The 124,066-nt window shown below is 38.6% G+C and overlaps 1 long non-coding RNA gene and 1 pseudogene across 1 annotated transcript; one reads left to right on the top strand and one right to left on the bottom strand.

The window, feature by feature from the left end:
* Positions 1 to 5,063: 5,063 nt before the first annotated feature.
* Positions 5,064 to 65,990, bottom strand: LOC104969589 (uncharacterized). The gene is made up of 3 exons (XR_808855.4): positions 65,852 to 65,990; positions 32,243 to 32,285; positions 5,064 to 12,421 (listed from the first exon to the last, which is right to left on the bottom strand). It is a non-coding gene; the product is annotated as an uncharacterized lncRNA (long non-coding RNA).
* Positions 65,991 to 123,410: 57,420 nt separating this feature from the next.
* LOC100296298 (NEDD8 pseudogene) lies at positions 123,411 to 124,047 on the top strand (annotated as a pseudogene).
* The last annotated feature ends 19 nt before the right edge of the window (positions 124,048 to 124,066 follow it).

The raw sequence follows: 124,066 nt of genomic DNA, 5'->3' as shown, positions 1-124,066 counted from the left end.
GAATATTAAGAAGACACACTAGAGTCAAGATTTAACAAAATTATTAGCTTTTCCTGCTTCATCAAGGACGTTCTTAAGTGACATTTGAATGTTTTTCACTGTGAACATGTGGTAGGCAAAAATACAACGATGCCTCCTAGGATAGTTTAGTGCCACTGTCTCGACTCATGTCAAGGTACTAGTGGTTTTATCCACCACTGCTTTTGCATCACCAGGGAAAATGTCAACAGCAAACATGGCAAACATGTCTTATTATCATAAAAAAATAGTTCTGCCCTCACAGACCTCCTCAATGCAGCTTGGAAACACACAGGTGTCCCGTGGATCACAGTTTGAAAAAATATTAGCATAAACAATTTATGGAGTAAAAAATTAGAAATTGGTAACATTATTGTCCCTCAATGAGGAGCACTGGATAATTGGGGGACAGGTGTGGGTAGAAGATGTTTCACTGTAAACCCTTTTTGCTTTCTGAATTTATACCACGGGAATGTATTAGTCATTCCAAGATAAATGTAAAAATGATTTTAAAGAGCATAAGAAACTTGATAGCTGGACAAAGGAAAGTAAGGTGACAGCTTGTATTTATACAAAGATAATATTCTGCATGGCTGCATAGTTGCAAAGTGTCTGGCTGGTATAAAACTCAGATGGCTCACAAGGAGGCTTAGCTGAGATTCATTGGTTAGGTTCACACACAAACCACTAATTGGCCCAGTAGTTCAGGCATGGAGAGTAAACAGTGGACTTGCAATAAATTACATTATAATTCTATAGTAACACTCAGGGAGAAAAGTTGGAAAGCTATATGTTACTACAAACAATTGAGGATAAAATCATCCCTGATTACCAATGATTTTTCTTTCTTTGTTTTTTAAGTCTTTATTAAATTTGTTACGATATTGCTTCTCTTTTATTTGGCTTTTTGGTTGCAAGGCACCTGGGATCTTAGCTTCCTGACCAGGGATTGAACCAGCACACCTGCATTGGAAGGTGGTCTTAATCACTGGACTGCCAGGGAAGTCCCACCATTGACTTTTGTTTCCCCAGCAGTCCCTTTCCTACTGCTAAGCAATAAGTCTCCATGACAAAGCTAAGTGCTGGTCACATGGAATGGGCTGCCCTGTTCTATAAATCATGTTTGCGTATATCCTAATCTTGGCCTACCTGAACCACCTTACCCTTCTATCATCTAAAGCAACAGTCATACACTCAGATGCTCAGAGGTTACCAGCAGGTAATGAGTAAAGCAGGCCAAGAAGAAGAAATCTATTTCCCTCTGTCTTATATAGTTCCACTTACGGTAGGATGTTTGTGATGTTCCTCTTGATTCTACCACAAGAAAAACAAAAGTTCAGGTGTAAAAATAAATGGGAACTGACAGCTGGACTTGCTGTCGGGAGGATAATAACTGGTGGGACCTTGGGGAGGTGGTGAGCACAGGCTAATGTCAGGAGGATGCCCACCCCTCAGCTCTTCTTGGAGGCTTTGGATCTGGTGTTGCCAGCAGACATGTGCTCTCGGTGTGATTATAATATCTCTCATTTTACAAGAAGAGAGAGAAATCTGGATTTTTTTAAATGGGACATTTTCTAAGTTTTGAAAATTGGCAACTAATTGAAAGAAAAATCCTTTAATGACTGTGCAGGCAAAGAGCGTCTTGGCCAAAGAAAAAGTGCCTGTGGGCTGATTTCATAATATAGGTTTATAGCTTGATATCTCTGATCTAAATTAACTTTCTAATATCTTTGTGAATGCCATTTGGGGCCCAAAGAGAATTCCATCGCAGCTGACCCGTTTCTCTTCTTCAGGGCAGCCCATTCTAGCCAAGGGTAACTCCCCAGTGTGGCGGTGGGTGGGGGGAGGGGGCGAGCAAAAATCTACTGACAAAGACAGTTTGGCAGTACACTAAATTAAAACACCCTGATATGTTCACATCTCAGTTGGTGGCTATGAGTATCACAGTGATCTTGAGAACTCTACTTGTATCAGAGAAGGGGAGCTACATTTTGCTATCTGTATCACTAACAAGGGGCTTCCCAGGTGCTGCAGAGGTAAAGAATCCACCTGCCAAAGCAGGAGATGCAAGAGAACTGGGTTCAGTTCCTGGGTTGGAAAGATTTACTAGAGGAGGGAATGGCAACCTACTCCAGTATTCTTGCCTGGGAAGTCCCATGGGCAGAGGAGCCTGGAGGGCTACAGTCCACGGGATCACAAAGAGTTGGATGCGACTGAACACACATGTACATACACATCACTAACAAGAGACAGGAGCTCAACCACATGTACACACGGCTCTATAGGCACCATACTAGCCCATCACAAGGAATATTCCTGTATAAAAAACTCTCTGATCATTCAGCCTCACTCACAGTTAAGGAAAGCAATCCAAGAGAAGCCAACCAATGCCTAGAGGCCCAGCGCTTGGTCAATATGCAGAGTTCCCAGTAGTGTGGTTCAGTGATAGGAGATAGACTTCTTAACCAAACCAATTAGATATATGTCTTGGCATGAAATGCATAACCACAATTTCTGTGCTTCTACATCTGGGGTCAGTGAGACCCACTAAAAACATTTAAAAGTAATCTCTGGAATTTCTGATAACTCTGTCTTTGGCACATGCTGTGCTGTGCTTAGTCGTTCAGTCATGTCCGATTCTTTGTGACGCCATGCACTGTAGCCCGCCAGGCTCCTCTGTCCACGGGATTCTTCAGGCAAGAATACTGGAGTGGGTTGCCATGCTGTCCTCCAGGGGATCTTCATAACCCAGGGATCAAACCCAGGTCTCCAGCATTGCAGGCAGATTCTTTACTGTCTGAGCCACCAAGGAAGCCTGGTCTTTGGCATATTGACATCTAAAATACAAACAACTATGTCACATACATATAGGCAGGATAGATTTAATGGTCCAGAATAATGTTTCAAGTCCTCTGACCCTTCCCTGCCCAGGCACCTCTGGGATAATATTATCCTGTGTTTTATCATTGGCTGCTCCCCTTTTCCTTACTAAGGTACGAAATTATCTTGGTGGAAGTACACGTCCTCACCAAAATGACATGCATTATCTTTGTATGAGAGGACAGTACAGAAATATTTTAGCTTGGTGGACTGTCAACTACTTCATCTACCTATTCCAGAAACAGAATTCTATTCAGAGCCTTCCATCCATTTGTATCTATCTATCTACAGCCAATCATAGACCATTGGCCAGGCAGAAGGAATCTTACAAAATTCATCTTCCTAACAGTATATCTGGTCTACCTACCACACTTCCTATATTCAGAATTCATTACAACTCTCCACCAAGAACACCCTCAATAATTTCTACCTCTATTACTTCTTTACCTTGCTACCTTTCCAGCAACTACTGAGTTTCTGAAATCACTCCAAGCTACCCAAGAAAATCTACAGGACTCGCTTGAACACTAAAAGGAACAAAAACCAAAGGCAATGGATCTAGAAGACAAAATGAGAATCAGAGATACCATCTGGGATTTTTCTTGATGCATTCATACTCCCTGGCTCTACAGACTTGCTAGAAGACTATTTCTCAGGACTGCCAAAGACAGGAGAGTGATAATCACACCTCAAATTCTGATGAGAATAATTAGATAAGGAAGTCTCAGCCCCAGGAAACTTCCAATTCACTTGTTGAGCTTGAAATATTTTCAAAGGCAAAAGACCAAATCATGTACAAAAGAAAAAAAAAGAGAAAGGTTGGCATCACACTCTTCTCCACAGCAGTATTCAGTGCCAGAGAACTGATGAGGAAATGTGAAACAGAGTTCTGAAGTAAAGTAAGTAGGACCAAAGAATATTTTCCCAGGCATGGTGTCATGTAAGTAAAAACAAACATACTTTAAAAAGAAAGACCTCAGGGAATATAACACACCGAGCTTTTCTTGTAAAATATATCTGATGACAAAAACTCAGCTGATTAAGAAATGAATCAAAAGTAAAAACTGGGAAATGGGTAAATGGTGGCCAAAAAAAAAAAAAAAAATGTGAGCAATTAATCCATTTCCAAATAAAATACTGGAAAATACAGAATACAACTGTAATAAATCTTGACAGTATAAAAAAACAACTCACAAATATGGCAAAATCGTGAAGGGTATGAGACAACAAGCTTAAGAGGGCTGCAGTTCTCATCTTTCATAGCAAGCAGTGAGCCAATTGACACTGTCTAAAACCAAAGCATTTAACTGAAACACACCAAAAAAAAAAACAATTTCAACCTCTTATTTTTAACAAATTCATTTTTAACTTTTTATAAAAAGGAAATAATGTATTTTGTGATAAAAAAGTTTATTTGAAGTCCACCAATTCCTTTAATTTTTTTCTCTCAATGAAAATTAAAGCTGCTACTTTTATTTTTGAAATGAGATCATGTAACAAAAGTTCATCCATCCATCCAATCGACTATCCTTATCACATACATTCTGGATGAATGATGACCACTTGAGTGGTGCAGTGTGGCAGCCCAGATGCTTTTATCTGTATACATGTGTATATATTTTCTGCACATCTACCAAGTGTGGAATGATGGTTGGAATGATGTTGCCGTAGTGTTAATGGTTATTTCTAGGGGGTTGGATATGAAGTGATTGTTCCAACATTTTCCTTTGCATTTTTCAATATTGCTGAAAATTTTTAAAGCATCTAATCTTTTTACAAAGAACATTTTTCTTTAAATAAAAAAGAAATACATGTTGAAGTGAACCATTAACCTTGAATACTTCCCCTTATATAGGCAATCATCCAGAACTTATGTTTGTTTTCACACTCTTGCTTCAATTTGATCTCGCCAACTATAAACTCTTGGCCTTGCAGTCCCAATTTTGAGCTCATCCCCTACCCTCTCTGTCCTCCTTATTTGGAACCTAACTTTCTCCTCTGGATACCTATCCATGCTCCAAGTATCCTAGAGGAAGTAGGCTGCAGTTTTTTCTGCCTAAAGATTTCTGCAAGTCTGATAGCATAAGATGTAGTGAATGTTATTTTACTCAGAAATTAAGGGAACCCTAAGATTTTAATTAATTTTACCATTTTGTAACACTACATAAAATTGGAAACTTTTATTTTAAATTGGCTATCCAGGACCTGAACTCCAGCCTTTATTTGGGAAGTTCTCCAAGCTATGGACATCTGCTCCATGGGACATGGATGCTGAGAATTTCAGAAGCTTGCTCTCACAGAAACTCCATCTCACACACACCCAGATGTACACTTGTCCAGTCATTTGAACCAGTCTGAGATTTCAGTGGGCTTCTCTGATTGCTCAGTTGGTAAAGAATCCACCTGCAACGCAGAAGACCCAGGTTTGATCCCTGGGTGGGGAAGATCCCTTGGAGAAGGAAATGGCAACCCACTCCAGTATTCTTGCCTGGAAAATCCCATGGAGAGAGGAGCCTGGCAAGCTACAGTCCAAGGGGTCACAGAGAGACAGACATGACTGAGCATCTGAGCATAGCGTAGCATAGCAATTCCAGTGGGGTGAATAAGGCAACGAAGTAGTCAGTGGAGAAATCATTTTAGCAACAGCAGCCACAGCAACTTCACTAGAAGCAGCACCAACTGCAGCAGCGTGCCCCGCGCTGGTGGAGACAGGTGGGTGGGCTGCAGCCTCCATTGTTTAGCCGTGGCCGTGATTCTAGCTGCTCAGCCGTCCTTTGTTCCTGTCTGTTTTCAAAGCCTGGCATTTTAGTCTTCCTGGAAATTCTGTGGGCTTTCCAACAACCTTTCAATAAATTCCTTCTCTATTCCAATCAGCCTGCGTCTGTGTCTATCACCTGCATTAAAAATTTTGATGTATGCTGTACTTACACCATGATTCTACATACTTATATTTTAAATTATTGGTATAGGACCTTCAGACTTAAATTCAAATCCAGATACTTGTCTGTATTGCTAATCCTGCCCGGGCTTTTGCCAACCCTGTTTACTTAACAATGGACTCCTCCGCTTTCATCTTCTAGTAATTCATTCAACGATCATTCATTATGTTCAACATTGTGCTGAAATCTGGGGATTAAAAAAAAAAAGAAAAGCAAGACAGTATGTTTACCATCAAGGAATTCAAATTCTAATGGGGAAGCTAGATAAGAAAATAATGAAGTGGTAAACAGTGGAATGGGGCTTCCCAGGTGGTGCTAGTGGTAAAGAACCCACCTGCCAATACAGGAGACAAGGGACATGGGTTCAATCCCTGGGTGAGGAAGATCCCCTGGAGGAGGGCATGGCAACCCACTCCAGTATTCTTGCCTGGAGAATCCTATGGAGAGGGAAGCCCAGCAAGCTGCAGCCCATAGGGTCACAAAAAGTCAGACACGACTGAAGGAGTTAGCATGCATGCACACAAATAGTGGAATAAGGAAGGGCACGGGATGTTACAGAAACACCAAAGAGAAGTCCAGGAAGTCAGGAAACTCCAACTCCTGAGGGGACCTTGAGGGAAAAAGTAGAAGGGAGCCAGGTGGAAGGGCACAGGCAAATGACAGTAAAGATGTGACACAGTATAGAACATTCCAGAAGCCTCATGCAAGTTGGCTTTCTGAAGTGTTACGTGTGTATGTGTGTGCTCTGCTTTTCAATCTTGCCCGATCAGCAGAATCACCTAGGGCTTGTTAAATATTAGGTATCTAGTCTCTTCCTCCCAGGAATCTCAGTATGTCTGGAGTGGGGCTCAGGTGACTTACATAAAAGGGAAACTTTGTCCCAAGGAATGAGACTGGAGGCAAAACTCATGAGACTTTGTAAGCTTGAAAGTTTGAATTGTATCCTAATGGGAAGCTAGAACCATTAGAAGATTTCAAGCATAGTGGTGGTAAGATCGGATTTGCACTTTAGAAAAGTTCATTCAAGTAGCAGTAAAAAATTGGAGAAGGAAATGGCAACCCATTCCAGTATTCTTGCCTGGAAAATCCCATGGACAGAGGGGCCTGGTGGGCTACAGTCCATGGGGTGGCAAAAAGTTGGACATGACTGAGCTAACACACAAAGAACTGGAAGAAAGCTGAGATTAGCAGTCCGGAAATTAGTGGCAGGAAGACCAGTTAGGTTATTAAAAAGTACTCTGGTAGAGAGAGAATACAGATTTGAACTAAGGCTGTCATCTGCAAAACAGAACCAACAGGATAGAATTTAGGGTAGCTGCTCCATGGGGTCGCTAAGAGTCGAACACGACTTAAGCGACTCAGCAGCAGCTGCGACCCTCTGTGTGACCCCATAGACGGCAGCCCACCAGCCTCCGCCATCCCTGGGATTCTCCAGGCAAGAACACTGGAGTGGGTGCCATTTCCTTCTCCAATGCATGAAAGTGCAAAGTGAAAGTGAAGTCGCTCAGTCGTGTCCAACTCCTAGCGACCCCATGGACTGCAGCGCACCAGGCTCCTTGGTCCATGGGATTTGCCAGGCAAGAGTACTGGAGTGGGGTGCCACTGCCTTCTCCGATAGTGTAGCTGACGTGGTTGCTATTGGCTATGGTTAAGAGACAAACAGGGTGACTAGGCTTGGGACAAGTACACTGGTGCTGGTACGGGTGAAGCTCACCTGGATGAGACAAAAAATTAAAATTGATGAGTTCAGTTTTGGCCATGTTGAGTTTGAAGTGCATGTGGCATGACAGCCAAATATCTTTGGGATCTTATACACACAAGTCTGACTCACAGAAGGTGGGCAGGAAAAAAAGCTAGACTGGCTTCCCTTCAGATACAGATAGACGTTATATTGTGGAGGCATTAAAAAAAAAAAAAAAAAAAACTGGAATGAAGGCAGTGGTAATCTGGCCATAAAGTCCCACTTCAAGTTGCACACATGACAGGAATCAATCTCAACATTCCATTCAAATGGAGACATAAAAGGTAGATTCCTAGGTTCCTGTGGCTGAGGTCTAAGGTAGAATCCCCAAATCTGTATTTTTTAAAAGAAGCTCCCCAAGTGATTCCCACAAGCAACTGGATGTAAGAACTACCACATAGGCTGTAGTTTCCAAATTTACTGCACATTTGAACAATGTGGTGAGCTTTTTAAAATCCCTCCCTCATACCAATTAAGTCAACATGTTTGGGGCAGGAAACAGGTGTCAAGATTTTTTAAGATTCCCAGGTGATTTGATGTGCTTTAAATCTGGGAACTACTGATGTAGATTACTGATAACTAGACAGCTGATAACAAGTAAAGTGTTTGTACATAGTAGCTGGAAGCAGGGCAGTCATAGGTGTAGCATGAATGTAGTCAAGGAGCAGAGTCCAGGTCAGAGCTGAATCAGGACCAATCATCAAGGCTGCTGAAAATAGGAGATATAAAGTTGACCCACGTGACCTTCTCAGAAATGAGTTAGAGTCCTAGTTATGAACATGAGGTTCTCTGAATAAAAGCAGTGAAACAAAGAGGTCCAAGACCTTTGCTTTCTATGAACTGACAGTTGAAAAATTCTAAGTAAATTTATTTGAGATTTTAAGTAGCAACAGAAGGAGAAAACCTTGAGCAAACCTTGAGGAACATGGTCCTTTAAGAGGCAAAGGAGCAGATAGTACTATTCAAGGGAAATGGGAAGGCAAGTCAGAGAGGTAGGAGAAAAATCAGTAAGAGTAATAATGCAGAAGTTAATGGCAGAGAGGACTTCAAGGAGGGGGTAATCAACAGTGTCCAATGCTACAGAAAGAAATGTTAGGATAAGAGGAAACTGGCAATTGGATATATCTCTTCATTCATCTTAGCAACTACTGGAGGGTAGGATATCTTTTCTCTTGCAACCTGATTAATAACCACTATCCTAACCTCATGATTGCTGCCTTCTTGAGCGAGGGAGGGAGAAGTACTATTCCAATCACAAAGCTCATTAGCATCATCCTTTCTCAAGCCCACGTTGTACAAGATGGATCTCAGTTCTAACAGAAGCATCTCGAAACAGGCCTCTAAAATAATCAAGCCTGTGAGCATTGACTAAAAGGAGTACAACGCTTAGTTTAGAGAGGTGAAGGCTGAGAGGGCTGTGATTGAGGCATTTGATTAGTCATCAAAGTCTTCTCTGTTCTTCCTCTGCTCTGTATCTAATTTCCACGAGCTTAACTCCCTCACTCCCATTGGCCTTATCCAGTCTCCAGCAAATGGCTCCTTTGCTGGTCACTGTGCTTCCAAAGTATGGCTGAGCCAACCCATCCCTCACAAAAATCATGCAGCTCTCTTCTATTACCATGCCCCTTCCTCACCCTATTTCCTCCCACAACAAATCAAGGACGGACTTGGGCTCTAAGATTGCCTTGGTTTGTGACCTTGCTCTGACACTTACCTGTCACTGTGACCTTCTGTGACCTTAAATAGCTTAAGCCCTCTGTGCCTTATTTTTATCACCTGTAACAGGGGTAATAATAGTTCTTATTTCATAGGAACATTATGAGGATGAAATGAAATGAGATGTACAGGGAAGGTGTATGGTAACAGATGAGTGACGTTGTGATTAATTTTGCTCAGATTCTGATTTGTTACCTGTAAAATGCCTGTGAAGATCTTACCTACCTCATATTGTTATAGAGATTAAATTAGAAAGTGCACTTAAGGTAAATCAACATAGTGCCTGGTACCATCAGCAAATGGACGCTGTTATGGTTTCTAAGAATGACCACATAAAATGTACCTGTACTGTGAAGGTGTCTATAATTCCAGTGGAAATAAATCATTTCTTCCTCCATGCTCTGCTTTTTGTTTTAATTTTAGTATGGCAATTATTTCTCTCTTTGTGCTTTTTCTCTTTTCTATTCTCTTCTGTATTGTTGTTACTTACAACATCTTACTTGTTGTAAAGAAAGATGTAAACAACAACATCTGTATTGTTGTTACTTACTTACATCTTTCTCTCCCCCTCCACCCTAGATTATTAGATTGAGGACAGAGATTAAGGACTATATTTTACTAATCCCTGTAATTGTTGTATAATACCATGCAATAATTTTCAGATTCACATAGTATGCTCTCATTCATGGGTAGCTGAATGACTTTACTGACATTTTTATACTGGGCTTTTTTTTCTTTTAAATATATATCATAAATTTTAATGATACTTAGTACAGATACAATGAATGGGAAAACTGTATAAATTGGAGCAATCTTTTGGAAGAAAGTATGGCAACCAGAGTTTTCACAAATAGGATACTAGCTAGAGTATATTGGTACAGTGGAATAATGTGAAATATTATTAAAGCTATATTAATGGGTATCCATATATATACATATTTGCTGCTATTGAAAGATCTCTAAAATGTATCATAAACATTAAAAAGGTATAAAACTATGTAAATTGTATGCCCTCTTTTGTGTAAAATTAAAATAAAGAGAGATGTGAATTTATGTAGATTTATGCTTTTTAAAATTAGGAAGTATAATAAGCAATTGTTCACTTGGAGAGGATGGTAGGGGAAAGACGGAAATGAGGGCTTTTGCTTTGCGTTTTGGAACTTTCAGCATTGTTTAAATGTTATACCCTCATACAAGCATTATTCCTTACTAAAGTGTTGATGAGAAGGGAGGTTAGGACCTACCCCTTTTTGGTTGTTTTATTTTTTGTACTTCAGTGTATGTTAAAAAATATATTGCAAAAATTTCCCCCGTATTAAGTGCTTGTCACACTCTATTCTAATGGTTGAGTGACATTCCATCACATGATATATATTATGATTTTTAACCCTTTTAGTTGAATATTTAAGCTGTTTATGCTTTGGTGGTTATTTGATTATTCTTAGCTCTGGACGTGGAGAAGGCAATGCCACCCCACTCCAGTACTCTTGCCTGGAAAATCCCATGGACAGAGGAGCCTGGTGGGCTGCAGTCCATGGGGTCGCACAGAGTCGGACACGACTGAGCAAATTCACTTTCACTTTTCACTTTGCACTCTCATGCATTGGAGAAGGAAATGGCAACCCACTCCAGTGTTCTTGCCTGGAGAATCCCAGGGACAGCGGAGCCTGGTGGGCTGCCGTCTATGGGGTCGCACAGAGTCGGACACGACTGAAGTGACTTAGCAGCAGCAGCAGCAGCTCTGGACATGGATTAGCTGAAGCAGTAGTAAAATTTTGTCATTGATGACCCTTGTAGGAACACAGTTGGTCTTACAATAGTCTCCAGGATGTTTTGAAGGGCTTACTGTGCAATTTTGGAATTAGAAATTTGGAAGAGTTGAAGTGCTCTGCACAATAGAGAATTTTGAATCCCCAGCGGCAATGGCAGGATGGAGACTTGGTGGAGTGGTTGGGGGTGGGGACAGAGAATATGAGAGAGAAATAAAATATAAGACGGTGGGCTCCAAGACCCCCTCCTTCTGTGTGGATTTCTTTCGGAGACTTGTGAAGAAGCCGAATTGTTGGAAAGAGAAACAAAGACAGCATACAAACACGGTAGCCCGAGGCCAATTACACGCAGAGCATAAACCTGGGAATTAACAGGAGCCACAGGGAAGACTCGGAGTTTCACCAGTTAGGGGACTGGGGATGGAGTCAAATGTAAGTAGCTGGCTTTCTCAGTGGCAGGGCTTTCCACCTGCTCTGTACAGCACACACCCCTCCTCCGAGGACCTCTGTGTTATTGGCATAATAAAATCTTGTGATTCATAGAACTGAATTGCCTCCTAAAGAGGATGTACACTTTATGCTTTCACCAGATGTGGAGGTGTAGGCCTGATTCACCCCACCATCATGCACAGTGGGTATTACAGTCTTTACATCATGAGCAATTTAACAACAAAAAGGTGCTCTCATTGTTTACATGATTCTGCATTCTGGAAAGGTTAACAGCTTTTTCATCTTCATCCCAGTTCTTGGATAAAGTAGAAACCATCACACAGGACCTTCTTTATCCTCTCACAATAACATAAACATAGCATCACCAACTCAATGGACATGAGTTTGAGCGAACTCTGGGAGATGGTCAAGGGCAGGGAAGCCTGGCATGCTTTAGTCCATGGGGTCACAGAGTCGGATACACTGAGCAACTGAACGACAACAACCTCCCATACAGCACTTGGTAGGCGCCAGATATTTTTAAGTGCTCTTATAAAGTGTTAACTCATTTAAAAATTCACGAATCTATGTTATAGGTAACACTTTGCTTCCATGTCACTGATGAAGAAATTGAAGTTCAGAGAGCAGCATTTAATCAAACTCAGCAAGTGGAAGAAGCTGGATTTGAGCCCGTCTTTACAGTCTGGCTCCTAAATGTTCCACCATGCTGCCTCTTTTCCCTTCATCCTTCTACAAACCATTCTGCATCTTCATCCTGCCACTGCTTCCAGTCTTTGAAAATTGTTGAAGACCACCTCTCCCATTCTCCTGTGGATCTCATCACTCTTCACCATCCAAGGAGTCTCATTCATTAGTTCTCTTCTGTCTCTTGCATCTTCAACTTCCCTTCAGCCCGGGTATTACTCATTCTAAAAAATAAAATTAAAACAGTCACACTAAGGAGCAAGCAAACAGCAATAACTGGCATGCCTGTATTTCCTTCCAACTACTAGAGTTTTTCCTCTCTTAATCTTGTCCAGGGTTGACTTTGCACCCTCAGTTCCTTCTCAGCACATTGCAATCTTGTTTCAGCCAGCCCACTGAAACTATGTATGCCAAGTATAGCAGTAACATTAGTTTTTCCAAATCCAACGGATCTTTCTTTCACTTAATTTATATTTGATACAGTTAACAATCCCCTCTTTGGGATATACTATACTGTGGCTTTCATTCTAACTCTTCTATCTCTTCTTAGTCTTCTTTGTTAGCAACTCTTCCTATGCCTAATCTCTAAAATTAACATTCCTGAAAATGTAAACCTGTGATTTCTTTTCTTCTCAGTATACACACTGTCTCAAGTTAATTACATCCAGTCTTGTGGTTTTAAACACTATATCCCTGGTAATATCTCCCTAATTTGTCTCACCTGCCAGCTCCACTGGAACATACATCATCCTAACTTAACCTCTCAGTTAACCTATCAAAATTGAATTTATCTTCTTCCTAAATCAGAGAACCTCTTCCTTATCCTTTACACCTATTATGTCCTATGAGGTTAGGGACCAAGATTGTTTTGATCATTACTTGATACTTAGAATCTGGCATGGCTGTTTATGCATAGAGGGTGCTCATAAGATACTTAATGACGGAATGAATGAAAATTTTGTTTTTGTTTAAGATAATTCAGAAACCAAACTTCTTTATCTATAGACTTATAACTGATGAATAATGTACACCTAGAGTGAGTGGGAAAAACAACATATAAATGAGTGATTTTGAAAATCAGAAAAAAACTTCAGATATTTTTCTATACATGTGTCTTAGAGTTGAAAGGAGACATAGTTCAAATCTCTTGTTCTACAGATGAGGAAATTAATGTAGTTTACTTGCCCAGTATGACATCAGTTTTGACAGAACTGAACCAGAATCTTACAGTCTTATCACTGTGTGGGATACTCCAAGATGTTTCAAAATCTGTACAAGTTCACTATATTACATTTGGGTGTGTTGTGTATTGTATTACTCATACAATAATTGTGTGTGTGTATGTGCATATATATAGGCTTCCCAGGTGGCGCTAGTGGTAAAGAATTCACCTGCCAGGGTAGAAGACACAAGAGACACGGCTTTGATCCCTGGGTGGGAAAGATCCCCTGGAGAAGGAAATGGCAACCAGATCCAGTATTCTTGCCTGGAAAATTCCATGGACAGAGGAGCCTGGTGCGCTACGGCACAGGGGCAGCAAAGAGTCAGATATGACTGAGCATGGAGCGCGCGGGCGCACATGCGTGCACGCGTGCACACACACACACACACACACACATACACACACATCACTCCTTCCAACAGTAACCCCATAGGCTAGAAAAGTGCCTGACCCATAATCGGTAGTCAATAGATTGTTGACCAAGTCTTTTATTTTTAGTGAAAGTAAACTCTATCTGTTTTTGCTTCAAAAATATAGTCATCTATTTTTTTAAACAAACACTCCAGAATGCATAGTATGAAAAGTATACATGAGATTATAAATTCAATGAAACATTTGGAATTAGGCTTGTTTTTAAAAATCTAGAACCTGTAGTTCTTCTAAAAAAGGGGGCAACCGTTTCTTTCAGGTTTCCTATCTGGACCAGGTACTTTACACACCCTCTCTTGTTTACTCTGGCAGCCCAGCAGGACCATTTTACATGTCAGGGGAGAGTAACTCCACAAGAGCAAGGGATTTATCTTGAATTATCTAATAAATATCAGATGGGAATTAAATCCAAATCTGAAGCCATGGCATAAGTTTTCCCCCCTCTGATGAGCTATGTTTTCCAAACAGTGTGAAGTATTATTTTCCCAAGGACTAGACTACTGAGTTCAAAATAATTTTGTGTAGCACAAAGCAGAAGGGGGAGTAAAATTAAACTAATGTGTTTCTTCTGAAATTAAAATATACATAAACATATACATATAAAAAACTTAAAGGTTTGTAACTAAATTCTAACTTATGTTTTAATGTTTTGATTCAACTTTATTGAAGATAATTTATATAAAATAAAATTCATCATCTTAAGTTTACAGGTTGAATGAGCCTGACAAATGCATATGCCTTTTAGTCATCACCCAAATCAAAAAAATATATTTCTATCACACATAAAGTTTCACCACCTCTTAGTTCCTGGTCCCAGGCAACCACTGACATGCTTTCTGTCTTTTTAGTTTTGTCTAGTATAAAATTTTATATAAATGACATATAATCATACGTTTTTGACTTTTATCACTCAGCAAAGTGCTTTTATATGTTTTATATGTATATATATACATATATATTGCAATAATCAGTAGTTCACTTATTACAGGCAGGATATAATTTTTTTTTGTCCAATATGACAATGTCTTTCTTTTAACTGGGAATGTTTAGGGTCCAATTAACATTTAATACCATTATTGATAGAGATGGATTTAGTACGCCAGCTTATTGTTTTCTGGGTTTTTTTTTTCCCCTGTTATTTTCTCTCACTCTTCCTCCATTCTTGCCTGATTTTGGATTATTTCACTATTTTTTTCAGTATTCCATTTTGTCTACTGGTTTTTAAGATATCTTTTTGCATTTTTTTAAGAAATTGATCTCGAAATTACTCTCTATATCTATCACCTTTCACAGTCTATCTAAAACTAATATTATACTAACAATTTCATGCAAAATATTAAAGCCTTTTAACAATATAGACTGCTTACTCTCCTCTTGCCATCCTTATGTTATAGATAATCATTATACTGATATGGGTTCCCCTGGTGGCTCAGACAGTAAAGAATCTGCCTGCCAGTGCAGGAGACCCAGGTTTGATCCCTGTGTCAGGAAGATCCCCTGGAGAAGTGAATAGCAACCCACTTCAATATTCTTGCCTGGAGAATTCCATGGACAGAGGAGCCTAGTGGACTATAATCCACAGGGTCACAGAGTTGGACACAACTGAGTGACTATTACATACAGACTATATTGATATACATTGAAAGTAATGCAGGAGAACATCATAATTTTGCTTTAAAAAGTCATATGTGTTTTACAACACTCAGAGGGAGAAAATAGACCCATATTTATTCAGATATTTATCATTTCTGATGTTTGATATTTGATCTGAAATAAAAATTTCCTTCTATCACCATTTGCTTCGGCCTTGAGGACTTCTTTTAGCATTTTTTAAAATATATATTGCAGGGCTGTTGGTAACAAATTATTTTAGTTTTCCCTTGCTGTCGCTAAGTTGCTTCAGTCATGTCTGACTCTGTGTGACCCCATAGAGGGCAGCTGACCAGGCTCCCCCATCCCTGGGATTCTCCAGGCAAGAACACTGGAGTGGGTTGCCATTGCCTTCTCCCAGATAGCGGAGGGACTGCCTTATCTTGCCTTAGTTCTGAGGAATATTTTGGCAGATATAAAGCTCTGAGTTGATACATTTTTTCCTTTCAGAACTTTAAAGATGTTGTTTTGCCTCAGTGTCAGGGAAAGGTTTAGGATGTGGTCCTTTTTGTTTCTTCAATAAATTTGTCTACAATTATATTATTTTTTTGTGAATGTTTGACAGAATTTACCAGTGAAGCTATCTGGCCCAGAGTTTTTGTTGAAAATTATAAAATTATTTTTTAATATCTTTAACAAATATAGAGCTATTTAAAATTTCTATTTCTTAATGAATTAGATTTAGTAATTTGTATCTTTCATGGAGTTCATTAATTGTATCTAATTATCAAATTTATTCTCCTAAGATTGTTCATAATATTCCCTTATGATTTTAAACTATAGGATCTGTAGTGATTGTCTTTCTTTTATTTCTGATTTTGGTAATTTTAATTTATCTTGTGATTTCTCTTATTTTCTCACTCAGCCTAAGTAATTGCTTATAAATTTTGTTGGTCTTTTTAAAATACTAGCTTTTGTTTCATTAATTTTATTGTTTGAACCTTTTATTTCTTCACTGATATCTGCTCTTATTACTATTTCTTTCCTACTAATTTACTCTTGATTTAATTGACTCTAATTTCTTAGGATAAAAGCTTAGATGATCAATACTAAAACTTTTTTATTTTCTGGCATGAGCTTTTAAAGTTACTTCTCTCTTTCTAAGCACTGCTTTAGCTGCACCATTTAAATCATGTCTGTTTTATGTATATTTTAAAATTTTAGTTTAAATATATTTTAATTTCACTTGTGGTTTATCTTTGATCATGAGTTATTTGTGTGTTGTTTATTTCCAAAAATTTGGAATTTTCAAGATATTTCTGTTACGAGTTTCTAATTTAATCTCATTACTGTTAGAGAATATATTGTGTATGCTTTTAAAAACTTTTATTGAGGTATAAATTGATGTATAACACTGTATAAGCTTAAGGTGTACAACATGTTAATGCAATAAACATATTGCAAAGCAATTACCACTATAGTGTTAGCTAACATACTATGCATGTTTTCAGTCTACTTAAACATATAGAAGCTTCTATTATGCATTAATACACTAAAATTTTTTAGCATATCATGTATCTTAATGAGCATTTCTTGTATACTGGAAAAGAATGTCTATTTTGCCTTTGGTTGATACAGTGTTTCTAAATACCAATTAGGTCAAGCTGTTTGATAGTGATGTTCAGCTCCACTATATTCCTACTGGTTTTATCTCTGTTTAATCTATCAATTACTGAGATAGGAGTATTACATTTTCAACTTTCATGTGTTTTTATCTATTTATCTTTCTATATCTGTCAGTTTTGGCGTTATGTATTTTATACAAATATAAAATATATAAAAATATATTATATATTTTAAGCTTATTACTCTGTACATACACATCTGAGATCTGAACATACGTTTGATAACTTGTTCCTTTTATCATTTTGAAATGTCCCTCTATCTTTGCTAATATTCTTTGTTCTGTGATGTATTTTTCTGATATTAGTACTGCTTCTCCATCCTTCTCATGATTAGTGACTGCAAGTTTGTTTTTTTTAATTTATCTGTATCTTTACATATAAGTGTTTTCTTTTACAGGCAGTATGTAATTGGCTCTTGCTTTCTATCCAGTATGACATTTTCTGCCTTTTAATTGCAGTGCTTAGATCATTTACATTTAATGTTGTCAACACAATGATATTATTTATTTTTTTTGCTTTATCTGTTCTTTGCCTTTTTTACTCTTTTCCTGTCTTCTTTTGCATTTTCACTGTTCTGTTTTATCCATACCTTTGGCTTATTATCTCTGCCTCTTCATTTTATTTTGAAGTGGTTATTTATGAATTACAACATGCATCTTTATCTTTTACATTATTCTTTCAAATAATACTATACCACTTCACTTTTCACATAAGAAACTGAAAACAGTACACTTCCATTTTCCCTTCTATTATTTTCATACATTTAATTTTACCTATTAGAAATGTCATAATAAATTATTATTTTTGCTTTCACTTTATAATTTAAGAGCACTGAAAATGAGGTCTTTTATATTTACTGGCATATTTACAGTTTCTATTTTTTTCTTTCCTTTATATATAAGTTTCTTTTGGTGTTAAATATTTTTTCTTCTTATGACCTAAGAAAACTTTTATGTTCCACCAAATCACAAAGATTGTCATATGTATTCCTCTGAAAGCATTATGGTTTTGAGTTGTATAATCCATCTTGAGTTAATTTTTATATATGGAGTGATTTAGGTGCCTATTGAGTTTTAATTCTGCTTATATTTTTAAATTATAGAAATTCTAGGTTCTTTTTTGAATCTGAAATATCATTTATTATAACTTTATCTTCTTTATTGATGTTTTCAAGCCTTTTCAAAATTTATTTAAGTGTAGTGAACATTGTTATTTTATATTGTATCTGATAATTCTAATATCTGAAGTCTTTGTGCATCTGTTTCTGTTGTTTGTTTTTTCTATTGGTTCTTAGTCACAGAGCTTCATTTCCTTATTTTCCTCTTTATTATTTATTATGTGTTGGACATTATACTTGTAAAATCTTTGTGGAAATAATCTGAGACCTGTAATAAATCCTTCTTCCAGAGGATTTACATTTGCTTCTATCAGACACTTGGGGGCACTGGCAGACTAGGGCTGTATTCAACCACTTGGAGTAATTTGAATTTGAGCTTTAAGTCTATTTTAGTTTTGTTTATTTTAATTTCTGGCTCGCCGTTACCTTGATGGTGTAGCCCTTTGGAGTGCCAGTTTATTGTAGGGAGAATGCCTTTCTTGGATGAGTTATAGGTTTTAATTTCCCTTTCTCTCACCCTATGAGTTGTCAAAACTAAGCTGCTACTTTTCAAGAATCAGAAAATGCTCTGAAGGCCAAGGTACTTCCGAGTCAATGGGATTAATCTTAGTTCTTATTTTCTTTCTGTTTGAGTCTAGAAATTTTTTTACTCTCTCATCATGTCTTCTGTGCTTTTAGGAAATTTTTTTTTTTTTTCACATTTTATCCAGGCTCTTTAGTTATTTCCATCAGGGGTTGATCCAGATTCATCTGAATAGCACATTCTGTAATTGCTATCTGGCAAAAATTTTTCTCCCAACAATTAACCACTTAGTCAATAACACTTGTTGAAAATGTATCTTTTCCACACAGGTTTCAAACTTGTCACATTTATGTTTTACTCAACAAACACTTTGGTCTGTTTCTGAGGCTTTTCTCTATTCCATTCATTTCTCTTTATTCCCAGTGGAGACCATGAAAAGGGGTCTTCCTATCCCAACTTCCTTTATTGGCCTTCTTTAACTAATAGACTACATTTTTCAGGTGATAGAAAAGCATCTGCCTCAAAAGTTGGCCTAAGACACTCTCATGTATTCCTCATGGGAATGCAAAATAGTACAAAACAAAAAAACCCTTACACATTTCTGCTTTGATGCAGAAATACCACTTCTTGGAGCTTACCCCAAAGTTACACCTCAAAAAATCAAAAATTTATATGCACAGTATTACATTTTACAATATTGTCTATAATTGGAAAGTATTAAAATGACCTAAATGATCACACAGGGAAAGTGGTTGAATAAACTATCATATATCCCATAAGGGAGAACTGTTGAAGCTGTAAAGAATGAGGAAGATCCCTATGAAGCTATGTAAATTTCTGTGAAACATAGTTAAATGAAAAATGCAAAGTAAAAAAGAGTTTGTATAGTATATTAGCTTTTGTATAAGAAGAGAAATAGAAACATATACATATATATGTTTATTTTTGTGAAGAGAAACACTGAAAGAATAAACCATAAACTTATAAAAATGGTTTTCTTTAGAGGTTGATAGAAATAAACTAATATTTTAAATATTCAAAACATAAAATTAAAAGGACAAAAAAGTAAATCACTAACTAGTATGTAAACCAAAATGAATAAACCTAAATGTAAATCAAAATAATAAAAAACAGAAAAAAAACATAATTTAAGTAACTTTGAACTCAGTACTACTCTATACATCTTCAATAGAACATAGTCTATCAAAAAAAAGGAGTGTAAAGAATTTTTGAATTTTACTCAGTAACTAGTTTCTTGCTGTTTGTGGCATCAGTGTGGTAATTATAAAACAACATTGGATGTATTTATAAGATAAAGCAAATGAGTGGAGCACTAGGGTTCTCACTGTGGGAGGAGGGACTATAAAAAATTACATTGGGGAAGGGGAGAAACAGGATAAGTACATAGGCCCAGAGTATTTCCTCATAGATTACTTATTAATTATAAAGTAGAGGAATAATAACTTTATATGGAGAAACTGAGAGATACCACTTAAAGCCTCCATCACCAATATTGGGAGAAACTGATAGCACGTGCCTTGTGATATAAAGCAGTGGAAAGAACATCATTTCTGTGATATTTCAATCAAGAATGCCTAAACTTCATCTAATAATAAGGAAACATCAGACATACTCACACTGAGGAACAACGTGTAAAACAACTATTGTGTATTCAGAAATATCAACATTGTAACATATAAAAGAGACAGAAAGCCTGCTTCAGATTGAAGACTAAAGAGACATGATAATTAAATGCCATTCATGAGCCTATATCAGATCCTAGATAAGGGAAAAAAATCGGACTATTTAAATATTGACTGTATATTACAGTCACCAAATTTATTCCTGTTAAATTTTTCCTATTTTATAAATGAACTGTACCCATGACCATAGAAGATATTGTTCCTGTTTATAAATTACGCAAATTTTAATATTTTGGGATAAAGGGATATGACATCTTCATCTTACACTCAAATGGTTTCAAACATAATAGTAAACATAATATATGTGTATATTCATATGATGTGAAAACAATATATTTGTGTATTCATATAATTCATACACATATCTACAAAAGTAGATGTGGGAAAATGTTAACAATGGAAAGCTGAGGTTTTTAAAATGTAGCCATAGGAATCTGAGGGTTTGGTATGGCAATCAGATTTAGGCTTTGAATTTTTCGTTTATGAATAAAATGCCTTGCTGCTTCAATGTACTTTGTTAGCATACCATCTAGGGGATGATCATGAAGAACCCAGAGGAGGCACACCTCTGGCTGGCATACAAAAACATGGTGTAGAAATTACTTAGAGAGACTGATGAAGGGGCTTGTGATTGGGAAAAAACACATTCAATCTTCAAGGAGATAGAATTTCAAAACTCATCAAATGCACAATTATTAAAAATCTTCCAATTCAAAGGGTTGAGGAAATAAAAACTCATAAAATGGTGAATTGGTATAATCATTTTGGAAATTAAATTGGTTATTGTATCATATATATCATCCAGAATCCAAACAGGATACAGAAACCACAGTTATTTGAACAGTGGAAGTTTAATATAAAGAATTGTTACTCCAATCCTGTTAGAATGAAAACGGGATTGGTAGTAAGAAGTAAGTCTGAAGAACACGGGGGCAGAGCAGATGTAAGAAGCAGCCACTATCTTTGGGGCTTCAACAGATACCCAAGGAAGAGCTCTCATCCCTCAAAGCTGAGATCTAGACGGTGTTAGAGCAGGCTGACTCGGAAGAGAATTCATGTGATACCACACCAGTGGAGGGGCTTCCCTGGTGGCTCAGCAGTAAAGAATCAGCCTGCAATGCAGGAGCCACAGGAGATGTGGGTTTGATCTCTGGGTGGGGAAGATGCCCTGGAGAAGGGCATAGCAACCCACTCCAGTATTCTTATCTGGAGAATTCCATGGACAGAGGAGACTGGTAGGCTACAGTCCATAGGGGCCCCAAGAGTCGGATTACTGAAGTGACTGAGTATGCACACACACCAGAGGAACTTGCTGGAAACTGGCCCTTTGGAATTTGCCAGAAATCCACCCGTGGGTGTGCTGAGGAGAGCTGCTCACAAAAAAGTGTCTCACCAGAGGCACTCTGCAGCAAAACCACCTGAGGGGGTTTCCAGGGGCAGCTGCTGGCCACTATGTACTGCTGGCTGCAGTGTATTGGAAGAGTCTGGTGCTGAGCAGCTCTGGATACTGCAGAAGGCATGTGCTGTGGAAGTTGTCCATGCTTTAGGAACTGGTCCCCACAGTAGCAGCTGGCTAATCTGGTCCACTAAAACCAAGAAGCAAAACCTTTTTCTCCTGCAGTGCCTCTCCATCCTCCTCCTCTGGTACAACTTAACACTGTACCAGTTGGAATAGGAAAGGTTCAGTTCAGTTCAGTTTAGTCGCTCAGTTGTGTCCGACTCTTTGTGACACCATGAACCACAGCACGCCAGGCCTCCCTGTCCATCACCAACTGCCGGGGTCTACCCAAACCCATGTCCATTGAGTTGGTGATGCCATCCGACCATCTCATCCTCTGTCATCCCCTTCTCCTCCTGCCCTCAATCTTTCCCAGCATCAGGGTCTTTTCAAATGAGTCAGTTCTCCGCATCAGGTGGCCAAAATATTGGAGTTTCAGCTTCAACATCAGTCCTTCCAATGAACATCCAGGACCAATATCCTTTAGGATGGACTGGTTGGATCTCCTTTCAGTCCAAGGGACTCAGAAGAGTCTTTTCCAACACCACAGTTCAAAAGCATCAACTCTTTGGCACTCAGCTTTCTTCATAGTCCAAATCTCACATCCATACATGACTACTGGAAAAACCATAGCCTTGACTAGATGGACCTTTATTGACAAAGTGATGTCTCTCCTTTTTAATATGCTGTCTAGGTCACCCTTATTTAACTTATATGCAGAGTACATCATGAGAACACTGGGCTGGAGGAAGCACAAGTTGGAATCAAGATTGCTGGGAGAAATATCAATAACCTCAGATATTCAGATGACACCACCCTTATGGCAGAAAGTGAAGAGGAACTACAAAGCCTCTTGATGAAAGTGAAAGAGGAGAGTGAAAAAGTTGGCTTAAAGCTCAACATTCAGAAAACGAAGATCATGGCATCTGGTCCCATCACTTCACGGGAAATAGATGGGGAAACAGTGGAAACAGTGTCAGACTTCATTTTTTGGGGCTCCAAAATCACTGCAGATAGTGACTGCAGCCATGAAATTAAAAGACACTTGGAAGATTTCCTTGGAAGGAAAGTTATGACCAACCTAGATAGCATATTCAAAAGCAGAGACATTACTTTGCCAACAAAGGTCCATCTAGTCAAGGCTATGGTTTTTCCAGTGGTCATGTATGGATGTGAGATTTGGACTGTGAAGAAAGCTGAGTGCCAAAGAATTGATGCTTTTGAACTGTGGTGTTGGAGAAGACTCTTGAGAGTCCCCCGGACTGCAAGGATATCCAACCAGTCCATTCTGAAGGAGATCAACCCTGGGATTTCTTTGGAAGGAATGATGCTAAAGCTGAAACTCCAGTACTTTGGCCATCTCATGCGAAGAGTTGACTCATTGGAAAAGACTCTGAAACTGGGAGGGGTTGGGGGCAGGAGGAAAAGGGGACGACAGAAGATGAGATGGCTGGATGGCATCACTGACTAGATGGACGTGAGTCTGAGTGAACTCCGGGAGTTGATGATGGACAGGGAGGCCTGGTGTGCTGCAATTCATGGGGTCGCAAAAAGTCAGACATGACTGAGTGACTGAACTGAACTGAGGTTGGTCATAACTTTCCTATCAATATTTAAAGAGCCTGGTTCTATTTGGATGGAGCTGGCAAAAAAAGATGAATTTGGAGTTACATGATAATCAATGAACTGACAAGGCTATACCTAGAAACGTTTCATATGTGTACATCACACTGTTAGTAAACAATTCTGCAGCAAGGAATGGTCTCATCTGCTTCCTGGGTCTCGTTAGCAGGAACTAGAGGACAGTCTCTTTGGAGCCCCACTGTAGGAGAAACTAGCATGGTAAGTCTTTTAGATCACTTCACCCAAGAGCTAAATTCCTGGGAGAGAAAAACCTAGCTCAGGTCAGGTGCCTACTCTTTGGTCAGGATATCATGATATTCATGGTGCCACTAAAATTGGAATAGATGGGCCAAGAGCAAGTTTACCCCGACTATGGGGGGAATTCCAGGTGATGATTCCAGGTAGTGAAAACAGCCCCTTCTAGAGCAGAGGCTGGCAAACTATAGCCTATGTGCCATATCTGGTTTGTCACATATTTTTGTATGGTCTGTGAGCTAAGAATGGCTTCCATATTTTTAAATGGCTGAAAAAAAAAAAAAAAAACAGAAGAATGACAGTATTTTGTGACATATGAAAATTATAAACATTCAAATTTTAGTGTCCATTAGTCCAAGTATACTTCATTTTACCTAGTTCTACTTTATTGCATTTCACAGATACTATATATTTTTTAATGAAGGTTTGTAGCAACCCAGCATTATAAGATGACGGTTAACACTTTTTAGTAATAAAGCATTTTTTAATTAAGGTGTTAGGATTTTTTTTAAAACACAGTGCTATCACTCACTTAATAGACTACAGTGTAGTGTAAACATAACTTTTATATGTACTGGGAGACCAAAAATTTTGTGACTCACTTTATTGAAATATTTGCTTTATGGCAGTGGTCTGGGTGGTCTGGAACCAAACCTGCAAGATCTCTGAGATATACCTGTTAAGTTTTATTGGAACATAGGTGCATTTCTTTAAGTATTAAGTGTGGCTTTGTGCTCTCATGCTACAACGGCAGAGTTGTGTAGCTGTGACGGCCACTGTATGGCCCCCCAGGCCTTAAATATTTCAAAGTTGGGTGTTTATAGAATTTCCACACCTTACTCTAGAGTCTCCCTGGTCAAAGTATGATATGAAAACTGATATCCATACTATCAGGCCTCACTCCAGATCTACTGAGTCGAAATCCACACTCTTACAGGATCCCTGGGTGATACAAAGACATGCTGAAGTTAGAGAAGCACTGCCTTGGAGAAGATCAATTTGATCCTGGGGTAAGACCTGTTTTGTTACTGTGCTTGCTTATCACTAACCAGTATGTTTGAGGCATTGTGATTCATAGTCATTTAAAAAATTTTATTTATATTTAATTGGAGGATAACTGCTTTACAGTATTGTGTTGGTTTCTGCCATGCATCAACATGAATCAGCCATAGGTATCCATATGTACCCTCTCTCTTAAACCTCTCTCACACCTCCCACCCAATCCCATCCCATCTCTCTAGGTTGTCACAGAGCACAGGGTTTGAGAACCTTGTGTCATGCAGCAAACTCCCACTGGCTGTCTATTTTACATATGGTAATGTATGTGCTTTAATGCTGCTCTCTCAATTCTCTCACCCTTTCCTTCCCCCACTGTGTCCACTAGTCTGTTCTTTTTATCTGTGTCTCTATTGCTGCTCTGCAAACATTTCTCCAAAGAAGACATGCAGATGGCTAATAAACACATGAAAAGATGCTCAACATAGCTCATTATTAGAGAAATGCAAATGAAAACAACAAGGAGTTATCATTTCACATCAATTAAAATAGCCATCATCAAAAAATCTACAGACAACTATGGCTGGGGAAAAGGGAACCCTCTTGCACGGTTGTGAATGTCAATTGATACAACCACTACAGAGAACAGTATGGAGATATCTTAAAAAACTAGCACTAAAACTACCGCTGCTACTGCTGCTGCTAAATCGTGTCCGACTTAGCACACTTCAGTCATGTCCGACTCTGTGCGACCCCATAGACGGCAGCCCACCAGGCTCCCCCGTCCCTGGGATTCTCCAGGCAAGAACACTGGAGTGGGTTGCCATTTCCTTCTCCAATGCATGAAAGTGAAAAGTGAAAGTGAAGTCGCTCAGTCATGTCCGACTCTTAGTGACCCCATGGACTGCAGCCTACCAGGCTCCTCCATCCATGGGATTTTCCAGGCAAGAGTACTGGAGTGGGGTGCAATTGCCTTCTCCGAAAACTACCGTAGTCATTGTTAATTAGGTTCTTTTCTATTTTCAAATGCCACAAATATGTTAAATCTACCTTAGATAATGGAGGTTTATTGTAAGAATACCCAGGAAGGAAGGAAGAGCAAAATAATAGTCCACCTAGCCTCAGGGAGATCTGTGGGAGGCAGCTGCTAGAGTAAAAGTCCCAGTGGTCACCCTAGTGATGACCAGAATCTCTGATGATTGAAAAGCTGTCGCAGATGGCCATTGTGCTTAAGCCTCAGCCACTCCATCTCCCTCTCTACCTCTGGGTTTCTGCTTACTCAGAATTTCTACAATCTCTTACTCTTGGCCATCCCTAAGGATCTGATTTTGTGAAAGTGCTGCACTCAGTATGCCAGCAAATTTGGAAAACTCAGCAGTGGCCACAGGAGTGGGAAAGGTCAGTTTTCATTACAGTCCCAAAGAAGGGCAATGACAAAGAATGTTCAAACTACCGTACAATTGCACTTATTTCATATGCTAGCAAAGTAATGCTCAAAATTCTTCAAGCCAGGCTTCAATAGTTCATGAACCAAGAACTTCCAGATGTTCAAGCTGGATTTAGAAAAGGCAGAGGAACCAGAGATCAAACTGCCAACATCGATGGATCATAGAAAAAGCAAGAGAATTCCAGAAAAGCATCTACTTTTGCTACATTGATTATGCTAAAGCTTTTGACTGTGTAGATCACAACAAACTGTGGAAAATTCTTAAAGATATAGGAATACCAGACCACCTTACCTGCTTTCTATGAAACCTGTATTCAGGTCAAGAAGCAACAGTTAGAACCGTACATGAAACAAAGGACTGGTTCAAAATCGGGAAAGGAGTACATCAAGGCTGAATATTGTCACCCTGCTTATGTAACTTAAATGCATAGTACATCATGAGAAATGCTAGGCTGGAAGAAGCACAAGCTAGAATCAAGATTGCCGGGAGAAATATCAATAACCTTAGATATGCAGATGACACCACCCTTAGGGCAGAAAGTGAAGAAGAACTAAAGAGCCTCTTGATGAAAGTGAAAGAGGAGGGTGAAAAAGCTGGCTTAAAACTTGACATTCAAAAAACGAAGATCATGGCATCTGGTCCTATCACTTCATGGGAAGTAGATGGGGAAACAATGGAAACAGTGAGAGACTTTATTTTCTTGGGCTCCAAAATCACTGTAGATGATAGCTGCAGTCGTGAAATTAAAAGATGCTTGCTCCTTGGAAGAACAGCTATGACCAACCTAGACAGCATATTAAAAAGCAGAGACATTACTTTGCTAACAAAGGTCCATCTGTGGTTTTTCCAGTAGTCATGTATGGATGTGAGAATTGGACCATAAAAAAAGCTGAGTGCTGAAGAATTGATGCTTTTAAACTGTGGTGTTGGAAGAGACTCTTGACAGTCCCTTGGACTGCAAGGAGATCAAACCAGTCAATCCTAAAGGAAATCAGTCCTGAATATTCATTGGAAGGACTGATGCTGAAGCTGAAGTTCCAATACTTTGGCCATCTGTTGCGAAGAACTGACTCATTTGAAAAGATCCTGATGCTGGGAAAGATTGAAGGCGGGAAAAGAAGGGGACTATAGAGGATGAGATGGTTGGATCATACCACTGACTCAATGGACATGAGTTTAAGCAAGCTCTGGAAGATGGTGAGGGACAGGGAAGCCTGGCGTGCTGCAATTCATGGGGTCACAGAGAGAGGGACAAAACTGAGTGACTAAACAAAGAAGAATCTTAGAGGAGTCCAGGTATTTTCAGTAAGAGAATAGAATTGGATAGAAAAAGTGTGTATTATAAAATAAAAAGAATGAAATAAGGACTCAGTTCAGTTCAATCACTCAGTGAAATTAAAAAATGAAATTTTACCCCTCAATACTGATAGTATGAAAGAAAGTGAAACTTTTAATAAGTCAGTCTTGTCTGACTCTTTGTGACCCAATGGACTGTAGCCCACCAGGCTCCTCTATCCATAGTATCCTATAGGCAAGAATACTGGAGTGGGTTGCTGTGCTCTTCTCTAGATCTTCCTGACTCAGGCAGGTCTCCTGCATTGCAGGAAGATTCTTTACCATCTGAGCCACCAGGGAAGCCACTCATAATATGTCATCAGTTAAATACTCTATGACTTCAAACTCTTATCTGAACCTTCTTTCTCTCACTATAGCCTGACTCTCCCTTGAGGACTCAGCTTACCCTGAAATCCTGACAAGTGATGATTGATTCCTTTGCTATATTACACAAACTGCTTGGCCTTGAGGTAGAATGAAAGTCCATATCCTTGCTTCCCATTGCCATTTCTAGGGGGGAAAAAACCCACTTCTTAAAACAAATATGCAAAAATACCCCCAAAAGTCTATTTTGGAGGAGACATATGCCATCTGGCTTCCCTGGTGGCTCAGACGGTAAAGCCTCTGCCTGCGATGTGGGAAACCAGGGTTCGATTCCTGGGTCGGGAAGATCCCCTGGAGAAGGAAATGGCAATCCACTCCAGCACTCTTGCCTGGAAAATCCTATGGACGGAGGAGACAGATAGTCTATAGTCCATGGGGTCGCAAAGAGTTGGACACGACTGAGCGACTTCACATTCACGTTTATGCCATCTGACTCAGGGTTATAGTACAGTGTTGTGTAGCCAGAACCTGCAGAAGGTGGGAGGATGATGGCCGTGGCCCAAGGAAGGGCGCCATTTGTAATTTGCACAGAGACAGACCTGCCTAAGCCAGGTTTAGGCAAGGCTGCCCATATCAACAGGGTGATTTCCTAATTTCTGTGACAGCACCCACTGTATGGACTAGCAGCCACCCCGAGAGACCACTTCATCTCATTACTGTAGTCATCTACAGTATTTCTTTCATTCACTGTAAGTTTTATCCCTGAGTTATTACCGTTCTCTCTACCACTACCTTAGTCATCATCATCTTCCTATATCAATACCCATACAGGAACAAATTACCCATAATGTAACTGCTTCCAAAATTTCAGTGTCAGGTATCCTGTTGTTAAACCACTCCCTGATACCTTTCCAGATCACACCCCGCAGTATGTCTATTTCAACAATTCTTCAAGCCCATCAAAAATCTCCCTTCAGCATCCACACCTTGGATAAAACCTATATAGACTGATGGCACTTCATATTATATCTCAAAGTATTCAAATATTATCCCAATATAATTTTGCAATGTTAATTCTATCTCTTTAATCTCTGTACTCCCTAAGATGTCTACTTCATGCCTTCACTTCTGTTTCTTAAACTCCAAAATATCTTCCCCATTCTCATTCTTAGCCTATGACTTTGCTTTATATTTTATCAAGCAAGGATGTCCTCATTATCCTTTCACCAACCTGTATTTCAAGGAGAGTTGATGGTCTGAGATTTTACCCTACCTGTTAGCTAATAGCTTATCACAGAGCCGTGAATGCCAACAGGAGACGCATGACCCCCGGGTAGGGAGACAAAGACTTTATCACTCATAGCATGGCAGACAACACATGCGTCAGCACATTTACTGTCAGCGCCCTTTGTCCCATGCCCGTCGCAGGTGAGCCCAGATGGATGCTTATGCATGCTATCGGTTGTGTTATAGGAAAGGAATCCTCAGACTAGGGGCCCATATCTTTTATAATAGGTAGCAGGTTAGCCTACCTTTTTCTCCAGAGAGAGACAAAATCACAGTTTTCCAAGACGGTTCATTACACCAACATTCTTGAAAAGATATTTGGACGTAAATGAGTCAGTGCCTCTGTTTTCAAAATGTGCAAAACCATGAGCAACTCATGAATCGTCTCTCAATATTACTTGGTTCTGGACCACAGTCATTCTTCTGTCTAAGGCTCCTATACAAACTCTCCTTGTATAGAGGGAATCCCATCTCTTTTGCTTACTCTTTGATATCTCTCTTTCAGTTTCTTTTCTCTACTAGATCATTCATATCATCAACCACAACTAAACACTGTAGTAATTCCCATAATTTTTAAAAGGAGCAGAAAGAAAAAAACTTTCTTGACCTCATGTCTTCCTCCAACATCTGACTTGTTTCTTTTTTCTCTCTCACAAATTCACATGCACCATTTTTCCTCAGTCTCATTTTCTTCACCTTCCACCTCTCATTTTTGAATCTACCCTAGTCAAGTTCTATTCCCACCTCTCCAATGAAAAACTGTTTTTGTCAAAGCTGTTGATGACCACCACATTGCTTAATCCAGTGGTCAATTCTGAAGCCTCATCTGAATCTCATCAACATTTGACACAGTTAATTAGTCTCATCTTCTTGAAACACTTTCTTCACTTGTCTTCCAAATCCTCCTAATTTACTCCCTGTATCACTGCCTACGTGCCTCTCTTCAGTCTTCTTTATTCACTTCTATCGTGATCTCATCCTGCGTGGTGACTTTAAATACCATCCGTACTCTGATGACTCCTGAATGTATTTCTACTGCCTTAGCCTCCCCCAAACAGAGATTCTTATATATGACTGTGTACTTAACTTTTTCTCTTAGATGCTTAAGTTTAACAAGTCCAAAACAAAGTCTTAATCTACTAATTCCCTCCCTGAAACCCTCTATAGGTCCTAATTATCCTACAATTTTGCCTATTTCCATAAGGTCACCACCATTAACAAGGTGTTCACACCCAAAACCATGGAACCATCCCTGATTCCTTCCTGACATCCTCATAAATAATCATCAATAAATCCTATGGATTTTACCTACTAAATGTATTCAAAAGCCACCATCTCCACAAACATTCCATTACAAGCTGCCATCATGTCTTCCATGGTTTACTGTAACAATCTTCTAACTAGCCCCCTATTCTATTCCCCGTGCAGCATTCTGCGTGTTAAAAATCCTCAATGACTTGTCATCACACTCAGAATAAAATCCTAGTTCCTTGCTCTGGTCTCCAAGGACTTACATAACGTATATAAAATTCCAGGTCCTTGCCATGGTCTACAAGGACTCCCGTAATGTACATGCTCCACCACCTCTCAGACTTCACTCTTCCACTTCCCCACTATGCTCCAAACACAGAAAACTCTTCCTGATTCCTCAAACACTCCACACATGCTCTTCCCACAGAACCTTTGCTTTTGAAGTTCCTTCTGTGTGGAAAAGCCCTCCCCTAGATAACTGCATGACTCATTTTCTCACTTCTTTCAGATTTCTGCTCAAATGTCTCTTTAGTAGAAAGAACTTACTTGAACACCACATCCCAAAATAGCATAATCTGTCCATTACTCTCTATCCTCTTATCTGCTTTATTTCTCTTGTGGCACTTAGCACTGACATTATATAGCTAGTGAATTTCAGTGACTCTAAGATATTATCGGTTGAAACATGTGCCATTATTTTATATACCCATCGAGAAAGAGAAACTCTGACAAATAAAATCATGTCATCTTTCTTATCGCTGAGAATTTTTATTTTATACTCATTGGAATTGGTCTTTTAGGCTTATTTAGACTTTTTTTAAAAATCATATATCCTTCACACACAAAAAAGAAAACTATAAGCAAAATAAATCAATTAAATTATATCTAGGACATCTTTACAATTGGAATTCAATATTCTGATATATTCTTCATCTCATACTCAATGTCACTGTTTTTCCACCCACTATCTCACTAATAAAATGGAACACAGCTTAATCTACTTGCTAGTGGCTTTCTTTTCTAGGACTCATAAAGCAAGAAATATGGAATTGTGGTCATTCTTCAAATAATATTACTTGCTTCTCTAATATCAAATTTATGTCTCATTGCTCTATTTCTGAGCCTGGATGTCTACCAATAACTTTTCTTTTTCAGCTATATCAGAATACCACATTTTGAAGATATTTTAAACAGCATTTAAAGTCCACATATTCAGTACCAACAATGCATGTAATTCAATTGTGTTTATAGTTACAAACAGATAACTAAGTTCACACAGAAAAATGACTCTGACTGCTCTCTGTCCAACTGTGGTTATAAGAGGCCAATGACTTTAAAATGCATTCCATTTTTTTCCAGAAATTTAAAATGTGAAAAAATGCATGTCTTCAAATCAATTAAATATAATAATGTTTGTCTCTACCACTAGAATATGAGTACTGGGAGGGCAGGAAATTGTTTTGTTTTGTTCACTGACTATATTCTCATCATCTAGCAGTGTCTTTGAAAAATAGTATAAGTTCAAGAAGTGTCTATTGAATAAATGAATAGATAAACTTCTGCCTTTACTACTAATAATCAACTCTAGTATTTCACACTTAAAATCCCCAAGATGAAAAGTTCAATTGACTTAATTACCATTCAGTATAAGCTACCCCTGCTGGGGAGACAACTAGCTGTAGGCAGATCTCCCTAGATCTCTGACAAGCCGTCTGGTCATTCACACATGTGGCCGGCCATCTTTGACATTGTCACCCACCTTAGAACTCTGCTTACAGTAACCATGGCTTCCATTGGGAAACCTAGAAAAAGAAAGAAAATTCAGCTCTCAGAAACCTGTGAGGTTTTATAACAACAACTCATCATGGTGGAAGGACAGGCTTCTTGGCCTAAGCTAGAAACCCATGCCTAGATTCTTCCTGCTGAGTTATTCCAAGCCGTCACCCTTCCTTAGACCTTCACCACCCCTGAGAAACTGCCAGGGACCCTTGGCCCCTTTCTCATTCCCAGTCTACAGAACTTCCTCTTCTTCTTGTCAGTCTCTTAGAATCATTCTTCCTCATTGTCGTTATAGCCACATTGCAAAAGCCCTTCAATGGGCATTACCCACAAAATGCTGACCTCAGGTATCTTCCCTAAAATTGTTGATCAAGGAATTTAAGTCTGGCTACTGGCATAAAATAGTGTAATGGAATACAGGAGAATACCAGAGAATATAGAATATAAGAGAATACAGGAGAACATGTGTATATTGGCTTTATGTTATTACCATATATGACTGGCAGTATATCATTCTGCCAGTCTTCTCATCCAGTTGTCTCCCAAGACAGGACCCAGGTTCCAGTTGGGTTCTCCATATTGTCGTGTACAAAGCGGCACCTGACTTGAGACTAAGCACTTGATTTTAGCCCTAGCTGCTCAGAACGATGCCTGTTCTATCCTGCTGCTTTACTTTCCTGTGTAGTATAGGTGCCTCCAGACCCAGATAATGTCAAAAGAGGAAGGCCAGAAGTATGACGATGATCTGATATTTCCTATAATTCTCAACCTTTAAATTATGTTACTATAAGCCATATAAAGGTGGCAATGACATGTATATTAATTTTATTTCATTCATATACAATAGTCCTCGCCTTTTCCACAGGGCATGTATCCTAGGACCCCCAGTAGATGCCCTGCTGAGAACTCTATATAGGCTATGTTTTTTTCCTTTACATACATACCTATGATAAAATTTAATTTATAATTAGTCACATTAAGAGACTGGGCTTCCCAGGTGGCACTAGAAATAAAGAACTCCGATGCGGGAGTCATAAGAGACACAGGTTTGATCCATGGGTCAGGAAGACCCTCTGAAGGAAAGCATGGCAACCCACTCCAGTATTCTTGTCTGGCCCATGGACAGAGTTGCCTGATGGGCTACAGTCCATAGGGTTGCAAAGAGTCAGCCACTACTGAAGCAACTCAGCATGAATGCACAGTAAGAGATTAACAACCATAACTCAAAATAGAACAATATAGCAATATACTGTGATGAAAGGTATGTGAATGTTGTGTGGTCTCTGTCTGGAAGCATCTTATTGTACAAATTTAATGTCTTTTCCATCCAAAATAAGCAGTCGTCCCTCACTGTGGCCATTTCTTTTGCTGTTTGAGGTATAACAGCAAAACTAGCACAAATTTCTTTTACTGTCTTCACTGTTTCATAGACAGAAGATTCATTCTTACTGTAGAATTTAGCAATCTCAGCAAAAGAGTGTTTATCTCTCCTTATGAAGTCCAGAACTGTCACCCTTTCACTTAAAGGAAATACTTAGGCATATCTAAATTGCCAGCATCACTACTCTTAGGCTTCGAGGGCATTAAATACAATAAGAGTGACTTGAACACAAGCACTGTGATACTAGGACAGTGGATCTGATAACGGAGATGGCTACTAAATGACTAATGTGGGGCGGGAGGGAATACCCTGAACTAAAAGTGTGACTCACTTCCTGGGTGGGACATAGAAAGACCCTGCGAGATTTCATCACTCTACTCAGAATGGCACACAATTTAAAACTCATGAATTGTTCCTTTCTGCAACTTTCCATTTAATATTTTCAGATCACAGTTGTCCGTGGGTAAATGAAATCGTGGAAAGCAAATCAGCAGATGAGGAGGGACTTGCCTATCGCCTGATTCCATGAGGAATTTAAGGCAGCTGAGGAATATAAGGAAGATATTTAATGATGAACGTTGAAACAAAAAGGGGTTGCTGCTTAACCTGGAAATTCAATTTAGCAGAGTGGTTCATTCAAAATGTTCCAGTTAAGTAAGATTTAATTATGTTTTATATTTGTATTTACCAATATAACATTTGTTCTTACTCATGCAGTGGAGAGAGTTCTTGAATGATTTGTCAAGCTAGAGAGGAAAAAGGTTCTGTTTCTGTTTTACAACAAGGTAATTAGTATTTCCCTGTTACTTTTCTAAATTTTCAGACATTTCTAAGGCACCAAAACAGAGGGGAGAAGAGAGGCAGGCAATGGAAGTAACATGTTTTAAAATATATTACCTGGGCCAATAATTTTAAAAACAGTATAAACTAAAACACTCTATTTCATGTGGAGATAATTCATGTGAGTTTTTGGCTGAGATAACAAAGACCAACAACAAAACAGTGGTTTCTAAAATCTTTGATATTCTAAGGGGACGTACTGCTGCTGCTGCTGCTGCTGCTAAGTCACTTCAGTCGTGTCCGACTCTGTGTGACCCCAGAGATGGCAGCCCATCAGGCTCCCCCGTCCCTGGGATTCTCCAGCCAAGAACACTGGAGTGGGTTGCCATTTCCTTCTCCAATGCATGAAAGTGAAAAGGGAAAGTGAAGTCACTCAGTCGTGTCCGACTCTCCGCGACCCCATGGACTGCAGCCTACCAGGCTCCTCCATCCATGGGATTTTCCAGGCAAGAGTACTGGAGTGGGGTGCCATCGCCTTCTCCAAAGAGGAGGTACTAGACTGCCCCTGTTAAAACTGGTTACTTAAATCCCTATTTCATTATTCACCTAAAGGCACCTTTTTGAAGTTAAAGATGCAAAAAGAGAGAAAGAGAGAATTTCTTTGGAGAAGGTTGTTGCAAACTTTGGGGTTTCCCTGACTACACTTTGTCCAGAGAGGAAAATGGTGTCTTGTCATTCCCTCTTTACCTTAAGCCAAGCTGGAGAGGGGCCTGTATGCGAATCTCTTAGAGAAGTTAACCTATGCTTCCAGAAGGTGAGGAGCATGAAGCCTGGTGGAGAAGCTGTACTGGAGCAGCCTGAGCAAGAGAGGGAAAGAGATGTACTGAGGATTTCCTGCTTTTTTTTTTTTAGCAATAGTGAACACGGACTCATATGTAGCTCTGGGGGACTACAGTAAGGCTATGTGGGCCTAACTTAGATATTTGTTGAATCAGGTTCAATAGCACTTCCTGGAAGGAAGTTCTGGTGATGCTCTGGGACTAATGGATGAAGCCTATATAGCCTGCAGGATTAGAGGCATTGCCTAAATGTGGGCGACGACAGTGGGAGGCCTTCCGTAAGAAGCGCCTTCAAGAAATCTAGGAAATCTATCCATTAGAGGAATGGTTTGCACGTTTATATCCCCCTGCCTCAAAATTTATGTGTTGAAATCCTTATTCCCAATAGGATGATATTAAAAGGTGGGACATTTGGGAGATGCTCAGTCATGAAGGAGGAGTGTTCATGAGTGGAATTAATGCCCTTATGAAAGAAACCCCCTCACTGCTCCCTAGTCAGGTTCATCCACGTTGTTGCATATGAAAGAATTACTCTCTTTTTTAAGGAGGCCAAATAATATTCCATCATATAAATCACATTTCCTTTATCCTTTCATCTGTCAATGGACAGTGTGTTGTTTCCATAAATTGCTTATAGTGAACAGTGCTGCAATGAACATGAAATTGCAGATATCTCTTTGAGATCCTGATTTCAATTCTTTTGATAGATGCCCAGGCATAAGATTGTTGAATCATATGGTACAGTACTTCTATTTTTAATTTTAGGAGGAATCTCTATACTGTTGTGGTAGTGGCTGTACCAGTTTACATTTCCACCAACAGTGTAAGAAAGTTCTAATTTTCCCACATTCTCACCAAAAATATTTTTCATTTTTATAATAGCCATCCTAATATTTTGATAAGTGAAATAAGCCATATCTATCTATCTATATAAAATCACAAATATTGCATGATTCCTTTTGTATGAGGTACCTCAGTTCAGTTCAGTTCAGTCACTCAGTCATGTCCAGCTCTTTGCGACCCCATGAATTGCAGCACACCGGGCCTCCCTGTCCATCACCAACTCCCAGAGTTCACTCAAACTCATGTCCATCAAGTCTGTGATGCCATCCAGCCATCTCATCCTCTGTCGTCCCCTTCTCCTCCTGCCCCCAATCCCTCCTAGCATCAGAGTCTTTTCCAATGAATCAACTCTTCACATGAAGTGGCCAAAGTACTGGAGTTTCAGCTTTAGCATCATTCCTTCCAAAGAACAGCCAGGGCTGATCTCCTTCAGAATGGACTGGTTGGATCTCCTTGCAGTCCGGGGGACTCTCAAGAGTCTTCTCCAACACCACAGTTCAAAAGCATCAATTCTTTGGCGCTCAGCTTTCTTCACAGTCCAACTCTCACATCCATACATGACCACAGGAAAAACCATAGCCTTGACTAGACGGACCTTTGTTGGCAAAGTAATATCTCTGCTTTTGAATATGCTATCTAGGTTGGTCATAACTTTCCTTCCAAGGAGTAAGCGTCTTTTAATTTCATGGCTGCAGTCACCATCTGCAGTGATTTTGGAGCCCAGAAAAATAAAGTCTGACACTGTTTCCACTGTTTCCCCATCTATTTCCCATGAAGTGATGGGACCAGATGCCATGATCTTAGTTTTCTGAGGTACCTAAAACAGTCAAATTCATAGAAGCAGAGAGTAGAAAGATGGTTCCCAGGGGCTGCGGGTTGGGTAAATGGGGAGTTGATGTTCAATGGGTATAAGATTTCAGTTATGCAAAATGAATGCATTCTAGAGATGAGTTTACCTGTATTGCCTGTAGCTAACAGTACTGGACTGTGTACTAAAAATTAATGCTAAGTAGGTAGATCTCACGCTAAGTGTTTTTACCACACACACACACACACACAAAGGGTTGGAAGGGATGAGAAAACTTTTTCAGATGATGAATATGTTTATTACCTTTACTGTGGTATATGTGTGTGTCCAAAGACACCAAATTGTATATATTAAATATGTGCAGGGTTTTGTATATCAATTATACCTCAATAAAGCTTTTTTTTTTTTTTAAAGAGGCATATTTAGTGTGAACTCTGCAGGCTAATAGGTCACATTCTAATCCTGCTCTCCGTGTCATTCATACCAGGGATCTGACATTATCTCCTGGAAAAAATGTCAAATAGCCTTGAATGACAATGTAACCATATAATTACCTTCCTTTGTTCTTTTTCCCAGTTAACTGTTTTACAAGGCTTAGTTCTTTTCCTATACATATTTCTGTTTTTTGTAGTGCTTATCTGCATACCCTTTGCCACCACAAGCTAAAATGTAGATAAACTATGTTTTAAAAAAAGGCTTTATTTTTTAAGAGTAGTTTTAGGGTCAGTAAAAAACAAAGTTACTGTAACTCTTTGAGAATTATACATATATAACTTTGTTTTATATATATAATATATACTTTATATATATAATTTTGTTACATATATATTACCACTGTATTTTTATTGTGGTAAAGTGTACATAACAAAGGTTATCATTTTAAGCATTTCAGGTACAGTTCAGTGGCATTAAGTATATTCACATTGTCATGCAACTATCACCATCATTCATCTCCAGAATTTGTCATCATCCTAAACTGAAGCTCTGCCCATTAAACAGGAATTCCCCATAAGTTTTGGAAAACACTGTTTTACTTTCTGTCCTATCAATTTGACTACTCTAAGTATTTTATGGAAATGGAATCATAATATTTGCTCTTTTGCATCTGGCTTTTTCACTAAATATAATGTTTTCAATATTCATCTGTGTTGTAGCATGTGCCAGAATTTCCTTTTTAAGGCTGAATAATACACCATTGTTTATATGTGTCACATTTTATTTATCCATTCATCTGATGGTAGACATTTGGGTTATTTCCACCTGAAGGCTCTACACATGGACATCACCAGATGGTCAATACCGAAATCAGATTGATTATATTCTTTCAACCAAAGATAGAGAAGCTTTATACAGTCAGCAAAAACAAGACTGGGAGCTGACTGTGGCTCAGGTCATGAACTCCTTACTGCAAAATTCAGATTTAAATTGAAGAAAGTAGGGAAAACCACTAGACCATTCAGGTATGCTGCTGCTGTCACTTCAGTCGTGTCCAACCCTGTGTGATCCCATAGACAGCAGCCTACCAGGCTTCTCTGTCCCTGGGATTCTCCAGGCAAGAACACTGGAGTGGATTCAGGTATGACCTAAATCAAATTCCTTACGATTATACAGTGGAAATGAGAAATAGATTCAAGGGATTAGATCTAATAGACAGAGTGCCTGAAGAACTATAGATGGAGGTTCATGACACTGTACAGGAGGCAGGGATCAAGACCATCCCCAAGAAAAAGAAATGCAAAAAGGTCAAATGGTTGTCTGAGGAGGCCTTACAAATAGCTGTGAAAAGAAGAGAAGTGAAAGGCAAAGGAGAAAAGGAAAGATAACCCATTTGAATGCAGAGTTCACAAGAATAGCAAGGAGAGATAAGAAAGCCTTCCTCAGTGATCAAGGCAAAGAAACAGAGGAAACAATAGAATGGGAAAAACTAGAGATCTCTTCAAGAAAATTAGAGATACCAAGGGAACATTTCATGCAAAGATGGGCACAATAAAGGACAGAAATGGTATGGACCTAACAGAAGCAGAAGATGTTAAAAAGAGGTGTCAAAAATACACAGAAGAACTATACAAAAAAGATCTTCACTATCACACCCTAGGTGTGATCACTCACATAGAGCCAGGTATCCTGGAATGCAAAGTAAAGTGAGCCTTAGGAAGCATCACTATGAACAAAGTTAGTGGAGGTGATGGGATTCCAGTTGAGCTTTTTCAAATCCTAAAAGATGATGCTGTGCAAGTGTTGCACTCAACATGCCAGCAAATTTGGAAAACTCAGCAGTGGCCATAGGACAGAAAAAGGTCAGTTTTCATTCCAATCCCAAATAAAGGCAGTGCCAAAGAATGCTCACACTACCACACAACTGTACTCATCTCACACGCTAGTAAAGTAATGCTCAAAATTCTCCAAGCCAGGCTTCAACAATAAGCCAGGCTTCGCAAGTGAACTGTGAACTTCCAGATGTTCAAGCTGGTTTTAGAAAAGGCAGAGGAACCAGAGATCAAACTGCTCCCATACACGGATCATCGAAAAAGCAAGAGTTCCAGCAAAACATCTATTTCTGCTTTATTGACTATGTCAAAGCCTTTGTGTGGTTCACAATAAACTGTGGAAAATTCTGAAAGAGATGGGAATACCAGACCACCTTACCTGCCTTCTGAGAAATCTGTATGCAGGTCAGGAAGCAACAGTTAGAACTGGACATGGAACGACAGACTGGTTCCAAATAAGGAAAGGAGTACGTCAAGGCTGTATATTGTCACCCTGGTTATTTAACTTATATGCAGAGTACATCATGAGAAATGCTGGGCTGGAAGAAACACAAGCTGGAATCAAGATTTCCGGGAGAAATATGAATAACCTCAGATATGCAGATGACACCACCCTTATGGCAGAAAGTGAAGAACAAAAGAGCCTCTTGATCAAAGTGAAAGAGGAGAGTGAAAAAATTGGCTTAAAGCTCAACATTCAGAAAACTAAGATCATGGCACCTGGTCCCATCATTTCATGGCAAACAGATGGGTAAACCATGGAAAACAGTGACAGACTTAATTTTTGGGGGGCTCCACAATCACTGCATATGGTGACTGAAGCCATGAAATTAAAAGATGCTTGCTCCTTGGAAGAAAAGTTATGACCAACCTGCTGCTGCTGCTGCTAAGTTGCTTCAATAGTTTCCGACTATTACCACCAGGCTCCGCCATCCCTGAGATTCTCCAGGCAAGAACACTGGAGTGGGTTGCCATTTCCTTCTCCAATGCATGAAACTGAAAAGTGAAAGTGAAGTCGCTCAGTTGTCTGACTCTTTGCGACCCCATGGACTGCAGCCTACCAGGCTCCTCTGTCCATGGGATTTTCCAGGCAAGAGTACTAGAGTGGGTTGCCATTGCCTTCTCCAATGACCAATCTAGATGGTATATTAAAAAGCAGTGCCATTACCTTGCTGACAAAGGTCCATATAGTCAAAGCTATGGTTTTTCTAGTAGTCATGCATGGATGTGAGAGTTGGACTATAAAGAAAGCTGAGCACTAAAGAATTGATGCTTTTGAACTGTGGTGTTGGAGAAGACTCTTGAGAGTCCCTTGTACTTCAAGGAGATCCAACCAGTCCATCCTAAAGGAAATCAGTCCTGAATATTCATTGGAAGGATTAATGCTGAAGCTGAAACTCGAATACTTTGGCCACCTGATGCGAAGAACTGACTCATTGGAAAAGACCCTGATGCTCAGAAAGATTGAAGGTGGGAGGAGAAGGGGATGACAAAGGATGATATGGTTGGATGGCATCACCAACTCAAAGGACATGAGTTTGAGTAAACTCCGGAAGTTGGTGATGTTCAGGGAGGCCTGGCATGCTGCAGTGCATGGGGTCCCAAAGAGTTGGAAACAATTGAGCAACTGAACTGAACTGGAGTTAACCCTCCAGGCTCCTCTGTCCATGGGATTCTCCATGCAAGAATACTCTGCCTATGACTGGGCTAGCTCTGGGCTTACTTGGAATACTTATCACCACGTGACACTTACTCGTTCTTTATTCAGAACCTTTCGATATTTTCTTAGCCTACCCAGAGTAAGAAATCCAAAGCTTTACTTCTCTCCCAAGACTGTCCACCATGGGATTTCAGAAAAAAGTCAATGCATCCATAATGATAGCCATCCAAATTTCCTTGTTTTCCTCATTGTGTGGAAAGGAGTTGTTTGCTACTTTCTAATGACAGAAAGGTTCTGCTCTGTCTTATACCCTTCGGTTGTTTCTTCTGCTCCTTAGACCCCACAGCTTGACCCAGGTGAAGTGCTTAGGAAACCCAAAACCACAGTCAGGAAACAACTTACTGTAGGGTATGTTTACTGCTGAGAAGCAAATTGGTAGTGCAGAGAATCTACTGGGAAAAACATATCAGAACATAGAACAAAATACAAAGAGGTGGAATCAATGAGGGAAAGGAAAATATGAAGACAGATTCAGGAAACCCAACAAGGGATTAATTCAACATCTGGGACTTCTGGAACTCAGAAGGAGGCAAACTGGAAATTAAATTATAAGATGAAATTTCCCTGAGTAGCAAGAGACTGAAAGTATGAATTAATGAGGTTTACCAAATTTTAGGAAAGATTACTGTAATAATAGAGAGAGACACACTTTCACTTCTAACCATGTTGGATTTAGAGGAACTAGGTTTACCCTCTCACATTAAATAATGAGAAAACCAGACAATTATATGCAATAACCATGATCAATGAGAAAAAAGGAAACAAATGACATGAACTCTACAAATGTCCTCATTTATACAGTTCGATTATCATGTTGAAATTCCTGAAATTTGAGAATAAACAATTATAAGAATAGAACATGTGGGAGACTGAGTAAACAAAAATATTCTAATACTCAGCTATGGGAGAAAGAGAAATAAAAAACAAAATATATAGGATTAAATAGAGCTTTTGTATTCTCATAATAGGTAAATATAGCTATATAGTGGTGAAGCTGATAATCCAATATTTTGGCCACATGATGCGAAGAGCTGACTCATTTGAAAAGACCCTGATGCTGGGAAAGATTGAAGGCAGGAGGAGAAGAGGACGACAGAGGATGAGATGGTTGTATGGCATCACTGACTCAATGGACATAAGTTTGGGTAAACTCTGGCAGTTGGTGATGGACAGGGAGGCCTGGCGTGCTGTGGTTCATGGGGTCATAAAGAGTCAACACGACTGAGTGACTGAACTGAACTGAACTGATAGGCTTAATCACAAACAATTTAAATATGAGAAGAAATTCTAAATTATCAAATTTTAAAAAGCAATAAAGAAAAATTTGACATTGACAGACTATGTAATGAAGACAGGAAATAATGACAATGAGGCAAAATATCCAGAAAACATACAACATAATGGAAAGAATAAAATTAAGAATATCAATGCTAACTAAATTTTTTATCATGGCCATTATTAAAAATAATTTAAATGTGAAATTCATCTGAAACAAAGTTGCAAAGAAACACTGAAAATGAAGACATGGACAAAGATATAGCAGGTAAATACAAATAGAATGCAAATGTGAAAATATCAATAAACAACAAGACCAAAAACATTAAACATTAGACATTATTTAATGTCAAGGGATACAATCTGCCTAGATTCAGAAAAGTTTTGTCCCATAATTTATGCACAAAATAGCATATCCATCAATACATAAAAAGGTTTATAAGTATAGTTAGGTCTTTAAAGAAATATAGTGGAAGAATTTAATGTCACTTTTCTGGAATTTGATAGCTCAAGTAAACAAAAAATAAGGAAAGACATAGATTATTTTAATAATACAATCAACAAGCTATAAAAAACTATGTCTTATATCAGAGAACATATATTCTCTGCTTAAATCCATAGAACATGTCTAAAAATTAATCATGTTCTTGGCCACAAAGAAAACAATAATTCTATAAAGCAGAGATTTTATAGACTTACATTCTCTGATAATAATTCAACACAGAGAGAAAAAATAAATCATCAACAAAAAACTTAACTACTTGGAAATTAAAATGTGCTATTAAAAAAAATCCTAAATCAAAATAGAAATCTTAACCGAAGGAAAGAAAATGAGCTAAAAAGGAAAATGAGAAGTCATGATACCCAAACCTAAAAAGAAATTTTATAGCCTTAGTTCAGTTCAGTCGCTCAGTCATGTCCGACTCTTTGCGACCCCATGAATGGCAGCACGCCAGGCCTCCCTGTCCATCACCAACTCCCGGAGTTCACTCAGACTCACGTCTATCGAGTCGGTGATGCCATCCAGCCATCTCATCCTCTGTCGTCCCCTTTTCCTCCTGCCTTTTATTAAAAATAAAAAGAAAGATTAAAGATAAATGAGAAAAGCATGCAACTTATGCTATGAGGACAACAAAATAGCCTGAAAGCAGCAGGAGGAGTCCAAGTTCTCCTGAGCAGGAACTTTCTTTTACCTATTGTCACAAAATGTTCACTTACTTAGAATAGCACTCAATAATTATTTGTGATATCAATGGAAAGATAAATAAGAGTAAAAGCTTGTGTTTTGTAAAGACCAATCAAATAGCAGACAAGCACAAATTAGGATGAAAGGGATAAAATAAAACGCACAAAATTAAGAATGACAAAACAGATATAATTAGAGATAGGGATATGATTTAAATGATTATAAAAGAACATTATGTGCAATTCTGTGGTAATGAACTTGAAAGTCAAGAGAACCTAGATGATTTCCTGGAAAAATAAAACTACTAGGGTAGAAAGATGCTATTTTGCTTCCTATATTTTCTTCCTGGACACCGAGACTTTCTGCTATTAGGTTGAGACCATGAGACCGAGATCCCGTCAAATGAGTGAGAATACAAGTGATATAAGCCATTTTCAGGGTCTGGCACCTAAAAATATCCTGCTCGTTCCACTAGTCCTTTCATCTGATGATTTTAGAAGACACATACTCCATATAGCATAGCTACTAGCTATGCAGAGAGCCAGAGATGGCTCTCTGACCCATCTCAAATTATGATTTGAGCCAGAATAAATTCTTACCATGTTAAGCTTCAAAAATTTAGTGTTTGGTTACTGCAGTGTAGCATAACCTGTTCTGACTAATACATTTACCACATTTGACCAAGAAGAATAGAAACTTGAACAGAAAAAAAACCCTTGTAAGCATTTGGAAAGATGACCATTTGAAAAAGCATTGGATCTATTTTGATTTTCAACTCACATTTGAAAAACAAATATTTTTTAATCTTAATACTAATATACTCATTTTGGTATTAATAATATTTAATATTTGTGGTTGTTTAGTTGCTCAGTCATGTCCAACTCTTTGCGGTCCCATGGACTGTAGCCCAACAGGCTCCTCTATCCATGGAATTTCTTGGGCAAGAATACTGGAGTGGGTTGCCATTTCCTTCTCCAGGGGATCTTCCTGACCCAGGGATCGAACCCGTGTCTCCTACATTGGCCTTGAGGTAGGGTGAAGGCTCAGTTCCTCCATAAACAATAGATATTCTAAAAGTTAAAAATCTCAACTAGTAAAGATTCTTAATGTGGTACTCCCTAAGATAAAGACTGTGTGTAGTTTATATATTCTAAATGTATTACCTTGATACCTTTTGAACATATATAATTTGTATCCTCTTTAAATTGCCTTTTTCAAATTTCCTTTTTATAAGGTCCACCTTCTCTGCCCCTTGGGAACTTTAGGCATTTATCATATGTTATCACATATGAGTCAGACTTTATCCCTTAACATATGCAAAAGCATTATTTTCATATCCCAGCTTAATTGAGAAATACAAAGCAGCTTAGTATATTAATAGCTAAAGTACACAGCCTCTATTACATATGCAAAGGATTCAGAAGACTAGTGAACTGAAGTGTAAATAAAAACACAATTTAAGCAACTTCTCATTATTTTTCATTGCTCTAGACATTTTAGTTGTTGGATCTCTCATAAGAATTAAACTAATGGTCTCCATAACTATTTTTGTGAATTCCACAGGAGACAAATGGAATTTTAGAAGTAAAACATAACATGTGCAACAGAAGTTATTTATTATACTTTCATTTTCCTAGTTTAGTAAAAATATTTAATCATGGGCCTACACATGTTTTCACAGAATTGTAAAATCGTAGAGTATTTGACCTTGAGGAGAATGGAGATATATCCAATATTTTTCTGATAACAGAAATGTACAGAAAATATACTCTCTCTTTTTTTTTTTTTTCCTCTCTTTTTCTTAAGAGTCAAAATCTTTAGAGGGATCCTCAGGCCTTCCCTAAGCTAGAAATGAAAGTTTCACTGCATTCAAAATAATGTTCTTTGGGCATGCTCAGTCATATCTAAACCTCAGTGATAGAAACATTTAATCTGACACTGACACTATCACAATCTACACACAAAAGAAAAAAAATTGAGATCAGCTACAATAATAAGCACCAATAATATCTGGGTTTATGTTCTTGGGATACGTGCACACACACACATGCAACCATCCCAGTAGGGAGTTAAATGTAGTGTCACTTCAGCAGTACTGTTTTGCTGCGAACTGCAAACCTCAGTGCCTTGGAAAATCTTGCCCTGCTCCCAGCATGTTTCTCTGATTTCCAGAGAGTGCATACAGGTGCCCAGGTGCCCAGGTGCCAGCCCAGGCAACACCCACATGGCAGGCCCCAGGCCCCAGTGCTGTTTCCGCAGAGCTTTGACTGCTTTTGACTATCAAGACACACTGAATGAAGCCTTCAAAGCTCCAAGTTGGGTGCAGGCCACAGAAAAGCAGCAAAGAAAGCTCTCTTCCTATTTATCCTACATTTGTTGTGGGCACACTGAAAGTGTCATGGGTGCTCTCCAGGCTGTGCAAAATCTTTACTTGAGCAGATCCTCCCACTTTGCATACTGTCCTCTGTTTCCCAAGACAAGCCCCAAGTCCATGGAGATGGAGCCAGGACAGATGCCAGACGACACCTTTGGGCTCAGAACGACTGCAGCCTCTCACCCTAAGGTTTTGTCTCACAGCCAAATTTGTTTCTCACAACTCCCTTTTCCCTTAGAATAATTTTCCCTTAGAATTATTTTCTAGGAGGTTCCTTCATTCCCCTAAGCAAACTGAAAGAAGCCCAGAAGGCCACCCACCAGTCCCTTAAGCCTGCCCAGACTTGCTTACATCTCAGGAGGTGACACACAATCCCAGAGACGGCTCTCCCACCACATCCACACTCAGATTTCACTTGTCGCTTATGAAAGTGGGATCGTGTTTATATGCACACTCTTTACCATGTTTTATAAAACATAATCCTATGTCACCCATGTTTTCTATGTCATTAAAAAACATGATGTTTCAGTCCTACACAGAATTCTATTTTATGAACACGCCATCATACATTTAACTAAATTCCAATTGCAAGACATAGATGTTTCTAATTTTCCTGTAAAATACAATTGCAGTGAACATTCTTCAATAAAAACTCTGTGTTTCCCCATGGTTACTTTCAAACAATAAATAGCAACAAGTGGAAATATTTTGTCTTGATCTGTACCAAAGTTTTCTTCCAGAAAGTTTGAAATAATCTTTATTTCCAGCAGTGTATGAGAGACTAATTCACTATCCTTTAGCCAGTACTGATTGCTATAATTTTTAATTTTTTTCAATGGGCTAGGAAAAAACTATCTTATCTAAATTTATATTTATTTTAGTAAAAACAAGTTTCAACACTTTTCCCATGTAGTTATTGCTGTTTTATTTTTTCTTTTGTTAAAAAACATCTTTTCATATTTTTAAAAAACCTTGTATCCAACATCTCCAATGTTCTCCACGACAGTTAAAAAAATTCTTTAAATATAAGGGAAAATAAAGATGCACATAATTTTTTAAAAATATCTTAATCACCACTTTATGCTTCATCTGGTTTAAGAAATGAAAAATTAACAGTACAATTATGTCCCCATGGACCCCTCTTGATCACACTCCTCTCCTTCTCAACCCCTCCCCTCAACCCAGAGGTAAGGTTTACACATAAACACATACACACACATGTGCATGCATGCCCCCAAACCATACATTTATGTATCTACATGAACATATTTTAAATATTATCATTTTCATAAACAGTATTATAATTTTTATACTCTTGTTATTGAAAAATCAAATATCATATAAAGGTTGTTAGAATAAGGAACCCATTACGCATCTTTAAAAATGACCAAGTAATGACCAATCTTACTTCATTTATACCCTCAAGTCACACACCTCACCCCTGTATTATTTTGAAGCAAACTTCAGACATCAGCAAATGTCTCAGAATGTATCTTTAAAAGGTAAAGACTCTTTCCAAAGCACACACACAATATTATTGTCATACTTGAAAATATGAACAATAATATTTTTATCAGAAAATATAAAGTATTCCAATTTCCAATTACCTTATACTTTTTTGTTAAGTTTCTTTATCAGAATCAAAATCAAATCCACACATTGTGATTGGTTTCATATTTTTTATTCATTTTTATATTGATGTTTTCATCTTTTTCACTGATTTTTAAGAATTACTCATCCAGTATACATATTCCCCTGTTACATGGTTAATACTACTGTGATGTTTGCTTTTATAGTTCCTTAAGTTTTTGATTTATAGAAGTTATTTTAAAAATTTTGATGATCAACTCAACTTCTTCCTTTTTGAGATGTTTCTTAGGAAGATCCTTTTCACCCCAGGATCAGATTTTCATCTATATTTTGTGCTGATCAATTTTAATACTTTTGTTTTTATATTTAACTCTTTTCTATATGTACAACTTAAAATAATGTTTATTATATTATGAATTAGTGCTGCAACAGGACTATTTCCAAAATAGCTTCTTTGTAGGGACATCCTCAGTTTTCAGATGAGGAAATTGACTCTCACAGATATTTTTTTACACAACCAAATAAAGCCTAGAATTTAAACCTCCCCCATCTTAAGCTAAGTCCATTGCTCTTATCTCTTCTTATTTTTCTTTCCAAACCATAAAGAAATGGGTGGGGGTCTGAATGATCTGAAGAATTTCTCGGCTATACCGATTTCAAGAGCAACTTGCTTGAGATGAACCAACTAACAAACCAACCCAGAAGAAATCATTATTTTCCAGAACAGGAATATAGTTTTCCATCCAGAAAACTGAAGGAATATTACAGTGTTCTAGATCAGGGTTTGCAATAGAGTCAAATATAAAAAACATACCTTCTATTCCAGTGTTTGGTAAAACTGTACAAAAGTCTCTCAAAAATCTAGTTAATAACACTAACCCTGAATCACTGCTTACAATGTGCCAACTACTATTCTGAGGGCTTTACATGCACTGATTCACCAAAGCTTCACAGTATCTCTGTGATGTGTGTCCTTTCTTCGAAATCCTGAATTTACAGGTGGGGAATTGAGCATGGGGAAAATAAGTAACTTATACAAGCTTTATACAGAGATAACAAGCAGTAAAGCTAGGATTTGAACTTTGGCAGCCTGGTTTTAGAATCTGCACAACCTGCTTCTTACAGTAATTGTAATGTGTGGTCCCAAGGCAGTGGTCACAGGTGCTAATCTGGCATAAATAGGCTTTGGAGCAATCTTGAGCTCTCCACACCTGGCAGATATATTTAGTGGTATCACACCAGGAAGACATATTCTGATATCCTGATTCCAAACAATGCTATGTCTTCCAACTGCCTAACAGTCTATACCCACACTCTTTTCTTTTAGAATTGTTTCAGTTGCTCAGTCATGTCTGACTGTTTGTGACCCCATGAACTGAAGAATGCCAGGCTTCCCTGTCCTTCACTGTCTCCCAGAGTTTGCTCAAACTCATGTCCATTGAGTCAATGATACCACCCAACCATCTCATCCTCTGTCGCCCCCTTCTCCTCTTGCCCTCAATCTTTCCCAGCATCAGTGTCCAACTCCTTGTGACCACAGGGACAGTAGCCTGCCAGGCTCCTCTGTCCATGGAATTTTCCAGGCAAGGATACTGGGGTGGGTTGCCATTTCCTCCTCCAGGGGATCTCCCCAACGCAGGAATGGAACCCAAGTCTCTTACATCTTCTGCACTGGCAGTGGATTCTTTACCACTGAGTCACCTGGGAATCCCATATACATACACACATACATATATGTATCATAAATTCAAGGACACCTTTGATCATCTCTACAGAAAGCAGGTCTCTAAAGAAAAACAATCAGAAACACAGAGACCTTTAGCTACAGAAGTTAGTTAAATAATGAGACTAAGAGTGAGTGAGAGAGAGAAGAGAGTGACACATAAGGCTAACAGTTTTATTGTGACCCCTAAGGTACAAAGGCTTATTATAGGCAATGAACTGTATTCGTTTGAAGTTTGAATTTTATTTTGATCAAAAGCAGCTATTTTCTCAAGAAACTCCAGCCACAGCCTTTTTGGTTGAAAGACCAAACGGCTGGCTGCTCATGTACTGTTGAATGTCTGAGTATGTTTGGACAACTGAATGCAATAGGAAAAAAGTCACAAGTCAGCCATTTTTGCTCCGATATCAGTAGAAGAAATAAGCTTATATAATGAGCCTTTGAGATGGATGGGAAGAGCCCATTATAACACTGCAGCCCAAAGCCACATTTTGCACTGTCTTTTCAGGACCTGCTAAACTTAAAAAAAAAAAAGCAGAGAGAACGTTCTAACCACGGATGCCAGGTAGTGCCCACTGAATTTCAAGCTTGACTAAATCACATATTTCAGTAAAGACCCTCTTCCCTCCAAAGCCTGTGGCTGAATTATCTGGAGGAAGCATCAGTTGCCAAAACCCACAAAGACTGTGATACATTTAAGCATCAAATTCCAACCTGCCATTTCATATCAAGGTAGCAAAGCAGTGTCAACACTGGGACTTCCACAAATTTGTGCACAAGTCTGGAGCAGCTTATAGCCAGATATATGATGAAGGTAGTGGGGAGGGATATGGCATCCGATAGCAGCTGCTCCGGAGAAGGCAATGGCAACCCACTCCAGTACTCTTGCCTGGAAAATCCCATGGATGGAGGAGCCTGGTAGGCTACAGTCCACGGGGTTGCTACGAGTCGGACATGAATGAGAAACTTCACTTTCACTTTTCACTTTCATGCATTTGAGAAGGAAATGGCAACCCACTCCAGTGTTTTTGCCTGGAGAATCCCAGGGACAGGGAAGCCTGGTGGGCTGCCATCTATGGGGCCGCACAGAGTTGGACACGACTGAAGTGACGCAGCAGCAGCAGCAGCAGCAGCAGCAGCAGCAGCAGCTTCTCCTTTGTATAAGAATGTTCTGGGAAACTTGAGGGAACCACTTAATTTCTCTGGGTCTTGACTCCTTACCCACAAAGCAGGATAGTTTAATGAGACATTAATTCATGTCTATTCTCACTTCAAAGGAATAAATGGGTAATTTCTGAGCACTTAATGCCAACATTTTGTATTCTGAGTTTGTTGCCCAAGGAGAAATAAATAGCTTTTCTGTGTCTGAGAATTCTTAAATGTATCTGCACTTGGATCTTTGGTAAGAGGGAGTTGGTTCTGCCCAAGGTATGGGAGTTGGTTCTGCCCAAGGTATGAGAGTTGGGATGGGTGGGAAAGGATGGGTTCTACACTTGGACAAGAGGGTGATGGATGGTTGAGGGAAAGACTTAGCCCTGGGGAAGAGTTGAATTCCCAGTGGTTGAGAAGATGGAGGAGTAGTGAGACTTCAACGTGGTGAAGATGAGAATCCTGTCACTACCCAGCCCAGGATGTAGCAAGGCCAGTATGTGGATTCTTAGGACTGAACACTCAGGGCTATGCCTTCAGGACCAAAGCAAGCATCATAGTGGTTAGGGGCAGTGTGGAAAGAGAGGATGTTGAGCTGTGCTGAGTTGAGTTCAGTTCCTCAGTCGTGTCCGACTCTTTGCGATCCCATGGACTGCAGCCCGCCAGGCCTCTATGTCCATCACCAACTCCTGGAGCTTACTCAAACTCATGTCCGTTGAGTTGGTGATGCCATCCAATCATATCGTCCTTTGTCGTCCCCTTCTCCCACCTTCAATCTTTCTCAGAATCAGGGTCTTTTCAAATAAGTCAGTTCTTCGCATCAGGTGGCCAAAGTACTGGAGTTTCAGCTTCAGCATCAGTCCTTCCAGTGAATATTCAGGACTGATTTCCTTTAGGATGGACTGATTGGATCTCCTTGCAGTCCAAGGGACTCTCAAGAGTCTTTTCCAACACCACAGTTTAAAAGCATCAATTCTTCAGTGCTCAGCTTTCTTTATAGTCCAACTCTCACATCCATACATGACTACTGGAAAAACCACAGCTTTGACTAGACAGACCTTTGTTGGCAAAGCAATGTCTCTGTTTTTTTACTATACTGTCTAGTTTGGTCATAGCTTTTTGTCCAAGGAGCAAGCGTCTTTTAATTTCATGGCTGCAGTCACCATCTGCAGTGATTTTGGAGCCCAAGAAAATAAAGTTTGTCACTGTTTTCATTGCTTCCCCATCTATTTCCCATGAACTGATGGAACCAGATGCGATGATCTTCATTTTCTGAATGTTGAGTTTTAAGCCAACTTTTTCACTCTCCTCTTTCACTTTGATCAAGAGGCTCTTTAGTTCTTCTTCGCTTTCTGCCATAAGGGTGGTGTCATCTGCATGTCTGAGGTACTGATATTTCTCCCGGAAATCTTGATTCCAGCTTGTGCTTCTTCCAGCCCAGCGTTTCTCATGATGTACTCTGCATATAAGTTAAATAACCAGGGTGACAATATACAGCCTTGACGTACTTCTTTCCTTATTTGGAGCCAGTCTATGTCCAGTTCTAACTGTTGCTTCCTGACCTGCATACCAATTTCTCAAGAGGCAGCTAAGGTGGTCTGGTATTCCCATCTCTTTAGGAATTTTCCACAGTTTGTTATGATCCACACAGTCAAAGGCTTTGGCATAGTCAATAAAGCAGAAGTAGATGTTTTTCTGGAATTCTCTTGCTTTTTCGATGATCCAGTGGATGTTGGCAATTTGATCTCTGGTTCCTCTGCCTTTTCTAAAACCAGCTTGAATATCTGGAAGTTCTTGGTTCATGAACTATTGAAGCCTGGTTTGAAGAATTTTGAGCATTACTTTACTAGCGTGTGAGATGAGTACAGTTGTGTGGTAGTTTGAGCATTCTTTGGCATTGCCTTTCTTTGGGATTGGAATGGAAACTGACCTTTTCCAGTCCTGTGGCCACTGCTGAGTTTTCCAAATTTGCTGGCATATTGAGTGCAGCACTTGCACAGCATCATCTTTTAGGATTTGAAAAAGCTCAATAGGAATTCCATTACCTCCACTAGCTTTGTTAATAGTGATGCTTTCTAAGGCCCACTTGACTTTGCATTCTAGGATGCCTGGCTCTAGATGAGTGGTCTCACCATTGTGGTTATCTGGGTCATGAAGATCTTTTTTGTATAGTTCTTCTGTGTATTCTTGCCAACTCTTCTTAATATCTTCTGCTTCTTTTAGGTCCATACCATTTCTGTCCTTTATTGTGCCCATCTTTGCATGAAATGTTCCCTTGGTATCTCTATTTTCTTGAAGAGATCTCTAGTCTTTCCCATTCTATTGTTTTCCTCTGTGTCTTTGGATTGATCACTGAGGAAGGCTTTCTTATCTCTCCTTGCTATTCTTTGGAACTCTGCATTCAAGTGGGTATATCTTTCCTTTTCTCCTTTGCCTTTCACTTCTCTTCTTTTCACAGCTATTTGTAAAGCCTCCTCAGACAACCATTTTGCCTTTTTGCATTTCTTTTTCTTGGGGATGGTCTTGATCCCTGCCTCTTGTACAGTGTCATGAACCTCTGTCCATAGTTCTTCAGGCACTCTCAGATCTAATCCCTTGAATCTATTTCTCACTTTTACTGTATAATCATAAGGGAGGATGTGGAGAGCAGTGAAATGGTTTGACTTTGAAACAGCACTTTGTCAGTGAATATCTTACGGAGTTACTGCATTGTGTGCTCAGTCGCTCAGTTGTGTCCAACTCTTTACGATGCTACAGACTGTAGCCTGCCAAGATCCTCTGTACGTGGGATTTTCCAGGCAGGAATACTGGAGCGGGTTGTAATTCCCTTCTTCAGAGGATCTTTTTGACCCAGGGATCTAACCCATGTCCCTTGCATGTCCTGCATTGGCAGGCTGATTCTTTACCACTAGCACCACCTGGGAAGACCTAAAGAATTATTAATCAGTTCTTAATCAGACTTCTCCAGAGCGGAGGGCTTCCCTGATGGCTTAGATGGTAAAGAATCTGCCTGCAAAGCAGGAGACCTGAGTTTGATCCCTAGGTTGGGAAGATCCCTCAGAGAAGGGAATAGCTACCCACTCCAGTATTCCTGCCTGGAGAATTCCATGAGCAGAGGAGCAACACACACCACACAACATACTCATGTGAATATAATGGCTAGAAAGTTTGAAATTTGTAGAGCAAACCAACAACCTGGAAATTCAGGAAAGAGTTGGTGCTACAGTCTCGAGTCAGGAATCTTCAGATTGGAAACAGATAGGATTCCTACGCTGTAGTCTTTATAGGCATAATTTCTGCTTCTTTGGGAAACCTCAGTTTTTGTTCACCTGATTGAATGAAGCCACAAACATTTTGGAAAGTAATTTGCTTTACTCCAAGTCTACTGTTTTGTATATTAATCACATCTAAAAGAAAAACCCTTTGCAGCAACATCTATACTGTGTGTGTGTGAGTCGCTCAGTTTTGTCAAACTCTTTTGCGACCCCACACACTGTAGCTCACCAGGATACCCTGTCCCTGGGATTCTCCAGCCAAGAATACTGGAGTGGGTTGCCATTCCCTTCTCCAGGGGATCTTCCCAACCCAGGGTTCAAACCCAGTCCCCTGTATTGCAGGCAGATTCTTTACCATCTGAGCCATCAGGGAAGCCCAGCATTTTATACTGGTGCATGATAAAACAAGTGGGCATCATAGCTTAGTGAAACTGACAAATTAACCATCATGTGTGGATGAAACTGATGGAAAGCTGGAAGTCCTCCCCCAGTGTTTCCTGGTCTGTGTCAGCCCTAAATCAAGGAAGAGGCCAGCACTCCAAATAATAAAGAATAGATTTTCAACAATCCTATATATTGAAGGCCTAGAAAGTTTTGACAGGACTTGTAAAAATTAAGACATTTTATTTTTTTCATATATTCAAGGGTCATAGAGCAAATCCATAATACATATTATACATGTATATATCTTCAAGGTAACTTTCATCTATAAACAGCCCATGATTTCATGATGTTATATTGCTATGACAAGTCTGAGATATTGTGTTAGATTGTTCTGTTTTCTATAGTAGTATTTTCCAGTTAAGTTGGAATTACATATCCTATTTTTAAGAAAATAGTTGTTCATTTTTTTTAGGTACAACTATTCCATGTACAGACTGCTGAAAGCCAATTCTGAAAATAATTTAAAATGTTATTGGCAGCTTTTTTACTTAATATGAAGTAGATATATTCAATTCTGTTAGAACCTGCAACCTGAAAACATGCCAGATTTCTCATAATACTAAAAGGAAATTACTATATATATCAACTAAAATTTTATTTGTAAGGTAATTAACCTTTTCATGAACAATCTCAGCAGGTCTGTTCTATATCATGTGATGTGGTAATAATCTATTAATTACCATTCTGCAGTAATAATCACTTTCCATTATACACAACACATATTATGGATCTGCAAAAAAGAAAGAGTTAGGCACATACCCCTACCTCACAAAATTTATATGTACTGTTTATTTTATAAAAAAGTAATAAAACATAAATTACAACAAAAGTGAACAAAAATATTTTTGCTAAATCCAGATTATCAACCACATTAGGCATATAAATGGCATTATCCCTGACAAGACAAATAACATCTATTTACCTATGGAAAGATGTCAGTGAATAAATGGATTCAGCTATTAGGTTCAAAGACCTATGGTTATTATGTTGCTGGAACAAAACAGAAAAAGGCCATTTTACCTTTCTCTGGAAAGAAACAATCTTATTCTAGGAAACCAGTGGCTCACCAATTGACAGTTCTCCTTAACTCTGAGCTTAAGCTTTAAAACAACAAACACACAAGCCTTCCACACCTACCCACTCACCGATCCACACACCCACACACAGAGTCTAATCAACATCTTTTTCCTTTGGAAAAGCACTAAAGGCCAGAAATGCTAATACAGTTTACAAGATAATTGTACCTGAGGTTCAGTTGATTACTCTAATATGGGACATGAGAGCAAAGGAAGGAGGATGAAGCTATTCAAGCTGGTGCCCTGAAGTGGTAACGTAAGAAGTGACGCTCATGAGAGGCAGGGTGACAGTTGCTGCCGCTGCCAACTAAAATGAGCGCATTCCAAGAGAAACCATCCTGGTTCCTAGTCTCAGCCTTGTCCGTATCCACCTGCATCGAATCCTCCAGAGGTCTTGTTCTTGAATTTCTGTATTTTTGGTTTGTATGTAGAATAATGTGTTCAGGTCTCTATTTAGCTGGATTCCAGAGCATTTACTGTGATGGAGGCAATGCTGTGAGCTAAGGAACGAGCAGCACAGAGAGGGACACCATCATTTTCCTCACAGTGACAAACTGTAGCACAGGTTTCACTACTGAAACAATAGAGGAAATGCAGAGTGACACGAGAGCCTGATCATTCCTTATTTTGTTTAAGTGATTTACTTATGAGACTATCCCCTTTAGTTCAGTGTAAACAAACTTAAAAACAGAGACGGGCGAAAGATGGTGGAAGAGCGCACATTCTTCCCCACTCCCAGCCCCTGAAGGAAACGACAGAAAGGATTTCATTTGCTTGCTTCTCAAGAATAAATCTGTTTCAGCACTGGAAACTGAGAGAGGATGTCCAGAAAATTAAAGTTTATAGGAAGATAAATAGAAACAAAATGGAATCAGGTTGATGAAGAAACAAGGTTAGAAAAAACCTCAGGCTAAAACACGGGGAAGAGAACATTTTACAGTGTTGAAAGAATTTCAGTGATTTTTCCATACTCAGAGTCAACACATTCTTGAAATAGCTAGGCCAGTTGGGCACCTTCTTTTTCTCTCCCTTCCCACTTATTCTGAGTGGCAGGGATTAGCAGTGTTTGTCCCTGGATAAAATCAGAAAAACCGTCTCTGGAGGGTGGATAATCTGCCACAGGAGGACGTGCGTTCCTCAGAGAACGGCCTGCCTTGGAGAAGCTGAGTAGAGAGTTGGGGGCTCCTCGGGAACTCTACCACACACACAAAGGGAAGAAAGAAAAAGGAAACGTGTCTAATGACGCTCATGGGACCCACCCCAAATCAAAGCTCTCTTAATTTTGGTAATAGGATGGGACCCACCCCAAATCAAAGCTCTCTTAATTTTGGTAATAGGAAAAAGGAGCTCATCAACCTCCCTAGCTTCTTCCTGCTTAGAATGAAACATGGCCATTGGAACGCCCTGCCAACTTCACACAGAATACAGGTGTCACTCTTGGAGAAGAAGCTAGTTGGGGAAACAAAGTAACACAGTTCAGAAGAGACCTTAGCCAGCTGCCTAGTTACTAGTCAACAGATCTTTGTCATGTCTGATGAAGACAAAAGTGAGAAGACAAAATCACCAATATAAGGAATGAGTGAGGAAGATTTGTATATAAGTAAATTTGAAAATCTTGGTGAAAGGGAAGGTTTTCTAGAAAATACAAATGACTATGTTTGACTGGAAAGGAAGTAGAAGACCAGGAAAGACCAATAACCATAGAAGAGATTGGAACGAGTCAAAGACGAGTCTTAGAAAGGCACCAGTCTGAGACGGGTTTACAGGTGAGTTTTTCCAATCCTGTGGGCATTTTTTTTTTCTTCACATTTGTCTCTACATTTAACATAATTCCAACAAAAAGTCCTACAGAAGGTTGGAAGAAAATTAGGAAAACATCCAATAAGACTCTTTATGTAACTTAATTGGAAGGTATTTATCTGTAAGAGAAAATTTGAAAAAGGAAAAGTCGAGAAAAGAAAAATCATATATCAAAGCATAATATAAAATTATGTTCAGTGAAACAGTATAGCACTATAAAAATAATAGAAAGGGGTGAGTAGAAAACAAGGTCTGAAAATAGAACAATTATGTATAAGAATTCAATTTATAGGAAAAGTAGATTTTCAAATCAGTTGAGTGGTTATTAGTCAATTACATAACCAATAAGACAATCACTTATTCATAACAGAGTTAGCTCTCAATGTACAACACAGACATACTCAAATAATTTTAGATTGTTTTAAAAGTTAAATCTTTAAAAATATATCAATGTGTTTATAAACCAGAGAATGTTTTTATAGTCTTGGTGTGGTAAAGAACTTCCAAGTCAATGCACAATATCTGGAATCCATAAAGGAAAAGACTAATGGTGTTGACTACTTAAAAAAAATAAAACTTCACATGATAAAGATACCAGAAATAAAGTTAAATCTGGAAGTTATTTACAGAACACAAAATGACAGACGAATAAACTGTTCCAACAAATTGATTTTTAAAATAGGGTAAAAACTCCAAGAGAAAAAAAAAGAAATATGAATGACCAGTGAACAAATACAGATGCCCAGGCTCACTAATGAGGAAACACAAATTATAACAAGAAAAGAAAATTTTTTTACTATTCACATTGGCAAAAATTAAAAAGGATTGTTGATATCCAGGGTTGGCAAGGTTGTATGGAAATGAACACTGCATGTGGAATGGAGTTATATTATTGCAGCTTTTCCTGAAGGACTCTTTTGTAATATTTATGTTTATTTAATATAGAAAAATATTCTCACACGAGTATGGAGAAATATGTACAAATATATTCATCATAATATTTAACAGAGAAAAATTGAAAACAAAATTTATCAGTAGAGGAATAGTTCAGCACATTCATAAAATGGAATGCTAGAGAGAACTTAGTAAGTCTGTATATACTGACGGTGAGGGACAGGGAGGCCCAGCGTGCTGCAGTCCATGAGGTCACAAAGAGTCAGACGTGACTGGGTGACCGAACAACAACAATGTACTGATGTGGAACTATCTGTAAAATACATCTGTACACTGAAAAGAGTAGTTATTTTTACTTTACTTTTACTTTACAATATAATTGATCCCAATTACATTAAAAGAAAAAATCCCAACCTATCCACTTTTGTATGACTGTTTTATAAAAACAAGAAAGACATTGTTAATGGTAATTTTGAGAAAGCAAGGTAGACTGCGGTAGCAGGAAGGTGTTGAAAAGGTATTCTATTTTTTTCACTGTGCACATATATTTAAAAATAATGTTTCATTAAGTAATGTATTTTTAAAATAATGAATATACATTTATGCATTAATTCAAGTTGCAAAGCAATGTACATAACCATGATAGTAGTAAAATTAAAAAAAAATAATTCAGGAGTTGTGTGAAACAGAACTTTGACTTCTTCATCCATATGATATGTATTACTAGAATTTTTTTACAATAAAGATGAATTCAAGTATTACTTGTATACCTTCAAAAATTAATTCATTAAAATATATAACTTTAACACCCAAGACATATTGTTAAGTGACAAAACAAAAACAAATTGTAGAACAAAATTTACAGTAAGATTTCTCCGAAGGAAAAGGTCTGGAAGTCTATGGACCAGATACACGGAAAATGTATTTGTGTACTATTAACATAATTCTCAAAAAAGGAAAAAATAGTAAAAAGAAACTCATACTTTGTACAAATTCAGAAACTATTTCTTAGATACCTGGCTGCAGTGGGCAAAATTATAAGCATCATTTGGCCCCTGCTGCAGTAATCAGAGGGGATTCAGAGGTTATTCCAAGTTGACTGTGGACCCTGGTCACAGCTGATGGGCACAGGATTAGGCATGTGAGTCAAGCTGAGACAACTACTGGCTGATTTAGTCAGCTTTGCCTGTTATAACAAAACAATATAGTCTGGGCAGTTTAAACAATAATTTCTTTCCCTCAATTTTGGAGGCTGAGAAGTCCAAGATCCAGATGCCAGCAGATCCTGTGTCTGGTGTGAGTCCACTTCTTGGTTTGCAGATAGCCATCTCCTCATTGTATCCTCTAAAGGCTGAGAGCAGACAGAGGAGAGCTGCCTGGTGCTGCTTCTTATAAGGGCACTAATCTCATTTGAGGGCTCCACCCTCATGACCTAATTACTTCTCAAAGGCTGCATTTCTAAATACTATCACACTGGGGATTAGAGTTTGGACTTAGAAATTTTTCAGGGACACAAACATCCAGTTTCTAGCACCTAATGGATAGAACTGAGAGAAAATCCATTTCTCCATGTAGCTGTACCTGTATGTAACTTCCTGCAAGTCTTGGAGCTGCAGGTATCATTCATCATTTCTCAATCTGTGACTGAGGAGCAGAGGAGGCTGCTTGGCAGAGAAAGAAGCACGAATCAAGTGGCATAGATATGCTGAAATGAGACTTCTGGGAAAGAAGAGGACTTCCTAGATTTTCCCAAATCTTGGCAATCTTGGTTTCCAAAGTTCCTGGTCTTCCACTGCATTTCTCCTCTTGGGTTGAGGTCTTCTCTAACTTGTAAATTTCCCCTTTTGCTGCTCTTTGCAACCAGAGGAAGGCAATGTCATCATTTCCCTGTCTGATCATTTATATTCCAGTAAATTGCATCTGTTAGATTTTATGGTCCTTATGTTGTATCTATCCTATATAGATATAATCTGCTGTTTGATATTATTTCAAAGTTAAAATAATGGAAACAGATATATTTAAAGTGAAAATGTCCAAGTGGAGGGCATTTTCTGACTATCATTTTTTCTTTGTGTACCAAAGTAGTAAACCATACTTAAAATTTTATACTATGGCCTTTCTGGGAGATTACTAGAAATGCTGAAATATAAGGCAATGCCTCCCCTAAGTTCTCCTTCAGAAGTTAGTTGTTTTATGATTGAGTTCCTGGAAGTTCTCTCAATTACTCTATTTTAGACACACACAAAACATGTTTGGTAAGGATGAGTAAGTCTGAAACACTGTTAATCAATTTTGGATGCTTATAGAAATCACCTGACAAAATCAGTAAAAAAGGACATAAAGAAATTAACTATTTAGTCATTATTTTTTAAGGGGTAGAGTATGGCTTCATAATTGCTAGTATTAGATTAATTGTGGTTAAGACTTCAAAAAAATTCCCTTAAACAGGAAGTACATGATTACATTGTGGAGGATGTCACAAATTTGTTACTTATCAAAAAAAATGTAAAAGCTAATTCACAACATAGGAAGAAGTCAAAAATAAAAGATACAAAACTAAATTTATAATTTGATACAAAATTGTAAAACATTTATAAATGAAACAACGTATAAGAAAGACTGCAAATAGTCTGCAAACAAATATTAATCTGAGATTAATTCTCCTTTTGATTTTTTCATTTTTCTACAGAAAGTATGTCTTACTTTTGTAATCAGAAATTAATTATAAAGTCTTAACACAAAATTTTCTAAAATATGATTCTAAAAATTTCTGTATACCTGATAAACTGGATTAATGTGCAACTTTCATACAACTACAAATATGGTTTTATTTATGAATTTGAATTAAATATTGAAAGTTATCTGCTTTGTATTCTGTTAGATATGTCTTGTTACCATGGGAATATTCAGGTTAATAGCAATGTTACAGAAAACTTAATCCACATGTTGATTTATTTTTTAAGAAGATTGACATATAGTATTTAAAATATTTCAGCATACTTTGCTATTCTATAGAATATAAACTATCATTATTAAGATTGAGTAATTAAGATATTTTTATAAGTTATGGCTTACTAAGTGGATGCTTAATAACTTAATTGGTCAGCAATTTGTATTTTTATTTCTAATGTAATTGTATTTTTCAAAATAAATCAAATTGTTTATCTGTATTTAATTCAGATTAAGGTGATTTAAAAACTAAATAGAAAAAAAATAGTTTTCTGGATTGTTTAATTCATATTAAAGTAGTTTAAAAATTAAGTAGAACATATTTGAGGGGAAACCACACATGGTTAAAATCAAATTGTTTTTTTGAAATCGGTTTAGGGATCAAGTATATTTTGTTGTTGTCTTTGAGAGGAGGGAAAAAAGACTGAACCATGTGCTAGGTCAACCACGTGTCATGTCCTCTCTAAAATGATGGGGACAGTGTAGTGAAGCACACAGTAGGTGCTCAGTAAAGGATGGACGGTGAGCAACCTCAAATGCCTATAGGTTGTGGTGATCATCCACTCGGTTTCTTACGCCTGTGTCTTTGTTCACTGTGTCCCTTCAGCCTGGAATACCTTCTCCTTCCCCCTTGTCCCTCCTCCCAGTTACCCTCATTTCTCCAGTCCCCTAGGTCACTTCTTTATCCTCCAGGAAATCTCCTTTTCAAGGTTCCCTCCTCTAAAACACTGAGCTTAATTTTTCCCTGACATTTAGGTTATGTGATACTTTTATTTATTTTCATGTGATACTTTTAATACAGAGATTTCAAAGCCCCAGGGGACTGTGGGCATGGGGGAACACACTATAAAATCTTGGTCCCGTTATGCCTGGAAGTGTCAAGAGAGGATCTCCCATGGGCTCTCGGTACCTGACCTTTCCATGGGGCTGTTCTTCATTTGGAGGCAGTCACTCAGATGCAGCTGTTTTGACTTCAGTCTTTGAAAGAGTCCCTCGGGTGCAACACGTTCCGAAGCAGGGACATTTTGATGAGATGTTTGGATGAAACCCTATCTCAGTTTTTTCTGTTTAACAGTTTGTATTACTAGGTGATGATAAAAATAAACCACTTCACCCTATCCTTGGGAAAACTCATCCAATTATTCTCCTCTACGACAGGGGGTAGTCTATGATGGAGGGAGGCCAGAGATGAAAGGAGAACGGACCTGGAATCCCGGCAGAAACACGGTCATACAGTCTTGTTTCCTGTACTCGCTCATCTCGGAAAAGACCATCAATCATTCTAAGCATTGCATCTGCTCATCTCTGAGAATTCCCTTGCATCTTGAATGAGCTACATAAAATGTTCACATCTCTCCCTTAAAGTTAAAGACAGCAGGGAGGAGACTATTTGGTCCACATAGTTGGTCCTCATTCTTAGCACTGGATGGCACAATAATGCTCAATTAAATTTCTGACATTTCTGTCAGTAATACTAATAAAGCATGATTGCTATTATAAAAATTTATTACGAATAATAAATTTGTACTATAATTTCTTTAGAAGTTAACCCAACTCTATCAAATTATAGGGAAATTTTTTTTCATTTATACAAATAATATAAATCCATAAACATTCAAATTATATTTAATGAAGTGGAAAACGTAAATCTCTTATAATCTCAGTGAGCCTCAAAGCAGAGTAAGGTTTAGGGATATTATACACACTGCCTGGGAAAAAAAACAACAAACAGCAAAACCATGATTTCATAGCTCTCATGGGGTCAGCCAGAATGTGCACCACATCAAAGCAACTTAAGCTGTATCAATATATCCAGCTTCATGAACAGTCCCCTTGAAGATTCTGGGCTCTTCTCTTGCTTCACTGTGCCCGCTCCCCTACTCCTCTGCCCTCTGTCATTGTCCTTGGCTTCTGAAGTTAACAGAGGATGTTTCACCTCAGGATGGCTGGTGTCCCAGGTGAGAACAATGATGTCCATGTTGGGATGCTAGCTTTCAGGTCTGACTCCATCAGTCTCAAGGGGCAGTGCTGAGTTCCCTCTCCCAGACTCTAGGTCACCGTTGGCCACTCAAAGGAAGCACTGTGCTGCGATGAACATTGGGGTACACGTGTCTCTTTCAATTCTGGTTTCCTCCGTGTCTAGGTTCAATACAGGATACAGGATGCTTGGGGCTGGTGCACTGGGATGACCCAGAGGGATGGTACGGGGAGGGAGGTGGAAAAGGGGTTCAGGATGGGGAACACATGTACACCCGTGGCAGATTCATGTCGATGTATGGCGACGGAGGAGCCTGGTGGGCCGCGGTCCATGGGGTCACTAAGAGTCGGACATGACTGAACGACTTCACTTTCACTTTTCACTTTCATGCATTGGAGGAGGAAACGGCAACCCACTCCAGTGTTCTTGCCTGGAGAATCCCAGGGACGGAGGAGCCTGGTGGGCCGCGGTCCATGGGGTCACTAAGAGTCGGACATGACTGAACGACTTCACTTTCACTTTTCACTTTCATGCATTGGAGGAGGAAACGGCAACCCACTCCAGTGTTCTTGCCTGGAGAATCCCAGGGACGGGGGAGCCTGGTGGGCTGCCGTCTATGGGGTCGCACAGAGTCGGACCTGACTGAAGCAACTTAGCAGCAGCATGGCAAAACCAATACAATATTGTAAAGTAATTAGCCTCCAATTAAAACAAATAAATTTAAATTAAAAAAAAATGAAGCACTTTGTGTGCCCCCCACTCCTTCTTCCTTCACTACTTTTACTTGACTCATAGAGCCCTTTAGAAAAACAACTTCTTTAGCTTCTGACTGTTGTTGCTTTTTCCTTAAGACTTCGAAAGAGTGCAGATAATCATTACAGTGAGAGATTGGCTCTGGAGCACACTGCCTGGGCTCTCCTCCTGACTATGCCACTGCGAGCTGCATGGTCTTAGTTAACTTCATTAAACTCTCAGTGCTTCTGTTTCCTCATCTGCAAAATGGAAATAGGAGCTACAATGCCTATTCCAGACCACAGAGTCATCTCAGTAAGCTAGTTGTTGGGATGGGCTCTTGTGAAAAATGAACCAATTAAGACCACACAGAGTCCCTAGAACAGTGTCCAGACATGGGCTAAGACTTAGTAAATGTGACTTATTATTTAAAAAGGAAAAAAAAAAAAAAGCTAATGGCCAGGGACAAGACTCCAGGCCACCCCAGTTCTCTCTGTCCCAGTCATTGTGCGGCTACACACAACACATGGCCCTTAAAGGCCACCTTATGTCACAAGACAATAGGCCAGACCCAGATTTTGTGTTTTCCTCTGCTCAACCAGAACCATCCTGCTACGTTATTCAGTTTCTTTTAACACCTCCCCTGCTGAAAGCACGATCTATCTTCCCCATCCATGTTTCCCCAGCACCACAGCAGCAATGGACACACAGCAGTGTTGATAAGTGGATGAATGAATAGACGGACGGATGGTGGTGCTAGTGTTTATATTGAAGACATAAATGCTGCCTCAAATACTTTCATCCAAGACTGCTCAGTTCCTCAAGTATATTTAAATGAATCTCATTTTATGAAGATTATACTGAATCTAGAATAGAATTAAAATGAAACATACAAGAGAACTTTCTTTCAAATGGGAAACTGGAAGTAAAAATATAAGGGAGATAAAGAATAAAAATGCACATGTTTTCCCCAGAAAGACTGAGCACCAAATGAATACTTTTTCTGCTATAGGGTTTTGTTTCAGCGTCATTATCCCACCATTTAGAGGATATGATGACTTATGGTCTTAAAATGAAACAGTATATCATTTAAGCCTTATTTTCATGAAGATATTTTCTTCTAATTAAATTCAGTACCATCCAGTAGAAGATGAGCTTATTCAACACGATACATCGAAATGCTTTTCCATGTAATAGAGAGCTCAGATAAAGGGTTCATGTTTTACTGTGAATCAAGGGAAAACACACTCTTGTTTATAGGCTTTCTATGGGCAAGCATTTTCTCTTAAATGAACAGTTTGAGCCTTATTTCATCACTGGAAAAGAAGCCTAAAACTGATTCATTTACCATGGCTCATGATGAAACATAATCCGAGGGATGAAAACAGTTTCCCTGAAAAAGATAGTGACCACCATTCTTTTAATTAGTGGTACTGAAACTCACAAAACAAAGTAGGCCATTCAAAAAACAACAAAAATGAAAACAAAAAACCCTTAGACACACCTAAATTATTGATGGGAGGCCTCACCATGTTCTAGGAGTCTCTGTAATTTATGCAGCCAATGTTGAGGAAACCCCTGGATTGTGTCGAGTACAAGCTAAGCCCTGGAAACATAAGGATGAGGGAGAGAACACACAGGTGCTACTTTCAAGCGAATCACAGGCTAATAATTTTGGCACTTTTCTTCCCGAAATGTGATCCAATAAGAAGCCTAAAGGGAAACACCTGTATGCATATATACACGCAGTGCTTTTTATTCACTACGGAAACGTATTTGTCGGCTGTTGATTTAGTCAAAAGTAATGTAGCGAGAAAAACTGCATACATAATTTATAATTTCTCTCCAGAAAGCTTCTATCCTGAATTCATATCTGTGAGTGACAAACTCTACAAATAGTGATGGAGTAGTGGTAAGAGTAGAAATCATCCAAAACAACAGTTAGCCAGAGCGAAGCAAATCTTACTAACCAAAGTCATCCGTAAGTGTTCAAAGCTTTTAGAAATTCATCTCAGTTTTAAGACGATTAAGACATGGAGAGGGAACTATATATGTAAAAACATACAGAAGAAAGATTCAAAGTTAACAAAAATCACATCTTGTGCCCAGATCTTAGTTTCTAATAACATTCTCCAATAAAAAGAACCAGAGCTCTTTGGAGAGATGGCTGATTCTAACATTGGGGCTGGAAACACACAAGATGAGCTTGGAGCAGACTGCAGTGACAGAAAGTAAGGAAGTGTTCCCAAAACAAAATGATGGGGCATGTCAAAGGGACACAGAGGCTAACGCGAAGGCACTGGCAATGGCCAAAACTGGAACAACTCGAGCATCAGAATAGATAACAAAGTCCTGGGCTATAACCCAAAGTACAAAGTAAATAGCCACAAGTCCCTATGAAATAAGTAAATAAATGGAGGAAAAGAGACAAACATCTCATATAGAAGAATTTCAAATAATTTGTGTGCATACTTCCTACTTAAATGGCCTAAGGGTAACTCCTTACCTTGTCAAGTGTGGGCTTTGCATGGTGACTTCCTTCTAAAGGATACCGTATGGAAAGAGGGGAAAATATAACTTCACAGTGGAGAAATCTGGCAGACACCACTTTGGTCAGGAATCTGGCAAATACTAGCCTTGTGATGCAGATCCACGTCAACAGTGATAAACCATGTGAACAGTATGTACCCTTGTTCTGAAGTTATGAGGGTGGTACTTTCCCTTTGTGGTCTTCCTCACAAGAAAACCATAACCTCATTTTAATCATGAGAAAAACATCAGACAAACCCCAATTGAGGAACAGTTAACAAAACACCTGACCTGTATTCTTCAAAACCATCAACGTCTTCAAAAACAAAGGAAATCTGAGAAACTGCCGCAGCCAAGAGGAGCACAAAAGGACACTCTGCCTCAGTGTAACATGGAAAGCTGTGTGGGATCCTGCAACAGCGAAAGGACATTAGGTGAAAACTAAGGAAATCTGAACAGAGTAGGGACTTTAGGTAATAATAAGGTTCCAAGGTTTGCTTTCTTCAGTTTAATTGTTCTGCAGTTTGTGGGTCGTCTGCTTGGTGGCTCTATAGTTAGTAAATGAATATTCTAATGAGTTACTAAATGAATATTCATTAGAAGGACTGATGCTGAAGCTGAAGCTCCAATACTTTGGCCACCTGATGCTGACTCATTAGAAAGGACCCTGATGCTGGGAAAGATTTAAGGCAGGAAGAGAAAGGGACAACAGAGAATGAGATTGTTGGATGGCCTCAAAACTCAATGGACATGAGTTTGAGCAAGCTCCGGGAGATGGTGATGGGCAGGGGTGATGTGATGGACAGATGGTGATGGACAAGCCTGGGGTGCTACAGTCCATGGGGTCACAAAAAGTCAGACATGACTGAGTGACTGAACAACAACAACAAACATTTACTTTCAAGTTCTGACAAATGTACCACAGTGAAGCAAGATATTAAAGGAGGAAGCTGAGTACAGGGTATATGGGAACTCTCTGTCTTATCTTTGAAGCTTTTATATGAATCTGAAACTATTCTAAAATTCAATATTTACTTTAAAATAAACAAAAATCAAATATATAATGTCAGTAAAGAGTTGACACAATGATTTTCAATGAACAGTAATAGATCCACAAGTGTTAGAAAAATAATAAAAACTAACATTGTCCTTTATTTACCATGTCATTCCTGGATTGTGTAATGTGCTTCAATTTAGCATATGTCTCAAATACTTTGAAAACTAAGTGATAATACAGAATTCTAATACAGTGACTTATATCTTTATATCTAAGCCTGCCCCCAATTTTTCTGGTTCCCCTTACTTCCCGATTTAAGGGACTTCAGTCATTTTGATGTTTTTTAGTCATATAACTGCTAAAGCTATTGAATACTTTTATCTAAAATTCACTCTCATAGTATGAATAATTTTCTCTGATTATTATATTTTTCCCTTTTTCTCACGTGATTAACTGCTACACTGTGGTGTTGAAAGAACGTTGGAGGTCAAAACTGCTCTATCAAGTGTGGAAGGAAATCTGGAAGGAAGGGGGCATTTGTATACGTATGGCTGGTTCATTTTGCTGTAGAGCAGAAACCAATACAACATTGTAAAAAACTATACTCCAATAAAAATTAATTTTCAAAAAGTGTGGCCACATTTTATAAAAACTTGAAATAGTGAAAAGTAAGCATGTTAAGGAGGTCCCAATTCGTGTGCAAAACTTGAAATGAAGCCAATTCCTCAAATTAGAAACTGATGAGGAATCATAATTTGCAAGTTGATGAATCAAATGCATTTTAAACTGTGTTCACACTGCTACCACGTGGTGGCGCCACATCCGCTGGTGTGAAGACGGCAAACCCTGAATCCGCCTTGAATCGGCTTTCTCATAATACGACTACCTCAGGAACACGGCCTACAATCTAATTCTGTCCTTCATTTTATAAATGAGATAACTGGAGTCCAGAAAGGGAAATTATTCCCCCAAGTTCACACAGCCATCTACTAGAGTTGGGAACAGAATAGAAGGATGTACTTTGCATTATTTGGTTCTGTGCCACGTATACATGCATTCACCTGTAGATTAATTTCTACAATGACAAAATTTTGTGGGCAAAATGTACTTCTTAGTGTCACTATAAAGTTCATGCATATAGACACATGTCCAAAATATATTTACTAAAATCTTGACTAAGTATCATTATCCTTCTTTAGCTTTCTGGAGTTTTCTACACTCTGGCTTTTTCTTAGCAAAGATTTTGCTAATGCAAGGCAATTTAGGAGCCACTAAAAGAATGAATTAAAACTATACAAACTGACTTGGAGTGATTTTCAAAAATATATTATCAGGTGAAAATATAGAAATATTTAAAAATCATATTAGCTTAGTGTTAGTTGCTCAGTTCTGTCTGACTCTTGTGTAACTCCATGGACTGTAATTTGCCCAGGCTCCTCTGTTCATGGAATTTCCCAGGCAAGAATACTGGAGCGTGTTGCTATTCCTTTCTCCAGGGATCTTCCCGACCCAGGGATTGAATCCTACTTTTATAAACCAAATAATGATAAAATTAAAATACCTCATGTGGTATGTATATAAATGTACATGTCTGTAAATTATGTCATATAGAATTGTCTGAATATAATGAAAAACATGGATGTTACAGAAAGTCTTTAATATGAACTATTTTTCCAGGGAAAGGAGATTCATGTGAGGAGAAAGTAGAAGAAAATGGAGAGAAAGACAAAAACAGGAAAAAAATTATGCACAAAATTCCTACATATGGTCACATTTATGCATTTATATACAGTTTTATTTATGTGAAAATATGTATAAATGTATACATTCAAGTATTTTGCTTTAGAATAAAGGTTACTTTAAATAAGGACAAAAGAAAAATGAAAATCTAGAAAAACTATTTGTGATAAAAATGATAGCTAAAATAGTTAATATCCCAAAAATAACATAAAAAAACCTCCTAGAAAGCAATGAAAAATAAAACAACAATGGCCTAATAGTAAAGTTAATAACCTAATAGCTAAGACCACAAGAAGGCTATTTACATAAACGAAAAATACAAATGCTTTTACATAAATATGCTTATTCCCATTTGTAATCAGGGAAATGCAAATGAAAACCACAATGAAATTCCATTTTGAATTCATCATATTGGCAAAAAATTAATACATCCTAATGCCACATTCTGGCAAGGATGGAAAACAATGGGAACTCTTCTACCCTGCTGATGGGAGTATAAATTGGGGCAATTACTTCCAAAGCAATTTGGCAACGTGCAGTAAAGTTGAAGATGCCAAATCCCATGGCAGATCCACTCCCAGGCCTGAGTATTCCATTACAGAGACATTTATAAGATGCAGAGACATTTACAAGAATGGTCATAGCAGCACTGTCTTAAAGAGCAACAACTGGAGAAAAAACTAAATGAACATCAACAGTAAAATAAATACATTGTGATGTGTTTATTCAATGGAATACTGAGCACTAAGACGAATGAATTTGAGCTATATAGATATCATGAATGCATTCTTATAAAGTTGAGGGTTAAAAACCATCACTGAAGAAAACATGCAGATAATACTGTATGAAATTTAAAAACATGCAAACTAATTACATACACATACATGTAGTTAGGGAGCACATATGTGAGTTATAAGGCATAAAAAGTACTAAATTCAGGGCAGCAAATGCTTCTGAAAAGAAGAAATGAGGAAATTCAACTACAGAAAGGCACACTACAGAAAGTGTTCTTCACTCTGATTGACAATGTTTTAAAGCCCAATGGGGTGTGCTTATTTTTTATTGTTATCATTATATTTGCATTTCTTATGTGTATGTGTATTTTAGTAATAATTTTCCTATTACTTATTAATAGTATTTTATATTATTTTTAAGAAGATACTCAACTCCCTCATAAGAAGATTACTTATTAAGATGACAGTGAGAAACTATTTTTCACTTATCACAATAGTAAAGAAAAGTATTTTGTTAATAAATTGCTCTGGGAAGGGTACAAGGGCACTACTACTTTCAGGAGTTGTTGGGAGAATACATTTGTAGAACTTCTATCTATGAGACAATTTCATGATATTTAGCAAAATTAAGTGCATACAAGGAGATCAAATACACACAGAAGTCACTCAGTCTTGTCTGACTCTTTGCGAACCCATAGATTGTAGCCCACCAGGCTCCTCGGTCCATGGGATTTTCCAGGCATGAATACTGGAGTGGGTTGCCGTTTCAACCATGAATATTCATTGGAAGGACTGATGCTGAAGCTGAAGCTCCAACACTTTGGCCACCTAATGCGAAGAGCCAACTCATTAGAAAAAACCCTGATGCTGGGAAAGACAGAAGGTAAAAGGAGAAGTGGGCAGCAGAGGATGAGATGGTTAGATAGCATCACCAACTCAATGGATATGAACTTGTACAAACTCCAGGAGACAATGGACAGGATAGCCTGGCATGCTGCAGTCCATGGGGTTGCACGGAGTTGGACAAGATACCATTTGAGCTAGCCTATTCATTTTAGAAATGTACTCTTTACTTACTCCTGGAAGAGTACACAAGGAGAAATATATTTGCCTCACTGTGATAGCAAATGTCTAGGAACAAGCCAAACAACTTTCAGAAGAGGCTGGTTAGAAAAAAAAAAAAAAGATTCATCTAAACAAAGGATATTACGCAGAAGATGAAAAGAATGAGGAACAGCTGTATACACTGATACAGAGTGGTGCCTCGGATAGAGTTATGGGGGGTGGGGGTGGGTAAAGAACACCTCTCTGGTAATCAACATTTTGGTAACCCTGGTGTCTCTACTACTTGGAGCTGAGGCTTGGAGACAGACAGGAGGGATGGATTTTTTTTTTCTTCAATATCTCCATTTGTGTTTTGAATGTTGAATCTTACCTGTGTATTACCATCAAAGAAACTTCAAAAGGTTCAGAAGCACAGAATTTTTTAAAAAAGATTAAACATGAAAATAAAAAAAAGAGGCACTACTCATCCGCTTCATTTCAAAGGCAGCACGGCACTCAACATTTAATACTATAATGAAGCTGCATCAGATGTTATATCCAAGGCCTAAGACTTCAATTAACTTAGAGTAAATAAGTAACCAAAGGAGGAAAGTTTCCTTAAAAAATGGTACTGGTTGGCAAGCCCCAGGCCCAAGGGAGGAGTCCCTAAGTAAAAGTACAGACTTTCAACTTGCTCTCAGAAGAGGGTAGGGACTATAATGATTTAAACATAAACTTTAGCAATTTGAGTGAGATCCTGCTATCAGAATTTTGTTGTTCAGTCTCTATATTGTGACCGACTCTCTGTGACCCTGTGAACTGCAGCATGCCAGGCTTCCCTGTCCTCCACTATCTCCCAAAGTTTGCTCAAACTCATGCCCATTGGGTCGGTGATGCCATCCAACCATCTCATCCTCTGTCACCCCCTTCTCCTCCTGCCCTCAGTCTTTCCCAGCATCAGGATCTTTTTCAGCGAATCTGCTCTTTGCATCAAGCGAACAAAGTATTGGAGCTTCAGCTTCAGCATCAGAATTTTAAAGCCAATTAATTAAGCTAAATACCTGCTTGCTGTAAAAAGATGGAAAATCAACTTTCAAATAAGCAAAACTATACCATGATTCAATGAATTAAAAAGAAGTAAAAAATGAGGAATATATTCAGGTATTTTTAAATTTTTAATATCCATTTTTATACAATTTTAAAGGTTACTTTTCCATTTATGTAAAAGTATATGTGAGTGTGAAAATTGCTCAGTTGTGTCCGACTCTTTGGGACCCCATAGACTATACAGTCCATGGAATTCTTCAGGCCAGAATACTGGAGTGGGTAGCCTTTCCCTTCTCCAGGGGATCTTCCCAAACCAGGGATTAAACCCAGGTCTACCACATTGCAGGCAGATTCTTTACCAGCTGTGCCATATTAAAAAATATTGGTATCTTCCCTGTATTGTACAATATGTCCCTGAGCCTATCTTACACCCAACGCTTTGTACCTCCCACTCTCCTACCCTTATATTGTCCCTGCAACCACTGGAAAACACTAGCTTGCTCTCTGTGAGTCTCCTTTTTTTATATTATATTCACTACTTTGTTGCATTTTTTAGATTCCACCCATACATGGTATCACATAGTATTTGTCTTTTTCTCTCTGACATATTTCACTCAGTATAATGCCCTCCAAGTCCATCCATGTAGCTGCAAATGGCAAAATTTCTTTCCTTTTTTATGCCTGAGTAGTATTCCACTATATATATTTCCTTTATTCATTCACTTGTTGATGAACAGTTAGGTTGGTTCCATGTCTTGGCAATTGTAAATAATGCTGCAATGAACACTGGGGTGTATGTATCTTTTTAAATTAGTTTTTTTAGAATTTTCAGCTATATGCACAGGACTGGAATTGCCAGGTTATATGGTAGTTCTATTTTTATTATTTTTTATTTCTTCTTATAGTTCTTGTTCATTTTTAAAGATGATTCTTCACAAGAATATTTTTCACTTTAAATGAATCGTAGCTTTAAGATAAAAAGTTTTAGAAATACATGCATTAAGAAATAGAAAAAAAATAATAGAAATATTGAGTAAATCTAAAAATTGATTATTTGGAAACAATAAAACAGAGATTTAGTTAATACAACTAAGATAAGGGGAGAAATACACCATTAGGAAAGAAAATGGGAAACCAACTCAATTATAATGAATTGTTTTGCTCAGCTGTATGAAAAATAACTTGAAAATCTCTGAGAGATAGAGAAATGTATAGGAAAATATAAATTATCAAAACTAACCACAGAAGAGGTAGAAAATGTAAATAAAAACAGAAAAAAAATCGCAAAAAGAGCCATCTTTTTCTCACTCTCCTCCTCCCAAAATGTACAAGGTCCAGCTATTTCATCAGAGTATTTTTCTGAAACTTTAAAGAACAGAGAACTCCAATCTAACTAAACTATTCCAGAATATAGATAAATTAGGAAAATTTCCGAATTCTTTACAAGAAGCTAGAATAATATTATGACCAAAATCTGATAGATACAAACATAAAGCAACAGATCTATTTCACTTATGAGAAGTGATTTTTTTAATTCTAAAAATTAATAGTCAGAAAAATTGATCATTTTAAAAAACAGTAATAGATTTTTACTAAATAAGAGTCATATCAGAAACATAAGGATGTTTGCTGCTGCCAAGTCGCTTCAGTCATGTCCGACTCTGTGTGACCCCATGGACTGCAGCCTACCAGGCTTCTCCGTCCATGGGATTCTCCAGGCAAGAACACTGGAGTGGGTTGCCATTTCCTTCTCCAAAGGATGTTTCAGTATTAGCAAATCTAATAATATATTTCACTATATTTCTGAGTGAACTCCGGGAGTTGGTGATGGACAGGGAGGCCTGGTGTGCTGCGATTTATGGGGTCGCAAAGAGTTGGACACGACTGAGCGACTGAACTGATATTGATAAATCAAATGAGAAAAATAATATACTCATCTTCACAGATGTTGAAAAAAATGATAAAATGTTAACATTTACTTAAACAACAAGATACATTAATTTTTTTACTTGATAATATGATAATTCAGCAAAGTCCCTGGGACATGTCCTTTCTATATACAAACAATAACTAGTTTAAAAATGTAAAAGATAAAATGTAATAACAACAAAAAGAATACTTGAGAATAGACAATAAAAAATGTGTAAAACTCTGTAAAGCCAAGTTTAAAATGCTACTAAAGGACCAAAAAGAAAATTGTACAAGGTGTACTCTAGCCTTACAGAGAAAGGAATATTTTATCTATTGTGTCTGAAGTAATGTATCATTTTTTTCATGATCTCAATAATATACCAATAGATCTTCTTAACTAAACAAGCTTGTAAACATCATATGTGAAGATAAGTATATTAGAATAGTTAGGAAAAAAAAATTCAGCCATGGGGAAAGATTACTCACCAATTATAGTAATTGAAATAGTGTTTTACTGCTACATGTACACACAAATAGACCAATGAAATAGAAGAGTGGATCTATTAATAGGATCTCCAACAAGATTCAGTAAGTGATAGAGGTCAGATTTCACATCATTAGGGAAAATTAGAATGTTCAATAAATAATTCTGGGATAATTGATATTTGAAAAAATGAGGTTGAATTTTTACCCCACCTCTTACCTCAAAATAAATTACAGATGGATCAAGTATTCATAACTTAAAACGGTAACATTATTACAAGAAAATGGGAGACCTTTCATGTAAACTCAGAAAAGAGAAAAATCTGCATCTCAAAATTTCTCTAGCCAAAATACAAAAATACATACAAAATACTATGTTATGTTACAGACAAAATGTTAATAGCTTGGCATTTTAAAAGTTCCTACAAATGAGTCTTTTAGAGACTGTTAAACACACTAGAAAACAGTCCAATAATGAAAAATGTGCTGTGTGCTAAGTCACTTCAGTCATGTCTGATTCTGTGAGACCCCATGGATCGCAGCCTGCCAGGCTCCTCTGTCCATAGGATTCTCCAGGAAAGAATACTGAAGTCGGTTGTCATTTCCTTCTCCAGGGGATCTTCCCAATCCAGGGATTGAACCTGCATCTCTTATGTCTTCTGCATTAGCAGGTGGGTTCTTTACCACTAACACCACCTGGGAAACCCAATGAAAAATACTTACAACTATTAAAATTTGAAAAGAAGTTCAATATCACTACAGGAAACTTGCCAGTTGAAATGAAAGTCAGATGCAGCTCACCGTATTTCACCCTTTTTCTGTGCAAGATCAACAAATTTGATAACACACAGTTGTGACAAGGGTGTGCAGAAGCCCATACACTTGTATAGACTCTCTGGATGTCATAGCATCCATTAAAATAAAAAATGCCCATGCTCCTCTGTACATCATTTTCATTTCCAATAATTATTTTTACAGGTATACTTGCATATGGGGACAATGAAATGTGGACACAGATATTCACCGCAGCAGCATGGTTTTTACCAGCAAAAGTCTGGGAACAACCAAAATGTCTAACATAGGCTGTTCAATAAATTGTGATACTAGAGTACAATGGATATTTTAACAGAATGAGGTGACTTTGTGATCTGTTATGAAATGGTCCACAAAACATATTGGTACAATTTGTGTTCAAAACCAGTTTAAGTCATATATGTAAAAAAAAATACATATGTGTTCATATAGTCCTAGACTATCTCTGGAAGTCTTCAAAAGGAACTGGTATCAGTCATAACCTTTGCGGGAATTTGGGGAGGCTGGGAGTTCCTGTCAGATGGAGAATTATTATTTTTTATATATTGTTTGCTATCTTTTGAGTTCTGTACTATGTGTATGAATTACATATTCAAAAATTAACAGTACAGTTTCCAACATCTTCAAGACCAGATAGGATTAGTATCGGTAAATAGCAGGGTTTTGGTTTTTTTTTTTCTGTTCTCTTTATAACAAAGCATGCATGGTTACTGCCTTCTTTATTTGGATCCTGAGGACTTAGTATGAGGAATAAGACTAGAACTGTAGTACAAATAGGAACTAGGGAGAAATGTCAACTAGGAAAGGACTTCAGAAATTCTGGAGATCCACACCTTGTTAGCTGTCATTATCACCATTAGTTTTCTTTGATAAAATACTTGATGGAGCTCAATATTCAGAAAACGAAGATCATGGCATCAGGTCCCATCACTTCATGGCAAATAGATGGGGAAACAGTGGACACAGTGGCTGACTTTATTTTGGGGGGCTCCAAAATCACTACAGATGGTGATTGCAGCCATGAAATTAAAAGACACTTACTCCTTGGAAGGAAAGTTATGCCCAAACTACACAGCATATTAAAAAGCAGAGACATTACTTTGTCAACAAAGGTCTGTCTAGTCAAGGCTATGTTTTTTCCAGTAGTTATGTAAGGATGTGAGAGTTGGACTATAAAGAAAGCTGAGCACTGAAGAACTGATGCTTTTGAACCATGGTGTTGGAGAAGACTCTTGAGAGTCCTTTGGACTACAAGGAGATCCAACCAGTCCATCCTAAAGGAGATCAGTCCTGGGTGTTCATTGGAAAGACTGATGCTGAAGCTGAAACTCCAGTACTTTGGCCACCTGAAGTGAAGAACTGACACACTGGAAAAGACCCTGATGCTGGGAAAGACTGAAGGCAGGAGGAGAAGGGGACGACAGAGGATGAGATGGTTGTATGGCATCTCTGACTCAATGGACATAAGTTTGGGTAAACTCTGGCAGTCAGTGATGGACAGGGAGGCCTGGCACGCTGTGGTTCATGGGGTCGCAAAGAGTTGGACATGACTGAGAGACCGAACTGAACTGAATACGTAGGGCTTCCCTGGTGGCTCAGATGGCAAAGAATCTCCCTGCAATGCAGGAGACCCAGGTTCAATCCCTGGGTCAGGATGATTCCCTGGAGAAGAGAATGGCAAACCACGCCAGTGTTCTTGCCTAGAGAATTCCATGGACAGAGGAGCCTGGTAAGCTATAGTCCACAAGGTCACAAAGAGTCAGACATTGAGCAACTAACCCTTTATTTTGTAACTTTAATAAATAAAACCTGTTCCCATGTTTTCTGAACTCTAGAGTTACCTGATATCAGGCTACTGTGTTTGTAAGTTCTAATTCAATTTTACTCCTCAGACCGTATTAGGAAATCAGCAAAGCCAGTCATCAGTAGATTCAGAAGGTTAAGAAGTTGGTGGGGTATCTAAAAATCATGTCAGATGAGAAATGACTGAAGAAAATAGCTTTATTTATTTTTTTTTCTGTACAGCTTCAGAGGAAAGAACTGGGATCAGTGAGAGTAGTTATAGGAAGCATAATTTGACTTACGGTAAGAAAGACATTTCCAGTGATGAGAACATTTTGAAAACTTACTGGGCTCTTTTATTGTTACTCGAGTGTTCCCTCTCTAGAAATGCTCAAACGGCATTATAGCGAGAAATCCAATGCACTTTATCAGTGTCATCAGTCCACAATACAACTGTGTCTTTGAGCAAGCCTTTTAAAGAAGTCCACTCCCTGCCTGGTTTTCTTTATTCCATTGCCTCATCTTCCAAGTCAAGATATCCAGAATTATGACAGTTCAGCAATGAAGCAAATGCTTATCTCTTGTAAATTTTAATTTACTCCTTTGACCTAAAGAATGCCTGGATAATGCTGTTATTAACACCCTAGAAGTTCAAAGGTGTGGTCAGGACTATTTGTCATTTTTGTGCTGTGACCAAACTTCCTGAGGTTAATGGGCTTAGAAGACAGGGCATCATTTACCTAGTTATTAGCAATAAATTAAAAAAAAATTTATTCCCATTTGAAGATTGTCTGATAACCTTTTCATTCACTGTTTAGCTACATTAACAAAGGAAGACTGTCCTGAAAATCCACATTTATAATTTAGTCATGCTTCAGGAATGATCTCTATCCATTTATAAGAAAATCCAGACAAAATATCTTCATATTATTCTCTGAAGATCAATATCCAGACTCATCATCTCATAAAACTGGCTCTCCCATGTACTTTCCTTATTTTGGCTAATGATACCACTTTTTCCCCCAGATGTCCAGGCTTTAACTCTGAACTTCTACAGTCAGTTGTCAAGTTGACAATAAACCACAATTGATAAGATATATTTTGAGGCCTCTGACTCCCTGCCCTCCCCCAATCCATCACATCTACCATGATCCATTTCCTGTACCTGTTACTGATCGTTGATTCCACTCTAGCACTGATCTCAGCTGTTTAAAGAGATGTGGTCCACCCTTATCAAGGACAGCCCATTCGTAGAATGACCAGTGATCTGGGGAGAAAAGACCATCTCGGTCAATTAGCTGTCACTTGCAGGAACTTCAGAAAGCCAACTAACTATTGCCAATTGGCTAGAGAAGTGGCAGCTGAGGGCTCACATGGCAATATCAGGGCTATAAAATTCTCAGGCATACATTAAAATTCTGAGGCAAGCTTAAGTTATGAACCAGAAAATTCTGGGCAAGTACAAGAAGATGATGAAATGGACTAGAGAAGGAGGCAGACCCACAAGGAGATGTGGAAGCAAGCAAGGAGGTGTGTCTTCAGACACAGAGCAGCCTTGGGACAAGGTTGGGTTTCCAACTCCAATTTCTAAAAGACTTGTCTTAATTAATTATAATTTTCTTCTTGAATACTCACCAAAGATTCATATGCCTTCAAACACTCCCACCCACCTTTATTTTAGCTAGCTTAAATGGCTCTTTTCTTGCAGTCCAAAGAGTCCTAATTGAAAGTTTCTTTCACAGCCATTCCAACACTTCCTAGAATGGCCATCACTCTAGTTTAAGCCATCATGATCTTTCGTTCCACAGAAGTATTACAAAACTTCTTGCATTCATTTTCCTGTTTCCAACCCACTGGTTGATCTTCAAAAAATCCATCACTCTGTTGCTCAGAAACCATATACAACTCCCCACTGTCGAGCCAACGAAGGACAAAATACTGTTGTTGCTATCTCATCTGCAGTTTTGTCTTCCACTACTTGCTAATACTCTCTCCTGACCTCATTTGATCATTTGCTTTAGGTGTCCAGACAAGTGTCAGAGTACACTACTGTGGGTCTGGTCCACTTTGTAGGGTACACATGTTCATTGTGTTCCATGGCCTACAGAAGTTTCTCGTATTATCCTTTGTTTTTCAAGAGAACAGTGATGTATTTCATGATTTCAAATGGCATAAAAATATTTATAAATCTTTTGTCTAAGACATTGCTCTTAAAGAGAAGTGCCTAAAATCTTTGTGTAACACTACGTTAGAAAATAATATGAGTTTTTATAGATTAGCTATGGGAAAGTTATCTGTCAGTAAAATCCTTCCTAAAATCTGCCTTTTCTTTGATTTTCCTGATTCATGAAATTAGCTTGTATTTCTCTGTTTCCCAATGTTTCTTCATCTCCTACGACTTTTATTCCTCCTTACCATATGCTTATTTTCACATTCATTCTGGCTCTCTTCTTAGACTGTAATCTCTTTGAAGACAGATCTTTTGTTGAATTCATATATTGATGGCCCCTGAAATACCTAATGTAGTTTTTTGTCCAAAATAGTAGCTCAATAAATGATTTAATTTTTTAAAACTCACATTGATCAAATAAATATGAGTCTGAGGGATATATTGTTAACAAAGCTGACGTATCTACATCTCTAGGGATTAAAATCTACTACTTAACAGAATAAATGCACCAAGTAATGTCAGTTATAGCACAGTGCTAGGTATAGACAAGACTTCAAATAGTACAGAGAAAAATTATATGGCTTACCACTGAAATTTAATCATATTCTTCAAAGCATGTGTAACAGTCGGATAATAAGAATATAGTAAATTTCAAAGAATAAGATCTGATCAACAGAGCTAAAGATTAATTCCATATCTCATCTCAAACCTTTGCAGAAAATGCTCTCTTTCACTGACTCCAGAATATTTGCTTTTTGCATGACAACAGACCCCTTTCTTTTGTGCCCACCAATCAGAATATTGACTTCTTGGCCACAGAAATATATGTAAATTTGCATCGTTTAAAAAATATTTATTACCTAGCAACTGTTTACAAAGCATTGGGTTAGATCCTCTGCAGAATACAAAACATTCACAATATCTGCTGTGTGCTGAAGAAATGTGGAGTCTAATTGGGGAAACCAAATATAGGTACATGAAAAGACTGCATTATAGCATAGCTGTATGATTGTTCTACTTATCTATTGCTGCATAATAAGCCACCTGTCATATGAATAAGCCAAAGATGACCCTTGTATATTGACCCCGTGTTGTTTACATCTTCACAGTAGGCTGACTGTTAGCACAAAGCCTGCTGGCACTAAACTCAAATTTTACGCATCCAATTTTAAAAATATATAGCCCAAAAGAGCATATTTTTAGCCATTGAGAGCCTGCCTGCTTGGCATAAAATCCATAAACTGCACCCAATATCTGATAGTCACATATTAAGACAAGGCAAGGGGCTATAAAAGACCCCAAGCTGTCACTGCTCTTTTGAGCACCTCACATCGCTTAATGTGTAAGCTTGCTCTCTGATTTCCGTGTCCCGTGGAGTTTCCTGTGTCCTCTTCCCTTTCTAAGTGGTGGCTTCATACCAGCTACCACTGGAAGGTCTCCTGCCCTGAGGGACTTACACCTAAGTTTGTCAAAGCACTCCCCCCCCCCCCCCAATAAAGCTGGTACCTGCTACTGCCACCACATGGTCTTGTTTTTTCTTGATGAGCCCTGAAATTCTCGAACTAACTATACTACCCCAAAATGCAATGGTTTAAAAGAACATTTATTTGACTCAATTTGCAATTTGGATAGAGTGTAGTACGGGTGGCTTATCACTGATACATTTGGCATCAACTGGAGACTGAAACCATAGGTCCCCTTTCAAGATGGATTCTTAATCCTTATGATTCTGTTGCTCTCTCTCTCTCCACATTGCAGTTCATCTCTAGGGCTTTGCTACATGGATTGGGCTACTTTGTGCTTGTGCTCAGTTGCTCAGTCACGTCTGACTGTGACTCCATGGACTGTATGTAGCCCACCAGGCTCCTCTGTCCATGGAATTTTCCAGGCAAGAATACTGGAGCAGGTTGCCATTTCCTCCTCCAGGGGATCTTCCCGACCCAGTGATCAAACCCAAGAATCCACCTGCCAGTGCAGGAGATGCAAGAGATGCAGGTTCGATTCCTGGGTTGGGAAGATTCCCTGGAGGAAGAAATGGCAGCCCACTCTGGTATTCTTGCCTAGGAAATCCCAAGAAGAGAGGAGCCTGGTGGGCTATAGTCAATGGGGTCTCAAAGAGTTGAACAGAACTGAGTGACTGAACTACTTGTTATATGGTGGTTGGCTTCCTTAAAACAAGCATTCCAAGAGGCCCAGGATTTCCAGAATGACACTCAAGTTCATTCTGTTTGTCAAACAAGTCATTAATGACAACTCCAATTCAAGGGAAGGAAAATTAGACTACTTCTCGAAGGAAGAAGTAGCAAAGAATTTTACATCATCTTTAATCCACCACAGTGATTATTTATGTATTAATGTACACTCAGTAATACAAATGAGGACTGCTTATACTCTTATATAGGGTTTGACAAACTACAGCCTGTGGGCTGAATCTGGCCCATTGCTTATTTTTATAAATAAAGTTTTATTGGAACACAGTCACACTCGTTTCCGTATTATGCATGGCTGTATTTGTGTTACAACCACAGAGTTGAGTAGTCAAAATCAAGACCCTGAAACTTGCACAATCAGAGATATTTACTATCTGGGCCTTCATAAGACAAATATACTAACTGCTAATGTGTGATTTGAATTGCTTTTTTTTTTTTTTTAGGCAGCCCTGTGTGGCATGAGGGATCTTAGTTCCCTAACCAGGAATGGAACCCATGCCTTCTGCATTGGGAGCATGGACTCTTAACCACTGGATTGCCAGGAAGTCCTGAATTGTTTTTTAAAATGTACTTGTTAAGTACAAAATTCCTTAGGAAAGGCCAACTGACAAGCTTGCAACACTGCCAGAGCCACACACAGTGACTATCTGGAGCAGTAATGAGTCAGTTTTGTCTGTCACCGACAGACGGAGTCAACCACTGTGCTGTTTCCTTCAGTCTTGACTACTATCCTTGGGAGCTTACTGTGTGTTTACCAAATGTGTGTTTAAAGTGTTTTCAATCAGCATTTACCCAATCACGAGCAATGAGTGCAAAAAAGCAGTTACGTGTGCTAAAAGTGTAAGTAACAAAAGTGACATTTATGACAAAAAATAATAATTTTAAAAGGAAAAGTGATATGAAAATGCATTTGCTCTTGTGCATATGGGACAAATCATTAGAAGGGTGTCTTCCAAAGAATTAAGAATAAATATTGCTACATGTGAAAAGTGCTTTGCTCTGTGATTGGGAGTAATCAACAGACAAAATGTAAAAATGGAGCAATGAAAATACACAGGTGAGACTAGAGGGGCAATCTCAAAGCCTTCTGAATAGCATGCATTCTGGAGATGACGTTCAGGGTTTGCAAATTTGAAAGCCAACTAACCACAGTAGAAGGTCTTGAAACTTTTGATGAAAGATATATTTCCATAGGTGCAAATTTCTATTGAAATATGCACAGTATCAAAGTGAGAAAAGGTGTGAACATCACAAAAACAATTCCCTACATTTGCAGAGATCAACTATTTCCCACTTAGGCAGACTTCCACGGTACTCAAAACTGATTTTTTCTTTTACTTCTTTATTAAGTTTTCTGATAGCAGGCATGGGGTAAAGAAGGAAAAAAGAAGGCTACTTTCAGATCGCAAAGAACAAATTGACTCTAATTTGTTGAAAATCCTTCCATGAACTAAGATGCCTTTTAGAACAAATCTGATATTAAATATTTTTAAAACAGAATTTCTGAATTTCAAATTCTGTAGTTGAAAGACACAAGGAAACAGACAAGCAAAACAGTATCCATACTGAAACATGTGATATCACATTTGATCCAGTAACTTCTAAACATAATAACTTTCACTGTAAAGCTTAGGGCAAATTTTTGACATAATTGGTGATTCATTGTTATTAAAAAGGCTTTTTATTAACAACATCTACATATTTCAAATAAATTGAAAATTTTCTTGGATCAATGCAACCAAAATAAAATTCAGGAATATTTTGAAGGCTGAAGACTTTCAGGGTCAACCATAACACTTAGCCTTTCTTTTTGTGCCCATCAAAATAGTCTCATGGTTTTTATTGAATGACTTTATTACAAGTTCTCATAAAATACTATCTTCATCTTTTTTAAACATGGAGATTCCACATAAGGTTTCCTTTGGGAAAAAAGTGTTCTACTATTTAAAGACTTGAAAATCATGACTATAAATTACAGAAACTGTTGAGGATTTTTGAGCAGGAAAGTTACATAATAAAAGTGGTATTTTTGGAATATATTAATCTGGTTCTATGTCAGATGGATTGCCCAGAGACCAGTTAAAAAGATACTATGAACAGCGTCCTGTGAAAATAACCATTATAATACAATAGAAAATAGAACTAAGACCTATTATATCTGTTGGAAATCATGAGAGGGATAAAACAAAGTGGTTGAAATAGTATGTTTATGTGCCAAATAGGCATGCTGAAAGGCTTTTTCACCTTCAAGCTCTATGACTTTCTTTTTACTTCAAATAAAAAATGTAAAACAAAGAAAGAATTACACTTCAGAAAGTGTTCAGATAGACCCCTAATAAAGGGAAAAAGCACTTAGCAATTTTTACCCGACTTCATCCAAAATGGCTCTGGTTAGTTTAAGGGCATTGACTAGATATGAGAGCTATCTGAACTTTTAACAATGAGATTCTCACCTGCCTCCATTTTTTAACCTCAGAAGCATTTTTCCTTGACTTTATAAAATTCTTTTCAAAGATAACAAATATTCATATATTTGATGTAGAAAAATTATAGAAATATATAGAAGCAAGCAAAAAATAAAATTACTTGTAACTTTACAGCCTAGATAGAGTGGGTTTGGAAGTCTATATGCTTCTTACCATATAGCCTTGTCAATATTATTCTATATAAATATATTCTATATAAATATATACAAATAAACAAACAAAGTTCAAATAAAATAGGATTATACTCTACATTCAAGTAGATGTTTCACAAGTGAGTCTCATATATTATTAATTATATATATATATAATATAATATATATAATATTATATATTATTAGTTAAATATTTGATGTTTTTGAACTGTGATGTTGGAGAAGACTCTTGAGAGTCCCTTGGACTGCAAGATCAAACCAGTCAATCCTAAAGGAAATTAGTCCTCAATATTCATTGGAAAGACTAATGCTGAAGCTGAAGCTCCAATACTTTGGCTACTTGATGCAAAGAGCTGACTCCTTAGAAAAGACCATGATGCTGGGAAAGATTGATGGTGGGAGGAGAAGGGGATGACAGAGGATGAGATGGTTAGATGGCATCACTGACTCAATGGACACGAGTTTGAGCAAGCTCCAGGAGTTGGTGATGGACAGAGAAGCCTGGAGTGCTGCAGTCCATAGGGTTGCAAAGAGTCGGATGTGACTAAGAGACTGAACAACATTTGGCAACCAGGGAATAAATTTAACTTATATGCAGAGTACATCATGAGAAATGCTGGGCTGCATAAAGCACAAGCTGGAATCAAGATTGCCAGGTGAAATATCACTAACCTCAGATATGCAGATGACACCACCCTTATGGCAGAAAGTGAAGAGGAACTAAAAAGCCTCTTGATGAAAGTGAAAGAGGAGAGTGAAAAAGTTGGCTTAAAACTCAACATTCAGAAAACAAAGATCATGGCATCCTGTCCCATCACTTCATGGCAAATAGATGGGAAACAATAGAGACAGTGACAGACTTTATTTTGGAGGGCTCCAAAATCACTGCAGATGGTGATTGCAGCCATGAAATTAAAAGACACTTGCTCCTTGGAAGAAAAGTTATGACCAACCTATGGAGAAGGCAATGGCACCCCACTCCAGTACTCTTGCCTGGAAAATCCCATGGACAGAGGAGCCTGGTAGGCTGCAGTCCATGGGGTCACTAAGAGTCAGGCACGACTGAGTGACCCCACTTTCACTTTTCACTTTCATGCACTGGAGAAGGAAATGGCTACCCACTCCAGTGTTCTTGCCTGGAGAATCCCAGGGACAGAGGAGCCTAGTGGGCTGCAGTGTATGGGGTCGCACAGAGTCGGACACGACTGAAGTGACTTAGCAGTAACAGTAGCAGCAGAGAGCATATTAAAAAGCAGAGACATTACTTTGCCAACAAAGGTCCATCTAATCAAAGCTATGGTTTTTCCAGTAGTCATGTATGGATGTGAGAGTATAAAGAAAGATGAGCACCAAAGAATTGATGCTTTTGAACTGTGGTATTGGAGAAGACTCTTGAGAGTCCCTTGGACTGCAAGGAGATCCAACCAGTCCATCCCAAAGGAAATCAGCCCTGAATATTCATTGGAAGGGCTGATGCTGAAGCTGAAACTCCAATACTTTGGCCCCCTGATATGAAGAACTGACTCATTGGAAAAGACCTGACACTGGAAAAGACTGCGGGCAGGAGGAGAAGGGGATGACAGAGGATGAGACGGTTGGATGGCATCACCAACTCAATGGACATAGCTTGAGTAAACTCTGGGAGTTGGCGATGGACAGGGAGGCCTGGCTTGCTGCAGTCCATGGGGTCACAAAGAGTCGGACATGACTGAGCAACTGAACTGAACTGAAGAATCAATGCCCAGAAATCTAGCATGTAATTTTAAGCAGACTATCTTGGAATTGAAATTTAACTCAAAGTATTGTCATAAGATGTGCATGATCTCCAAAATAAAATAAATTTAATTTGCATCTAATCATAGGTTGTAAAGTTAAGTGTTTATAAACACCAGTCCCTTTTAAACTTCAACACTGGCTTGGTCTCAGTGTGTAACCAGAATTTAGTATCACAGGGTCCATCTGAGCATCTCACCAGATTGGAACTGAAATGGAGTTCCAATAGAGTATGTCTATTCCTCCTCCAGACCATCACTTGTCTGTGTTTTCAACTGATGGTTTCAGCCAGGCATGTTTCTGCTGTCTCAAATCGGTGTCTTCTCCAACAGAGCCCAGCCATAGTCATCAAAACTTTGTGTCTCTCCTTCCCATTCTTCTGCTTACTGATACTCCCATCACCTGAGGCTACTGAACCCCTAGTGATTCATTGACTGTATCAAAGCAAATGATCTGTTCCTGGAAGATCCAGGGATTGACCCCTTGCTCTGCATCTTTCTCCTGGCTTATGTTCAAGGGCTCTTGTTACCATACCAATACCTTTATATACTACAGAGCTAACAATATAAATCCTGGAAGCCCTCATTAACACAGTTCCTCTTACAGCACTGATTGTGTGACATGAAACCTGACAACTGTGTGCAGCAAAGACATAGATCATGTTAAAATCACCAAAGCCCTTTTGTGTGCTTCACAATAGTGCATTATCTCTGTGAATTAAAACCAGAGTATGCTAACCAACATCATTTTTTTCATTATCAGCTTGGCAATAATCAAAAAGTTGAACAACATTCTGCTTCTAAGGCTATGGGGTAATAGGTACTCTCATATATTGCTAGCTGAAGGACACAAAATACAACCACCATAAAGGACATTTTGGCAATATTTTTAATAGTTACAAATGTATTTACCCTTTGACCCAGCAATCTTACTTCTGGGAATATGTCTTACTGGCATATCTGCACACATCAAAATGATTTATGCCCAAGGTTATTCAATATTGCTTTGTTTGTAAAAGCAAAAGATTGGAAACAACCCAAGTTATCTATCAGCAGAGGAGTGGTACATAACCATAATGGAATATTAGGCATCTGCAAAAAATGGTGAGGAAGCATGAGATGCACTGGTAGAGAAGGATCTCAAGGAGATATTATTAAGGGTAAAAGTCAAGGTGAAGAAGAGGGCCACATTTTATATAGGAAATGGAAGAATCAGTACCAGCAACTAGGTTAACCATGAGGGGTGTGGGCTTTAGGAAGTAGAGTGTGAAGTAGATGATTAGAAAGTGGCAAAAAACTCAATGTATCCTTTGTTAAATGCTTCTCTCTTAGTTTTTAAAAGCTCATTTGAATGTATCACCTTTGTTTTTTTTAAAAACACAAAATAAATAAAACTTTTTATTTCATTGTTTTAGTTCACTACAAGATCACAAGAGTCTTCTAATTCTTTTCTCTGGTTTAATCACTTTGAATAAGAACACTGAGATGTCTTCTTAGATGAGCTTTCCTGGTATAAGGAAAAAGGTTTAAAAAGTATTAAATCAATGTACTTATAAATTACTATGAATATCATTTATTAGTTTTCCACTTTGTAGCATTAAGAATCTAAGAAAATCCTAAGCAACTCTGACTTTTCCACTTTTCTGACAGTCTTTTCTGAAAAGAGTGATAGGTCATCTGAACCTCCCTACTCCAAATACATCTATGTCATCTTAAAAAGAGATGGAAAAATTATTTAAGCTTTCATATGGATAATTGTTATTTTATAAGTACCACAAAATAAGCAGGAAACTGTAATGTGATTAAGCTGAGAGGCAGAGAATTGTCAAATATATAAGAATTTGTTTTTTAAAAGTTATTTATGCATCAAAGTATTAGCAATTTTAATACAATGGATGGCTCAATTGGATAAAACAGACATAATTCATTAACTTGACAGGATAATTTCAAATTGTCATCTAACATGTGACCACATTGACATGTTTAGTTCTCATGGTAAGATGTTTCTAATAGAATTATGAGTCCTGCTTCAAAGCATGATTTCCATAATAAAATTGAAGCAAGACATGAGAACTAAAGATAGTATTATTATGCTTTCATAAGTATATGTTATTATCATGTTATTATTATTTTAAAAAATGAAATGGAGTGACCTATATGGGAAAAGAATCTTAAAAAGAGGATATAGATACATGTATAACGGATTCACTTTGCTGTAGAGCAGAAAGTAACACAATATTGTAAATCAACTATATTCTAATTTAAAAAAGAAATGAAAACTAGCTGTGTGATTTTACAAAGGTGACTTAACCATTTATGAGCCTCAGTTTCCTCATTTGTTCACAAGATGATAGTAATCCCTTTTCTTAGGGTTGTTGTAAGGAATAAATGAAATAATGCATTTGAAGTTGTGCTCAAACTATGTCTGGCATACAGTAAGTGCTCACTAAATGGTGGCTATTATTTTGATCTTATTTGAATGTCAACAATCTTATAACATGGCATGTATTGGTTTTTACCATTTAATCACATGTATTCATAACTAAGACTTCCCTGGTGGCTCAGATGGTAAAGCATCTGTCTACAGTGCGGGAGACCCAGGTTCTATCCCTGGGTTGGGAAGATCCCCTGGAGAAAGGAATGGCTACCCACTCCAGTATAACTAAACATGTATGTATATATAATTTATGACATGATATTACTGTTCTAATAACACAGAAAATGCTTATGATTTGCTAATTGTAAAATTGGATTAGGAAATTTAATGAATACAAGTGCGTGCATGGGACTTTTTGAAGGAGGTTGCCATTATCTCCATTACCTCCACCACAGTTTGACCCCTGGACAAACAACAGGGAAGGAACACAGCACTGCCCATCAACAGAAAATTGGATTAAAGATTTGCTGAGCATGGCCCTGCCCATCAGAACAAGACACAGTTTCCCCCTCAGTGTCTCCAATTAGGAAGCTTCCATAAATCTCTTACCCTTATCCATCAGGGGGCAAACAATGAAAACCACAATCACAGAAAACTAACCAAACTGATCATTTGAATCACAGCCTTGTCTAACTCAATGAAACTATGAGCCATGCCATGTAGGGCCACCCAAATCGGACGGGTCATGGTGGAGAGTTCTGACAAAATGTGGTCCACTGGAGAAGGGAATGGCAAACCACTTCAGTATTCTTGTCTGGGGAATACCATGAACAGTATGAAAAGGCAAAAATATAGGACACTGAAAGATAAACTCCCCAGATTGGTCAGTAGGTGTCCAATATGCTACTGGAGATCAGTGGAGAAATAACTCCAGAAAGAATGAAGAGACAGAGCCAAAGCAAAAACAACATCCAGTTGTGGATGTAACTGGTGATGGAAGTGAAGTCCGATGCTGTAAAGAGCAATACTGCATAGGAACTAGAAATGTTAGGTCCATGAATTAAGGCAAATTGGAAGTGGTCAAACAGGAGATGGCAAGAGTGAACATTGACATTTTAGGAATCAGTGAACTAAAATGGACTGGAATGGGGGAATTTAACTCAGATGACCATTATATCTACTACTGTGGGCAAGAATCCCTTAGAAGAAATGGAGTAGCCATCATAGTCAACAAAAGAGTCTGAAATGCAGTTCAGTTCAGTTCAGTCGCTCAGTTATGTCCAACTCTTTGTGACCCCATGAATTGCAGCACGCCAGGCCTCCCTGTCCATCACCAACTCCTGGAATTCACTCAAACTCACGTCCATTGAGTCGGTGATGCCATTCAGCCATCTCATCCTCTGTGGTCCCCTTCTCCTCCTGCCCCCAATCCCTCGCAGCATCAGAGTCTTTTCCAATGAGTCAACTCTTCGTATGAGGTGGCCAAAGTACTGGAGTTTCAGCTTTAGCATCATTCCTTCCAAAGAATACCCAGGGTTTATCTCCTTTAGAATGGACTGGTTGGATCTCCTTGCAGTCCAAGGAACTCTCAAGAGTCTTCTCCCAACACCACAGTTCAAAAGCATCAATGCTCAGCTTTCTTCACAGTCCAACTCTCACATCCATACATGACTACTGGAAAAACCATAGCCTTGACTAGATGGACCTTTGTTGGCAAAGTAATGTCTCTGCTTTTGAATATGCTATCTAGGTTGGTCATAACTTTCCTTCCAGGGCGTAAGCATCTTTTAATTTCATGGCTGCAGTCACCATCTGCAGTGATTTTGGAGCCCCCAAAAATAAAGTCTTACACCGTTTCCACTGTTTCTCCATCTGTTTTCCATGAAGTGATGGGACCGGATGCCATGATCTTTGTTTTCTGAATGTTGAGCTTTAAGCCAACTTTTTCACTCTCCTCTTTCACTTTCATCAAGAGGCTTTATAGTTCCTCTTCACTTTCTGCCATAAAGGTGGTGTCATCTGCAAACGTAGTACTTGGATGCAATCTCAAAAGCGACAGAATGAGCTCTGTTCATTTCCAAGGCAAGCCATTCAATATCACAGTAATCCAAGTCTATGCCCCAACCAGTAATGTTGAAGAAGCTAAATTTGAATGGTTCTATGAAGACCCACAAGACCTTCTAGAACTAACACCCCCCAAAAATGTCCTTTTCATTATAGGGAACTGGAATGCAAAAGTAGGAAGTCAAGAATACCTGGAGTAAGAGGAAAATTTGGCCTTAGAGTACAAAATAAAGAAGGACAAAGGCTAACAGAGTTTTGCCAAGAGAACGCACTGGTCATAGCAAACACCCTCTTCCAACAACACAAGAGATGACCCTACACATGGACATCACCAGATGGTCAATACTAAAATCAGATTGATTATATTCTTTGCAGCCAAAGATGGAGAAGCTCTATACAATCAGCCAAAACAGGACTGGGAGCTGACTGTGGCTCAGAACATGAACTCCTTATTGCAAAATTCAGACTTAAATGGAAGAAAGTAGGGAAAACTACTCAACTATTCAAGTATGATCTAAATCAAACCCTTTACAATTATACAATGGAAGTGACAAATAGATTCAAGGGACAAGATTTGATAGAGTGCCTAAAGAACTGTAGATGGAGGTTCGTAACATTGTACAGGAAGCAGGGATCAAGACCATTCCCCAAGAAAAAGAATGGCAAAAAGGCCAAATGGTTGTCTGAGGAGACCTTAAAATTGCTGAGAAAAGAAGAGAAGCCAAAGGCAAAGGAGAAAAGGGTAGATATACCCGTTTGAATGCAGCATTCCAAAGAATAGCACGGAGAGATAAGAAAGCCTTCTTCAGTGATCAATGCAAAGAAATAGAGGAAAACAATAGAATGGGAAAGACTGGAGATCTCTTCAAGAAAATCAGAGATACCAAGGGAACATTTCATGAAAAGATGGGCACAGTAAAGGACAGAAATGATATGGACCTAACTGAAGTAGAAGATATTAAGAAGAGGTGGCAACAATACACAGAAGAACTATACAAAAAAGATCTTAATGACCCAGATAACCACGATAGTGTGATCACTCACCTCCAGCCAGACATCCTGGAATGCAAAGTCAAGTGGGTCTTAGGAAGCATCACTACAGACAAAGCTAGTGGAGGTGATGGAATTCCATTGTATAGAGATTCTCCATCTTTGGCTGCAAAGAATATAATCAATCTGATTTTGGTATTGACTATCTGGTGATGTCCATGTGTAGAGTCATCTCTTGTGTTGTTAGAAGAGGGTGTTTTCTATGAGGTGATGGAATAGTTGGACTATTTCAAATCCTAAAAGATGATGCTGTGAAAGTGTTGTACTCATTATGCTAGCAAATTTGAAAAACTCAGCACTGGTCACGGGACTGGAAAAAGTCAGTTTCATTTCTATCCCAAAGAAGGGCAATGCCAAAGAATGTTTGAATTACTGCACAATTGCACTCATCTCACACTCTAGCAAAAGAATGCTCAAAATTTTCCAAGCCAGGCTTCAACAGTACGTGAACCATGAACTTCCAGATGTTCGAGCTGGATTTAGAAAAGGCAGAGGAACCAGAGACCAAATTGCCAACATCTGTTGGATCATAGAAAAAGAAAGAGAATTCCAGAAAAACATCTATTTCTGCTTTATTGACTATGTCAAAACCTTTGACTGTGTGGATGGGAATACCAGACCCCTTACCTGCCTCCGGAGAAATCTGTATGCAGGTCAAGAAGCAACAGTTAGAACCAGACATGGAACCACAGACTGGCTCTAAATTGGGAAAGGAGTACATCAAGGCTGTATATTGTCACCCTGCTTATTTAACTTATATGCAGAGTACATCATGTGAAGTGCTGGCCTGGGTGAAGCACAAGTTGGAATCAAGACTGTTGAGAGAAATATAAATAACCTCAGATATGCAGATGACACCACCCTTATGGCAGAAAGGGAAGAGCCTCTTATTGAAGATGAAGATGAGAGTGAAAAAGTTGGCCTAAAACTCAACATTCAGAAAACAAAGATCATGGCATCTGGTCCCATCACTTCATAGCAAATAGATGGGGAAACAGTGGAAACAGTGACAGGCTTTATTTTCTTGGGCTCCAAGATCACTGCAGATGGTGACTGCAGCCATGAAATTAAAAGATGCTTGCTCCTTGGAAGAATATCTATGACCAAACTAGACAGTATATTAAAAAGCAGAGACAACTTTACCAACAAAGCCATCTAGTCAAAGCTATGGTTTTTCCAGTAGTCAGGTATGGATCGTAGAGTTGGACTATAAAGAAAGCTGAGCACCGAAGAATTGATGCTTTTGAACTGTGGTGTTGGAGAAGGCTCTTGAGAGTCCCTTGGACTGCAAGGAGATCCAACCAGTCAATCCTAAAGGCAATCAGTCCTGAATATTTGTTGGAAGGACTGATGCTGAAGCTGAAACTCCAATACTTTGGCCAGCTGATGTGAAGAACTGACTCATTTGAAAAGACCCTGATGCTGGCAAAGATTGAAAGCAGGAGGAGAAGGGGATGACAGAGGGTGAGATAGTTGGATGGCATCACCAACTTGATGGACATGGATTTGAGTAAGCTCCAGGAGTGGACAGGGAGGCTTGGCGTGCTGCAGTCCATAGGGTAGCAGAGTCGGACATAACTGAGAGACTGAACTGAACTGAACTGATGATTTAAAAAATCTCTGGTAAAATAATAGCAAGAGATATACAAGCATATTAACAGTTATAGGTATTGGGGTAGTAAAATTATTAACTAACTAACTAAAATAATTAAAAATAATTATTTTATTTTCTCTATTTCCTAAATTTTTAAAAAAATATTTTTGTAACTTTATAATGACAAGAAACATAAACTTGGTGGGGGCAGAAATAAATAAAATAAATTGTCAGAAAAGACATACTATTGGCCAAAAAGTTCAATTGGAAAAACCTGAATTGGCCAATCCAATACCTTAATTCAGGTAATATTAATAATTTAGTGTCCATCCCCACCCCATCCCTCAAACAAATATCCTGCATTTACTACTGCAACAGAGTAAACTCTCTAGGTTTGGGTATATAAAACATACTTCTAGGGGAAACAGTAACTACATCAGAAGATGCAAAGGAATATATAGTAGGAAGAAAGAAAATTAAAAAAAAATTACTGTGTGTCAGATACTGCCAGTTTCCTCACTAACCTCTTCTCTTCTTTAGTGATACAACCCCAAGTTTGTCACGATGGCAATGCACTCTGTTAAAAAAACTTTCCTGGATCCCCTTGTGGCAATGGATGACCACGGGCCCCACCTTATATAATAAAGTATAATCCGGAATCACTGGAGAGACTTAGTGGGCCTGCTCTTGTGGCTTTCTGTCCCTTCCTCTTTCCTGCTAGCTACACAGATGCGTTGCCTGGTTACAGCCATCCATCATTTTGCCATTGTGCTTATTAAAGTTACAAACTGAGTATGGCAGGACCAAAAGTTTTAAGTTTGGGTCCCAGCCAGTAGTAGCTGTACCTTCCTGGACAAGTCTTCTCATTAGGAGAGAAAACTGAGTTGTACCTTCCTGGACAAGTCTTCTCATTAGGAGAGAAAACTGAATTGTACCTTCCTGGACAAGTCTACTCTTTGGGAGAGAAAACTGAGTTGTACCTTTCTGGACAAGTTTTCTCCTTAGGAGAGAAAACTGAGTTGTACCTTCCTGGACAAGTCTACTCTTTAGGAGAGAAAACTGAGTTGTACCTTCCTGGACAAGTCTTCTCGTTAGGAGAGAAAACTGAGTTCCTGAATGTGAAAGCTACCATGAAAATATCATGCTTTTTGTAGCAAACAAATCCTAACTATTACACATGAACTCCCAACCATGCCTAAAGCAGATCAGAGAGAAAGACACTCTCTTTTGAACTGTGGCTTATGACAGGGAGAGTCAGAATTTAGAATTTAAAAGAGACTTGAAACAGGCAACACTGACTATATTTTTTTCACCATGAAGTCTTTCCTATATGTGTGGGCTGTGTTTCTGCAATGTCATCTAGGACCCACGATATTTGTGACCTTTTTTTAATGTAGAAAAGTATACATTAGAAATGTCCATATGTTGACACTCTTGAACACCTTGAGTCTTGGTCTCTTGCAGCCCTTGGATTGTGTGTATGAATGCTAAGAAGGCACGACTTGGGTTGCTTCAAGCAAAAAATGGTGTTCCACAGAATCAGTGATTTCTGCCAGCAGGAGAACACACTTTCAAGGAATATTCCACCTGGAAGCTGTCTTGTGTGCTTGCGTGTGTGTTCAGTCACTTCAGTCATGTCCAACTCTTTGCAATCCTATGGACTGTAGCCCACCAGGCGCCTCAGTCCATGGGATTCTCCAGGCAAGAATACTGCAGTAGGTTGCCACGCCCTTCTCCAGGGGATCTTCCCAACCCAGGGATAGAATCTGCATCTCGTGCGCTGCAGGCAGATTCTTTACCGACTGAGCCACCAGGGAAGCCAGGAAGCTGTCTCCTTCCCCTACAAATTCAGACTGGTCTATAAAACTCCTCCTCTCACTACAAGACAGTACAAGAAAAGCCCCAAAGAAAGGAGTCGTTCCTGAGTATAAAAAAACTGTGACTGATCTGTCACAGAGGGACGTCCTTCTGTTTCAGCAGAGTTAGCATTAGTGTGAGTGTTAGGTTGTTGTGAACAATTGCATGGTGAGTCAGAACTCACTCCCAGGTGTATCTGACTCTCATGCTGTCACCACTACACACCATGGCTTCAGCCTCAACTGCTGACTAGGCTAAGGGTGAATCTTGAGCAGTTGTAGATAAGAGATGAAGAACTGTCAGCACAGCAAGAGGAACTGGCCATCCAACATACACCTGAGATCCAGAACACCTTCCCTTCAGCACAGCAGAGCAGACAGAGCATCAAGGGGTCACGCAGATTGGTTAATAAAGGACCAGAGCCTGCATTAGGAGAAATCTCACAGGGCAGAGCTGCCCCATCCCCCTTCATCCCACAGGTATGTCTTCTCTGAGTTTGATCCAGTCACGATTATTTAGTGAGAGAGAAAAGAATGAGAATAACAAGCACAATCCATTGCACGGAAATAAATTAATCTGCACAGACAGCTCAACTGGAGAGGCACCATCTGACTTAATGGGGGAGCCACAGGTCATTTGGGGTCCCATGGACTGTAGCTCACCAGGCTCTTGTGTCCATGGAATTCTCCAGACAAGGATATTGGAGTGGGTTGCCATTCTCCTCCAGGGGATCTTCCCAACCAAAGGACTGAATCCGCACCTCTTGCATCTTCTGCATTGGCAGGCGGGTTCTTTACCACTAGCGCCACCATGTTATGTACCAGTCAGGGTCCCCTGGCATGTAACAGATGGCACAATCAAACTGAGTAGTTCACAGAGAGTTTAATAAAGGGACTCAAGGCAAAAATGTGGACAAGATTTAGAGAAAACAGGAAGGGGTGGAACAACACCCTGGAACTTGTAGAACTCAGGACGCTTCCACAGTCCAGGTCTCAAAGGACAAGGGGAGCGAGTACTCTGGATGTAAGCGTGAACTTCCTCACAGGACCTGAGTCCTCTGGGGGAAGAAAAGCACTTCTTTGAGACAACCTGGTAGCTAGAGACAGGGAGTAAACACCATGATTTCCCTTGTCTCCTACCCTTGATTTCCTGATGTTATTTGCAGGTTTCTGGGAAGCAAAACAGGTGGAGAGTTGATCTCGAAGGACAAGCAGAAGATAAGTAGCGTATTTCATATGGTTCTAATGAAAAGACTCTTAACGAGACAACTTACAGAGACTTAAGCAACGTTAAGAGACATAAGAGAGATGTTAGAGCACCCAGAAACTAGCAACATTGCCACCCCTAGAAGTGAAGGGAGTGTTTCCATAGTCACATAGACACACACTCCCATTTCCCTGGGCTTCACACCTCTCTCCAGCTATGGCTGTCTCTTTTTGCCCCTTCCCATCAAACTTCCGAAAAAAATGTTATTTATCCACAGTTTCCGTTTCCTTTGCCACCACTCATTCCTTACTGTTTCCACCCATAAAACTGGTCAGTACTGTTCTTGCTAACATCTTTGTGTCATAAATGCCAAGGACACCCATTAGTCTTAGGGTTCGGGGCTACAGCTTGACAGTGGTGATTGATCCCAGCTATCAAAGATATTTTACTACACCACAAGTGTAAGAAAGAGTAGGTCTAGAATGCAGGAGATCCCTCTAGGGTTTCAGTTCAGTTCAATTCAGTCACTCAGTCATGTCCGACTCTTTGCGACCCCATGAATCGCAGCACACCAGGCCTCCCTGTCCATCACCAACTCCCGGAGTTCACTCAGACTCATGTCCATCGAATCGACGATGCCATCCACCCATCTCATCCTCTGTCGTCCCCTTCTCCTCCTGCCCCCAATCCCTCCCAGCATCAGGGTCTTTTCCAATGAGTCAACTCTTTGCATGAAGTAGCCAAAGTACTGGAGTTTCAGCTTTAGCATCATTCCTTCCAAAGAACACCCAGGACCGATCTCCTTTAGAATGGACTGGTTGGATCTCCTTGCAGTGCAAGGGACTCTCAAGAGTCTTCTCCAACACCACAGTTCAAAAGCATCAATTCTTTGGTGCTCAGCTTTCTTCACAGTCCAACTCTCACATCCATACATGACTACTGGAAAAACCATAGCCTTGACTAGACGGACTTTGTTGGTAAAGTAATGTCTCTACGTTTAATATGCTGTCTGGTTTGGTCATAACTTTCCTTCCAAAGAATAAGCGTCTTTTAATTTTATGGCTGCAGTCACCATCTGCAGTGATTTTGGAGCCCCCAAAAATAAAGTCTGACACTGTTTCCACTGTTTCCCCATCTATTTCCCATGAAGTGATGGGACCAGATGCCATGATCCTCGTTTTCTGAATGTTGAGCTTTAAGCCAACTTTTTCACTCTCCTCTCTCACTTTCATCAAGAGGCTTTTTAGTTCCTCTTCGCTTTCTGCCATAAAGGTGGTGTCATCTGCATATCTGAGGTTACTGATATTTCTCCCAGCAATCTTGATTCCAGTTTGTGCTTCTTCCAGCCCAGCGTTTCTCATGATGTACTCTGCACATAAGTTAAATAAGCAGGGTGACAATATACAGCCTTGATGTACTCCTATTCCTATTTGGAACCAGCATGTTGTTTCATGTCCAGTTCTAACTGTTGCTTCTTGACCTACATATAGGTTTCTCAAAAGGCAGGTCAGGTGGTCTGATAGTCCCATCTCTTTTAGAATTTTCCACAATTTATTGTGATCCACATAATCAAAGGCTTTGGCATAGTCCATAAAGCAGAAATAGATGTTTTTCTTGAACTCTCTTGCTTTTTCTATGATCCAGCGGATGTTGGCAATTTGATCTCTGGTTCCTCTGCCTTTTCTAAAACCAGCTTGAACATCTGGAAGTTCACGGTTCACGTATTGCTAAAGCCTGGCTTGTAGAATTTTGAGCATTACTTTACTAGCGTGTGAGATGAGTGCAATTGTGCGGTAGTTTGAGCATTCTTTGGCATTGCCTTTCTTTGGGATTGGAATGAAAACAATATCCACAACTGGGTATTGTTTTTGCTTTGGCTCCATCGCTTCATTCTTTCTGGAGTTATTTCTCCACTGATTTCCAGTAGCATATTGGGCACCTTCCAACCTGGGGAGTTCCTCTTTCAGTATCCTATCATTTTGCCTTTTCATACTGTTCATGGGGTTCTCAAGGCAAGAATACTGAAGTGGTTTGCCATTCCCTTCTCCAGTGGACCACATTCTGTCAGACCTCTCCACCATGACCCGCCTGTCTTGGGTGGCCCCACATGGCATGGCTTAGTTTCATTGAGTTAGACAAGGCTGTGGTCCATGTGATTAGACTGACTAGTTATCTGTGACTATGGTTTGTGTATCTGCCCTCTGATGCTCTCTCGCAACACCTACTGTCTTACTTGGGTTTCTCTTACCTTGGACGTGTGGTATCTCTTCACGGCTGCTCCAGCAAAGCGCAGGCACTGCTCCTTACCTTGGATGAGGGGTATCTCCTCACCACCACCCCTCCTGACCTTGAACGTGGAGTAGCTCCTTTCGGCCCTCCTGTGCCCATGCAGCGACCGCTCCTTGGATGTGGGGTATTCCCGTATCCTGGAATTAAGTCAATGGAAAGCTATACTGACCCAATACAGGCTACTGTTGGCCTAGACCCTTTAGGAATAAAGGTTTGAGTCATCCCACCAGGCAAGGAACCATGCCCATCTGAGGCGCTCCCTGAGGACAAAAGGAAGAGAGAGTATATCTGAAGAAGATAGTTAAACATAACTGCCATGACGTGTGATCAGTTGCAGAACAAAGACTGTAGTAGCTTTAAGTTTTCTTACTTTAATTTTTCTTTCCCTCTAGCATTCCCCTATCATCTAAAATAAGATGTGTTGATAGTAATTAACCCTACATCTCAGTATTAAATTATAGAATTTTGACAGGAGATTGTGGCTCAGCTAAAAGAGGTGTGAATATCACTGAAAGAGGGAGAAAGGGATTTACATCAACTTTTGGGAGAAAGCACCCACGTGTCTTTTTGTTGCATGGAGAATATTTGCATCAAGTTAGGCTGAAGCGTGGTTTGTTATTGTCTTTTTTGTAAGATGAAAGTGAAAAGTGCAAGTTAGTCACTCAGTTGTGTCCTACTCTTTGTGAACCCCATGGATTGCAGCCTGCCAGGCTCCTCTTGTCTATGGAATTTCCCAGACAAGAATACTGGAGTGGGTTGCCATTCCCTTCTCCAGAGGATCTTCCCAGCCCAGGGAGCGAACCCAGGTCTCCTGCATTGCAGGAGGATTCTTTATTTTCTGAGCCGCAAGGGAAGCCCTGTTTGTAAGATAAGTATGATCAAATGAGGTAGCTACAGATGCCACTTTGGTAAAGTGTAAATTGCAGTAGCTTTGTACAATTTTTAACTGTTTCTCAGATTTTCTTTCTCTGTCTGGTTCTGATTTAGCATTGGCCATAAGAGAAGCTTGCATGAGATATGGAAGGAAGATGTGAAGCTGCAGCTATATGTAATGTCAGTGGGGCTGGGTACCAGATTTTGCGGCAATTCACATATCTTGTCACTGCTCTGTTAGCTCACCTTGTTGGTGTGTGACACTTGGGCTGGATGCTCTTTAATCTCCTGCTAGCTCTCCTTCTTCATCATCTCCAAGTCCTAGCCAAATGCATGTACAGCTCCATGGTGGAAGGGCTAGCTTCTATTGCTGGTCTCCCATCATACTGAGATTGGAGGTAGTGAGAAACAGACTCAGCTTTTGGTTTCCTACCATACATATCTTTCTTTCCTGATTGCCAGACTAGCTAACCTATAGCAATCTGGGGGCTTAATACTAGAACCAGAGGCAATGGCCAGCATAGACTGCTCCACTAGCTTCCATAATTGTGTAAGATCTAATTGCTATAACAAATCATTCAAAGTGGCTACACTTCGCTGATCAAGCCTAGAAACAAATATCTATACACTTGGGAATTACAAAAACATTCAGAAACAATCATTCAAAGTATTTCATTGACATGTATCTCTAGTCCCATTTGTCTAAAGTAGCAGTCCTCCAGCTCTCTCTTTGTGTGTGTATGGGAGGCGGGTGGGTCTTTCCTGACATTTTTAAAAAGAACCTGGGCCAATTGTTTTGTAAATCTTTAACTTGGATAGATTATTCTTTCCTCGTGATTATATTTTGGTTAAAGATTTTGGCAGATGTACTGGATGAGAGGCAGTATTCCCTGCTCCATGGTCACCTCAGAACACACTTGATCTCATGTCTCATTATTACTGATCTTAAGTTTGATCTCTTCACAAAACTGACCTCTGCCAGATTTCACTTTTTTTCCTTTGAAAGGTACTTTTTTCCTTTGAAATTAATATATAACCTACCAAATGAGATTATAATATTGGATGCACATCTGGTTCCCTAGTAATCTTTCATCTAATCATTTTAGCATCCATTGATAATCATTTATTACTATGAAGGTTGCAAAATGGTGATTTGAAATTCCATCATTCATTTTTTATTAGGTGGCATTCTTTTGTGAAGAAGACCCTTCCATTCTCCCCACCTTCCCTTTTAATGTTTTTGCTATCAGCATGAACTCATGGATTCTTTTTCTTTTAATGCCATCCATTGTAGTCCATTATGTCATTTTTCATTTTGTGCTCAAATTATAAAAAATTTAACCAGTTAAGTGTTCCTTCAAGTAAGCAATTATGTCCAATAATGTTGTATAAGTTTCTTAGAGAAAGTGTATACATCTTTTAATATATTTAATTCTGAATATTTCCATTTTTGTATTATGTAAGTGGTATCTTTTAATTTCACTTCAGTATGGTTATTGAAGGCTTCTCTGATAGCTCAGTTGGTAAAGAATCTGCCTGCAGTGCAGGAGATCCCTGTTGGATTCCTGGGTTGGGAAGATCTCTTGGAGAAGCAAAAGGCTACACACTCCAGTGTTCTGGCCTGGAGAATTCCATGGACTGTCTATTGGTTCGCAAAGAGTTGAACACAACTGAATAACTTTCACTTTCATGGTTATTGCAGATATGTTATATAGCACATGATTTTGTATATATATTCATCAATAATTCTACATTCAACTATTAATTTTAATAAATTGCATTTAAGATTCTTTTAAGAGAATTTTATTTTATTATTTTGGCTGTGGCTGGTCTTTGCTGCTATATGCAGGCTTTCTCTGGTTGCCATGAGCAGGGGCTACTCTTCATTGTGATTTGTGGGTTTCTCATCATACTGGCTTTTCCTGTTGCAGAGCACAGGCTCTAAGCCCATGGGCTTCAACAGATGCAGTACATAGGCTCTGTAGTTGTGGCACATGGGCTTAGCTGCACTGTGGCATGTGGGATCTCCCCAGACCAAGGATGGAACCAGTGTTCCTTGCATTACAAGGCAGATTCTTAACCACTGGACCACCAGGGAAACCTCTGCATCCAGATTATTTTGGACTTTCTGTTTTCCCAATCCTACTGTCTGAAAATGACAGTGATGTTGAAAGTTAAAATCTCTTAGTTATGTCCAACTCTTTGTGACCACATGGACTGTAGCTTGCCAGGCTCCCTTGTCCATGGAATTCTCCAGGCAAGAATACTGGTGTAGGTTGCCATACCCTCCTCCAGGGGATCTTCCCAACCCAGGGATCGAACCCACCCCTCCTGCATTGCAGGCAGATTCTTTACCATGCGAACCACCAGGGAAGCCAAGAAAACTGGAGTGGGTAGCTTATCCCTTCTCCAGGGGATCTTCCTGACCCGAGGATTGAACAGGGGTCTCCTGCATTGCAGATGGATTCTCTACCAGCTAAGCTAACAGGGAAGACCTTAACTTGTGCTAGTTAAGATCTCTAATAAAATGTTGAATAGAAGTGCTACCAGACATTCTCATCAAATTCTCAATATTAAGGAGCAAGATATTAATCCTCCATGATTAAGAATTTTTGCTGTAGGGTTTGGTAGATACCCTCTATTGGATTAGTGATTTTCACTTTTATTTTTAGTTTTTCAGGACATTTAAAAAATATATATATATTAAAGACTTTGTAATTATCTTTAAAGATTTTGTAATTATGTTTGTGAGTGGGATTGACCTTTAATTTTCCTTTCTGATAGTAAGCTGGTCTGGTTTTACTATGAAGGTTATATTAGCTTACTGAAATGATTTGGGGAATCTTCTTATAGGTAAAATAAAGTTTAAGAAGATAGAGACATTTGCAAATATTTGACAGAATTCACATTTGGAGACATACAAATCCAGGGATTTTCTTATATGGAAGTTTTTAGTGATTCAAATTCATTAGAACTATACAAGAGAACTATTTTAGTTTTCTACTTCTTCTCTAGTCAATTTAATAAGATGCATTTTTTGCTTTGAATTGGTCTTAAATTTCAAATTTTTCGGCACAACATTGTTCATATTTTCTTATTAACTTTTTAATGCATCTAGTAATATCTCCCTCTTCATTCCTAACAGTAATAATTTAGTTTCCTCTCTCTCTTTTTCTTACACACACACATGCACTCACATTCAGTAATAACAGAATTTTGTCAGTTCAAACTTTCTGCAAACTATACTTTGGGCAGAGTTTGTCCTCTTTATTGTGTTTTCTATTTAACTAATTTCTGATCCTATCTTTATTATTTTCTTCTGCTGCTTTTAAATTTATTTTTCTGAATTTTGTCTCTTCTTGTAATAGATTCTTAATCCATTAAATTGCAGCCCCTATTTTTCTAGTATACACATTTAGTGTTGTACATTGTCTTCTAAGAACTGTTTCATATTCTGTAAGAATTAATTAGAAGTGACCCATGGGTTTGTTTGAAGCATATTTCTTAATTTATAAGCACGGGAATATTTCAGATACTTTTAAAAAAATTATTCTTAGTTTAATTGTATGTGATTAGAAAATGTACTTTCAATTATTTCAGTTCTTTGAAATGCACTGAAATTCATTTATGGCCGATATATATGGCCAATTTTTAAAATATTTCATTTGTTCTTGAAAAGAATGTGTTAAACAATGGTAGAATTTGTTCCTTAGGCCAGTTTTTTGATTGAAAATAAGACCTAAGGTCTTATTTTCCAAATCTTATATAATCACGTTTGTATTTTTTATCAGTTGCTGAGAGAAGTGTGTTAAAATCTTAGGGTATAATTGTTGATTTCTCTTTCTGTTTCATTTAATTATTGTTTTTGAATAGTAGAATTTGAACCACTATTATTAGTGAAGACAAATATAAAATTATTATATCATCCTGGTAAGTGAAACCTCTAAATAAATATGAAATAATGATCTTTTCTCTAATATATATTTTGCTTTACAATGTATATTATAAGTGTGCTTCCATGGTATTTCTTTTTGCATCCATTCATTTTCAATCTTTTGTATACATATATTTGAGTTATTTCTTTTTCACAAACATCAAACAGTTGCATTTTTTATTCTTTCTGACAATCTCTGTCATTTAAACAGCCCATTTAGTCTACTTACATTTAATATAATTACTATAGATATACATGGTGCAAATTTAGCAACTTATTTTGGACTTTCTACTTGTCTTACATATTCTGTTTCTTTTTCTCTGTTTTCTTGAAATTGATTGTGTTCGAGTATGTATTTAAATCACTTTGTACTCTCTTTTGTAACTTGAGATTTAGTCACTCTTTTCCTTTTGTTCAGTACTTACCCCAGAAAGTTTAACTGCAGCCATGAAACTAAAAGATGCTTTCTCCTTGGAGGAAAAGCTATGACCAACCTAGACAGCATATTAAAAAACAGAGACATTACGTTGCCAACAAAGGTCCATATAGTTCAAAGCTATGGTTTTTCCAGTAGTTATGTATGGATGTGAGAGTTGGACTATAAAGAAGGCTGACCACTGAAGAATTGATGCTTTTGAACTATGGTGTTGGAGAAGACTCTTGAGAGTCCCTTGAACTACAAGGAGATCCAACCAGTCCATCCTAAAGGCAATCAGTCCTGAATATTCACTGGAAGGACTGATGCTGAAGCTGAATCCTTGGCCACCTGATGCAAAGAGCTGACTCAGTGGAAAAGACCCCGATGCTGGGAAAGACTGAGGGCAGGAGGAGAAGGGGACAATAGAGGATGAGATGGTTGGATGGCATCACCAAGTCACTGGACATGAGTTTGAGTAAGCTCCGGGAGATGGTGAAGGACAGTGAAACCTGGTGTGCTGCAGTCCATGGGGTCACAAAGAGTCAGACACAATGGACTGACAACAACAAAAAAATCAGCAAAAAAGTAATCACTACTTTTACCTTCCTCATGGAAAATATAAGATTCCTAGAATATTTTGAATGCAGTTTACACCATCTTGATTCACATATTTTTAGTTGTCATTTTCTTTGCATTTACCTTGAAAAAATTCCACTACTATCATTATCATTACAAGCTATACCTTCAGTGCTCCTGTAGATTTACTCACATACTTACCATTATCCGTATTCTTCATTTTTTTCAGTACCTAGGCCTACTATCCTTATGCTGAAGTATATCCTTTAGCTGAAAACTAGTGAAATTGTATTTCTAATATAATGAAAGAAAGTGACTTCCAACTTAAGTCCAATGAAAATAGATTTTAAGAGCAAAGGTAAAATAAATTCTTTAGGATTTTCTTTAACAAATTTCTACTTGTAGCAAGCTTGCACTGCATTTGTCTGAAAACAAATTTATTCTGACTTTGCTCTTAAAATCTATTCTCACTGGATTTAACTTGGAAGTCACTTTCAGCATATTAAAAATCAGTTCAGTTCAGTCGCTCAGTTGTGTCCAACTCTTTGCAACCCCATGGACTGCAGCACACCAGGCTTCCCTGTCCATCACCAACTCCCAGAGCTTGCTCACACTCATATCCATTGAATTGGTGATGCCATCCAGCCATCTCATCCTCTGTCATACCCTTCTCCTCCTGCCTTCAATCTTTCCCGGCATCAGGCTCTTTTTAAATTAGTCAGTTCTTCACATTAGGTGGCCAAAGTATTGGAGTTTTAGCTTCAGCATCACTCCTTCCAATGAATATTCAGGACTGAATGCCTTTAGGATGGACTGATTGGATCTCCTTGCAGTCCAAGGGATTCTCAAGAGTCTTCTCCAACAAGTTAAATAAGCAGGGTGACAAGATACAGCCTTGACGCACTCCTTTCCCGATTTGGAACCAGTCTGTTGTTCCATGTCCAGTTCTAACTGTTGCTTCTTGACCTGCACACAGGTTTCCCAGGAGACAGGTAAGGTGGTCTGGTATTCCCATCTCTTTAAGAATTTTCCAGTTTGTGGTCACCCACACAGTGAAAGGCTTTGGTATAGTCAATACAGCAGAATTATTAAATATATTTAACATTTCTTAAATATTAAAATAAAAAATATTAAAATATAATTTCACTATTTTTTTAGCTTCTGTTAATAGTACTGAAAATTAGTCTACTATTCTCTTTTTAAAATAACCTAACCATACTGTGGCAAAGAGTCGGATACGACTGAGCGACTGAACTGAACTGAACTGACTGTGGTTAATGGTGTTCCTTTACGGTTGATGTTCATTCAGAACCTCAGAATGTGACCTTACATTGAAAGATGGTCTTTGTAGCACTAATAAGTTTAGAATCTCAAGACAAAATCAGCCTATATTTGGTGTGGGCCCTAGATCTAATGACTTTTGCCCTGAGAAGAAGAGGGGAGGACACACAGAGACAGAGAGGCAAATGCCATGTGAAGCAACTTATAAAGATAAAGATAAAAGATTGGAGTGGTGCAGCTACATGCCAAGGAATGCCACAAATTGTTAGCTACCCACAGGAGCTAGAAGAGAAGCACAAAACAGATTCTCACTTGGTACTTCAAAAAAGAATCAACCCTACCAACACCTTGATTTCAGATTCTGGTCTCCAGAACTTTTGGCACTATGATGGAATAAATTTCTGTTGTTTTAATCCACCTAGTTTGTGGCAATGCATTATGGCTGCCCCAAGAAAACAAATGTTATTTTTATGATTGATTTAAGAAATTTTTTTCTTTGTCTTTGGTGTTCTGCAGCTTCACTGTGCTATATCTAACTGTGGGCTCCTTTTGATTTCTCCTACTTGGAATTTATTGAATGACTTCTCAGGGTTCCCATTTTTCTAATTTGATTTTGGTCTGGAAATTTCTGATTCAGTTATTGTCCTTTCAGTGCTTTATATAGATCTTAAAAGATATTCTTTTCTAGATGTTTTGACTGTTTTTTGTGGGAGAGTTGGTGTAATTATGGAAGAGAAGTCTGTCAGAGTGATCTTTTAATAACCAAACCAGATCATGTCACCATTCTGCTTAATAGTCTCTAATGGCTACTCACAAGGTTTATGATCAAACCCCAAATCCCACAGCAGACCCTGGTGATCATGGAGGGATCAAGCTCTTTGCTTGTCCTCCTGGAACATTCTCTCCCTGGCAAGCTCTGCTCTGGGCTGTGCTCCTGTATTGTCTGTGGTAAGACTGCAGAGGCTGATCCCATGGCAGGGAACAATTTCTGTTCTTGCTATTCTTATTTTTGCAGCTTAATTTTAATCACATTTCATTTTTTTAATATTAGGATTCCAGAACAAGCAAAAGCTTTTATCAAAGGAATTAAGAATAATTGGTAGAGCTAATGTTTTACATCAGAAAAGTTTCTCTATCTCTCACATCATACCATACAAATATAATTGTTTCTCCCTCATTCAGGACAGTTCATTTTGATACATATTTATTGAGCAACTCTACATAACAAGTATCATGCAGGAAACAGGGTGTTTAAAGATGAATACAAGATGATTCTTTTACTTCCAGGACTTCAAAGTTTCTTGAGAAAGACAGATGATAAGAAAATAATTTTAATACCTTTCTGTTTGATAAAGGTCTACAGATATGCATGACCAGGGGAAGGGAAATCAGCCAAGCTTGGGGTTTCAGAGAAGACTTTCTCAATATCTTTCCACCAAGTCTGGTGCAGTTCAATATCCCTGGAGTTTAGAGAAGAGTTTGTTCTGACTACATTGGACAGCAGGAAAGGTAATTTTAGAACTAAAGATGGTTTTGTCCTTTGGCAAGAACATAATCATTTATATTACTTAATTTAGCCAAGAGCTTTCTTTTTACACACAATAACTAATGAGTTGTCCATTCTGTCTCAACAGAGCAACTTGTAAAATAATGATATTATTAGGTCTATTGACTGGAGAGTGGACTTTGATAAACTTGTAAAGCAAAGTCTCCTCTATCTATCTCAGAAAAGAATTACTCTGCTGACAACAGAGGACTGATCTTCAAATTAGAGTCTGTGCACACCTGGGAGTATCTGGAAGCTTTCCAAGGCCCAGGAATAGAACTGTGATTTTAAGGAAATCAGTTTCCAGATCTTCAGCTTCCACATGTATGCTGCCCCCAAACTCTGTTAAAACTGACTTTTGTACTTCCTATTTTCCATGTCTCCTTTTATAATTCCCTTCTCACACTCTATGAAAGAAAAGTAAAGGATTCCACCTTTCCTGAATTGAACTTTGCTCTATTGTATTTTTCTTGGTTGAAAAATTTCACCAGCAGAAAAGGAGAGGACAATTTCAAATAGTGGTGAAAAAGTGAATAACTCAGGTGATTGGTTAACAAATCCTTCTAAGTAGGAGTTTCCTTAAAATTTTTTTTCATCAAAATTAAATGAGAATCTAACAAGTTCTTAATCAATAGATCACTAAAAAGCAATTTTTTAACTGATCACTATGGATACAGTATTTGTTATGTAACTCAGGAGTTCAAAGAATTGAGTAACAGGGCTATAACAAATTCCCTCCCAGTTCTGGCTACTTATTTAGCTGCACTGTGTTTCTTAGTGCTTACATCTACAAAGATGAAGCCAAAATGTAAGTTTTCCATTTTAGTAATAAGTAATATTCATATGTGGGGCTTCCGTGGTGGTTCAGATGGTAAAGAATCTGCCTGCAATGTGGGAGACCCGGGTTCAATCCCTGGGTCAGGAAGATCCCCTGGAGAAGTGAATGGCTACCCACTCCAGTATTCTTGCCTGGAGAATCCCATGGACAGAGGAGCCTGGCAAGCTACAGTCCATGGGGTCACAAAGAGTTGGACATGACTGAGCAACTAACACTTTCACTTTTTTTTCAATATTCATATACAGATATAACCTCATTTATCTCATTAAAAGATGTATTTCTGAGAAATGTGTAGTGTTTAATGGACCTTTATCAATATTTATAATAAATATTATTTTGATCATTTGAACACTAAAAATGAGAATGATAACTCAATCCAGATGGAATTTTTAATACTTAGAGTCTCTGTTCACTAAATTTTTAAATGCAAATGATACACATAAAGTGTTATAGACCAATAAAAGGATCCTAAGTATAAATATGCATCATAAATATATATATATATTACAGTTCTCATGAGGAAATTACAAATATGTCTTGGAAGATAAAAAGGAAAAAAATTAGATCTCTTACATTTAAGGAACAATTTGTTTATATATTTAAACTGTATATGGGTAGATAAAATTGCTTTGGTAAAAAATATTCCAATTAAAAGAGCAACACAGCTTTTAGTTTAAAAGGCCAGTGTTCCCAATGTTCTATTTTATTTTAAAAGGCCAATGTTCTCTTATTTTCTGAACTTTTAAAAAACTTTTGATGTTCAATATAATACAATAATTTTAAAATATTTGAAAAGATAAGGTGCAGGATGGTGATTATAGTTAATAATACTGTCTTGTATATTTGAAAGTAGCTAAGACAGTAGATCTCAAAAGTTCTTGTCACAAGAAAAAAAAATTATAACAATGTGTGTTCATGGATATTAACTAGACTTACTGTGATGATCATTTCACCATATACTAAAATATTGAATCATTATGTTGTACATCCAAAACTATAATGCTGGATGTCATTTTTATCTCAACAAAAAAATGAAAATAAAAATAAAGCAAAAGAAAATTGAAGAAAAAGAGAGGCAGGAGAAAACGTTTGGGGGTGATGGAAACATTCACTCTTCTGATACTGTTTACGGTTTTTTTAGCAGGATATGCTAAATTGGAGAAGGCAATGGCACCCCACTCCAGTACTCTTGCCTGGAAAATCCCATGGACAGAGGAGCCTGGTTGGCTGCAGTCCATGGGGTCGTGAAGAGTCGGACACGACTGAGCGACTTCACTTTCACTTTTCAGTTTCATGCATTGGAGAAGGAAATTGCAACCCACTCCAGTGTTCTTGCCTGGAGAATCCCAGGGACGGAGGAGCCTGGTGGGCTGCCGTCTATGGGGTCGCACAGCGTCGGACACAACTGAAGTGACGCAGCAGCAGCAGCATATGCACATGGGGAAACTTATAGAAATGGGTAATTTAAGCACATGCAGTTTATTGTATTCAATTGTATCTCCACAAAGGATGCTAAAAAGAAAATAAAAACTTACTGACTAAATAAATATATATATTTGAAAGGATAGAAATATTTTCAAAATTGGTTAAGAAAGTCCATGAGCAAAAACTGAATTTCCTGGACTAAAGGATGCCTCCTGACATGGTCCCTGCTTCACCTGGAGAAAGTTAAGCTTTCCAGGTACTGAAACTAGATGCTAGAGACAGTCCTCACCTTTTTAACATCTGAAAACTCTTTCATGAATAAGATAAAGTGTTTCTGCTTGTCTTTATACTGAGTATCAGCTCCTGGAGGAAACAGACAGGAAGGTCAAGGGAACTGTTTTTTCAAGAAAGTTGAACTCAAATACAGCTTACAGTATGTGTTTATTTCTGTGACTCAGAAATAAAAAGATGGTCAATACATTCTTTAAATCTACTCCATTATTCTAGGCTGAAAACATTTAATGCTACAAACATGTCTGCACTTTAAATTACTCTTAGTGGTAATGCAGATAAGACCTCACACATATCAGTATTTAAGGGAAATGGAAGTTAAAAATATACTAAAGGCCTATTTGTAGAAATGTCTATTTAGGTCTTCTGCCCATTCTAGATTGGGTTGTTTGGTTTTCTGTTACTGAGTATAAGAACTCATTTTTATTGTATTTCCTCAAAGTATTAGCCCATGACTTTTCAGGGGGAATAAAAAGTCCTTAGCCACATATGACTTGAGAATCACTGAAGTAGGAGGTTTTTCTGAGTCTTAGTCTCCTCTGTATGAAATAAGAACCTCAATACTTTAGAAATTTGTTGTATGACTCAATAAAATCATAAGTAAAATCACCTAGACTATAGTAGTCATTTAATAGATGAAAGCTCTTTTTGTACATACATATAGACTATTTTAATAATGCTATCTAACCAATGTGATACAATATACTGTTCTATATTCTTTATACTAACTTATCCCCCAAGCCCTATGAGAAGGGTAAAATTATCAGCTTCATTTTATAGGTAAAGAGACTGAGGCCCAAGGTCATTGTAATTATCAGTTTTCAGTAGGTATTGTTGTAATAACAAATAACCTCAAATTTTCAGTAGCTTAAACAGTACACACTTATTTCTCACTGAAGTTATATTCTGGTAGCTGCCTGCCATTTTCCTCAGCTCTTTTTATGGTTCTTCTCAGCGCAGACCCAGGTTGAAAGAGTAGCCAGTTCTAACTGAGGGCACATCATTTTCTTGGTAGAGAGAAAGATCAAGAGAAATGGTGGAAACATACAACAGCTCTTAAAGCTGCTTGCTAGATATAGTATACATCATGTTTCCTCACATACCACTGGCCAGGGCACATACATGATCAAGCCCAAGATCAATAGTGTGAGGAATGTATTATCTGCTTACAAGAAGGGGAAATTATTATTTGGGAAGAATAATGCAGTCTATCACAATTATACAACTTGTAGGTAACTGTGTTAATATCCAAATCTGGCAGTCTAGCACCAGAGTCTGCATTTTTCACCATAACATCATATTTCTTATTTCCAGAGGGATGAATCAAATGGAGAAATGAAATCCCAGCAGCACTCTTCTCCTATATTCAACATTCTATAAAAATTGATGACCATATAGAATACATGAAGCCAGACAAGAAGCCCTAGGACAAATTCAAGGTCACTCAGGGCTACAGTATTTTATCATCGATGTATCTCCAATCATAGAGAGATACCTTACTTGGAAAGCACAGATGAGATTGAACATAACAATATATGTCCATATTCCAGTTCCACGGTAATGACAAATGTTTGATTTTAAGGCCAAACATCTGCTATTCTCATTGTTAAAAAAAAAAAAATTTCATTTGACAAAATAAATACCATTAGGTTTACATTCCGTAATACACAGATGATATTGCATTAACCAGATATTTTGCACTGTCATATATGCATATATGATAGTGTCCTTATAATTTTCTCTTTTGTATAATTCTATGTGTAGATTGTTTGCCACCTAGTGGCAGTTGTTTTCAATTCAAACATTAATATTCATGACCAATTTTAATTAGTTTTTTTAAGGAAAGATCCCAAAGTCATAAAACGTTTAAAAGTGTTGGCAATGACATTATTCTGCTCTAGCAATCTTTAAAAAAAATACCTTGCAAATTTGGTTTATATTTAATCCTTGACAATGACAGATGAGGCAGTGTATTCAGAAGTCATTTCCTGTTGCAAGAAGAATGGAGAGAATGATAAAATGAACATTTTAATTTTTAGTAAATAACTCTAAGATGTTCTTTGGATGTGGTGGTTTTCTGTTTTGCTTTCAATATTGCCTAGCAAAATATACGTACAGAGTTGCAAAACTCACTGATCTATCACAAGCACTCTTTGGCCTATGTGACTCTGAGGATTTAGGCACTGTTCCTGGTGGTCATGTTTATACTTTCAATATCTTATTAACAGTTATTATGGAGTCAAACTATAAAATACGAGGCAGTGAGTTTAGAAGAAAATTCTAAAATATTGCAAATAAAAATAGGATAGTAGTTCACATCAATCAAACTAGCAAAAATTAGAATTTGGCTACTGAAAAATTTGTGCAATGCTGGTAGAAATATAGGTCAGTGCTGCCATGCAAGCCAGCAATATGACAACACTTAAGTATATGCTTATTCTAGCTTCTGCACAGCAAAGGAAATTATAAACAAAATGAAAAGAAAACCTACAAACTGGGAGAAAATATTTGTAAATGATGTGACTGACAAGGGATTTCCAAAATATACAAACAGCTCATATAACTCAATAACAAAGAGAAAACAACTCACTCAAAAAATGGGCAGAAGACCCAAATAGACATTTCTCCAAAGAAGACATCCAGATGGCCAATAAGCACATGAAAAGATGCTCAACATTACTAATTATTTAGTTCAGTTCAGTTCAGTTGCTCAGTTGTGTCCGAATCTTTGCGACCCCATGAACTGCAGCACACCAGGCCTCCCTGTCCATTACCAACTCCCAGAGTTGACCCAAACTCATGTCCATTGAATCGGTGATGCCATCCAACCATCTCAGCCTCTGTTGTCCCCTTCTCCTCTTGCCCTCAATCTTTCCCAGCATCAGGGTCTTTTCAAATGAGTCAGCTCTTCTCATCAGGTGGCCAAAGATTGGAGTTTCAGCTTCAACATCAGTCCTTCCAATGAATACCCAGGACTGATCTCCTTTAGGATGGACTGGTTAGATCTCCTTGCAGTCCAAGGGACTCTCAAGAGTCTTCTCCAACACCGCAGTTCAAAAGCAACAATTCTTCGGTGCTCAGCTTTCTTTATAGTCCAACTCTCACATCTATACATGACCGCTGGAAAAACCATAGCCTTGACTAGGTGGACCTTTGTTGACAAAGTAATGTCTCTGCTTTTTAATATGCTGAGTAGGTTGTTCATAACTTTCCTTCCAAGGAGTAAGCGTCTTTTAATTTCATGGCTGCAATCACCATCTGCAGTGATTCTGGAGCCCAGAAAAACAAAGTCAGCCACTGTTTGCCCATCTATTTGCCATGTAGTGATGGGACCGGATGCCATCATCTTAGTTTTGTGAATGTTGAACTTTAAGCCAACTTTTTCACTCTCTTCTTTCACTTTCATCAAGAAGCTCTTTAGTTCTTCTTCACTTTCTGACTTAAGGGTGGTGTCATCTGCGTATCTGAGGTTATTGATATTTCTCCCGGCCATCTTGATTCCAGCTTGTGCTTCATCCAGCCCAGCGTTTCTCATGATGTACTCTGCATAGAAGTTAAATAAGTAGGGTGACAATATACAGCCTTGACATACTCCTTTTCCTGTGTGGAACCAGTCTGTTGTTCCATGTCCAGTTCTAACCATTGCTTCCTGACTTGCATACAGGTTTCTCAAGAGACAGGTCAGGTGGTCTGGTATTCCCATCTCTTTCAGGATTTTCCACAGTTTATTGTGATCCACACAGTCAAAGGCTTTGGCATAGTCAGTAAAGCAGAAATAGGTCTTTTTCTGGAATTCTCATGCTTTTTTGATGATCCAGCAGATGTTGGCAATTTGATCTCTGGTTCCTCTGCCTTTTCTAAAACCAGCTTGAACATCTGGAAATTCACGGTTCACGTATTGCTGAAGCCTGGCTTGGAGAATTTTGAGCATTCCTTTACTAGCGTGTGAGATGAGTGCAGTTGTGTGGTAGTTTGAGCATTCTTTGGCATTGCCTTTCTTTGGGATCGGAATGAAAACTGATCTTTTCCAGTCCTGTGGCCACTGCTAATTATTAGAGAAATGCAAATCAAAATGACAATGAAGTATCACCTCATACTGGTCAAAATGGCCATTATTAAAAAGTTTACAAACAAGAAATGGTGGACAGGATGTGGATAAAAGGGAACCCTTCTACACTATTGGTGGACATGTAAATTGGCGCAGCCACTGTGAAAAAAAGGGCTTCCCAAGTGGTGGTAGTGGTAAAGAATCCACATGCCAGTGCAGGAGTCATAGAAACATGGGTTCAATCTCTGGGTCAGAAAGATCCCTTGGGAGAGGACATGGCAATCCACTCCAGTATTCTTGCCTGAAGAATCCCATGGTCAGATAAGCATGGTGGGCTATAGTCTATAGGGTCACATAGACTCAGATAGGACTGAAAGGACTTAGCACACACTATGAAAAAAAGTATGGAGGTTCCTTGTGCTGTGTATGTGTGTGTGCTCAGTAGCTTCAGTCGTGTCCAACTCTTTGTGACCCTGTGGACTATAGCCCGCCAGGCTCCTCTGTCCATGGGATTTTTCCAGCAAGAATACTGGAATGGGTTGGCATGTCCTCCTCCAGGGCATCTTCCTGACACAGGAAATCAAACCAGCATCTCCTGTGTCTACATTGCTGGTGGGATTCTTTACCATTGAGCCACCATGGAGGTTCCTTAAAAACCTAAAAATAGAGTTACCATGTGATCCAGCAATACCACTCCTGGGCATATATCTGGAGAAAACTCTAATTCAAAATGATACATATGCCCCGATGTTCATAGCAGTGCTATTTACAATAGTCAAGATATGCTGCTGCTGCTAAGTCCCTTCAGTCATGTCCAACTCTGTGCAATCCCATAGACGGCAGCCCACCAGGCTCCGCCGTCCCTGGGACACTCCAGGCAAGAACACTGGAGTGGGTTGCCATTTCCTTCTCCAATGCATGAAAGTGAAAAGTGAAAGCGGAGTCACTCAGTCGTGTCCGACTCTTAGCAACCCCATGGCCAACAGCCTACCAGGCTCCTCTGCCCATGGGATTTTCCAGGCAAGAGTACTGGAGTGGGGTGCCATTGCCTTCTCTGAGTCAAAATATGGAAGCAACCTAAATGTCCACTGACAAATGAATGGATAAAGAAGATGTAGCATATATATACAATGAAATACTACTTAGCAATAAAAAAAGAATGAAATAATGTTATTTGCAGCAACATGGATGGACCTAGAGATTATCATACTAAGTAAAGTCAGATAGAAAAAGACAAATAAATACCATATGATACCACTTATATGTGGAATCTAGAATATGATACAAATGAACTTATTTGCAAAACAGAAACAGACTCATAGACATGGAAAACAAATTTGTGATTACCAAAGGGGAAAGGGCATGGAGGAGGAATAAATTAGGAGTTTGGGATTAGTAGATACAGACTCCTATATATAAAATAGACAAACAAGATCCTACTGTATAGCACATATTTATTCTAATCTATTTAATTCTAATAATTTAAGCAGATTAGAATAACTTGGAAAAGGACATGGATTTGGGAAATGGATATAAAAAGGAATGAGTGAAGGGATGAATAACTCAGCTAATATGAAAGGACCTCACAGGGCTCCATGGTGTTAATGGGCCTTAAACTGAGAACCAGTGATGATGAAGATCAACTCAGTCTCTGAACATGTGGTCAAAATAATGACGGTTGTATCAAATTTAAGATCAAATTAAAAAGCAGTTGTTTTAAAAACAAAATTTCCTTTCCTAAGCAAAGGAAATTTTCTCTCAAATTGAAGAGACAATTTTTTTTAGCTGGATGATTTTTGTTTGGGGTTAATTGTAGAAGTTATTTATATGTTAAGTGGTCATTGAGATGTTTTTATTTGTTTTATTTTATTTATTTATTTTGCTTACTGCAGTCTTATTTATTACAGAGAAAAAAATGAAGGCCAAGTAAACATCTAGTAACAGAGAAATAGTTCAGTCAATTGGAATCATGGTAGGGATGTTATGTGAGATTTTTTTTATAGTTATTAAATGGACAAAGTTTTGAGCTTAAAGGTAACAGTCTGATACAAACACTTGGTGGAATATAGATGGGAAGTGAATAAAAGGGAACAAGATAAAAGTAGAGATATTTAAGGGGAGAAATAGTTGTGGTCAGCATTTCTCAAAATCTGAGACTCCTACCTCAAGTGGGAAAACCATGCTAGGCTTGCATGCTTAGTTGCTTCAGTCTTGTCCAAATCTGTGTGACCCTAGGGACCACAGTCCTCCAGGCTCCCCTGTCCATGGAATTCTCCACGGGTTGCCATACCCTCCTCCAGGGGATCTTCCCAACCCAGGGATCGAACCCACATCTCTTACATCTCCCGCATTGGCAGGCAGGTTCTTAACCACTAGCAATGTTGCGCTTGCTCCATAGAGAATGATGGTGTTGTCCGAGCACCTTTTCCTCCACTTTTCAGACTCACAGGGAACAGGAGCACCTTAAAGCTATAGAGATAACCTGTGTTAAGCAAATGTACCTGTTGACTTCACCTAACTTGGTGCTTCTCAGACTTACTTGATTAAGCCACCTCTGTTTCTACGAAGAAAGCCATTAATATCTGCCAAACATGCCTTTCACAGCCACTTGGGAAAACACTAGCTTTAGTGAACTGCCTACCACCATCCCTTCATTTTAACCTATATTTTCCATTTCACCTGTCTTTGCAATGCCTATAACGTATACCAGTTTCCTTAAAAATATACACACACAAAATGGTAAAAGTACATGCTTCTTGAAAAATTTTAAACAACAAGAGAAGTAGATTTTGTCTCAAAAATGAGATCATACCATACATCCAGAGCTGTATTTCCCTTTTTCATTAGTAGATCTTTTTCAGTATAGTCACATCACATATATTGTGCTTTTTTAACAACCACAGAATATTCCAGAATAGGAATGTAAATGATCAAGGGTAGGTTTTAGTACCAGGATGGAGGAAGGGGACAAACCCAAAGGACACAGATAGTCCTTTAAGGGAGGGACCCAGTGAAGGCTGCATCAGGCCAAGGAACATTGGCTCTGGACAGCATGAAGGAGTCAAGAGGCACTTTTAAACAGGAGGCAATGGAGCGGGGATAATGCTGTAAAAAAAAGGCTATAAAATGAGAAATCATGGTTATTAAGATTAGACTAGGGAGGAAGATGATATATGTATAGAATCAAAACAACATTAAATATAGTTTTAAATATTTGCAATATACCAGGTACTAGGCTAGGTGCTTTAGATATATTTTTTCATTCAATCTTCAGCATTCCTTCCTCAAAATTTTGTAAGACAGGTTTTAACACCTCCATTATACCTGTAAGGAAACCGAGAATTCAAAAATTCAAGCGAGTTGGTGAAGGTCGCAATGCTACTAAACGACAGGCTGAGTTGACTCCCCGTCTGTCTGACTTGAATGAGGCAGGACCCCAATCATCACCTCACAAGTAGCATGTACTAGGGGAGAAAGGCTGTGACTGTCCGTACTTGGTGGGGGGGTGTGGGGGGGTGTTGGCGCCATGGCTCAGGATCAGCCATTTATGCTTGGTGACTTTTTTGATGGCACAGGTGATGGGGGCGGGTGTGTCAATATCAAGGTGGGAAAAAAAAAAAAATTCCTCAAGGCTTCTTTTCCTGAATATAGAGGTTGTTTTCTAATCTCTTTCCTTTCAAAATCAGCTGAAGAGTGTTATAAAACCATGTGGCTTGAAACTCTTTAAGCACACATCCTTCTGAGGTCTTCTCTACACTTCCTGACCAGCTTTCTCACACTTTCTCAAAAAATAGTCACTGGCTCTCTACCTTCAGGAGGGGACTTCCCTTCTTCAGCTTCCCATCTCACGGAGCTCTCTCAGCTGCACCCTCAGCATGGCCCCAGAGTGTCTATATGTCATTAAACTGAGAGTTTCTGGAGAGGAGAAAGAGTGACCTACATCTGCACGTGAGTTTAGTCCTTCACCCTGCTTGGCCTGGCACAGCAAGGGGCACAAAGGCAGGGACTCAGAAATGATTGTTGAATGGATGGGAAGACAACCGGCCACATTCAACAAGGAAGAGGAGACAGGTGTATAAGATCCACTTCCTTGGTTTCCATGGGAATGCCATGAGTGGGAAAGGCAAAATGATGTGAATGGACATAATGCTAAGATGATTCTCTGGGAAAGGAGCTGGAACATGTGCAGCTCACTTTACAAAGAGGAAGAAAAATAATTAAATTTGTGTATTTTCAAATGTTTTACTCAATGTTAACTATCAGTAGATCAGGTATAAAGTAAAAGTGAAACCATATACCCTTTATATATACATATATATACACATATATGTGGGCTTCCCTGGTGGCTCAAATGGTAAAGAATCTGCCTGCAATGTGGGCAACCCAGGTTCGATCCCTGGATCTAGAAGATCCCCTGGAAAAGGGAATGACAATCCTCTCCAGTATTCTTGCCTGGAGAATTCCATGGACAGAGGAGCCTAGCAGGCTACATACACTACATGGGGTAGCAAAGAGTCAGACACAACTAAGAGACAAACACACATACATATATGTATTTGTGGGGCTTTCCTGGTGGTTCAGTGGTAAAGACTCTGCCTGCTAATGTGGGAGATGTGAGTTTGATTCCCTAATTGGGAAGATCCTCTGGAGAAGGAAATGACAACTCCTGTATTCTTGCCTGGAGAATTCCATGGACAGAGGAGCCTGACGGGGTACAGTCCATAGGGTCACACAAGAGTTAGACACGACTTAGTAACTAAACAAAAACAGACATATTTGTACATGTCTACACATACAAAAATATATATACAATTTTATCTTACAAATGTAATAACTATATTTATCTGTATGTAAACATCTATATCAAATATACTTTATAGGCCCCTAAGAAGCTTAGTCATCTGTATAGAAAAATCCAGCTCTTGCTGGTATATACAGTTGTAGTCACTGACATATCATGGTTTTATTTTATGAAACATTTCATCATAAATTAGTCCCTTCCATGTTGAGGAAAGATTTCCCGAACAAAAAGTTCTCACAATAGAGATGTTGGTGAGTCACTCTCATTTTGGTGACTCATGCTACTTTGGTTTTATAACCTTTTGAGTAATATGATAATAGTAATGCTTAATTTGTATGTGCCTCTACAGACCTCTGAAAATCACCTAGGCAGTGTGGAGCCACAAATAGAGGCTTTCAAATTTTAATTCCAGCTATACTCCTGAAGTATGTGCATTTGGGTAAGTGCTAAGCTTTCATCTCTCTCTGTGTAAAGAATCTACCTTAAAACAGCCACTCTGAGGATTAAAGGAGGTAATCAAACAAACGTATTTTGCTCCCAAATGTTAGAAGTATTTCTATCTTCCTGCTTCTCCTCTCGATGACAATAAATGTGTAAGGGAGTGGGTAACTTCCCTGGTGGTCAAGATGTTAAGACTCTGCACTTCCAAAGCAGGGGACATAGGTTTGATCCCTGGTCGGGGAACTAAGACCCCACATGTCTTGTGGCATGGCCAAAATAAATAAATAAAAATTTTAGAAAAGGATGACTCCAAGTTTTAAAAAGTGTCAGGAATTAGTCATTGGACATTCAATTAAGTTAAACCATGAATTTATATACTGATTACCAAAGTGAGGCTAAGATCAATTGCCCACTTAGATGGTTTGTGTTGAATTCACATTTATTGTCAAGGGTTTTCTGTGTTGTCTACGCTGACATTCAGCCTTCCCTGCGAGGAAAGCCTGAAATCAAGATGCACGTTGAGCCTTGATGTCTCACAGTATCTTTGAGGGTAGATCATACTGTGTAGATGATAAAAGTGAGCACAGAGAAATCAAGTAATCTTGCCCAAGGTTATAACAAAGCTAGAAAGCATGAGTGGACAAAATTGGAAAGCTAGTGCTTTATATTCCAGAACTCTCTGTGACTTCCTGTTATTGTTGTGACTCGTTTACTTCCTATGGTTTGTATGCTGCAGCGATTTGCAACAATCCAAGGAAGATAAATTGAAGGCCTATCCGTGCCAACCTCCAAATGTTTCAATTCAACCAGCATTTCCTGAGCCTAAATGGCAAATGTTAACTCGCATTGTTTTGTCCATTCTGCTCAATCCTCCCTTACTCTTCTTCCTGATGACTGGAAATCTACCACTGGAAATTACACTTTAGATAAATGGTTAGCTATCTGTTAAAATACAGACATTTTTTTCCAAATCAGTATCTATTTTTCCCCCACGATATCAGTAATCTGTGCCTTAAAGTGAATTAGCTTGGCTCCATTTGTATAATGACGAGCAAGGAATGTCACAGGCCAGTAAAAAATGAAAAGGGAGGCTGTGGAAACACTGCAGGGCTTCCTCACACAACACCCTGCTTGATTCTCGGTTCAACTAGGGCTGTTTTGTCCCATAAAACAGTCCAGGAAAGGATGTGGGATGCGTACGTGGTAGAACATCATGCACTTGTTAAAATGATATTTTCCAAAGAAAATTTAATGAAATGGTAGAATACTCCTAAAGAATCATTAGCTGAAAAAAACAGTGACAAAAATTTGTGTTACCACTTGATTGTAATTTTGTACCATATGTGTATATGTATGCATATATGTGAGTATGCATGTGAGTGTACATGAATGTGTGTGTGTGTGTGTGTGTTAATACTGAGATGTTGGCTGAGTCAGAGATGAGATTATGCGAGCTTGGCCTGTGGCATTCAATCCACCACAACCTGGCAGAAGTCCTCTGTGAGTTTGGGGCAAACCAGTCTTCTGCCTTTCATAAAATCTGTCAAAACCAGGAGCTGTTGCTGATGAAATGCAAACAAAAGAACTCCAAACTGTAAGAAGGGTGAAGATGAAAGGGCTCTGAGACCATCTACCTCCTTTCCATATCCCAGGGGTAAATGCAACATTTCTTGTGATGGCTTCCAGAAATGTATTCTCATGCAAGTATGGATCTCACCCTTATCGGTTTTTTTTTTTTTTTTTTTAGATATATGGAATTACAGTCTTCTGAATCATTTTACTTTATACTCCATGTACTTTAACTTTTCATATCAGTATTTGTTTTATTTCATAAAAATTTATGTAATGCTTTCTATGTGTCAAGCCATCATCTAGCACTTTGCAAACACTGAATCCTTTAATCCTCATAAAAACCTATGAGATGGGTACTGTTCTTATGTCCACTTAACAGACAAGCAAAGTGAGGCGCAAAGAGATTGAAATACATGCTGTAGTGGTGGAGCCAGGTTTTGAATGAAGGTATGGCTCCAGAGTCTGCACTGAGGTTTCAAAATCAACAGCTGAGCCTCTGTTTGGTATGTACAGACAGTATATACAAATCTTAGTATATACATGGAATTCCCTGGTAGCTCAGTCAGTAAAGAATCTGCCTGCAGTGCAGGAGACCCAGGTTTGATCCCTGGGTAGGGAAGATCCTCTGGAGAAGGAAATGGCAACCCACTCCAGTATTCTTGCCTAGACAATCCTATAGACAGAGGAGCCTGGCAGGCTGCAGTCCATGGAGTCGTAAGAGTTGGACATAACTTATCAGTCAACTAAACCACCGCCAGTGTATACATAGACATCATCTTTCTTAATAACTGAGTGATATTTCATTTCATGAACAACCATGATCCAATAAATCTATAAATCTGATCTACTATTTATAAGTACTTTGGTTGTTTTCAGTTTTATATTATAAAAAAGTTACCAAAAATTACATTTATCATCTATCTCTGTATAAACACACAAGATAGCCTCAGGATAAATGCTTGGCAGTGATGTTGCAAAATCAAAAGGCCAATTCTTTAAATATTTGATAAATAATGCCAAATTATCTCAGAAAAAATTGCTATCAACCATTCTCTTATTAACAGTTATGAGAATGCTTATTTTCTTCACACCCAAATGCTCTGGCTTGCCAATTTATCAACAGAGAAGGGAGGAAGCTGAGATTGGTTTCTATTTGTACTTGCATTTTAAAAATTAAAAATTAGGTTGGACACATTTCTATATGTTTATTGAACAGATAATATTTTTCCTTCTATGAACTTCCTTTTATGCATTTTATCCTTTGTGGTTTCTCCAGTGAGTTTTTTTCTTATTGATTATCAAGTGCTTTTTGTTTTTGAAGGCTATTAGCCTTTTTCTGTCATATGTAATACATATGTATTTCCCCAGGTTGGAGGAAATCAGTGTCAGCCAAGTGAATATTGTGGAATCAGTAGTCTGGACACTTCCAGCAACACAGTATCAAGATGTGCAGTAGTGAATGACACAATGAATAAGTTATAGTGTCCCCTAGCATGTGAAAGTACAGAGTCGAAGGCAAGGGCTCTGAATATGTGCAGCAAGGCATCATGCCCAACCCTCCCAGAAGTTTCCAGAAGGGTAATGTCACGAGATTCATCTCAGGAAAAGACTGAGCTTCCAGTTGATCAGGTACATTGAAAGAGGTTTAAGTACATTGAACTTGGAAGGATTTTCAATAAATGTAATACTTGTTCTAATGGTAGCTCAGGGCAAGGCATATACTTTCAAGTCAGTCCGCCTAGGCTGAAACCAGAGTTTAAATATTATTAGCTCTAGGACAATTACATAATCTCTCTGTGTCTCAGTTTCCTCACTCATGGTTGGTGGGCAGAGGGTAGTACTCCTCGCCCAGGTGCGAGAATGATATGATAGTGTATGGGAACTTCCCAGGGCAGAACCTGTACCTCAGGAGTGTTGAGTAAAGGACGGCTCTGCAGATGGCCACAGGGGAGGCCAAGCGGTCTATCCGATGCATATTCTTCATGGAGACAAGGTATTAAGGAGAATGACACGAAAAAACTAACAGCACATATCTCTGGCTGGTGAAAAATGAAAGTGTTAGTCACTCAGTTGTGTCTGACTCTTTGCAACCCTATGGACTGTAGCCCACCAGGCTCCTCTGTCCATGGAATTCCCCAGGCAAGAATACTGCAGTGGGTTGCCATTTCCTCCTCCAGGGGACCTTCCCAACCCAGGGATCAAACCTGGGTCCCCCGCATTGCAGCAGATTCTTTGCCATCTGATCCACCTAGCTGGTAGGATTGTGGAAATTCTGTTTTTCTCATTTGTCTGCATTTTCACTAGTGAACAAACATACACTTTTACCATTGACATAAAATATTACTTTTAATAACCTGTTCTCTCCCAGTAGACTTTGTTTATTAACCTCAACTAACTCTGATTCATACCAGTAGACTTTGTTTATTAACCTCAACTAACTCTGATTCCTACCATGTTCCTCAGATCTATCAATCACATCTAGCTAGCTAGCTAGCTCTCCAGCCATGACCTTTCTACAAAGAATTCATTACATTCTAAAGTGAAAACAGGTCCAGGGGAGGAAAAAAGAGAACACAATGGAAAATACATGTAAGTAGGTTCTAAGATCCAACAGAGCTGTTATATTTTGAGAACAACTTTGGCTCTGAGCTTCCAGGAAGACAAAGCAAAAAAAGGAAGAAAAAAAAAAAAGATCTCATTTCCTTTACAGAAGAAAAAAGTTCCCCTGGGAACTTTTCTAGTTGAAGAGGCAGTAGGAGATAAAGAAGGCAACATTTTCAGAAATGTCAGCTCATACTAGTATTTCTTGAAATGTCTCTCAGTAAGAAGTAAGGTAACAATGAAACCCAGTTAAGACAATCTGGGGACTTATCCGATGGCTCCTGGGCTTCCCTGGTGGCTCAAAAGGTAAAGCGTCTGCCTACCTTGTGGGAGACCCAGGTTGGAACCCTGGGTCGGGAAGGTCCCCTGGAGAAGGAAATGGCAACCCACTCCAGTACTTTTGCCTAGAAAATCCCATGGACTGAGAAGCCTGGTAGGCTACAGTCTATGGGGTCACAAAGAGTCAGATATGACTGAGCGATTTCACTTACTTCACTTATCCGATGGCTCAGCAGTAAAGAATCTGCCTCCAATGCAGGAGATGTGGGTTTGATCCTTGGGTCAGGAACATCCCCTGGAGGAGAAAATGGCAACCCACTCCACAAATCTTGCCTGGGAAATTCCATGGACAGAGGAGTCTGTCGGGCTACAGTCCATGGGGTGGCAAAAGAATCAGACATGACTAACGGGCTGAACAACAAGACAATTTTGCAAGTCAGTAAAATAGCATGGTCCCAAAACATGGTTTTTGGAAAGTCAGAAATGATTAGAACTGGACTATATAGTGACATGGAGACATTGCTTGTCCATCAAAGAAACCCACGTAATGAGCATTTTGCAACACCTTCACCATAATGTGTGCATCTTTCTACTGGTGAGATATTGGCTTGAACCACAGAATTTATACATGTATGAATTATCTTGAGAACTAAATTATGTTTTCTACTTTTGTTTTGTTACACCACACCTAATACACTTGGCATTTATAACTCACTAACTGCTTTGATCCAGTGTCATATATATATTCCTTTTCATCTTTAGCTGTTATATATGAATTTCAAACACAATTTATTTTTAAATTTACTTTGGATAAAATCTATTTGGTGGTTTGAATCACATAAAGTTTTATGAGAAAATGTTACAAGTAAGGTCCTTTTATTGCATGAAATTCAGAAATGCTTTACTATCAAAAATTGGGACTGAGAGATGTATCGGCGACAGCAGCAGTAGAAGCAGCAATTTATCTGTGTGCAGCCCCAAATGGAGAGGAAGATGCTAATTAAAGTGAAGACGCTGACCAGAAAGGAGATTGAGATTGACACTGAACCCACAGACAAGGTGGAACAAATCAAAGAGCGTGTGAAGGAGAAAGAGGGAATTCCCCCAGAGCAGCAGAGGCTCACCTACAGTGGTAGACAGATAAACGTCAAGAAGACATCAACTGATTACAGGCTGTTAAGTGGTTCAGTCCTCCATCTGGTATTGGCTCTGAGAGGAGGGGGTGGTCTTCGGCAGTGATAGACCCTGCTCCATTTTACCTCCTTGCCCTGTCACTCATAATGAGGCATCATATATCCTCTCACTCTGTGGGACACTAGAGCCACTGCCCCCTCCCCTGGCTGCCCAGTCTGTTGGTGGGAGACTGTGAGGACCCCAGGAAGCAGTGTTCCTGGCCCAAAGGGCCCTTGCTGGCTATTAGGTTTTAGTTTGCAGTCCTGTGTGCTTCCCTCTCTTATGGCTGCATCCCTGATTCTCAATAAAATATTTTT

The sequence above is a fragment of the Bos taurus genome, chromosome 9 (genome assembly GCF_002263795.3).
Source record: "Bos taurus isolate L1 Dominette 01449 registration number 42190680 breed Hereford chromosome 9, ARS-UCD2.0, whole genome shotgun sequence".
Lineage (NCBI taxonomy): Eukaryota > Metazoa > Chordata > Mammalia > Artiodactyla > Bovidae > Bos > Bos taurus.
This window is presented reverse-complemented; position numbering and strand designations above follow the sequence as displayed.